General features: G+C 43.5%; 1 protein-coding gene across 4 annotated transcripts; it reads left to right on the top strand.

The window, feature by feature from the left end:
• Nucleotides 1–16,294: 16,294 nt before the first annotated feature.
• On the top strand, nt 16,295–104,569 carry B3GALT5 (beta-1,3-galactosyltransferase 5). Of its 4 annotated transcripts, none has more exons than XM_058296254.2 (5): nt 16,303–16,537; nt 91,684–92,089; nt 94,349–94,514; nt 95,129–95,315; nt 95,867–101,136. In XM_058296254.2, the coding sequence occupies exon 5, from the start codon at nt 95,867–95,869 to the stop codon at nt 96,800–96,802; it is 936 nt and encodes a 311-aa protein (XP_058152237.1). In that variant the 5' UTR covers nt 16,303–16,537; nt 91,684–92,089; nt 94,349–94,514; nt 95,129–95,315; the 3' UTR covers nt 96,803–101,136. The 4 variants fall into 4 exon arrangements, with proteins under 4 accessions (XP_071071074.1, XP_058152237.1, XP_058152235.1 ...); XM_071214972.1 differs by lacking the exon at nt 16,303–16,537 and adding an exon at nt 16,633–16,923 and having other exon boundaries at nt 95,867–104,569; XM_071214973.1 differs by lacking the exon at nt 95,129–95,315 and having other exon boundaries at nt 16,295–16,537; nt 95,867–104,569.
• Nucleotides 104,570–126,270: the final 21,701 nt, after the last annotated feature.

Here is a 126,270-nt window from a genome sequence, read left to right as displayed (position 1 = left end):
GAAAATGCTTTTCTCTAATTTTTTTTTTGCCACAGCCCTTCCAAAGCAGCCAGAATGGATGGGGTTCATGATATGGCTTTCCCCAAAAAACAGCAAGAGAAAAGCTGGATGCCCCAGCTCTACTGCTGTGGGTTGAACTTTGTCCCCAGAAAAGAAATGTTGAAGTCTCATTCCCAAAACCTCAGGATGTGAGTCAGGGAAGGCCAAGCACTGCCAGGAACGCGGCAGAACAGCTTCTCCCAGATGCTCCAGAAGGAGCGCCACCTGCCAACACCTTGATTTTGGGTTTGAGGCCCCCAGATCCCTGAGAGAATGAATTCCTGTCACTGAAGCCCCGCCCTGTGTGGTCTTGTGTCAAGGCTGGGAAACTAAGACATCCACACATCTGCCTGCTATTTGGTCTCTCGTCGATGCCACCTGGTCCCCCGTGACAGAAGCACGGGCGTGGAAAGGCCACCACGCAAAGATTCATGCCACAAGCAGGAAGAGGCAGACAACCTGATCAAGGTAAGGAACCTCAAGCCTCCCGGGGAAAAACATCCTCGTTTCCCCTTGAGAATATCACAGGGGAGAGGAAGGCACAAGGCTTCCAAGGTGGGGCTCCTCTGAGGACTAACTATGCAATCACTTCAAAAATGAAACGGATGCCCAAGGCACCCCAGAAAGGTCTGTGGAACTCAGCTAGTTCCCCCAAAACTCCACCGGGTGGTCAGGTCAGAAACAGTTCCCTTGCTGTGGCGCTCTCTTCGCTGCCTCTTCTCTCACTGCAGTCAGGACTATCCTTCAGCACCAAACAACCCTGGCTGCCACCCCTCAATTCTGCTCCCCTTCTGAGGTAGAGAGTCGCCTCAGGACTCATGTCAAAGCCCCTGAAATGAAGGGGGAAAGTGTTAGCAGAAAAAATGCATGTTCGAAGCCAAGAAAAAAGACAAGGAATCGCCAAGGCAACTTGGGGAAGAAAAACAAAGTTAAAGAACTGGCGCTACCCAACCTGAAGCCTTCCTCTAAAGCTGCAGTGACCAAGAAAGCCAGGTGTTGGGGAAAGAGCAGATGCCTCGAGCAGTGGCAGCCAACAGAGAGCCCAGTGAGAGACCCCCACATGTGGAGTCAGCTGACCTTGTTAAAGGAGCCAAGGACCATCAATGGAGAAAGGACAGTCTTTCCAACAAACAGTGCTGGGACAACTGGACAGCCACCAACCACAAGTAAAAAAAGGGGGGAGGGTTAGATACAGACCTTACACCTCTCACAAACATTAACTCAAAATGGATCATAGACCCAAACGCAAAACTGTAGAACTTATAGAAGATGGCATAGGAGAAAATCCAGGTGACCTTGGATAGACTCAGTCCACAAAAGGAAAAATGAATAACTGGGGCTTTATTAAAAATTTGAAACTTCTGCTCTGTGAAAGTCCCTGGTAAGAGAATGAAAAGTCAGACTCATGAATGCGAGAAAATATTTGCAAAGCTAGTATATGATCAGGAATTGTGTCCAAAATTTACAACCAACTCTTAAAACTTAGTAAGAAACCTAAACACTCAATTTAAAAACTGGCAAAGATCTGAACACACACCAACAAAGAAGACATAGAGATGACGAATAAGCCATGAATAGGTGTTCAGCCTCATGCCATTCAGGATTTGCAGGGTGAAGCAACGATGGGATTCCACTACGCACCTATTAGAATGGCTAAAATCCAAAATACTGACAATACCAAATGCTGAGGAAGGTGTGAGGAGACAAGAACTCGCATTCATTGCTGGTGGGAACAGAACATGGCACAGAAACCTTGGAAGACAGCTTGGCAGTTTCTTGCACAGCTAAACATAGGCTTACCATATGATCCGGCAATTGCATTCCTAGGTATTTATCCAAATGAGTTGAAAACTTATGTTCACACATGAATGTTTATAGCAGCTCTACTCAGAATTGCCCAAAATTGGAAGCAATCAAGTTGTCCTTCCTATAGTGGCATGGATAAACAAACTCTGGTACTTTTATACAATGGAATATCATTCAGCAATTAGAAGAGATGAGCTAGCAAGGCCCGAAAAGACAGGGAGGAACCTTCAATGCACATTGCCAATGGAAAGAAGACAGGCTCAAAAGGCCGCCTACTATATGATTCCCACCAAATGCCATTCTGGAGAAGGAGGAACTATAGAGACTGTGAAACCATCAGTGGTAGCCAGAGGTTCAGAGAGAGGTGGGAATGAAAGGGTAGGGTATGAGGCATTTTTAGGACTGTGGAAGTATTTTGTTTGATGTTGAATTTGTGACACATGACATTATGCATTTGTGAAAACCCACAGAACTGTACAACACAGAGGGTTGGAAACTATGGACTTTATTCCTAATAATGTTTCAGTTTTGACCCATTAATTGCAACAAACTTATTCCACTAATACTAGGTGTTGATAATAGAGGACACTGCCTATGTGTGGAGAGGGGGGGAATATGGGCACGCCACACTTTCTGCATATTTCTTCTCTGGGCCTGAAAATACCCTACAGGGAAAGAATATTCTGGTCACATGGATCCCAGGGTCCAGTCTGGTTGGCAGGTGTCTTTCTCATAATCAATCAATGAATTGGTATTCAGATTCAGGAAGGCGGGCCTTGGTCATATGGCCATCCTTTCTCCGTAAAAGAGAGACGGAATTCAAAACCTGTCTCTAGGGCACTACGTTCTCGCTGCAGCAAACACAGTGGCCTGCCTGCTAGAGGGCAGATCAGTGACAGGTGGTGAGACCGGTTGAACTCCTGATGCACTGTACTTTCCAAAAATATCAAACTGCTACACTCCACCCTCTGAGTTCCAAAAAGACATTACAATGTAAAAAAAAAACCTTAAATCAGTAACAATGCTAAATATAGAATCATACCATGATCAGTTTAAAGAAATACTTTTTGTTTTGGGGTGAAATTCTGTCTGCTCTAGACCTCTGGAACTTAGAAAATCATTTATCTGCTTCCAGTTCACAAAGAGACAGACAACAGATAAACATTTGTATCACAATAAGGAGAAATTGGGAGGGAAACATGAGTTATGTGTCCTGAAAAGTTCTGTAAATCTGCAACTGTTGGAATGATCAGACAAAGACTTCAAAGTGGCTATTATAATCATACTCCATGAGGTAAAGGTAAACATCCTTTAAATGAATGGAAAGTTAGATACTATCTGAAGAGAAAATATAAAAACATAATATGGGAATTAGATAATAATCTAAAATTTAAAATTTACTAGATAGATTCAATAGCAGAATGAAGATAACAGAGTAGAGTTAATGGATTTGAACACAAATAAGTACAAATTATCCAACCTGACGAACACAGAGAAAACAGGTTGAAAAAAGACATGAACAAAGTTTCAGGTACCTTTGGAACACTATCAAAATATCTTACACATATCTCTGGGGTCCAAGAATGAGAGGAGAGTGAATTTCAAGTGAGGAAATTCATTGAGTATTTTACTGAGGGGATTATTCAGGGGATTTTAACTGCCCACAGGGAAGTTCATGGCGATTATGCTAGTCAACTACTGAATATCGTCCTCTGGAGAGGATGGAATGAGTCAGTAGAGCTCTACACAGCTGGACAAAAGAAATCCCATTGTTCATTGCTCAGTAAAGCATCTTCAGGTATGTCCACCTATGGGGTGGCATCCTAAGTCACTTGACGTCCATGCTTCAGCTGATCAGAGCCAGCTGAGATGACACACAACATTCATTTGTCATCATTGCTTGACAAACGTTGCTGTAAGTGGGAATGTTTTCTTTACATATGTTCAAATCCCAGTGCCCAGCTTCTATTAGTGCTCAATAAAGATTCTGCTCATTTTTGCTGTAAGAGTCAATGGCCATGATATTGCTACCTCAGGAAAGTCGATTATATCAAAAGGAAGGCAAGAATAAACATTAACAAAATTGAGTAACCTTTTTCCACTTTTTCCCTTTGTTGCCTGTTGCAGCTTAGTGTCAGACTTGGTCAGAGACCTTTAGGCATGGAGACTTATGGGTCTTGTTCTGATTTTCTCCAGCCTCGGAGCAGAAGCCTTTGGGCCATTGATGAAGGGGAGCCAGCTGTCTTTCAACTCGCACACTCCTGTCTGACTCTCAGAGAAATTTGACATGGGGCCAAAGACACACCTAATTTATCCTTTGCCAGTATTTCCTTGCAAAACTCAGTCTGCTATGTCCTTGCTTTAAACTTTTAGTGTTTGCGCAGTTACTGCACAATCACTTCCCAACTGCAGAGAATCATTCAAGGGCCTTCACGTCGGGGTCTCTACTCTTTCTTCTCTCGCATATCCTTCCAACACTTGTACTATCTTCTGACCATGTGTGGTTGGCAGAATGATAGTCCCCAGGGATGCCCATACCCTAATCCCTGGAACCTGTGAACACGTAACCTTACTTAGGAAAAGGAACTTTGCAGATGGAATTCAGGACTTCAAGAGAAGGAGATGATCCTGGACTATATGAGTGGGCCCCAAATAATCACATGGAATTTAAAAGTGGAAGAGAAAGGCGGAAGAGTCAGAGATCTGAGGTGGGAGGAGAGGCTAAAATGAGGCAAAGCAACTTCATCAGCCATTTGATTACAAAGTGGCCTGTGAGACAGGGGAATGAGCTGCTTCTAGAAGCTGAGAGAAAACTCTGATCAACAGCCAGCAAAGAAACAGGGATCTCATTTCTACAACCACATGGAACTGAATTCTGCCAACACCTGAGGGACCTTGGAAGTGGATTGTCTCAGAGAGCCTACTTCCAGCAAGCCTTGATTTTTCACTTGTGAACCTTGAGGTGTAGAGACCAGCAGAACTCACTGGACTCCTGCCCTCAGAACGGCAAGAAAATAAATCTTGTTCTCTTCAATGGCTGAGTTTGCAGTAATTGGTTGCAGAACAAATTGAACACTGTACATTTCCTCAGTTCCATGCCACTGATAATGCTTCTCTGATTGACAGGAACATCTTTCCTCTAAATCTCTACTTAGTATGGAATTCCACCTATCCTTGAAGGTTGAGTTTTCCTCATCAATAGCTGAAATTGGTGCCCAACCATCTCTTCCTCCCCTGTTTTGGGGAAGTGGAGCTTTCAATTCCAGCCGCGGAACAGCTCCCAAGGTGGACTGTGCCTCCAGTGGAGGATGGCACTGGATAAGTACTTATGAGTCTTCTCTGCAGACAGGCATCTCCTCTTTCCAGTCCTTCCAGGATGTTGCAGGATGCTCTTGTGGTCTCCTGGAGTCCCCAAACAGGTGCTTCAGCTAGCTCAAGAGAGCCCTGGGTGTTTACTAACTACACTGTAGGAGGAGCTGACTCTGGGAGCTCCTTACTCTGCTGCCATCTTGCTGGTTGTTCTGAAGGTTGAGTTTTCATGGAAGTTCCTCTGACCAGCTCCACCTGCCTCTTAGTGGCCAAGCAGAATTAATTGCATCTTCCTCTGTGCTCCATAGAACTTTGCACCTACTTCCTTTGCCCACGAGATAGTCATTTCTTACTGGACTCTGGCCTTTCAATGGCAGATGCCCTTGCCCCTAGCCTAATGCCTGACAGTCTGTCAATCAAATACTTATTGATGGACCATATTGTGCCATGAAGACATACCCTAGGGGCTAGGAATGCAGTGATTCCTAAATCAGACACAAGCCCTGTCTCCCTGGATCTTATGGGCTACACAGAAATACTTGCTGAATTAATCGAACAAATACTCCTGGGAACATGGAAGCCATCAATGACAGGAAGCAGGATTAGTCGGTGTTATGGATGAATCACGTACCCCACAAAGTGGTACCCAAGCCCTGTGAATGCACACTCATTGGTAAAACGATCTTTGCAGATCCTCTGCATTAAAATGTGGCCAAAGTGAAGAAGTGTGGGCCTTAATCCCAAAGGCTGCAGCCCTTATGAGCAGAGGACATTTGAGCACAGCAGGAGGAGAAGGATGGGGAAAAGAGGGCCAGAAGCACAGGCTGACACACCATCACCCGACCTCTACAGTTTCCTGGGGAGCAGGGCCCTGCTGACACCTGATTTTGGACTTTCCGCCTGCAAAACTGTGAGATAGTAGGTACCTGTTGTTTAGGTCAGCTGGTCTGTGGATCTTCCTTCCAGCTGGCCAGGCAACCTGAGACAGCTGGTCTCCCTGGCAGGGCAGCCACACCCACCCACCGACACACACTCAGGAGGGATTCCCCTGCTCCTGGACTGCAGACACCAGGAACCCTTATTGTTGGGTCGAGTGGGAGTCGGTCCAACCATGACTTGCCTGTGGCATAATAACCAGGGTGCTGCTTCGGTTTCTCTAAAGCTCCTCTTTTTACACGGTGACTGAAATAACAATATTTATAATATTTAAATTTGCAAAATGTTTTTCACCATCATCTTGTTTAGTCTTCATGACAACCTAGGGTTATGTTAATCCCATTTTACAGGTAGGAATGTAACCCAAAAACAGCATTTCTGAAGCAGACATTTTAAGACGTCCTTCACAAAGGTGTAACAAAGCCAAAACAAGAGATGCTGCCCTGCAGACTGCTGGGGCGCTGGCCGAAGCAAAGGGAGCAAAGGTCCAGTGGGCGTCATGTTAGGGGTCAAGATAGCGTTAGGGCAATTATGGGAAGAGAGAGGAAGATGAAATTTGCACTGTAGTGAGAGACCTCCATTAAGATTGAAACTGATTATAAGGGCAAGTATGGCCAAACTCCGAGTTCAATCAGAACAATTAACTTGATGGCACAATTTTGGGGTACAAGAAGAGGAAGGCGATGTTTGCTTGCAGCCTATTCTCTCCTGGATGGGAGAAAACATTGGATGGGAAATAAAGTGCATCAGGAGTTCCATCTTAACTGCACCTGTGCAAGGTTCCGGTCTCACCTGTCCCTGGCCTGCCTTCAAGCAGGCAGGCTACTGCGTTCCCTGCAGTGAGAACGTAGTGTCCTAGGGACAGACTTTGAACTCCGTCTTACTTTTAAATGGAGAGGAGATGGCCATTCAACCAAGGCCCAGGGTCTAGACCTGAGAAGCAGATTTTCCAGGGGTCCCTGGCACAGGAGACAAGGTGGCTTTCACCCTTCACTCCATTTTCCACCTGCAGATGAACTAAGATCCTCCTTCATGCATCCAAAAGCCAATTTATTGATCAATTATGGGAAAGACACCTGCCAACCAGACTGGATGATGGGATCCATGTGACCAGAATGTTCTTTCCCTGCATGGCATTTTTAGGCCCAGAGAAGAAATGTGCAGAAAGGATGGAGTTCCCATATACCCCCCCTCTCCACACATAGGCAGTGTCCTCTATTATTAACACCTAGTATTAGTTGGATAAGTTTGTCGCTATTAATGGACCAAAACTGAAACATTATTAGGAATAAAGTCCAGAGTTTCCATGAGAGCTCACTCTGTGTTGCACAGTTCTGCAGGTTTTCACAAATGCATAATGTCTTGTATCATAATTTCAATGTCAAACAAAATAGTTTCACAGTCCTAAATATGCCTTGTGCCCTACCCTTTCATTCCCGCCTCTCTCTGAACCTCTGGCTACCACTGATGGTTTCACAGTCTCTATAGTTCCTCCTTCTCCAGAATGGTATTTGGTGGGAATCATATTGTAGGCGGCCTTTTGAACCTGTCTTCTTTTCACTGGCAATGTGCATTAAAGTTTCCTCCCTGTCTTTTCGGGCCTTGCTAGCTCATCTCTTCTAATTGCTGAATGATATTCCATTGTATAAAAGTACCAGAGTTTGTTTACCCATTCCCCTATAAGGATGAGCATCTTGGTTGCTTCCAATTTTGGGCAATTCTGAGTAGAGCTGCTATAAACATTCATGTGTGAACATAAGTTTTCAACTCATTTGGATAAATACCTAGGAATGCAATTGCCGGATCATATGGTAAGCCTATGTTTAGCTGTACAAGAAGCTGCCAAGCTGTCTTCCAAGGTTTCTGTGCCATGTTCTGTTCCCACCAGCAATGAATGCGAGTTCTTGTCTCCTCACACCTTCCTCAGCATTTGGTATTGTCAGTATTTTGGATTTTAGCCATTCTAATAGGTGCGTAGTGGAATCCCATCGTTGCTTCACCCTGCAAATCCTGAATGGCATGAGGCTGAACACCTATTCATGGCTTATTCGTCATCTCTATGTCTTCTTTGTTGGTGTGTGTTCAGATCTTTGCCAGTTTTTAAATTGAGTGTTTAGGTTTCTTACTAAGTTTTAAGAGTTGGTTGTAAATTTTGGACACAATTCCTGATCATATACTAGCTTTGCAAATATTTTCTCGCATTCATGAGTCTGACTTTTCATTCTCTTACCAGGGACTTTCACAGAGCAGAAGTTTCAAATTTTTAATAAAGCCCCAGTTATTCATTTTTCCTTTTGTGGACTGAGTCTATCCAAGGTCACCTGGATTTTCTCCTATGCCATCTTCTATAAGTTCTACAGTTTTGCGTTTGGGTCTATGATCCATTTTGAGTTAATGTTTGTGAGAGGTGTAAGGTCTGTATCTAACCCTCCCCCCTTTTTTTACTTGTGGTTGGTGGCTGTCCAGTTGTCCCAGCACTGTTTGTTGGAAAGACTGTCCTTTCTCCATTGATGGTCCTTGGCTCCTTTAACAAGGTCAGCTGACTCCACATGTGGGGGTCTCTCACTGGGCTCTCTGTTGGCTGCCACTGCTCGAGGCATCTGCTCTTTCCCCAACACCTGGCTTTCTTGGTCACTGCAGCTTTAGAGGAAGGCTTCAGGTTGGGTAGCGCCAGTTCTTTAACTTTGTTTTTCTTCCCCAAGTTGCCTTGGCGATTCCTTGTCTTTTTTCTTGGCTTCGAACATGCATTTTTTCTGCTAACACTTTCCCCCTTCATTTCAGGGGCTTTGACATGAGTCCTGAGGCGACTCTCTACCTCAGAAGGGGAGCAGAATTGAGGGGTGGCAGCCAGGGTTGTTTGGTGCTGAAGGATAGTCCTGACTGCAGTGAGAGAAGAGGCAGCGAAGAGAGCGCCACAGCAAGGGAACTGTTTCTGACCTGACCACCCGGTGGAGTTTTGGGGGAACTAGCTGAGTTCCACAGACCTTTCTGGGGTGCCTTGGGCATCCGTTTCATTTTTGAAGTGATTGCATAGTTAGTCCTCAGAGGAGCCCCACCTTGGAAGCCTTGTGCCTTCCTCTCCCCTGTGATATTCTCAAGGGGAAACGAGGATGTTTTTCCCCGGGAGGCTTGAGGTTCCTTACCTTGATCAGGTTGTCTGCCTCTTCCTGCTTGTGGCATGAATCTTTGCGTGGTGGCCTTTCCACGCCCGTGCTTCTGTCACGGGGGACCAGGTGGCATCGACGAGAGACCAAATAGCAGGCAGATGTGTGGATGTCTTAGTTTCCCAGCCTTGACACAAGACCACACAGGGCGGGGCTTCAGTGACAGGAATTCATTCTCTCAGGGATCTGGGGGCCTCAAACCCAAAATCAAGGTGTTGGCAGGTGGCGCTCCTTCTGGAGCATCTGGGAGAAGCTGTTCTGCCGCGTTCCTGGCAGTGCTTGGCCTTCCCTGACTCACATCCTGAGGTTTTGGGAATGAGACTTCAACATTTCTTTTCTGGGGACAAAGTTCAACCCACAGCAGTAGAGCTGGGGCATCCAGCTTTTCTCTTGCTGTTTTTTGGGGAAAGCCATATCATGAACCCCATCCATTCTGGCTGCTTTGGAAGGGCTGTGGCAAAAAAAAAATTAGAGAAAAGCATTTTCCTCTGGTGACATCATAATGTGAAAAACATTACATAATACTTGGGCTTTTCCTTAAAAGTTGAAATTTGACTGAGGTGTCAAGTGTAGCATTTGTTGTCTGCTCTGGGGGCTCTGGTGACATACATGACAAAGCCTCCAGTTTTTGCAAAGGTCCTTAATTCACAGGGTTCAAAGAGCTCTTCAAGCTTTATCTTGTCTGTGCTCCTGAACTTAAATGTCATGTTGCCAAATGGGTATCAGATACTGGTATAAGTAACACTTATGGCCCCTGTTTCCTGTATTACACCTAATTTCCCTTGCTTTATCTTGCTTTGGAACAGTGCTACTCAAAGTGGTTTCCTGAGCTTTCTTCTCCCGTGTGTGGCTCTCTGTGTGTAAGTTTCCCCTTCTGATAAGGCCCCACCCTCATCTCCTTTGGCCTCATCTTAACTAGTCACATCTTCAAAGACGCTATTTCCAAGATAGTCCACACTCATGGGACCTGGGTGAACACTTGCATGTGTCGTTTTGGGGCCCCATTGGTACCCCCAACGTGCTCCTAGGTCACTTCCCTGGTGCTCAGAGCTGACAGAACCGAGGGCTTGCTATGTGGCAGCACAGTTCAAAGCTCAGAGAGCAGAGGGCCGGTCGTGTCCACTGGGACACGGGACCTGCAGAGCCCAAGGGTGCAGTGACTCTTTCCTGGCCACAGGGCTGGGGAGCAGCCTGGCAGCCCTGGGGCTCAATCTCATTGTACAACAATAGGGCCTCCCTCCTACTCTGCCCTGTGGGCTCCTCCCCGTAAAATCCAAGCATTTTGGTGGAGAAAGCAAGAGATCCCACAAGCCTAGACAGCTTCTGCTGGAAGCACCGTCCCATCCTGCTGGACGGAGCTGCGGAGGAGCACAACTGCTGAGTGACCTCCCTTTCCTTGGCCTGGCCCTGCACTCCACAGGGGGCTAAAGACCAGGTAGTGTCTGAGGGCTGGAGCAGGAGGCAAGCCAAGCTTCCCAGAGTAAACCACTGGCAGCTTCCTGTACAGTGCCTCTGTGCAGGGCTGCCACAATCTCACAGGATGCTGGGTGGGGAGAGCTGCAAGGGAAATTCCGCGTCCTCTGCACAGGCAGGATCCAAGCCGGCTGGCCATGGCCTGAGGATTTAAGGCCCTCTCCTGGGGCCCATGGAGAGCAGATGGGGAGTCGGGGGACGGGAGGCCCCTCCACAGCTCCCCACCCTGAAACTCCACAGTTCTCACCAATTTGTTGGGAGATATTGGAGTTCATGCACATTTCATTTCGAAGAGAAGTTTCTGTTGCTAAGAAACTTTAGCAAACACCTGATTAAGTCCAACCCTCTCTTAGAATCAGTGGGCTTTTCCTCTTCAAGTATCACATTTTGTTTCTCCTGTTTGCATGTGTGTCCAGGTTCCTGCCCTAAAGTGGCCCATTGTCTCTAGTTTGGTCTCACCTCTTCCACTGACTTTTCCAGAAAGTAATAAATAATGGCATTTAACTTTTTTTGGGTGCACACCTACTAAGGATGATCATCCTATTAAGCCAATCCTCCATAGTTTATGCATTCTAAGTGAACATCCTCCCTTTCAAATGGTCTCTGGAACTCCCAGCAATTGTCAGTGTGCCTCTTAAGGAGATCTTTGCAAAGCTGGAAGTGCATGGAAATATGCGCCATCTTAGAAAACCTTGGCATGTTAACTGCATTTTGAACATATCAAAAAACCATTTAGCATAAGCAGATTGCCTCTCTGACCAGAATGATGTGTGGTATAATGAATGGGTTTCATGACATAGTGGTAAATTGGTTTGAAGTCAGTGGTGACAGAGGGACACATCCTTCTAACATGACAGTGTGACATAATGGATGTATAAATGCTGGATGTTGGTTGTAAAAAAACAAAAACAAAAAACAGTTCCAGTATTTTAGAATTATCCTTTCAGCTTTCCCCACAATCACATGAGCTGCTCTCTCCGTTTAGCATTGTATGCCTGGCAATTCCAGAAAGGTACAGCAGGCCTCGGGTTGAAAACAATCTCTAAAATAGCTGTGTAATTGTGGTCCCACCACCTGGCAGATAAGAAAGGAATTAAACAAAGTAGCAAGCAACAAACACCTTACAGTCCATCAGCCTTACCAAAAGAGACCACAGGGTGCCAGTGGAGATGCTGGGCCCTGGCTGCTCCTCTTTGGTAAACTCCCACCACCCTCTTTTCATGCCCCTTGAGCTAGAGTTGGACCCGCTCAGGAAACTGAGAGGGAGAAGCAGTTCAATTTAGTAATCAGTGCACGTTGGACTTCCCCTTCTCCATCACCTCCCTGGCTTGGGACCTGTATCCTTAAGACTCAGAATGAGCATTTCCTTCAGGGACTGTGGATCTGCGTCGCTTTAAGGGCCCAGGACCCCACTGGAGGCGTGGAGGGGAGCACTCGCCTCGCGGTTGGGGTGCACCGTGCCTTCACGTTGATCACCACACGGCGGCTGAGAGCCAGCGGCCGCGGTCTGTGCCTTTCGGGTTTCTTCCTGGGTCCCAGGATTGCATTCTCCTGGAATAATCCTGAAGTAAATTACCCTCCAGATGCAAGTGTACCCCGATTCCGACTCCCCTGGTCGGAGGTGGAGGGTTCTATTTCTGGGGTGCAGCTCCTTTGCCTCAATCCGTCCCTCTTAACCAGTGTAGACTCTGCCTTCCTGTCCCCCCAAGGGCGGATCTCCCTGTGTCCTGGGACCTGTGGAGCCACCTTCTCGCAGGAACCAGCGGCCGCCCTCGCTCCAGCCCCTGGGGTCTGCCTGGCAGCAGCACTGTCGGCCGGGACCACCCACGTGGGCCTCCCTGGCTTGGTGCCCCTCCAGGGGGTGGCCCCTGTGACCCTCTGCAGCCCTGTCCCACCTATCTGGGAGGAAGTCAGCCTGTGTGGGGAGTGGGCCAGCCCAGGTGCATCAGGCTTTCCTGGGCGCGGGGTCCCCTGGTGGAGCAGCCCCGTGCGCCTTGTGGGAGGAGGGGGCTTCTCATGAGGCACCAGCCCAGGGACGAGTCCCCGTTGCTCCAGCAGGGGCAGCCCGCAAGGCCTGCCTGCCTGACTGGCCGCACTGACCCCGCCCCTGCTCCAGGAGAGAACTTTACTGATAATGTCTCAGAACACTGCTGCGGGCCCACAAGGCCTTCCAGGCAGAGGAAGGCTGGTCAGTACAGAGCTTCCCTGGGAAAGACTTTTCCAGGCCTCAAGGAACCCCTTACTAGTTCTCTACATTTTCCCGGCACCTTCTCAGCCAGCCAGGGGTGCGGCCTTACCAGATTCTTAGAGTAAAAATGCCCGGCGTGCCAGGGCGGCGGCTGGGACCTCCCTGGGTGGGGGAGAAGTGGGCACACGTGCCCCGCCCTGCAGTGACAGCCAGGTGAGGAGTTCCCAGCCGGGGCTCACCGAGGCCATCTGAGGTGGTCTGAAGCTCTAGGGACCCCAGACAAGCATTTTCTTATAGTTAATCCATTTCTGGGGTGTCGACCCATTGTAATTAGGATCTTTTAGAGAATAGGATCTTAACTAAAGACTTGACCCAGCTCTACGCAGGGGAAGCATAGAGATATTGAGTGTAATTATCAAGGGGTAGAGTTTTTTGGGGGTTTTTTGGTCTTTTTTTAAATTACTATCATTGCAATAATGAAAATGCTCTAATAATGAATGCGGCAGTGAATGCAAGTATACCAAATACTAATGATTGTACACTTTTGATGGATTGTATGCTTTAATCTTATGTACCAATAAAACTCATATAAAAAAAAAGATGTGACCCACCTCATTTAGGATTCAGGGGGTGTCTTAATTCTACTGCAGTCCTTTATAGAAGAATGAAATCCACACACAGCGAGTAAAAGCCACAGAAACAGAAAGCTGAAAGCAACAAAACTGAGAAGAGAAGGGAGGGACCAGCAGACGCTGCCATGTGCCCTGCCATGTGACAGAGGAATCCAGGATCGCAGCTGGCCGGACTTAGGGGAGAAGGTATCGTCTTGATGATGCCTTTGTTTCAACATTTTCACAGCCTCAGAACTGTAAGCATGTAAGCAAATCAACTCCCAGTATAAAACCAACCCATTTCTCGTTTATTGCTTTCATCAGCCTAGCAAACTAGAACACCATCTCATCATTCGCTTATCCATTCAAGGAGCATTTTTCCAGCATCTGTTTTGTGCTGAATCCTCGGTGGGGGATGTAGTGCTGAGAGTGGCTTCTCATTGTGGGTGCGGGGTGGGGGAAGAGACAGCCAACAGAGAAAGGGACAAGTGCCCATGACTTCAGGTGGTAATGCAGGCACAGTGGACGGCAGTGTGGGGAGGGGTGCGTTGGGCTGGGGTTCAGGGAAGGCCTGTCTGGGGAGGTGTCATCTGACCCGAGATCTGGGTGAAGGAGGGAGAGTCCTGGGAATATCGGGAGAGGAACGTTCCAGGCAGAGGGAAGAGGAAGCACTCAGACCCTGAGTTGGGATGAGCGTGGCCTCGTCAATGAGCACCAAGAATGCTGATTTGATGGGGACGGTGCGCTGGTGGGGAGGGAGAAGTGGGGCAGGCGAGGTTGGCCAGAGACCCCATCATGCACTCAGCCCTCAATTTCTCATAAATGGCCCCTTCACATGAGCCATCTTTAATAAATGTGTTCTGTAGGTATTGATGGCACACAGGGTCCCTTTCTTTCCTACTAAAAGATGCTTTTCTTTGGGTTGATTTTGCCTCGTAGGGGACTCTGGGCAATATCTGGAGCTGCTCTTGGCCTAATTGGGGGTACGATAGGCGTCTAGTGGGTGGAATTGGGGGTGCTGCTAAACCTCCCACAATGCACACACGGGACATCCCACCACTAAGTGTCAATTATGTCGAGGTTGGGAAACCCTGGTTCTGGTCCAGCAACCTCTAGTTTAGACTGGCAGTCCCTGGAGCCATTGTGGGGGGTGGGTATGGCACCTGGGAAAGGTGCCTCTGTCTCTGCAAACTGGTTCCCCCAAGCGATGGCAGTGTCATGCCTCCCAGGTGACACCCTCCACACAGTGAAGGAGAGGGCAGACCACCCTTCCACTCCTCTTGCATTTGAGCAAAGAGCAATGTAGGAGCCACAGCCCTTGAGCTATTGTGCACCAGAGCGGGTTGTGCTAAGGGTCTCTTGTCTAACCCACCCCACTATCCTATCCAGTGTGCACAGTCACCCGGGAGGAGCTGCTATCGGCCCAGTGCACTCAGGACAGCACTGAGCCTTGGGCAGCCAAGCTCCTGGCCCAGAGCCTTGCCTTTGCCTTGCCCTCTGCCTGGACCAAGCTCCCCTGACCTCTCGTGGCCTTCCCATCATTCACATGACAGACCTCGGTCTCCTTCAGAGGCCTGGGGTCCTCCCTACCAGCTGCCAGGGCCGTCTGCTCTTCCACTGGCCTCCTGGACAGGGGTCTCAGCCCTGTCCCTCAGGCTCCTTGTTCCCCCACTGCCATTAAAAACCACCTGCCCCGTATCACAGTCCCCCAGTGTGGCAGAAGATATCCATAAACTGAGCCAAAGTCTGGGTTTTTGGCCGAGGTCTCACGTGTAGTTCCCAGACCAGACCGTGGACACATGGAGGCATCAGAAATGGCCTAGGTTAGGAGGGAGGGACATGGGCAGGGGCAGCTTCACCTAAAGCTTCACCCCGATGCCACATCCTGGGGGCCTCAGCGCAGCTAATGGGGCTCAGCTGCAGGAGGCCAGCCTGTTTGGTTGCCCCAGGAAATGCATATGACTGCAGAAAAACCTGTGCCTGCAGAAAAGCCAGTGCCTGCAGTGCGTGGGAGTCTAATAACTGTGGCAGGTGACAGCGCTAGCTGTTACTAGGCTCTCGCTGGCTGAGCTGCTGTGGGCCCCTCCCTGGGGCCTTTCCTTTCTCTGAAGGGCTTCTGTGTCTTTTAGGCTTTAGGCTCCATCGCGCCTATAAATATTCTGGGGTTTCTTTACACCCCACCGCCTGCCCCCAGTAGCTCATTTCATTTCTGCGCAAGTAAGATGGCATTCTAACTATGGGGAAACAAGGATTGTCATGGTTCCGAAATTGTTGCAGAGGTAAGATTAAGGAAAAGATTCCCTTGACTTGGAGGAGGGCCTGGGTCCTGGCCTGTTTTAGATGGCCAAATAATATGCCCCCAACTCAGGGAAAAAAATACTAATATATAAGCAATATGTTGATACTTATAATACACATAGCAGTTATGTCCTAGCTATAATTATTAAACATGACTATCTTAAAAGAACATTCACATGTATTATTTAATATCTTTTCCTGGCAGTGCCACGTGGGGTCCCGCTGGCACCAGCTCCTGCTCTCCTTCCTCCCGCACCCCCCCCCCCCCCAGGGCTGTACTGCCTGTGCCTGCAAAGCTTTCCTATGGAACTTGGCCACTGCTTGTGGCCAGCTGTAAGACCAGGACAAGCCCCTCAACTTCTTCTGCCTCAGTTTCCTCACCTGAAAAGGGGATGGCAATAGTAGCTACTTCACGAGGTCGTCCTAGGCATTAAACACCCCACCGACCCTCCCTTCCCTTCTTAGTCCTTGACTCATGGCTCAGCACCCAACCGTTTGCGGTGCAATTCGCCTGTCTTTTCTGAAAGAGCGCAGGGGCTGCGCTCCGCAGGCATCTGGCATATGAGAAGCGCTGGAGCCGCTGCTGTCCCGCTACAGACCAGTGTCTCTCCAAGTTCACTCTGGGACGTTCCGCAGGGAGGGCAGGACGGAGAACCAAAGAGCCGGCCTAGGGGCCATGAGCAAATTCCATCCTCGCGACTCTCCGGTGCAGGGTGAGAGATGCGCTTCACAGCGGGCTCCCAGGCCGAGCATTTGCAGACGGTTCCTGCTCTTGCTCGGGTTCTCCGCGCCGGGTCCTGCTCCTCGCGGGAGACGCGCACCGGCTGCGGCGGGGGCTCGGGGCCACCCGGGTCCCAGCGCCGCGCGCCCCCACCCCTGGCGCCGCGGCGGGTCCTCGCGGGCCTGCTCGTCACCTCTCAGGTTTCCTGTGCGCCCCGCCGCGCCGCTCCTCCCACCTCCCCAGTGCCGAGAGCGGGGCAACCTGCTGAGCGCCCCCGGGCCCCGAGGGGCGAGACCCCAGCCCGGCTGCGTGGAATGCCGCTGGGAGCTGGCTGCGGGTTCCCCCGCCCCGGCCTGCCGCCGGGGCGCCCCGCGCACGGTAAGGCCCCGGGGACATTTCCACGGGGGCTGGGGCTCCTGGACGCGCGGCCGCGCCCGCCCCTGCGGCAGCCGGGCGAGTGCGAGGCGTGGGTGCCTGCGCCGCGGTCAAACGCTGATGGCTTTGGAGCACCTTGGACCGCAGGGTTTTTTGTTTCGTTTTGTCTTAATTAAGAATAAGCAAATTGCAAAGTGATTACAGGAAAATTTGATCAAATTTGGCTTAACAGTATATTAATTTACAAAATCTTATCGCTTGTCACAAAGAAATTGTGCTGCCTGGTTGACAAGGTGCACACGTAAGATTTGGGGATTAACACATGATAAAACGTTGCACAATTAAGCAGAATAACTCAGCCTAAAAGCAAACAACTCCTAAGCTCCAGTGGCAGGCTTCGTGGATCTCCCTGCAGAGTGTGTGGGAGCTGTGGAGGTGGCTGACAGGCAGGTGTAAAAGGCTTCACCTAAGAATGGCAGTGGGACTTCCGGCTGTGGGAGAGTGATGTCTCTTTAGACCATTCCTAAATACAGTCTAGGGAGTTTAAGATTTTATTACCAACATTTCATTTTTTTTTTTTTTGCAAGAGCCATACCACTCATTTTATGTGTGTGTGAGTGTGTAATACCTGCAGTAAATATCTGCATTTCAAGAACTTTTTTTTCAGTCTTGTTTAGGTTTCACTTTGTGGGAGATAAATGCATTTTGCGATAACAGGAACTCCTTTGCCTGTAGTCATAAGAGGTTGTGAAGTTATTTTTCACTCTTCTGCCAGCAGTGTGAACAAAAACTTCTCTGTTTTGTGTAACAACCTTTTGTGACTATTACCACCTCTCACCTGGGTCGCTTTATTTACAATTTCTGCCCTTGCTCAATGAGATCTTGGAAGAGTAGAACTGAGTGCAGATAGATCTGGACAAGTGTCAGGTTCCAAGGAGTCTGGGAGTGGAGGTGGCCACTGTTTAGAGTGTGCTGTAGATGTAGGAAAGTGAGAGTTGCATCTGTGGGTGAAGGCTGTGATGAGGCTACTCATCCTTATGTGTAGTAACGTATTTCAAAGAAGTTATGTAGTCTGGTATATGCCCAATATTCTATGGAGATTCCTCTTGACAACAGGTATATGTAATACGCAGTTTCCATTTCAGGGAGAGCACATACACGAGCCTTCTTTTAAAGAGTGCCTGCGTACATAGTGAGACGTTTTCACTCTCACTTTTCTTCTCTTTTCAAGTCAGTCATCTTTTATTGCTCCCTCTTAATGTAAATTCCGAGTTAATGAAAATGTCCTGGGTGCAGGGAGGATCTCCAGGTGCAGTCCATTCAAGTTTAGTTCCTGAAGTGCATCTTAGAAAGTTAACCTATTTCACTAAGCCCTCTCTTCAAAAAGTTGACAAGGACAATGTTGCCTTTGGGAATGTGCTTGTAGACACAGCCACCCTTTCTTCTGTCGGATTTCTAAGCAGGTACTTTGAACAAACAAGGACTGCCTTGCATGTTGGGTTTCCTGAGGTTCTATGTACCTCTATTTAACTGGCCTCCTAGAATGGGTGAAACTCTTCATCCTGCCAGCAGGGGACAGCGGGGCTGAGGCTGTCCTTCCTGGGTCCTGCTTGACCGCAGGCACTGGACAACTGCTCAGCTCAATCTGGGAAGGGTGTCGGGGGCCTCCAATCCTCCTTCCAAGCCATGGGGTTGGCTTTGGGCTTGGAGCCCAGGTCCTGGTACCCCAGGGGAGCTCTGTGAATGCTGGTCCATTTCACTGGGCTCCTGATCAAGTATCCACTTGGTTTTCTGCCAGGACCACATCCTGCCCCTGAATCCTGGTTCCAATGGCTTTCCAAAAGCAGGCCATTATATGTTTTGTCATAGCTCACAGAATTGTGCAGGACCGAGTGTAAACTATAATGTAAACTATAGGCCACGGTTAGCAGCAGCGCTGCAATATGTGCTCATCAATTGTAGCAAATGTACCGCTTGGCACTGGTGAGCCAAGGATTAGAAATGAATCCCACGGGTCCCATACCTTCCCTGCATCTGAGTTCTCAGCAGTGGACCACGATGGGATGGTGTCTCAAACCTGATGAACCTTGACCTACAAGGTCCCTGCCCATCTGCCTCTGACTATTGCCAGGAGCCTTATTCCCCAGCTTCCCCAGATTGGTGTATTTGGGTGAACCCAGTTCTTTAACCTTCTGTGGCCACTGGGTTTCAGTTGACTATTCTCCTCTGCTCCCTGTTACTGCCTTCTCCAGCGCTCCTCTCAGACCTCCAGTTCCAAGTTTTTTTCCTTTTACTAAGGAAGGGGTGACAGCCCCCGAGCCTGAATCTGAAAAGGCAAAGCATCTGGGTGATTTTGACAACTAAAGTGGCCTTTGGTGGAAAATTGGAACTAGGAGATCCGAGTATCCTGCAATGGGACTCCTTTGAAAAATTAATTGTCCCAGATTTTCATCTAATCTTTGAGCATGTCCCATATCATCTGTCAGGGAAAAAAACCAACAGTCATTTAGGACCAAGTTAAGTCAAGAAAATATTTGATCATTCATTCATGCATTCAGTAAATATTCATTTAGAGTTCAAGAGCATTGCCTCTGGAGCCAGGTTGCATAGGTTCAAATTCCAGCTCTGTCACTTACGTGCTGGGTGGCTTCGGGCAAATTACTTAATTTCACTGAGCCTCAATTTCCCCAGTTGAAATTGAGGGTAATAATAGAACTTATTTCATAGACAGTAGTTATAAAGATTACATGGTTCAATATATATAAAGTTTTGGAACCGTTCCAGGAATATAATAATTGTTATCTAAGTTATAGCTGATACTATTATTATTTGCCTATTATGTGCCAAACACTTTTATCAGTCTCAAAACATTGGATCAGAAGTGAGGTCTGAAAACAAAGAAACAAAACTAGATTTCTTTTACTTAAAAAAATAACTTCGTTATAAAATAATTGCCAAAAAGATGTGCCAAAACTATTTTGAACAAGAGCAGAATGGCTGGAGTAAGATGACTGATGTCAGAGAAGCCATGTTTGTTGGTTTTTTAAACCTCTGATTTTCTATAATTACCTGAAGGCATTCCTTGATGTTACTGTTTCAGGTTACAGCTCTGTCTTCTTCTATTTCTTACTGTTTCTAATTTATTTATTAGTTTCGTAGAGGTGTTTTGCCTATCAGTGTGTCTCCTGAATGCTGCAAGTTCCTTTTTAAATCTCATTCTGTCTCCTTGTCATTTCATTCAGTGTCTCGTTTTGCTGATTTCTTGTTCTCAATTTCTGAGAGCAGCAAATCATTTATTGTGAAAACTTAAATCTCTTTCTGGAAATACATTTTTTCCCAGACTACCTTCTTCACTGTCTTTTGTATATTCCCTTCCCTCTTCATCTTTCCTTCTTTTCTGTAGCATTTAATCTTGTTTGCCCTGCCATATCTTTAATCATATTTTCCTGCCAGTATCTTTTTATATCAAACATATTTAAAAGGGTAAAATTTACTGTACCTTCAAAGAATTTGCGTGAGTTATCCTTGATTGCGTGTATCTGTGTGAAATCTGTTTTCTCCCCGGAGCTTCAGTTGTGTACAGGGCCTGAGGTTTTAGCTTTTCCATTGCCTGAGGATACATAGGAGAGCGCGGCACAGCAGGAACTGTGGATAATTATGATTGGTGGATTTAGTCTTTAAACTTTTTTTCTTGCAATTTTACTAAAAGTTGCTTTCAAGGTACACTGTGGTTTCAGATTGTCCCAAATTCAGCATGTAGGTTGGAAACTTACTTTCCCCCCAAATTATGAAGTATTTCAAATATTCATTCAGGTCAGAGAATAAGAGACAGACCATATGTGTGCCTACAATATAGCTGTGTTGAGTTCTAGCATGTTACTATTCTTGATTATTTTGTGTGTGGGGGGAGGAGAGTCTGTTATATTTTTTTTAGATACTTTTTTATTTTTAAAGAAGTTTTAGATTACATAAATGTTACTTCAAAAAATATTTATATATAGGGGATTCCCATATACCCCACCTGCTTCCCCTCCCACTCATTAACAGCATCTTTCATGAGTGTGGTACAATTGTTAAAATTGGTAAGCATATATAGAAGCATTGTACTAACCAAGGATTGTAATTTACATGTAGTTTACACTTGGCCCAACACAATTTTGTAGCTTTTGACAAAATGTATAATAGCTGTATGTATAACGGCCTGTATTCTTTATTCCAATGTCATGTAGGACAATCCCAAAATGCCCCCGTGTTATACCTAGTCTTCCTTCTCCCTCCCCTCAGAACCTCTGGTGGCCACTCTCTTTATGTCAGTTGTACAAGTTCTTCCACTGCTAGACCAATATTAGGTCTACTTCAGTCCATAGTTACTTTCTCCCCTTATATTGGTTCATTCCTCATTCTTAAGGCTTTGGGGATGGTAATGCCCACCCTGTCTCTGATTGAGATGGGGCTTAGATCCCAAGGGGCAGATGGATGGAGCTGTATTGCTTGTAGTTGCAGATGCTCTCTGCTTCCTGGGATGGGCATTGTCCATCATCATCCTTTTGTTAGTTGTCCTCTATGAACTGGAGAGTAGGTGTTGTAACTCTGATGAGACTCAGGGCTCAACTGGCATATGAACAGACTGAAGACTGAAGTCTCTGGAACATGGATTTAACAAACGTAGAGTGAATTACAGGTTTAAATAAATGGGGCAGAAGAGCCATATATAGCGAAATTATAAATGAGTCTAACTCTGTTACATTGGGGAGCATATATTCCAAAGTAGGGTTTGCTGACAGGGTGCTGAATTCCTGAGATTATCTGCCTTACCTCTGGTGTCTCGATGTCTCTGGAGCCCTCAGGTACCCTGCTGTTTACTGTGGCAGTCAGTAAGATCCTACTGAGATATTCATAAGCATAACCTCTAGAATAATCTTCCGACTCACTTTGAAACCTCTGCCCTAAAAAAGTCATTTCTATTTAATATTTCCCCCTTTTGGTTAAGGTCTTTTTCCAAATTCATCGCTAGTTGGTGCTTGGTACTAAACCCTTGCTGCCAGGGAGGCTCATCCCCAGAAGTCATGTCCCATGCTGGAAGGAAGCAAGTGAGTTTATATGCTGAGTTTAGCTTAGAGAAAGGCCACATTTGAGCAACAAGAAGACTTTCAGGAGGTAACTCTTAGGCAATATATAGTACTAAGCTAAGTTTCAATTTCCCTAGAAAAGGTTCATAAGTACAGCCATCAATTTCAAGGCCCTGGTGTCATGGTCTGCCCATGTACTCAGGGGATTCTTGCTGCTCAATTACAGAATGTAGCAGGACTTCCTAAGATGGGAGTTCAATATTTTTTTTTGGTATTGTGTCGTAGACTATCCATGGAACTGGGTAGGGGATTGGAGGAAGGAGCAGGTGAACCACAGGTCTGTGGTTAAAACTACAATGGTAGAAATATTCTTTTGGCAACTAGGGCAAGCTTTACATGGGATTACTGGTGTAAAGCTTTGGAGGTGGGATGAAATGCAGGATAAGGAGCACCTGGTGCAGCCTCTTCTGACTTTACTTGCTTCTAATTTTAAATGATAATACAAAGTTAAAGCCATCTATGAAGCCTCCTCTGCAGCTCTCCCCAATCCTCCCTCCTTCCTTTATTCCCTTCTCATTTATCATGAATGTTAGTTTTCTTTCCCATGTGTGGTATTTAAATCATATGAGTATCCACAGTTAATATGTATAGTATTGTTTCAAGCTTTCTAAAATGGTTTCATGCTGTCATTTCATACTGCAGTTCTTTTTCACTTTGTCCAGTGTTGAAATTAATCCATGTTGAGACATGTAGCTCTAGTTCATTTATTTTTACTGCTATATAAAATTCAGTTGTAGGGTTATACTGCAAGTAATTTAACTATTTTTTTGTTTATGGATATTTACATTGTTTTCATTTTTTTATACAAAACTGATATAATAAGCATTCTTGTTAATATCTCCTTTTACACACATGTCAGTTTTCTTCAAAGTATATACCTAGTAAAGGATGATTGGTTGGGTGCACGTATATCTTCATCTTTCCAAAATACAAAGAATGCTTTCCAATGTGGTTGCACCAATTTATACCCCACTCACCATATAACTCAATAACTTAATTCCTGTTTCTCTACATCCTTATCAACACATAAAGTGATTGGCTTTTAAATTTTTGTTAATATGATGGTTGTGAAATTGAAATAGTATCTTATTGTTTTAAGGTCCATTTGCCTGGTTCTAATAAAGCTGATCACCTTTTAATTTATATCTTTTTATACCTGATTCATTTGGGTTTCCTCCATGAATTACCTCTTCATATCTTTGGCTCATTTTTCATTTTGGTTGTCTTTGTCTTAATGATTTGTAGAAATTTGTTTGGAAATTCTAATAACCCTTTATTTTAGTAATATACATTATATTTACTTCTACTCAGTGGCTTGAATTTTAAAATTTTAAAGGTACATTATATTGAACTATCATTTTTAATTTAGTCAGATTTACCATTTTTTCATTTATGGTTTGTACTTTTTTTCTCAAGAAATTTTTTCCCTCTCTTTGGTTTTCAATGTATTATATAATATGTATATATATACATATATATTATATAATATATATTTTCTTTTAAAAGTCAAACTTTTGCTTTTTATATCTTTTTTACTCCTCCTTGGATTTATCTTTAGTTTGTTGTAAGGGCTTATTTTCCATGGGAATAGTCAGTAGTCATATATCACTATTCAAGAATCTCTCCTTAGTGATTTGTAATTCCATTTCTGTCATATATATGTAGATCTGTTTCTGGGTTACCTATCCTATTTTATTAGTCTATGCCTTACAAATATCTCATTGACTTAATTGTATGGCCTTATAATAAGGCTTGATATATAGGGCAAATTTCCCATTTTGTTTTTCTTTATATCATATTTAACTGCTTTTGGCCTTTTGTTCTATATATCGGTTTTAGTCTCAGTTTTTAGGTTCAATTTAAAAATATGCAGGCCTGTTTCTGTGCTCCTTTTTTTTTTTTTTTTTGTCATTTGTATATTTTGTCTGGTTCTGTCCCAATAACACTTTGCCTTAATAATTATGTTTTTTAATAACTCTTACCCTGGTAAGGTAGGCTACCCCACCTTGTTTTTCCAGGCAGGTCTTTTAGTTTTGGGGAGAAATTATATCTTTATGATATTGAGTTTTTCTATCCACGCACATGGCATATTTCCACTTATTTCAGTTCCTATGTTTTTGTTATATTTGTTGTTTAGCATATTGCTATTTGTTATATTGTTTATTGAGTGTTCTTCAGTAACATTTTGCAATATAGCAGTCTTTCACATATTCTTTTTAATTTAGCACTTGATACCTTGCTTCCAGTTTTGATGCTTTTATGAATGAGATTTTTTATTAATGTTTTGTTGCCACATTTTAAAAACTTTTTTATTTAAAAATAATTCTAGATTTACAGAAAAGTAGCAAAAATTGGAGAGTTCCTAAACCTTTCATCCACCTTCCCATAATGTTAACAGCTTCAATAACTATAGTTCAGTTACTGAGAGCAGGAAATTAACATTGGTACAATACAGAGACTGTTTGAATTTTGCCAGTTTTTCTGCTAATGTCCTTTTTCAGATCCATGATCCAAGCCAGAATTCCATGTTGCACTTACTTGGGTTATCTCCATATTCTCCTCCAATCTCTGATAGTTTCATAGTCTTTCTTTGTCTTCCAAGAACGTGATATTTTGGAAGAGTCCAGGGCAGTTGTTTTGTAGACTCTTCCTCAATTTGGATTTGTCTGATGTTTTCTTGTGAGTAGACTGAGGTTATGCATTTTTGTAAGAATACCACAGACATTGGGAAACGGACTTTGGCCCAGTGGTTAGGGCGTCCGTCTACCATATGGGAGGTCCGCGGTTCAAACCCCGGGCCTCCTTGACCCGTGTGGAGCTGGCCATGCGCAGTGCTGATGCGCGCAAGGAGTGCCGTGCCACGCAAGGGTGTCCCCCGCGTGGGGGAGCCCCACGCGCAAGGAGTGCGCCCGCCCGTGAGGAAAAGCCGCCCAGCGTGAAAAGAAAGAGCAGCCTGCCCAGGAATGGCGCTGCCCACACTTCCCGTGCCGCTGACGACAACAGAAGCGGACAAAGAAACAAGACGCAGCAAATAGACACCAAGAACAGACAACCAGGGGAAGGGGGGAAATTAAATAAATAAATAAAATCTTTAAAAAAAAAAAAAAAAAGAATACCACAGACATTTAATAAATGTGATAAAATTTACTATTGGTTCTGGTAGTTTCTGTGTAGATTATGCTGAATGTTTTGCCTAGATAATTGTATTAGACATTTTGATTATTTGTGCTGTGGGAGGATTTTATTTCCCCAAACTCTTGAAATTAGGCAAAACCATGTGACTTTTTTGCCAAAGACAGGTCCTAAAATGGTGTGAGTGGAACCATTTAATTGCTGGGAATTGATTTTCAGCTCTCTTTTGCTTTGCTTATATAAGCATATGTTGGTGTGAATATGTCATAACATAGAAATAGCATAAAATAATAAATCAATGTATGAAGGATAGCCACTTTGAAGAGTAGCCTGGGATAGTGGTGGACTTTGCCTGTGTTAAAATAAACTTATGTAGTGTCAAGATACTGAGATTTGGGGGTAGTATAGCCTAACCTATCTGGTCAAGATCAAGACCCAATATCACTGCTTTTACTTAACATTGTACTGGAGGTCCTAACCAATGCAACAAGACCAGAAAAAATTAAGAAATTTAAGAAGGGTAATTGAAGAAACCAAACTATCCTTATTTACTGCTAGTATGATTATTTGATCTTGATCTAAATGGAAATGCTTTTTAAGTTTCACTTTTAAGTGTGATTTTGCTTTTGGTGCTTCAATTATACCCTTTCCCAAGGGACTTAAAGAAGTTTCCTTTATTATAAATTATTGCTGAATTTTACTGATTCTTATTTTTATGCATCTTTTGAGGAAACCATGTGTTTGTTTTTCTCCTTTAATTTACTGATGCACAATGGATGGATAAACAAAATGTGGCGTATACATATGATGGACTGTTACTCAGCTGTAAGAAAGAATGAAGTGTTGTCACATGCAACAACATGGATGAATCTTGTAGACCTTATGTTGAGTGAAGTAAGCCAGTCTCTATAGGACACATATTGCATGATCTCACTGATGTGAACTAATGATACTGAGCAGACTCTCAGAGATAGAGTCTGGAAGACAGGTTACCAGGAAGTCGAAAGGGAGTAGAGAGTGTTAAGACCATGCTCAGTCTGGGCTGAATCTATGATAAGGTGAATGGGGATGGTCTGACAGTGGGTGGGGTGATGATGGTACAGGGATGTGAGTGGGATCAACAGTGCTGAAGTGTGAGTGTGAGTAGGGCTGGGATGATTTGGGCTATCCATGGAGCTGAGGAGAGAGCTGGAGTAAGGAACAGCTGAACTCAGGGAAGTTGAGAACTATGGTTGGGAATGCAATTATGGGAGTGTCATTTTGGCACCTATGGCAAGGGAGGGTCCTAGGTGCACAGTGTCAGTGGTGGGAGGGTTTTGTGGGAAAGGATACAACTGGGGCGTGCCTCTGTGGAATATGAATTTGTTCATGTTATCTTAGGGTGTTATTTCAGTGGGTGGACAGCCTCAAAATAACCAACAAAATATTAAATGCCCATCCTGGGCAGTTCTGCTGCATTCTCAAATAGAGTGGCAAGATTCTCTAGCATACACAGGCAGTGCATAATAAAAGAAAACAGAGGAATGTGCCAAGCCCTCAATATTAATGCTTGTACTTATGAACGTTATTCTTATAAAATTGAAACTTAGCCTAATAATAACTATTGCATAAGAATTACCTCCTGAAAACTTCCTTGTTACTCAAATGTGGCCTCTCTCTAAACCAAAACAGCAAATACAGTCACTGCTTTTCCCTGGCTTGGGACCTGACTCCTGGGGATGAACCTCCCTGGCACTGAGCCATTAATACCAAGCACCAACCAGAAAAGCATTTAGAAAAAAGACCTTGACCAAAAGGGGGAAACATTAAATGTGACAATATTTATGGCTGAGAGATTTCAGAGTGAGTCAGGAGGTCATTCCAGAGGTTAAACTTATGCCCATCTCAGGAGGATTTCACCAACTGCCACAGTAAGCAGTGTCTCAAGCAGGGGTGCTCCTGAGGCTCTGGAGACATCGAGACACCATAGGCAAGGCACACAGCACCATGAAATCAGCACCCAATTGGTGGGCCTTATTTTGGAATATGTAATAATTTATATCCCTGATGTAACAGAGTTAGACTAATTTATAATTTCCCTACACATGATTCTTTTACCACATTTATTTGAACCTATATTTAGCACTATACCCATTACATATTTGTCCCAGAGTCTTAAATCTTCGGTCTGGTCATATGCCTTTTGAACTCTGAACCTCAGCAGAGTTGCAGCCAACATTACTTTCCAGTTCATCAGATGGACAACACCCATCTCAAAAAACAGAGTATCTACAACTGCAAGAAAAACAGTTCCATCCATCTGCCTGCCCCATGGGATCTAAGCCCCCTCTCAATCTGAAGCAGAGAGGGCATCACCATCCCAACATCCTCAAGATTGAGGAATGCACAAACATAAGAAGGGAATGAAACCTTGAACCAAAGTAGACTTATCATTATTGTGGTAATAGAAGAACTTGTAGCATTGTTATAAAGATAGTGGTTATCAGAGCTTCTGAGGAGAGGGGAAAGGAAGAATAGGTAGAACATAGGGCCTTTTTTAGGGTTTTGGAATTATTCTGCATGATATTACATTGATGGATACCAGCTATCATACATTTTATCAAAACCTATAAAATTGTACAGTGCAATGTGTAAACCATAATGTTAACTTTAGACCATGGTTAGTAGTAGTGCTTCAATATTTGTTCATCATTTGGAACAAATGTAGGAAATTATGTAAGATGCTATTAATAGGGGAAAATGTGAGAGGAGTGGGGTAGATGGAAATCCCCTTTACTTTCAAGGTAACTTTTCTGTAATCTAAAATTTCTTTAAAAATGAAGTTTATTACATGAACATAAAAAGAGAGAGAGAGAGCAGCATGGAGTTCAGCGGTCCCATGTTCAGCCATCCCAGGCTTAAACATAATTATATGCCTGCTTTTCCTCTAAGATTAACTATAGATTTCCCATTAATTATAACATCAGGTTGTTTAATCATTCATTAAATAAATTCCAGTGAACTGTCACTGATTTATTGAATAAAATGAAAACAAGTGAAGAAAAAACAGTTCCTGTCTTTGTTATGCTCTTATCAAATTTGGCTTTGTAGCAGCATAGTCATTCCAGAGCCAGAGAAAAATATTCGTAATTTTCTACTTTGAAATATTACTGTGCACATATGCACTAAGAGAAACTTAAAGCCCTGCAAAAAAAAAAAAATACTGATGTAGTATATTGAGACATTTGATGTTTTATTTAGAAACTTTTTTGGTGTTTTATTTAGAAACTGTTTTATTTAGATGTTTTATTTAGAAATGATGTTCATGTTCAAAAGAGAAACTGTTCATAATTTTCTTTTCTTTTGCTATATTTGTCTGAAGCTAAGTATTTTTCCATTCTCTGAAACAGCTTGTACAAAAGAGGGAAATTTTTATTGCTTTTTTTTTTTTGAAGTCTAGTAAAGCTCACCTCTAAATCTATCTGGGTGGTTGTCTTTTAGGGTGGGTGCAGGTGGAATTTGATTACTAATTTAATGTCTTTAATTGTTACTTGAGTATTCAGTTCCTATTTCTTCTTCTCTGAATTTTGTTAGTATGTGGTTTGCTACAAAATTATTTCATCTAAGTTTTGAAGTTTATTGGCATACATATGTTCATAATATTCCCTTAGTATTTAAAAAATCTCCCTCTCTGTGGTTGTGGACCCTTTTCCTTTTAAATATTATTTTAAAATCTGATAAATTTTACATGTGAAATGTAAAAGAATGTTTACTCTTTTTCTAGGCAGATCTCTCTACATATTTATTAAATGAAATTTATTTTCTGCTTGAATCATTTTGATTACCAATTTTTTGTCTGCTTGAGTTTTACATTTTTTTTTCATTATTATTATTTTTATTCAAACAATGTAAATTCCAATAGCTTTCCTTAAAAAGACATGGTTCACTTTGGTATTAGAATATACTAAAAGATTTGGAAAGTTAAGGCAATAAAACATTTGAGGGAATACTGGAATCTTTTTAAAACAGGTCTATATAGTTTCATCAATCAATATAATCTTGAGGAAGAAAAAGAGCACAGACCAAAATAATAGGATAATTCTATGCAATGCTTTGGAACAGTTTATCAACTTTAAATTGTTTCACAAATACTTATCCTAATAATGTACCGCCTTGATTCGAAGAGTCCATCTAAGGAATAACAATTGAGGGGACAAAATTATTCTTAAACTAAATATACATGGCACGATCATATTAAATGAAAATGCATAACATTATCCATATTAACATACTACTACTTCCTTCTTTGATATACAAGTCTAAGAGGCTTTCTGAATCTTCCTTAAACTCTTAATTTTGACCGATGGATCAGATGGTTCAGCTCCTTAGTAACAGTCTTTCACAAAACATGAATTAGTCACACAGACCTCTCTCAGCTTTGAAAATTCCAAAATCTATTCTAGGAATACTTTACTATTTCTAAAACCTTTGCTAACATTTTTGGCACGTGACAAGCAATCTTTTACATTCAAAATGCATCATTTTCATAGCAATATAGCAATGCAGCAAGTACTAGAAGACATTCAAAATGAAGAAACCAAATGTAATTTAAAATTTAACCGCCTGCAATGATATCAATCAAAATAATTCACCTAAGGAGACAATCAGATGAACAGATACATTCACTACAAGTTCTCAAGGGCAATAGGACGCTTCCAAGAGATCAGTAAAGTAAAAAAAATTTCATAATAATAAGATATTATTTGCCTGCTCCATTCATTCTTTATTCTCCCATGAATGTTCAGAGCAGTTCTCCAAAGGCTCACTGCTCTGACAGTTAATGGAATGTATGTTCTTATGTTTTAAAAACTCTGAATTTAATTAATAATTCAATAAATATCAAACCTCCATGGGATCTTAATAATTTTTCAGAATTTAAAGATATACTGAGATTGAAAAGTCCTTCACGTCTGAGGTCAGCACTTCCAGGCAGACTCCTTCCAGTATACTGACACTTGATAGCCTTCCCAGGGGAAAACAAGTCCCTTTTTTTTTTTCTACTATTAACTTGATCTTATATTTGATTTATTGATTATCCATCCAACAGTTCATCTTGTTTTTATGCATTTCAAAGCAAGTTGCAAATATCAGTAAGAGTCTCCTTAAATATTTCAGCTTACATATCATTAGTTAGTGTTTAAAATTTATTTATTTATTTTTGTCTTTATTTATTTTTTTAATATTACATTAAAAAAATATTAGGTCCCCATATACCCCCCACCCCCTTCACCCCACTTCTCTCCCCATAGCAACAAATTCCTCCATCATCATGAGACATTCACTGCATTTAGTGAATACATCTCAGAGCACCACTGCACCTCATGGCCAAAGGTCCACATCATAGCCCACACTCTCCGACATTCCATCCAGTGGGCCATGGGATGACATACAATGTCCGGTAACTGTCTCTGCAGCATCACCCAGGACAACTTGAGTCCCGAAACCGCCCCCACATCTCATCTCTTCCTCCCATTCCCCACACCTAGCAGCCACCATGGCCACTTTTTCCACACCAATGCCACATTTTCTTCGATTACTAATCACAATAGTTCATGAATAGAATATCAGTAAGTCCACTCTCATCCATATTCTATTCCTCTGTCCTGTGGACCTTGGAATGGTTGTATCCACTCCACATCTATATCAAGAGGGGGCTTAAATTCCACATGGATGCTGGATGCAATCCTCCTGCTTTCAGTTGTAGGCACTCTTGTCTCCATGGTGTGGTGGTTGACCTTCCTTAGTTCCATGTTAGCTGAGTGGGGTAAGTCCAACAAACCAGAGTGTAGGAGCTGAAGTTTTTTGAGGCTCAGGGCCTGGCTATCATATGGTCAGTCCAGAGATTCATATCCCCTGGGTATATATTAAACCCCAGCACCACCTACAGTTCTGGTAAAAGTAACAGGAGAGGCTTGTGAACAAAGATCACATCTGAGTCCAGCTCCATCACACAGAAACACAAACTCCAAAGTAGGGCCAACTGACATGGCACTGAACTCCATCTGCCATAACCATAGAACCTGTGGGTCTCTGTAGACCTCAGAAGAACCAATACCCGGTTGTATCTACTTTATCTGTCTCTGGGACTCTGCTGAGGTGTGCATAAGGGCAACCCCTCTGATAGCCTCCCAGCTCTTTTTTGGAGACTCATAGCCATATAAACTCATTTGTCCTTTCCATTTCCCCCTTGATTTGGGTCAAAAAGCATTTTTAACTCCTGGTATTATATGTAGACTGAGATATTCTGCTGGTCTGAGTTGACCCTTTTATTCAAGGTCATTTTCTACTTACATTTTCAGCTGGTACTTGGTAGTAATCCCTCAGCACCAGGGAGGCTCTTCCCTGGGAATCATGTCCCATGCCAGGGGAAAGACAACACTTTTACATGCTGAGTTTGGCTTCGAGACTGGCCACATTTGAGCAACACGGAGGCTCTCAGGAGGTAACTCTTAGGCACCCTGCAGCTCTAGGCCTTGTTCTTATTTCAGGTGTACAGGCTTACAAGCATAGTCATTAGTATCAAGGCCTCATTGTTGGACCTTCATTATTTTTTGGTCTTTGCCGTTGCACTTGGGGGATTGTTGCTGTTCCTTTAGGGACTGTGATAGAGCTGCTCTGGCTAGGAACTCAGCACTCCCTCAGTTGTTGTTTTTAATTGTATCCACTATGAAAATATCTAAACATTTTTATGTACCCTGGATATATGCCCTTTAGAACTCCCTGCCAAACATGTGTCCCCTGTCAATAACATCCCACACCAGTATTGCTCCCCTGCCATTGTTGAACCTCTCTGTGATCCAAAACTTCCTGAAAAGTGAAACCCAATATATTGCCAGGTTCCCTTAATAGTAAAATGGAATACAGCGATGAGTTTAAAGGTTAGATATAGAATACATATTAATTTGGAAAAATTACAGTAAAAATAAATTGAGGTATCAAAAAATTTAAAAATGCAAAAGCTTTGTTTTTGATGTTTTACCTTCCATCACTGCAATAAGTGTTGCCCTGTATGCAAATTGGCAAGGCAACTACTTCCGTCTTTTCCTCAGAGTCTACATCCTTTTTCTTTTCTTTTTTCTAATTATTAAGCTTATCTTCAAAAGAGTTTTAGATCACAATAATTCATATATACAATATACAGTACTCCCACATATCCAACATAAAACCTTCTCCCTTTCACAGCAATAATCTTTTTACATATTCATACTATATTTACTGGAACTGATGTACAGATATTGAGACAATAGCTTTCAAAGAAGGTAACATTTGTGTTTACATTGTGGTTTATATTTTAGACTATACAATTTTCTAAATTTTTAGTTGTCTTATGTTTTACATTATGATTGACATTTTAGCCTATCAGCCCCTATATATTTTTGGTGTAATTTTACATGTCTTATATCCATCCTTGCGTACTCTTGTGAAACACTTCTATTGCCCACACATTTACATTGGTTCCATCTATTCAATACCTCTTTCCCTCTCCTCTTAGGGCCCACAGTGACAGTCAATCTTCATTGCTTGAAGGGCCATGTTCAGTGATACTTGAAACAGTGTTGAGGGCTTGACATACTCAAGCACCCTAATGCACTGGGAGCCACCATTTCTCTTGAGAGATACAGTTCCTTCTATTTGATGGCATCAGTCCTTCCCAGGATGTGGGTATACCTTCACTCTCATTATATGGGTCTCTATCCAATGATATAACCCACTATGGCAAAATGAGCATTCACATATTCCCTAGGAGCCTGTCCTGCATCAGATTATCCCCTTTAAGCATCTTAAACAGGTAACCTTCCTTATTATATTTTTGAACAGGTTTTCTCAGCATTATACTCTCAACCAAATACCTGACAATCTCCTATGTTTGTATGTTGCCCCACTCTCCCCCCAATTTCTTGGACAATATTACCCTTCCTCCCATCCCTTGCCCCCCTCAAGCCCACAAAGCCCCACCCAAAGGTAACCCTATGCCCCCATTTTATCCCTTCCTTGTACAAATACTTACCTCCAGCTTATCATAGATTTCACCCATGTAGGTGTCAGCTTACATCTTTCCTCTACCCCCCAATTTGCTGTAAGCCTATCATCCAGTCTCTAGCTTTCTGAGGCAGCTTGGTTTACTTATTTCATATCATTGAGGTCATGTAGTATTTGTCCTTCAATGCCTGGGTTGCTTCACTCAACCTAAGGTTCTCAAGATTCATCCATGTTATCACGTGTTTGCAGTGTAATTGTTCTTAAAGCCGAGTAGTGTTCCATTGTATGTATATACCACATTTTATTTATCCATTCATCTGTTGATGGGTATTTGGGTTGATTCAAACTTTTGGCAAGAGTGAACAATGCTGCTATGAACATTGTTGTGCATATATCAGTTTGTGTCCTTGTTTTCAGTTCTATTGGGTATATACCCAGCAGTGGAATTGCTGGGTCATATGGCAAGACTATGGCTAGTTTTTTGAGAAACTGCCAAACTGTCCTCCAGAATGGCCGGATCCTTCTGCATTCCCACCAGCAGTGGACGAGTGTTCCCATTCCTCCACATCCTCTCCACCATTTGTACTCTTCTGTTTTTTTCATAGCTGCCAATCTTATGGGAGTAAGATGGTATCTCATTGTAGTTTTGATTTGCATTTCCCTGATAGCTAGAGATTTGGAGCATTTTTTCATGTGCCTTTTAGCCATTTGCATTTCTTCTTTGGAGAAGTGTCTATTTAAATCTTTTTCCCATTTTTTAAATGGGTTATTTGTCTTTTTATTTTCAAGATATAGGAATTCTTTATATATGCAGGTTATAAGTCTCCTATCTGATATATGGTTATCAAATATTTTCTCCCATTGTGTAGGCTCTCTTTTCACTTTCTTGACAAACTCCTTTGAGGTGCAGAAGGCTTTAATTTTGAAGAAGTTCCATTTATCTATTTGTTCTTTTGCTTTTGGTGTGAAGTTCATGAAGCCATTTCCTATTACAAGGTCTTCTATATGCTTCCCTACACTGCTTTCCAAAGTCTTTATGGTCTTGGCTCTTATATTTAGGTCTTTGATTTTTGTATAAGGTGTGAGATGGTAATCCTCTTTCATTCTTTCACATATGGACAGCCAGTTCTCAAGGCACCATTTCTCTCCCAGTTGAGAGGGTTTGGTGGCTTTATTGAATATTATATGACTATATATGTGAAGATCTATATCAGAACTCTCAATTTGGTCCACTGGTCTGTGTGTCTCTCTTTGTGCCAATACAATGCTGTTTTCACTACTGTAGCTTTGTAGTATGTTTTGAAGTCAGGTAGTGTGATTCCTCCAATTTCATTTTTCTTTTTCAATATGTCTTTGGCTATTTGGGGCCTCTTTCCCTTCCAAATAAATTTCCTAGCTAGTTTTTCTAGTTCCTTAAAGAATGTTGTGTTGATTTTTATTGGTTTTGCATTGAATGTGTAGATCAGTTTTGGTAGGATAGACATCTTAATAATATTTAGTCTTCCCATCCATGAACAGGGAATATTCTTCCATTTATTTAGGTCTTCTTTGATTTCCTTGAACAGCCTTGTGTAGTTCTCTGTGTCTAAGTTTTTTACATCTTTAGTTAAATTTATTCCTAGGTATTTTATTTTTTTATTTACTATTGTAAGTGGTATTTGTTTCTTGATTTCCTCCTGAGTTTGCTCATTATTGGTGTACAGAAATGCTACTGATTTTTGTGCATTGATCTTATTACCTGTGACTTTACTAAACTCATTTATGAGTTCTAGAAGCTTTGTTGTATACCTCTCAGGGTTTTCTATGTATAGGATCATGTCTTCTGCAAATAATGAAACTTTGACTTCTTCCTTTCCAATTTGAATGCCTTTTGTATCTGGTTCTTGCCTCAGTGCTTGAGCAAGTACTTCTAAGACAATGTTAAATAGAAGAGGTGAGAGTGGGCATCCTTGTCTTGTTCCTGATCTTAGAGGGAAGGATTTTAAGGATTTTAGGATTTCACCATTGTAAATGATGTTGGCTGTGGGTTTTTCATATATACTCTTTATAATGTTCAAAAAATTTCCTTGTATTCCGATCTTTTGGAGTGTTTTTATCAAGAAAGGGTGCTGTATTTTGTCAAATGCTTTTTCTGCATCTATAGATATAATCATGTGATTTTATATCCTTCAATCTGTTTATATGGTGTATTACGTTGATTGATTTTCTTATGTTGAACCATCCTTGCATACCTGGAATGAATCCCACTTGGTCATGTTGTATAATTCGTTTAATGTGTTGTTGAATATGGATAGCAAGTATTTTGTTGAGGATTTTTGCGTCTAGGTTCATTAGAAAAATTGGTCTGTAATTTTCCTTTCTTGTGGTGTCTTTGTTTGGCTTTGGTACTAGGGTAATGTTGGCATCATAGAAGGAGTTCGGCAATGTTCCTTCTGTTTCGATTTTTTGGAATAGTTTCAGCAAGATTGGTGTTAGTTCTTTCCGGAATGTTTTGTAGAATTCACCTGTGAAGCCGTCTGGCCCTGGGCTCTTCTTAGTTGGAAGGTTTTTAATGTCAGATTCTATCTTTTTACTTGTGATTGGTTTGTTGCGATCATCCATTTCTTCTTTCATCAATATAGGCTGCTTAAGTGTTTCTAGGATTTGTCCATTTCCTCTGAATTGTCATTTTTGTTGGAATATAGTTTTTCAAAGTATCCTCTTATGATAGTCTTTATTTCTGTGGGGTCAGTGGCGATATCCCCTTTCTCATTTCTTATTTTGTGTATTTGCATCTTCTCTCTTTTTTTCTTTGTTAGTCTAGCTAAGGGATTGTCAGCTTTATTGATCTTCTCAAAGAACCAGCTCTTGGTCTTGTTTCTCTTTTCAAGTGCTTTCTTATTTTCTATTTCATTTAGTTCTGCTCTGATCTTTGTTATATCTTTCTTTCTTCTTCCTGTGGGGTTACTTTGTTGTTTTTTTTACTAATTCCTCCAAACATGCAGTTAGTTCTTCAATTTTTGCTCTTCTTTTTTGATGTATGAATTTATGGCTATAAACTTCCCTCTCAGTACTGCTTTTGCTGCATCCCATAAGTTTTGGTGTGTTGTGCTATCATTTTCATTAGTTTCAATGTAGTTATTAATTTCTTTTGAGATTTCCTCTTTGACCCACTGTTTTTCTAAGAGTATGTTTAATTTCCATATCTTGGTGTGAAATCTGGCCCTCTGGCTCTTGCAGATTTCCAGCTTCACTCCACTGTGGTCAGAGATATTATTTTGTATGATTTCGATCTTTCTGAATTCATTCAGCCTTTCTTTGTGGCCTAGCATATGGTCTATCTTGGAGAATGATCCATGTGCACTTGAGAAAAATGTATATCCTGCTGTATTCGGGTGTAATAATCTGTATATGTCTATTAGATCCACCTCCTCTAGTATACTGTTCAAAGTTTTTGTTTCTTTAGTGATTCTCTTTTGAGATGTTCTGTCCAAAGTTGATAGTGGTGTATTAAAATTTCCCACTGTAATTGTAGAGGCATCTATTCTTTCACTTAGTTTTTCCAGTGTTTGCCTCATGTATTTAGAGGCAGCCTTGTTAAGAGCATAAATATTTATGATTGTTCATTCTTCTTGACAGATTGTCCCTGTCACTAATATGTAGTATCCTTCTTTGTCTCATTTAACGTCTATTTTGTCTGATATTAATATAGCTACTCCTGCATTTTTTTGGTTATTGTTTGCTTGTAAGATTGTTTTCCAACCATTCACTTTCAGCCTCCATGAATCTCTGGGTCTAAGATGAGTTTCTTGTAGATAGCATATAGATGGGTCATATTTCCTTATCCAATGTCCCAGTCTGAATCTTTTGATAGGTGAGTTTAATCCACTGACATTCAGTGTTATTACTTTCACGGAATTGTTTATGTTAGCCATATTTTGATTGGACTTGTGTTTGTCATATTTTGTTTCTTTGTTTTTTCTTTTCTTTTTGTCTTTTTTGTTGCTCTTACACTCTCCTCCAACTCTGCCTCTCCTGTTTCTTCCTTTCTTCCTGCAGAACTCCCTTTAATATTTCTTGAAGGGGAGGTTTCTTGTTGGCATACTCTTTCAATTTCTGTTTATCTGTGAATATTTTGAACTCTCCATCATTTTTGAATGCTAGTTTAGCTGGGTAGAGTATTCTCGGTTAGAAATTTTTTTCTTTTAGTGCCTTGACTATATCATACCACTGCCTTATTGCCTCCATGGTTTCAGATGAGAAATCAGCACTTAATCTTATGGAGCCTCCTTTGTATGTGATGGTTTTCTTTTCTCTTGCTGCTTTTAGAATTTTCTCTTTGTCTTGAGCATTAGATAATTTGACAAGTGTATGTCTTGGGGTGGGCCTGTTAGGGTTTATGGTGTTTGGGGTTCATTGTGCTTCCTGGACATGTACATCCATCTCTCTCAATAGATTTGGGAAGTTTTCAGCCATTATTTCCTCCAACACCCCTTCTGACCCTTTTCCCTTCTCTTCTCCTTCTGGGATGCCTATAATATGTATGTTTGTGTGTTTTGCATTGTCATTCAGGTCCCTAAGTCCGAGCTGGATTTTTTTCTAACTTTTTATTGATCAGTTCTACTATGTGTTTGATTTCAGATATACTGTCTTCCACATCGCTAATTCTCTCCTCTGCCTGTTCTAATCTGCTGCTGTTTGCTGAGAGTGTATTTCTGATTTCTTGAACTGTGGTGTTCATCCCCATCATATCTGTTATCTTTTTGCATATGTCTGCAATTTCCTCTCCAAGTGTTTTCTTCATATTGTTAATCTCTTCCTTTACTTCATTAAGTTGGTCTCTAATATATGTTTTGAGATCTTTAATTACCTGTCTGATGTTCTGCTCCCCTTCCTAGTTTTTAGTTTGTTCCTTGGATTCAGCCATGTTTTCCTGATTATTGGTTTGGTTTGTAGTTTTTTGTTGCTGTCTGAGTATCATTTTATCTTGACAGGTTTAATTAGTTCCTTAGCTTCTTTGTCTAGTCTTGGGGATTAATTAGTTCTTGTTCTTGCATAAGTGTTATGTCTTCTCTTTGTCATTTTGTTCTACTTACTCTAGTTTCTTGTTGCTGGCTAAGTTCACTTTGAAGGAAAATATTAGGGCCAGGAAAAGCAAAATGAGTAAGAAAAGAAAATGTGTAAAGTAGTATTGGTAATAATAAATGTTAACAGAGCAACAATGTGAGATCTGGGAGAATGAGTATTAGACTCATGTAAGTTGTGTAGAGTTATAGCAGTAAGTAGAGTACCTATAATGAGACAGTCAACTGAATATGGGGAGGAATATAGTATGAATTAAAAAGCCAGTGTTTTCATGAGAGAGGGAAAGAGAAAAGAAAGACAATAATATCAAGAGTGGATAAAAGACAGAAAACAGAACAAAGGTATTAGAAACTAAAAGTCAGACAATTTGGGGGCCAAAGAAAGAGAGGTGGAATGTAAGAAAGACAGTAGATGATGGAGGATAGTAAGATGTGGGGGAAAGGGGATAGCGTAGGTGGCCAAAATCAATTCACACAGAAAAGAGGAAATGGAGGATGAGGAAACACAGCAAATGTGAAGCGCTCCCTTCAGCACCTATTATATAAATAAAATAAAATAAGAAGAAAAAGAGAGAAAAGAAAAAAGAGAGAAGAAAAAAAGGGGTTGGCAAAGAAAAGGGAGGGAAACAAGCAAGAGAAAGAAAAGGAGGAAAAAAACCTAAATAAATGGAAAAGGACCTTAGGGGATAAAATGGGAGAAAAGACCAGGAGATAATGCAATATTAGCAACCAAAACAAACAAACAAAAAAAAAACACAAACGCTGAGGGCTAAGATAATCAAGGACCTCAGATGGACCTCAGGGCATGGTGGATTCAGGGATGGGAAGTCTGTGATATTGCAGACTCAAGGTGTGTGAGTCTCTGGAGCATGGGCCACCAGGGTTTAGGGGACACAGACCTGGGAACCATGCATCTGGTTAACAGGGGGCCTGGAAGCACCATAATGCAACACAGCCTTCAGGGATCCCTGCAGCTGGGCGCCAGCCCTAGGGGGTGGGGTCCCGCCCGCAAACTCTGACTTCCATGTCAGAAACCCAAAATTCCACCTCTCACAAGAATCTTTTCTGTCACTGTCTCACCAACTTGACATCCAGACACCTCCTGCCCTGCAAACCCCCAAAACAGCCTGTTGGGGGCACCACTGCACTACAAAGAGTTCAGGGACCACCGCAGACAGACTGCCAGCCCTAGGGGGAGGGGTTTCTACTAGGACTTCTGACCTCCATGTCAGAAATTGAAAGTTCCACCTCTTGCAAGAATCTCTTCTGTCACTGTCTCACCAAATTGACATCCAGACTCCTCCTGCCCTGCAAACCCCCGAAACAGCCCGCTCAGGGTTTGGGGACCCCCCACAGGACAAAGATCCCAGGGATTGCCGTGGCCTGGCTGCTAGCCCTACGGGGAGAGGCTCCAGCCAGAACCTCTGACCTCCGAGTCAGAAACCCAATATACCACCTCTCACAAGAATCTCCTCCGTCACTGTCTCACCAAATCGACTTCCAGACACCTCCCGCCCTGCAGGCCCCTGAAACAGCCCGCTCAGAGCTTGGGAACTCCTCAGCACAGCAAAGCTTCCAGGAATCACTGCCACCAGGCTGCCAGCCCCAGGGGGAAGTGTCCAGCCGACAACCCCAACCTCCGTGAAAGAGACCCAAAATTCTACCTCTTATAAGAATCTCCTCTGTCACAGTCCCACCAAATCAACGTACAGACACCTCCTACCCTGCAAACACCTGAAACAGCCTGGTCCAGCAGGACTCCAACCCTACTCAGCTGCTTCTTTGCAGGAGAGATTATAAGGTACACTCACTCAGATGCCATCTTGCCGAGTTTTACATTTTTGAGAGGAGTTTGTAAATATACAATTTCTCCTTCTAGTATTGTCAATTTTTTGTTTTATGTTTTGAACCTTCGTGGCTAGATATTTGCAAGTTTATAACATATCTGTATTATCAAATTATAATATGGTGAAATGCTTTTTTTTAAGATTTATTTTATTTCTCTCCCCCCCCCCCGCCCCGTTGTCTGTTCTGTGTGTCCATTTGCTGCGTGTTCTTCTTTGTCCGCTTCTGTTGTTGTCAGCGGCACAGGAATCTGTGTCTCTTTTTTTTGTGTCATCTTGCTGCGTCAGTTCTCCGTGTGTGTGGCGCCATTCCTGGGCAGGCTGCACTTTCTTTCACACTGGGCAACTCTCCTTACGGCGTGCAATCCTTGCACATGGGGCTCCCCTACGCGGGGGACACCCATGCATGGCCCAGCACTCCTTGTACGCATGAGCGCTGCACATGGGCCAGCTCCACATGGATCAAGGAGGTCTGGGGTTTGAACCGCGGACCTCCCATGTGGTAGGCGGACGCCCTATCCATTGGTCCAAGTCTGCTTCCCTATACTGTTGCTTTTTTACTTGAATACTTTTATCTTACATTAACATCTCTGCACTTTGGTCTTTTGTGTGTGTGTGTTTTTCCTGTAGTATGTTCAGGTATGCCTTTTCCCACCTAACTTTATACCATTACTTTGGGTTTGTAGTTAGTAAGCTGAATAAACTTGGATTTTTTCCAATCTGATAATTTCTGTTTTGAAAAAAGTGAGCTTAATCTATTTATAAGAAGTATGATTTCTGAGGTATTTGGATGCAATTCTATTACATTGTTATGTGTTTTCTTTTTACAAACTTTTTTCTTTAGCTCTTTTTACTATTTTTATCTCCTGTTAGATTCAGTTTTCTTTATTCCTATTTTTCTCCATTTGCTGGTTTACATGCTATGGACTATATTTACTTTCTTTTAGTAATTGTCCTTAATTTGAGTTATATGTTTTAGATATATTTCATGTATAGATTTTCACCATATATAATCTAAAGCTTTTCAATATTTCTATCATTTCTGCTATTAAGACAAGGAAGGGCATTAACACATTTTAATCACTGAACAATTTCTTCCTTATTTTGTTACTATTGTCTAGTATTTGGTTTTAACTTTTTAAACATGTAAAATTAGTTACTTTTATGAACCTTAATTAATTAAATTAATAACATATTTGATCAATTTCTATGCATATTTTTATGTCCTGTATCCTCTAATATACATCTAGTTTTCTATATCTTCTTGCTGATGTGCATTCACTGATAATTCTTTTAGTGTGAGTACATGAGTGATAACCTTTCTTACTATTTATGTGTCTGAAAATGGCTTAATTATGGCTTTACTTTTGTGTCTTATTTAGCTGGGTGTAAAATTTTCAATTGGCAATTATTTCACTATTGCATTTTGAAGATGTTACTCCATTATCTTCTGCCTTGATATTCATGAGAAATTACTATCAGTCTACTTGTCAGTCTTTTGAACATAATTTGCCTTTCTCTCAGACAGCTTTTAAGATTTTTCTAGTGCTCAATGTCCTGCAGTTTCATTATGCTCTATGGAGGTGAGGGATGGATTTATGCTTTATCTACCTCACTGGGTACGTAGGGTACACTTCTGATTTGAGGACTCCTATCTTCCATTCTGGAAAATTCTCAGCTGATCTTCCTTTCCATATTTATCCTCTGCTCTCTTTCCATTCCTGTCTTCAGAAACTCTTGCCAGAATTGGTTGACTCTCAACCTATCCACTATCTCTCCTTTGTCTTGTTATAAATCCTTGTGGTTGTTGGACATAATTATCTTGGAAGGAAGATGATGATTCTCCTTTCAGTTTGGCCTTCCTTCTCCCTGAAAGGTGGAATGGAAATGTAGAGGTTTTAAGTCACTTTGCTCTAAAGGATCATTTTCCTCTGATTTCTTACCGCCTTGGTTTGCTTTTCTCCAACTTGAGAAAGGAGATTATTTGTGAGAATTTTATAAATTTCAGTTGTTCACCTTTTCCTGTTTCCACTTCCCCCTTAAAAGCTACATGTAAAATTCGGGTACCATCAATGATTTTCCTGGCCACCACTTTCTAAAGAGTATGCCAGAGTTGGGTCCCATTGGTTGAGTACTGCTTGAATACTCTTGTCTGTTTTACTTTTGTTTTCTTTTGAGTATGGACAAAGTGGAGAAACAAAAGCCTCATTGTCCTTGTATTATTTGAGCACTAGTATCTACTAATTCAACCCATCAGCAGTTAGTTGGCAGGAGAGTGCAGTATACCAGTTTTGTGTGAAGTGACATCTTTGGGGAGGAACAGGTGCCAATTATAAGTGGATATGAATTAAGGAATTGAGAAATTGGATTAAGGCAAATGGTAGTGAGCTGGCCTCACCAAGGTGGAGGTGTTGATAGATGGTATTCAACATTTCATAGATTTGACCTGTCACCCCTAAATTTTCTGGGCATCCATAAATAACTGAAATTGGTTTTGGTTTTGCTTTGTTTGGTTTTGGACATCCTTGACCCTCTATAAGGCAAAATGCTCAAATTACCTCTTTGCTGGTTGTTAGCTAATCAGTTTACACCCAAAAATGTGCAAATAAGATTTGCTGCTCAAAAGCTGCAGTTTTTTTCTCCCCATTCCCCACAATCTTACAAATTCTGTTTTTGCTTCTGCTCTCAGGCTCGGTTTACCAACTGACTCCTTCCCATGCAAGAAAATTATTTGCATGAAAGATAAAGGGACTACATGCAAATTAGCTTATTTCCTCTGGACTTTTCTTTAATAGGCCTATATATACTTCACATTTTAGACTTCCAGTATAGTGCTTCTGTCTAATATCACACACAGATTTTTTAGGTGTATATTTTTTGGTGACTTGCCACCTGCTCTTTACACCTGCCTGCTTGAAGCTCTTTCTTTGTTCATCTGAAATAAGTGTTCCATAGGGAAGCAAATGGCTAGCTTTGTTATTTCTTCAGGTAGAATGGAGGACCTTCTACAGGTTAATGAAAGCTAACAATGCCAGAAATTTAAGAAGAGTTAAGATGTTAGGAAAACATTTTTCATGCCAGGTCAGATCCTCACTATTCATATTCATAGAGCTGGTTGCTCTAACCCTCCTGCTGAATCACCTCACTTGTGTTCTCAACCCAGCTTTAACCCCGCTCAGTAAACCTTTTATTTATCTCTGCTTGATTTCCTTATTAGTCTGTGGGACCCATTCCTCACAAAACTGTTATGAGGTAAAAAATTTGTGAAACTCTGCATTTGAATCTTCCTAGATTTCCTTCCTTCCTCCCTGCATACATTTCACCTTTAAAGTTTATAATTCAATGAACCCCAATTCTTAACAGACCCCATGCAATACTCTATTTTCATGGACTTTCTGCTGGGAAAGATATTGCCTGGCATTTGTTTTTATCTGCTTTCCTCTCCACCTCATAGCTTTCCATCAGTCATCATTTATAACTGTCCCAGATAATCTATTCTCAGCCTTGATCAACCAGCTTTGGGCCTATCTACCTCTTGGGACCCATGTCCCTAGTGTTTCTCCCTTGGAGGTGTGGAGTTTTATTTCAGCCAAATGCCCACCTGCCTTCTCCTCCCTAAAGGATTTTATCTTCTCCCTGATCTCCAGCCACAGTAACTCTGTTGAAGCTGCATTTTGGAGCTCCTAAATTCTCTGTAGGCTTGATGCTGATGACAGCTTCCTTTCTGTGGTCCCCTTGGTCCTTGGGACATTTCTCCATGGTACCCAAAAGGGGGAGTGGAGATTTGGGGATTCGGACCTTGGAGTTTTGGGGATTCAGACCTTGGGGCGCATTTGCTTGACGATAGATGCTGTCTTTGACCTCTAGATAACTCTAGGATGCAGACAAGTTTCTCATCTCATGTCTTCTCATCAGTGAGAAAGGAGATTAACACCCACCTGCTACTTGTGTTGCGAGGATTCAACGAGTAATCCCACGTAAATCACTTAGAGTGGTGGTTGCTGCATGGAAATTGTTAATACGTGTTAGCCATTATTGGACTGTTAATCTGGTTTTCTTCTTATGTATCCAATTGATCCTGCTTTTCCTGCAATTTTTCCTCCTGTCTCTTGTTTTTGAAATTCAGTTTTTTCCTCTCCATTATTCTGTTCATAGACTTTGTCTCCCTCTTACCATTTCATTATCCCCCTGTATTCAGACAGATCCTTGCCAGATCCCTCTACATTTCAGCAGGGAGTTTCTTGCGGCACAATAATGCACTGTAAGAACATAGTTCTGGAGGTCATTTGACCTCCGTTTAACAGGCTCTTCTCTCCCCAGCTCGTATACGACCCTGTCAGCTCTACTTCAGAGAAGGAAGGATTTGCCTTCTCACCCATTTCTATGAATTACATTATTTTGAAGATGAAATCACACATGCCACCTTGTACGGTGGACCTAATGGGATCAGGTGGCTATTTTGTGAGCAGATGTAAGCAGGGATTGTAGGGCTTTATCCATCAAACTAAAATCATTACCACTTTCAGAATGGCCTACCAGTATTCCAGGTCCTCCCGGCACCAGTGCATCCTGTTGTTAAGACAGCCAGGCCTTTTTCTAATTTACCTTTTTCATCTGTGCTTAATAAGTGTTCCATAAATGTTCATTAATTGGGTAAAGTAATTGATGCAGCATTATCACAGATATGCCCCATGACTAATTTCTGGGAAGCAACAAAAGTTTTAAAGAGGAAGTGACATTTGTGATTTTATCTTCAAAATAATACAATTCATAGAAATTGGTGAAAGGTCAGACTTTCTTCTTGGATAGAATGCTGGAGGCAATGAATTCCCCAAATGTTGATTTTATATAAAAACAAGGTGAAAGTGAAAGAAAGGACCATGAAAAAAATAAATACTTTTTAAAAGCACATAATAAAAAATAATTGCTTCCTAGTTATCCATGGAGTAGTGAATAAACATATGGACCTTGCTAGGGTCTGAATCTTGGCTCTGTTACTTGCTGACTGTGAGGCCTGGACTTGTGACTTAACTTTTATTTTCATCATCAATATTCAGAAATACATATATCATAATTGCAATGTTGGTTTAAAAATAAAATAAGAGAAATTGAAATGGTGCTTATAAGTCACTTATTTTAGTACAAATTAGAATTCTTGTGTGTCCAACTGATATGTTGTTTTGTTTCTTTGTATTATTAAAATACAATGGATAATGCCAATAAATTTCTTAGTGAAATTGCCAGTTTTAGCTTTTCTGGGAAAATGGTATGTCAAAAACCTGCTATAGCAATAAGAAAGAAGAGAGATAATTTGCAAATTGGGCAACAGCAAGTAAAAGTGGGTATTCCAAAGAGTTTGGAGGGCATTGGAAATTTATAGTCCAAAAAAAGAGAAATGATGGTCATCAGACGAGTTCTGTTCTAGTGGCTTATTGGAACATTAAGGCAAAAGGAAACTTATCCTAAACTGGCTGGTCACACTTAGGCCTTTTTCTTGTCCCATTTCCTATACGTCTTCTCCTCTGAGCTGCTTGTTCCTGATGTCTGACCACGTCAGCCAGCAAAGAGCCATTCTATAACCCCAGGACTGAAGGTCAAGTTAGTGTTCCTTTCACTTTTCCTCCTCTTCATAAAGGTCATCAGGAGACAGCATTGCTGATGAACACTGATTCTGTGCTGTTCCACGGGGCTGGGGGGTTTTTAGGCATCCACGTGGCTGGAAAGGTGCAGTGTCATGTCCTATGGAGGAGGGAATATGTGACAGAACTGTGGCCAGTCGAGGAAAATGGATTCCACCAAGATCTGGTTGGTCAGCAGAAGGTTTCTGAAGGACAAGTGAGGAATATTACCTGGAGGCAACAGCATTTTCAGGAAGTGCAGGCAGTTATCCCAGGTGTTGTCCTGTGGGGGTCATAAGCGCAGCCTTCAAGTCGAAAGCCCAGTTTAGCAGCATGATTTTGGAAGTGAGAGATTGTTGAAGCATAGCCATTATCCTGGAAATAAAACAATGAGTTCAAGACACTGTTCTGATTATAAAGAGGAAAACGATTGACAGTGTTTGGAATAGGCCCCAATCCCAGGTTCCCAGGATCCAAGATTCAGCCAGGAAATAACCCCTGAGCCCTGGCCATCCCTAGTCCTTGAGCATCTGCATCTCTTCTTGGATACCTTGGTGTTCTGTTCAGTTTTGCCAGACTGACCGACATAAACGCAGCGTTGCTCCCCTAAGAAGGCGCATGCCCTTCCTTGCTGAGCTGTGCAGGTGCTGAGTGCCCTGTGGTTTGTAGGACAAACTTGGCCAGGCTCTCCACCCTGAGTTGTGGGTTATCTAACGCCTTGATGGTGTCAGTACAGGTGCCCTCAATAGTTTTTGACTTTTTCGAGTTGGGGAATTCCATGAAACCAAAATATACTTCTCAGAAATTCTCAGCACTGCCAGGCCTTTCAATTAATGGGTTTTATTCTATAGTGTCCCCCTTAGGGCTAAAATGGTTTTTGAGTTGATAAATGAAAGATCCCAGGTTGTCTGCGTTTGTTGTTTCTAAGTGGTCCCTCCTCTCTAGGTCAGAGCTTAAGGCTGTTACTGTGCAAGTCCCACCCTCGGTGTGTTCTTCCCACATGGGGAGGACTCGCCTGTGCTGTCCAGGCTGAGTGCTCATGTGCCTCCTGTAACCCAGCAGTTTTGTTCGTGTCTCTCTAGACCTCCAGATGTGGAGGAGTTCGCATCTTTACAGGCAAAGTCTGTAAAATGTTGGGGTCTAGTGGAGAGCAAACAATGGACATTGTGGGGTAATTGATATACTAGGCTGTGGCAACAGTTATACATGAGAGCAGTGCTGTTCGGGACATCTGTCCAAGCAAAACCTGGTAATATTCCAGCTAGGTAGTATGATGTCAGAGTTATAGACAAGGATGACATTGGCATTCCAATGCCCTGAAAAGTTTCCTATGGTAGAAGAGGCTGTTTCATTTAGCTCAGAATAGTAAGTGTCAGGTACATCCTTTTCAGGGTTCTGTATGATTATTCTCTCCTTGTGGAGATGATACCATTTACCTCTTTCTCTTGACCCAAAGGGTATAGCTGCAGAAGTCTGCTAGGATAGTACCTAAAGAAGGTCCATGCATGCTATTATCATTATTTATGCAAGAGTAAGATAAGTCGGATGGGGTATCCATTTTTTATATTTATCTACTGTGTGCCTGTCCTTTTTGTCCCCTGCTTGGTCTATGTGAAATGTGCCTTTTGTGTCTCCAAGTCCAAATATCTATGGGTACAGCCAATAACTGAGGCCCTTCTGTGGAGTCTAAAGTTGCACAACCACAGAAATTTGACAGATTACCCAGGTTGGCAGTGCTTTTTACGGCTATAAAATGGGGTGGTGAATGGCAAGGGACGAGAAAGAACAAGAAAAGAGAGAGAAAAGTGTGGAAAATGCATGTTTCTTGACCCATAGCTCTTTGGGTATGTTTTCCACATCAGTTGTCATCTACTCTGGTAACCTGAAACTTTTTTTAAGGTGAGCTTGAGGTCACCAGTGTCAGTACCTGTCCAGTGGTAAGGTGGTGTTTAAGTTGACATAGTTGTATCCAAGGAGCTGCAGCAGCAAGTTTAACAGCGTATTGGTTGGTGAGTAGGACCTGATAAAGTTCTTTCCACTGAGGTTCCAGTTTTCCAATTGAAGTCTTTTCTGCACACGAACTATCCAGGCTATGGATTTTTGGGATCTGTTAGAGTCAGGTAATTTTCTCCTTCAAAGGCTTCTTTGACTTGTGAAACATGCAATCAAGGGAAGTTTATTATTGCCTCACAAAATTTAAGTAGGTCTTGGTGGGCAATATTAGGGTCTGTAAATAATGTGTGAAGAAGTAGTAAAGGTCTTCCCGTAACAATTTCATGGGGTGTAAGTTTATGCTTTCCAAAGTGGGTTGAACAAAGGATGAGCAGAACTTGTGGAAGTATTTTAGGTCAGGGAAATTTTAGAGATTCACTAACCTTGCTTAGTGGTTGTTTATGTGGTTGGAACTTTCCACCAGGCTAGAAGTTTGGGTGTGGGTTGGGCAATGTAGCCTTTGATATACAGGGAGGACTACATATTTCTTTAAGTTTTTGTCCTGTAAAATGAATGCTTCAATTGCTATGAAGTTCAGTAGGGGTGCTCCAAGTTGGAATGATATTTTCAGGTAGTTTCTTGGCTACAAGAGGCTATTGTATTTTGTATAGCTTCTCTACAGGGGAGGCTTCTAGCCAGTAAGAGAAAATATAGATCATTACTAGCATGTATTTATATCGATGATAAGGGAGGAACTGGAAAAAGTCAATTTGCCAGTATAGCAAGGTAAAGGAAAATGTCCCGTGGGAAACTTAATGGCTTTCTTGGGTTGTATTGTTGACATGTTTGACAAGAAGTATAGACATGGTCAGTGATACTATGAAAGCATTCCCATCAGTATTTTTCCATTTTTTTCCTATCATTTTGGCTGTTCCAAGGTGTGAATGAATGAAGTGCTTAGAACATTGACAATTTTAGGATACCTGGTTATTCTGGGATGTTTTGTTTAGGGTCTGATTTACAGCCAGGTTCCTAACATAGTCCCTCTCTTTAAGAGTTTCCAATTCTTAATATTTACAAGGTAATTGGGTTTGCAAGGCGGGGCTTAATCCAGTATACAAAACTCCACGGGTTTTTGTGAGAGAGTTTGGGCTACCACCTTTAGCTGCCCCATCAGCTGAGTCCTTACCCTTGCTTTCATCTGAATTGAGAGTTTCAGGGGTGTGAGCTTTAACTTAGGTAACCCCATAGCCTTGGGGAGCATTTGATAGATGTGCTTTCCATTCCTAATGGCAGCTCCAGAAGAGGTAAGGAACTCTCTTTGTTTCCAGAGCAAACTCAGATCAGGTACTACACGAAAGGCTTATCTGCTATCACTGTAAATGTTTCTCTTAACCCTTTAGATATTCGAAAAGTACAGTAAGAGCTATTACTTCTGCCTTTTGAGCAGCAGTATCTTTATGAATGGGACTGCTCTCAAGAACCTCTGTTAGGGAAGTTACTGCATCTGCAGCTGCGGCTTTAGTTTTGAAATATGACCGATCAGGTTATATCTGGGTTGTCTCTGATGTTTCCTTGATGTGAGGCCTACATGAAACAGGGTTTGGGTAAGAATTAGGCAGTCATGATTGTGTGCTCCTTGCTCAGGAAGTGGGAGCAGGGTGGCAGGGTTTAGGGCAGAGCTTTTATGAATCTTCATATGAGAGAGAGAGAAACATAAGCTCAAAAGACGGGAGTTGTGTAGAGAAGAGACGATAATGCAGAATCGAGCAAGGATTCCATAGCATGAGGAACAAAAAGAAGCACATTGCCTCTGCATAGCTATATCTGCAGTAACTTCACCTAGCTCGGCTGCTGCAGCCACCATTGGGAGGCAAGGCAGGTCGGCTCACGCTCCAGGATCGAACTGCATCCTGTCATATGCAGTGGGCCTCTGGACCCCTCCATGCTCTTGGGTTAATACCGCTAAGGCATTCCCCTTTCTTTTATGGGCATATAACTGGAAGGGGAGGTCATAGCGTAGTAGTTCAAGGGCAGGGATGTCTTGTAGGACTTCCTTCTCATTATGAATGGTCTACATTCGAGTTCAAGACTCAGGTACGGTGTGCTTTAGGTGTTCATAGGAATGTTAAGCTAGAAGGGAGAAGTTTGACATCCAATTCTGAAAATACCACAAAGACCTAAGAGTCCTCTCAGTTCCTTTTTTTGTCTGGGGCTTTGGAAAGTCTTATGGGGAAAAGATTCTTTTGGGGTCTAATAGTGTCCCTGGTTGGAGAGGATGTGCCTTAGATATTTGACTTCTTGCTACATGGATTGGAGTTTGTCCCTAGAGGTAGTGTGACCCTTTAAGGGTAGCTACTATAGTAAACGTAATCAGTCAACCTAACATAGTTGTTTGACAGGAGAGCATACGAGATTATCAATATAATATATAAGCATGGAACCTGAGGGAACGATTCTTGTCATTTTTCAGGGTTGAGAGAAGTAATCAGGGATTCTGCGTGTCTGTGAGGTATAACAGCATGGATATATTTAAAATCATTCCATGTGGACATGAATAGATAATGGCTATCAGGGTGGACTGGCATACCAAAGAATGCACTGTAGAGATCAACTGCAGTGACATGGTCAGTCCCAGGAAGAATCTGGGATAGTAGATGAGGCTTTGGGACTATGGGGATGCAAGCAATGACAATTTTATTTAATGCTCTTAGGTCTTGGACACATCTCCATCCTTTCCCATTTGGTTTTCTTACCTGGAGGATGGAAACATTGCAGGGGCTAGAGCATGGCATTATTAAGTCCTTCTCTCAGAAGTCTTCAATGATGGGAGTAAATGATGGGAGTAAATGGCTTCTGGTTTGAGGGAGTAGGGAAATTCAGGAAGGAGTTTAGAGGAGCCTGTTTGGACTAAAACTGGTTGTGTGCTTTTAATTTTTCCTACATCTGTATCATATTGGGAGCAAACTCTTCTGGGATGGAGGACAGGAGGTGAGTATTTATTGATTGTTCTAAGGTAGAACCAGTTTCTAGGCTCAATGCAAACAAGTGACATTGACGTACTTCTTAGTTAAGGAAGGTTCTGGGTCAGGTTGGAATAAAATTATTTCCCCCTTTTCATTAACGTTGAAATCACATTTCCATTTACTTGGGAGAGCTCATCCTAATAGGTGAACCGGGGTGGCATCACAAAGTAGGAAAGAAGGCATCATTGTGGATGGTCTTAGGGTAACTGACATGGGAGCTGATTTGGAAGTGGTTTGACCTTGGTTAGAAACCTCCACAATGTCTACGATATATTGACTCTGAGTTATGGTCTGCTTCAATAGGAAGGGATTAATAGTGGAAACAGTGGCATCAGTATTGATTTAAAAAGTTCCAGTTTCTACATTAATTTGAAATTTGTTGCCTTTTGTTGGTTAAATGTGAGGGCTGAAAGTGACCCAGAAGTACCCTTAGAGAGCAGTCAATGGGCATTCTGTGGTAGAGGAATTGGATCGATAGCACTGATAGGATGTTTGCTTTTTAAGTGAAAGTAGTCCTTTTTCCTGCGCCCTGGTTTTTTGCAATGACAGACTTCAGGAGGTTGGGGTATGGGATGATATGGGAGGAGCCTGCAGTTGTAATTGTAAAGCAAGTAGTTTGACTTGGTCAGCAGCCTAAGGTTGTCAGCTCAGACTGTTTTCCAGGCTGGTCTGTGCCTACTACAATAGCAAGGTCGGGCATTAGCCCTTTGACAAACACAGTTAAAGCAGTCTCAGCTCTGGGCTCCTCTAGGCATAGACTGGAGGGTTTGGGAAATGTTTTGGTGAGTCCATTCTAAAATCAAAGGCAGGTTTGTCTCTGCCCTGCTTGCAGCCTTGGACTTGAGCCTGATCAGTCTTGCAGGAAAGGCCTTAGGAATGGTATCCGGCAATTGCTGAGATGGGATTTTAGCTCAATCTGGAGTGAGGAGAGCTACTTGAACAGTCAAAATTTTTCTGGGTCCTTCCAGCTTGCATTATAATCCAATTCTGGGCCTCTCTGGACCAGACTAACACATGGAGAAGTTGATCAAGGTCAAGCAGTCCAGACTGATAGGCTTGATTAAGATGTGAAATTCTTCTGGACATTTTTGAAGGTCCTCCTTTGGCCTAGGGAATTCTTCAACTATGGCCCAGAATTCAGCCTTAGACCAAGGGGTGAAGGTAATTTGTCATCAAAATGGCTCTTTTCTGCAGTTTTATCTTGGAACTCTTGACTATGGGGCTCAGAGTGGAAAGGGAAGTTAATGGAGTAAAATAGAGGAAGCGGTTGTGGGCTCAAAGGGGTAAGCACGGAAGGGGCAAAGAAAGATTCACATGGTGGCGCAGGGGAAATTGGGGTATGCATTTGGGATTTTTGTTCCTGTTTAGCTTCAGAGGATTTAGAGACTATCTTTTAGGGATGTGATTTTAGAATCTTGAACCTGTTTTCAGGCCTCCAAATACCAACTGAAATAAGCACCGCATCGTGCCTATTTTATTTTAGAACCGTGATTTTCCAATTGCCATCGTAATAACACAAGTTTGTCTAATGAAAAATCCCCAAATTGGACGTTGATTAGCAAAACAACCCCCGGTGAAATTTTGCCATTGGTCCCAAAACAAACATGACCACACACCCTAGTGTTTGACCATGGTGTGGGCCAGAGTCCCTGAAGGTAATTCAGGGGACTTTTTTGAACCACTGGCACCCACGATGAGGATAGTAAACACAGGTAATTAACTTTAAACTCGTGTGACAAATTGAATATAAAAGCTCAGAGAGCTGCTATGCAAGGAAGTGGAGCTCGGATCCAAGAGAACTTGCCTTCTGCTTTTGAAGAGGCTGGAGGAGCCCGAGAGCCTAAAGGCTTGGCAGGTACCAGCTCCCGGGTGTTGCAGTGTCCTCCGAGGCTGGAGGAGAGGATCTTGAGATCCCACTTCTGATGGTAAAATTGTCAAAAGAACTGATGTTGCAAATTAGAAAGGAGAAAGATTTATTAACAGAATAACAGTTTGTGAATTGGGTCTCACCAGGTTAAAGCAGGTGTTCCAAAGTTGGAAACTTATGTTTCAAAAACATTGGTGGGGGAATGTTGGTTGTCCTCCCAGTTCCCTTTCTGCAGCTTATTGGAACACTGAGGCAGAAGGAAACTTTTCTGAAACCGACTGGTCAGAGCTTAGGCCTGTTTTCCTCGTCCTACCTCCTGTAAGGCTTGTTCTCTTGCTGCACCTTCCTGAAGTCTGATTGTGTCAGTGCGGGGCATCCACCTCCTGCCCTCCTTTACCGGCCGCCGTTTTAAACTCAGGTCAGTTTAGAGTTCTCTCACAGGTCCCAGCCTGTTCTGTAATAACCGTCCCTCAGGGGAAGGCATCTGTGAAAAGCTTGGAAGGACTTTAAATGGAAAGTGAAGAGGCGTCTTTAAAGGGAAAAGTAGGATTCCCTCACCAGCCCGTCAATATTTAAAAATTTTAAGGAGCTTTTAAAAAGTGTCATGTTTAACTGTGAATCATTTCACATTAAATCCTGTGGATTTCCTGCCAACGTTATCTTGAGTAAAAGTTTGGTGCTTCCTGCCAGGTTTGGAGTGAGAGAAGCTGGAGGCAGATTCCACTGAGGGACCCAAATGTTTGGGGGGGACTTCCTGACACCTGGGTCTTGGTTTTGCTCGCGCTCCCCTTGACAGTCTTAGCCGAGCCCCCATCTCAGCCACCCGCTCAGAACGACTCACAGAGAACTCGTTCTGTGAAATTCTCTTTCTCACGTTTCTTGCTTTCTCCATCAATTCCTGAGCCTCTGAACTGAGTTTATGTCTTAAAGTGAGAAACAGTGAGAGACTGAAGGAGGTGGTTGATTTGCATTTCCTTTTCTTTCGAGCTTACCAGGTAAGTGCTAACTAAGCTCATTTGGTTTCTGGGAAGCTTGGCCAGGTAGTCCCTGGTCACTGTGGCCCTGTGCAGCTGTAATTGCTCCAGAAGGAAGGCAGTGCTCGAGAGGTGGGGAAGGCAGAAATACCTGGGGAGGGGAGGGCACAGCCAGTGGACAGAGCCCCTTCCCCAGCTGTTTGCAGGCCTTTAATTGAACCATTTGTCTACTCTTTGATAACTGTCCCTGCCTGTAGGGTTTTCTTCAGAAAGAAATAAAAAAATACCCTGAACCCCAGGCAAAGTTGCTTGTAAGCAGAATTGAGTCTCCTACTGCTAGTATATTTGCTGCTTAGGAAAGTACACAAAAGTAGCAAGGCAGATATTCAGGTAAAAATTGCTTCAAGTCATTTCATTTAGTAAATACTTACTCATCCAGTAGATGTTTATTGAGCATTTACTGTATGAAAAGTACCATATGAGGTATTGAGATTTAAAGAAATATGAATAATATAGCTCCTCAAGTCACTTTCAGGAAAGAAGGAGACACGTTAGCAAAAAACAACATGGCAGTGCTGTAGTAGAGGCTGTGAAAGGGATTGTGGTGACACCAAGGAGGCAATGGCTAAGTCTGCTTTTTGGAGAGAGATGTCAGGGAAACTTCCCAGAACGGGCAAAGTTTGAGCTGGATGTGACGGGATTAATAGGAGTTCAGGTCGACAAGGGGCATTCTGTATAAACTAGCATGGTTGTCTGAATAACATCGTGTGTTAATCCAACTTTAAGTGGCCCTTTTGCAAGAATGTAGGGTACATGTGGAGGTGACAGGAAACCACAGGTGGTTTTGAAAAGTCCTTCAACCAACATCATAGAGGTAGAGTAGAGGAGGAACTGAGAGGAGGTAGTGGAATTGGGTGTGGGTGTGCAGCTTGTGGGACCCAGAAGGCTGTAAAAAGGTGTCAGTGGGCTTTGAGGGGATGTCAGTGGGATGTCCAGTTGGCGTTTGGATCTGTGGATCTGGACATTTGATGAAAGGTGTGGATGGACAGTATGGATTTTGGAATTATCCTGTGTATAACCATGGAAGTGGACAAAGTAGACGTATCAAATAAGAGGGCCAAAGGCACACCATAATTTTAGGGACCAGGAGTAGGGAGAAGAACCAACCAAGGAGAGTCAGAGTAAAAGTCAGCAAAGTGGAAAGAGAACCAGGGATGATGGCACCATAGAAGTCAAAGACCCTGACAGTTACAAGAAGAAAAGCTTGGGCAAAATGCCCAACATCATGAGGTCATGGAAAATGAAATCTGGATAAACTCAGTCTTGACTTTATATCCTTCAAAGAGACATCTGTCTGATAGCCAAAAGGCAGCGGGAGTCTTTAATGAAATCTCTCAGAGGAATACCAAAGACGAATTCCATTCATAATGCCCAACAAATCTTCTTAACTCTCTCCTTCCTCTCTGTATCTGCCACCTCCCAAGTTTTGCTGCCTGCCCTCTTTCCCCAAATTTTCCAACAGCCCACGTACCCAGCTAGCACCTCTCATCTTTCAGGCTGATTATAATCTATTCTACTAGTAACTTTCTGCCTTTTTAAGCATCTCTCAATTCTACTTTCATTCAGTACCCTAATTCCATGCAAGGATCAAGCCGATAAAGGCAGTATTCTTGATTAATTGGAGAAGAGGGAGAATTCCTATGTTAATTTTCAGTCTCATTCAGTAACATGAGAATAATCAGTATTCCTGTGTTATTTTTTTTTCTAAGTCAACAAAGGCTATTGGTGATATTTTACAGAAATTTGAGATTAGGGTAAAGTGCAGGATCTTGATTGCAGTGGGTTAAGGATTAATTAATTAGTGGATAAAGCAGTACTCATGGTGACAGGTGGCTTCTCCAGGAAGCTTGGCTTGGATGGGAAGAAAAAAAGGAGGATGACTAGAAGATGTCAAGAGACTAAGGTAGGGCACTTTAGACATTTTGTTAATGAACTTTTGTTTTGCAGTAATGCATACAACAGAAATTGACATGGGAAATGGCTGCCATTTTAATAGAAAAACAATGTCATTTGCCTTGCTCCTCATGAATATGAATTGTCATTGGAACTGATGAGGAAGAATTCACATTCCCACCAGGCCAGAAGCCTGGGTCTGAGAATATGGATATTTTCTGCTAGAGATGTTTGATAATCCCACTGGATCATATGTTGACAAAAATGGAAGCGTGAACACAGATACACCTTGAGAGGAAGGGCTGGGCAAAGAGATGGGGCTTAGCTATGTGGGGAGAGACCTTCCCCAGGTTCTTCATTTAAGAGTATTTATTAAACAAATACTTACGGATCCCCTACTATTTCCTCCTCACTGCTTGGGAACTGGGATCCTGGAGCGCCTAGGCTGTAGTGAGGCAGATACACTATTCCATCATTGCCATGTAAATTTTTTCCTGACCCAAAGAGTTCCCAGAATGAAGTCGCAGTTGGGCTCTTCTATTAGGTGGTGATTGGTCACCTTGGTAGAGTGATTTAGCTTTGGGAGCAGAGGGAGAGGAAGCCTGGTTTTACTGGATCCAGAGGGAAGTGTAGCCAAATAACTCCAGGTGACGATTTGCTTTCTTAAGCAGATTACAAAGATGTTCCCAAAAATCTTTTAACAGTAAACTTATCAGAAATCCTTGCACTACTGGGGATGAAGCAAGTGTTTTTCAGTGGCCCAAGTGTCTCCTTCTAATGATGTTTGAAATTCCTTCCCCAGAAGAGGATGCTTTCAATTCTAGACTCCAAGTTCAAAATCAATGGTGTTAATAGTTAAGATAACTATTAATCTTTGCGTTTGTGCAGCTTGCCCCATTTAACAAATTACTTTCAAAAGTATTGTTTTATTTTGCCTTTATGACACTCCTGTGAGCCATTATGATGTCCTTCATTCTACATTTGAAGACATAACACTCAGGTTAAGAAACTTGATCAAAGTCCAGGGGCTAGGACCTGGTCAAGTGGTGGAGCCATGGTCTTTGTTTTTGCTTCACGATTCATGCATTGCTTGCCTCCAAATCAGTGGCTTTCAAACTCTTCAACCACAGTAAATCTATTTTTTGTATCATGACTCAGTTCACACATGTTACTACAAGTCAATACTTTCCTTGAATATGCCCCATTCTCCTAATATTTTTACTTCTATTTTTTTAACTACTGGTCTTAATTGATGTCATAATGCACTAATGTGTCATGATGTGAAATTTGAAAAACATTATTTTAGCATTCAAAACGATATCCGGCTCCTTCCGTGAGAAAGAGGGAGGTGTGAAAGTTTGTGTGTGCATGTATGTGTGTGTGTCAGGGGTGGGTTGATCAACTTTTTGGCCCTAAAGTGTTGTCCAGGACCTGGGCACAGGGACCGGCACCAGGTCAGGCATGTGGGCTTGGACCCGAGGAGCAGATGGCAGGAGGTTTTGTACTCCCTACTGACTTTCTGCCAGTAAAATCCTCCCTAAAGGAAATCGGTAAGTGGTGATGGACCAGGGAAGCCATATGATCACTGTAGGGAGAAAAATGACGGGCACAGGAAAGTAGCTCCTTACTTCAAACAAGAAATCACCCACCATTTGCACATCCCACTGTGAAATTAAAATGCTCTACCATGCCTCCTGCAGGGGAAAGGAGATCCTGAAAGAGCCCACAATCCAAAGGATGTTTTAGCACAAGAAAAATGATCATAATTGCAATGAATAATGGCAATCTCAAAACTGCACCTGCCCGTGTGAACAGAGTGCTCATATTAGTTTGCAGGAGATGTTTGGGGTGGACCTCTGTCCTGGCTGAGAGGTAGCTGTGTCTAGTGATTTTGGCAAGTTTTCCCACAATTAAAGAAGTAGAGGGTTGAGGACGATCTCTTTAGCCATTGACTCCTACGGTATGCCAGTCAGGGGATCACTCTGCAGAGGCAGGGCTGCTTCCCAGAGGGTCATTTCTCTGCTTTGACAAAGCATGTCTTGAATTTCCTGTCTGAGCAACTGGGTTTGGTACTGTGCATGTACTGCTTTCTGCAGGAAGGTTATCTTTCGTACTCTCCATCATCATATGTCTGCCATCGGGCACCAATTGGCTACTGATGGAATCTGTATTTACATGCTTATTTCTTTTTTTTTTTTTTTTCTGGTGTATCCCCTGAATTTTATTTTTATTTTTTTCCTCCTTTTTTTTTTAATTGATTTTGTAAAAATATTACATTAAAAAAAAAATATGAGGTCCCATTCAACCCCACCACCCCCACCCCACCTCTCCCCACCCAGCAACATTCACTCCCATCATCATGACACATCCACCGCACTTGGTAAGTACATCTCTGAGCATCTCTGCACCTCAAGGTCAATGGTCCACATCATGGCCCACACTCTCCCCCATTCCATCCAGTGGGCCCTGGGTGGATTTACAATGTCTGGTGATTGCCCCTGAAGCACTGTCCAGGGCAACTCCAATTCCCAAAGGCACCTCCACATCTCATCTCTTCCTGCCATTCCCCATATCCATCAGCCACCATGTCCACTTTTCCCACTCTAATGCCACCTTTTCTCTGTGGACCTTGGATTGGTTGTGTCTGTTGCACCTCTATGTCAAGAGGATGCTCAGATTCCACATGGAGACTGGATGCAATCCTCCTGCTTTCAGTTGTAGGCTCTCTAGGCTCCATGGTGTGGTGGTTGTCCTTCTTCAACTCCATCTTAGCTGAGTGAGGTGAGTCCAATAAATCTGATTGTAGGAGCTGGAGTCTGTTGAGGCTCAGGGCCTGGCTATCATATTGTCAGTCCAGAGATTCAAATCCCCTAATTATATCTTAAACCCCAACACCAACTACTATTCCAGTAAAGTAGCATGAAAGTCTTATGAAAAGAGATCCCATCTGAGTCCAGTTTCATCACGCAGAAACACCAGCTCCAAAGAAGGGCCATCTGACATGGCAGTGAACCCCTTCTGCCATGACCACAGAACCCGTGGGTCTCTTTAGCCCTCCAAGGAACCAATACCTGGGGATTGTATCTACTTTATCTGTCTCTTAGACTCTGCTCAGTTGTGCATAAGGGCAATCCTTCTGACAACCTCCAGACTCTTTTTTAGAGACTCGTAGCCATATAAACTCATTTCTCCTTTCCTTTTCCCCCTTACATTAGGTCAAACAGCATTTTAAAGTCATGTTATTATATGTAGACAGGGATATTCTGCTGATCTGCATTGAACCTTCAATTCAAGGTCATTTTCCAGTTGCATCATCAGTTGGTAGTTGATAGTGATCCCTCGGTGCCAGGGAGGCTCATCCCCGGGTGTCATGTCCCACGCTGGGGGAAAGGCATTGCATTTACATGCTGAGTTTGGCTTCGAGACTGGCCACATTTGAGTAACATGAAGGCTGTCAGGAGGAAATTCCCAGGCACAGTGCTGCTCTAGGCCTTGTTCTTATTTCAGGCATATAGGCTCACAAGCATAGTCATTAGTATCAGGGGCTCACTGTTGGACCCTCATTTCTTCCCAGTCCTTGCCGCTGCACCTGGGGGACTGCCGCTGCTCCCCTAGGAACCATGACAGAGCACCCCCGGCCAGGAACCCAGTACCCCTCCAGCTGTAGTTTTTAATTGCCACTACGAGTATATCCAAACATTACCATGCACCCTGGACATATGCCCTGTATAGCTCCCTGTCAGCCATATATCACCTGTCAATAGTATCCTATACCAGTATTCCTCCGCTGCCATTGTTGAACCACTCTGTGATCCAGAACTTCCTGAAAATTGAAGCCCAATATAATGTCAGGATCCCTTACTAGCAAAATGGCATATAGCGATGGGTTTAAAGGTTAGATATAGAATACGTGTTGACTTGGAAATATTCTACATCTTATCTTTTTTTTTTTCCCCTAATTATTGAACTTCTCTTCACAAGAGCCCTAGACCACAGCAATTCATATATACAATATACAGCACTCCCACACATCCACCACAAAACCTTTTCCTTTCCACAGCGATACTCTTACAACCTATTCACATCATATTTACTTAAAGTGATGTACAGAGTCTGAGACAATAGCTTTCAAACAAGGTGATATCTGTGCTTACATTGTGGTGCATACTTTAGGATATACAGTTTTCTAAATTGTTAGTTAACCTATGTTTTACATTATCGTTTGCATTATCAGTCTGTCATCCCCTATATATTTATGGTGTAATATTACATGTTTTATATCCATCCTTGTGTACTCTCGCGAAACTCCTCTCTTACCCTACTTTTACCTTGGTTCCACACATTTAACATCCATTTTCCCATCCCCTTCGTGCCCACAGTGACAGCCAACCTCCGTTTCCCGAGGAGCCACGTCCAGAGATACTTGCAACAGTGTTCAGGGCCTAACTTGCTCAACTGCCCCAATGCCCTGGGAGCCACCCTTTCTCTCAAGAGACACAGTTCCCTCTATTTGATGGCATTAGTCCTCCCCAGGATGTGGGTCCACCCCCACTCTCACTACTTGGGTCTCTATCCAATGGTACCACCCACTCTGGCAAAATGAGCATTCAGACATTCCCCAGGAGCCCGTCCCACATCAGACCATCCCCTCCGAGCATCCTAAACAGGTAACCCTCTTAATTATATTTTGATACGATTTTCTCAGCATTTTACTCTCAACCAACACCTGACGCTCTCCTATGTTCGTATGCTACCCCTCCCTCCCCCCACTTTTTGGGCAATATTATCCATCTGCCCGTCCCCAGCCCCCCTCAAACCCGCAAAGCCCCACCCAAAGGCAACCCCTTGCCCCCGTTTTATCTCTTCTTTGTGTTCATACTTACCGCCAGCTCATCATAAATTCCACCCCTGCAGACGTCGTCTCACATCCTTCCTCCACCCCCCGATTTCCTGTAAGCCTATCGTTCAGTCTCTAGCTCTCTGAGGCAGCTTGCTTATTTCATATCATTGAGGTCATGTAGTGTTTGTCCTTCAATGCCTGGGTTGCTTCACTCAACATAAGGTTCTCAAGATTCATCCATGTTATCATGTGTGTTTGTAGTGTATTTGTTCTTACAGCCGAGTAGTATTCCATTGTGTGTATATACCACATTTTATTGATCCACTCATCTGTTGATGGGCATTTGGGTTGATTCCAACTTTTGGCGATAGTGAACAATGCTGCTATGAACATTGGTGTACATATATCGGTTTGTGTCCTTGTTTTCAGTTCTGCTGGGTATATACCCAGCAGTGGTATTGCTGGGTCATATGGTAAATCTATGGTTAGTTTTTTGAGAAACTGCCAAACTGTCCTCCAGAATGGTTGAATCCTTCTGCATTCCCACCAACAGTGGATGAGTGTTCCCCTTTCTTCACATCCTCTCCAGCATTTGTATTCTTCTGTTTTTTTCATAGCTGCCAATCTTATGGGAGTAAGATGGTATCTCATTGTAGTTTTGATTTGCATTTCCCTGATAGCTAGAGATTTGGAGCATTTTTTCATGTGCTTTTTAGCCATTTCTATTTCTTCTTTGGAGAAGTGTCTATTTAAATCTTTTTCCCATTTTTTAAATGGGTTGGTTATCTTTTTATTTTCAAGAAATAGGAGTTCTTTATATATGCAAGTTATAAGTCTCTTATCAGATATATGGTTGCCATATATTTTCTCCCACTGTGTGGGCTCCCTTTTTACTTTCTTGACAAACTCCTTTGAGGTGCAGAAGGCTTTAATTTTGAGGAAGTCCCATTTATCTATTAGTTCTTTTGCTGCTCGTGCTTTTGGTGTGATATTCATGAAGCCATTTCCTATTACAAGGTCCTGTAGATGTTTCCCTACACTGCTTTCCAAGGTTTTTATGGTCTTGGCTCTTATATTTAGGTCTTTGATCCATCTTGAGTTGATCTTTGTATAAGGTGTGAGGTGGTAATCCTCTTTCATTCTTCTACATATGGCTATCCAGTTCTCCAGGCACCATTTGTTGAATAGGCCACTCTTTCCCAGTTGAGAGGGTTTGGTGGCTTTATCGAATATTATATGGCTATATATGTGAGGTTCTATATCAGAGCTTTCAATTCGATTCCATTGGTCTGTATGTCTCTCCTTATGCCAATACCATGCTGTTTTCACTACTGTAGCTTTGTAGTGTGTTTTGAAGTCAGGTAGTGTGATTCCTCCAATTTTGTTTTTCTTTTTCAATATGTCTTTGGCTATTCGGGGCCTCTTTCCTTTCCAAATAAATTTCATAGTTAGTTTTTCTAGTTCCTTAAAGAAGGCTGTGTTGATTTTTATTGGGATTGCATTGAATGTGTATATCAGTTTTGGTAGGATAGACATCTTAATAATATTCAGTATTCCTATCCATGAACAAGGAATATTCTTCCTTTTATTTAGGTCTTCTTTGATTTCCTTGAACAGCCTTGTATAGTTCTCGGTGTATAAGTTTTTTACCTCTTTAGTTAAATTTATTCCTAAGTATTTTATTTTTTTATTTACTATTGTGAATGGTATTTGTTTCTTGATTTCCTTCTGATCTTGCTCATTATTGATGTACAGAAATGCTACTGATTTTTGTGCATTGATCTTATAACCTGCAACTTTACTAAACTTATTTATGAGTTCTAGAAGCTTTGTTGTAGATCTCTCAGGGTTTTCTATGTATAGGATCATGTCATCTGCAAATAATGAAATTTTTACTTCTTCCTTTCCAATTTGAATGCCTTTTATATCTGGTTCTTGCCTCAGTGCTCAAGCAAGTACTTCTAAGACAATGTTAAATAGGAGCGGAGACAATGGGCATCCTTGTCTTGTTCCTGAGTTTAGAGGGAAGGATTTTAGGATTTCTCCATTGTAAACAATGTTGGCTGTAGGTTTTTCATATATACTCTTTATCATGTTCAAAAAATTTCCTTGTATTCCAATCTTTTGGAGTGTTTTTATCAAGGAAGGGTGCTGTATTTTGTCAAATGCTTTTTCTGCATCTATAGATATAATCATGTGTTTTTTTCCTTCAATCTGTTTATATGGTGTATTACGTTGATTGATTTTCTTATGTTGAACCATCCTTGCATACCTGGAATCTTATGTTGAACCATCCTTGCATACCTGGAATAAATCCCACTTGGTCATGGTGTATAATTCATTTAATGTGTTGTTGAATACGATTAGCAAGTATTTTGTTAAGTATTTTTGCGTCTAGGTTCATTAGAGAAATTGGTCTGTAATTTTCCTTTCTTGTGGTGTCTTTGTTTGGCTTTGGTACTAGGATAATGTTGGCATCATAGAAGGAGTTCAGCAATGTTCCTTCTGTTTCGATTTTTTGGAATAGTTTCAGCAGGATTGGTGTTAGTTCTTTCTGGAATGTTTTGTAGAATTCACCTGTGAAGCCGTCCGGCCCTGGGCTCTTCTTAGTTGGGAGATTTTTAATGACTGATTCTATCTCTCTGCTTGTGATTGGTTTGTTAAGATCATCAATTTCTTCTTTCGTCAATATGGGTTGCTTATGTGTTTCTAGGAATTTGTCCATTTCCTCTAAATTGTCATTTTTGTTGGAATATAGTTTTTCAAAGTATCCTCTTATGATAGTCTTTATTTCTGTGGGGTGAGTGGTGATATCGCCTTTCTCGTTTCTTATTTTGTGTATTTGCATCTTCTCTCTTTTTTTCTTTGTTAGTCTCGCTAAAGGTTTGTCAATTTTGTTGATCTTCTCAAAAAACCAGCTCTTGGTCTTGTTTATCTTTTCAAGTGCTTTCTTATTTTCTATTTCATTTAGTTCTGCTTTTATCTTTGTTATTTCCTTCCTTCTTCTTCCTGTTGGGTTACTTTGTTGTTGTTTTTCTAATTCCTTCAAATGTGCAGTTAGTTCTTCAATTTTTGCTCTTTCTTCTTTTTTGATATATGAATTTATGGCTATACATTTCCCTCTCAGTACTGCTTTTGCTGCATCCCATAAATTTTGGTATGTTGTGTTATCATTATCATTTGTTTCAAGGTAGTCATTGATTTCTTTTGAGATTTCCTCTTTGACCCACTGTTTTTCTAAGAGTGTGCTGTTTAATTTCCAAATCGTGGTGTGAAATCTGGGCCTCTGTCCCTTGCAAATTTCCAGCTTGACTCCACTGTGGTCAGAGATATTGTTTTGTATGATTTCAATCTTTCTGAATTCATTCGGCCTTTCTTTGTGGCCTAGCATATGGTCTATCTTGGAGAATGATCCATGGGCACTTGAGAAAAATGTATATCCTGCTGTGTTTGGGTCTAATGATCTATATATGTCTATTAAATCCAGCTCCTCTAATATACTGTTCAAATGTTTTGTTTCTTTAGTGATTCTCTTTTGAGATGTTCTGTCCAGAGTTGATAATGGTGTATTAAAATCCTCCACTATAATTGTAGATGAATCTATTGTTTCACTTAGTTTTTCCAGCGTTTGCCTCACGTATTTAGGGGCACCCTTGTTAGGAGCATAAATATTTATGATTGTTCAATCTTCTTGACAGATTTTCCCTTTCACTAAAATGTAGTATCCTTCTTTGTCTCTCACAATTGTTTCACATTTAAAGTCTATTTTGTCTGATATTAATATAGCTACTCCTGCCTTTTTGTGGTTATCGTTTGCTTGTATGATTGTTTTCCAGCCATTCACTTTCAATCTCCATGTGTCTCTGGGTCTAAGATGTGTCTCTTGTAGACAGCATACGGATATTTCCTTATCCAGTGTCCCAGTCTGAATCTTTTGATAGGTGAGTTTAATCTGTTGACATTCAGTGTTATTACTTTCAAGGAATTATTTGTGTTAGCCATATTTTGATTGGATTTGTGTTTGTCATATTTTGTTTGTATTTTTTTTTCCCTTCTATTTTTGCCTTTTTTTGTTGCTCTTATACTCTCCTCCAACTTTGCCTGTCCTGTTTTTTCCTTTCTTCCTGCAGAACTCCCTTTAGAATTTCTTGAAGGGGAGGTTTCTTGTTGGTATACTCTTTCAGTTTCTGTTTATCTGCGAATATTTTGAACTCTCCATCATGTTTGAATGTTAGTTTAGCTGGATCGAGTATTCTTGGTTGGAAATTTTTTTCCTTTAGTACCTTGACTATATCATACCACTGCCTTCTTGCCTCCATGGTTTCAGATGAGAAATCAGCACTTAATCTTATGGAGCTTCCCTTGTATGTGATGGTTTTCTTTTCTCTTGCTGCTTTTAGGATTTCCTCTTTGTCTTGAGCATTGGATAATTTGACAAGTATATGTCTTGGGGTGGGCCTGTTGGGGTTTATGACTATTGAAGTGCGCTCTGCTTCTTGGATATGTACATCTGTCTCTTTCAGTAGATTTGGGAAGTTTTCAGCCATTATTTCCTACAACACTCCTTCTGACCCCTTTCCCTTCTCTTCTCCTTCTGGAATGCTTTTCCCTCCAAATCGATGTCCAGACACTTCCTGCCCTGCAAAAATCCCGAAAAAGCCTGTTCTCGGAGAACCTCCAGCGGCGCCCAGCTGCCTCTTCCCAGGAGAGACCTAAAGGCAAGCTCAGTCAGCCACCATCTTACTTCCCCTCCTCTCCTACATGCTTATTTCTTAGGCTATGTGTGTGCCATTCATTCTGCTGTAGCTTTTCATTCTCCTTCCTTCCAAGCCTAGAATCATTGCTAGGGAAGAGCTGTATCTTTCAGTTTCTCTTAACATTTCAAAATGACTATAGTAGTACATTTTATGTTGCGGAACTGATAAAGGGGTTTCTGAAGTTTCCATCCATGGACATGATGCATCATAAATCACAAAAGTCAAATACTAGATTATCAGCTATGAGGGCTCCTATTTTGAATCATAATACAGATGGTTACCTTAGCATAAGCAACCTCACTGGTTTTAAAAGTAGAGAGTATTTTCATGATAATACAAAGGCCTTATTTGTTTTTTTGGCTGTGGACATTTGCATTGATGGTAGAAAACCAGTGGTGGGTAAAACTGCTGGCACCTTAGCATCAGTCAAGGCACTGGCATGGAGCCATCCTAGGAGATACCGTGCTCTGTATTGCTACAAATTTGCAGTTAAGAGACAATAATAAAAATGCTAGTTTTGCTTAAGAATCCCTGATAAAGCAGAAAAAATTATCAACTTTCTTAAGTCTTGATCCTTGAGTACAACTCTTTTTCATATTCTATGTGACGAATGGGAGGTGCTGAAGTATGATGGCTATGGATAGGAAAAGCCCCTTGCATGATTGAGTTTATAGGTGAAGTAGCTGGTTTTTAAGATTCTGGTACATGAATGAGGAGAAAGTGGAGTAAAAAATTACCCTGATGGATGACTTTGTTCATTTTTTTTTTTAAGATTTATTTTTTATTTCTCTTCCCTTCCCCCACCCCCAGTTGTCTACTCTCTGTGTCCATTCGCTGTGTATTCTTCTGTGTCCGCTTGTATTCTTGTCAGTGGCACTGGGAATCTGTGTCTTTTTGGTGCATCATCTTGGTGCGTCAGCTCTCCATGTGTGTGGCGCCACTCCTGAGCAGGCTGCACTTTTTTCGCGCTGGGCGGCTCTCCTTACAGGGCGCAGTCTTTGCGCATGGGGCTCCCCTACGTGGGGGACACCACTGCATGGCACGGCACTCCTTGCGTGCATCAGCACTGCGTGTGGGCCAGCTCCACATGGGTCAAGGAGGCCCAGGGTTTGAACTGCGGACCTCCCATGTGGTAGGCGGACACTCTATCCATTGAGCGGAATCCGCTTCCCTGACTTTGTTCTTTGCCGGAAATGTTAACTTCAGTGTCCCTGAATTCTCCCTGTCAGACTCTACCTAACTAAACCTTTAAACACCATGTAAAGATCGTTTCCTCAGCATCTGGCTTTCTTTCAGCTATGCACTAAAGACATCCTCCTAACTAATAATGCCTCCTCCAGTTCTACAATCCCAGCTGTATTGGTCATAACATTGTTCAATGAAACTAAACATTCTTTTACTTTTCCTTGAGAATGTCCAGTTCTTTTTAAAATCCTCTAGAAGCAGCATACTTTTAAATATAAGCCATGATACAGGACAAGTCTCTTCCTAAAAATATTAGAGATCCTCAGGAATAGTTATGTTCCAACCCAGTACACCCACATGGACTGATAATAGTTGTGAGCTATGAAAAAACGGAGCTTCCAAACCAAAGGAATTGTTTATCACTGTTTGGGGTCTTAAAGACTCTGAAAGATTGCTAGGAAAATTCACTGGCACCTGAGACCTGGACACTGGACCATAAGACAGCCTTGGATGATACGTTTAGAAAGGATAGCCCCCTCTGGTTGAGAGGAAGACTGGCCCAATTTCTTAAGGACCTCTGATCATGCTCTACAAGGGCACTTGTAGACTTTAGTTACCAGTGACTTTACTGCACTGATGGCTTATTACATCTGCAGCAACCAGGGAGATTGCAGTCCGCAATCAGCAACACTTCATCCAATCAGTTCAGTGCCTAAAAAGGAGAAGTGGGCTCAGCATTCAGAGAGAATTTCCCATCTCGTCTTTGGACAGCCAACGTCACCCAGAACCTCATCAAGGACCTTCACTGGACTTCCATTGGAGTCCCTGGTTTGCAGCCTGCCTGCAAACTTCGTGTGCAGATGGGAAGAATGAGACCTTCTCCAGTGTGACTTTACTGGAGATGACACACTGGCCAAGCAGGGCCTCACCTGGTCCTGGGCTTCCCTGTTTACTGCACCTTCTCCATTGTCAGATGTGGCAGAGAGAAGGGCAGCCTCTTTGTGCTGAGCCCAGCATGCTTTGAGCTACTCAAGGGCAGGAACAGAATTCCTTTATGTCGGTCAGCATCTCTAATAGTGGATAGTGAAAGCTCACAGAGTGTGCTCAAAAAAGTTTGGTCGAATGAATCTCTGTCTCATAATTTTTATAGTCCTTCCAACTTGTACCACTTAAAAAATTTTTTTATAAATGTTATTTTTAGAGCAGTTTTGGATTTACAGAAAAAATGCTCAGAGAGTTCTCATGCTCAGAGAGTTTTCTCCCCCCACCCCCCGCCCCGAATTTTCCCTATTGTCAGTGTGTCGTATTTCTGTGGTACCTTGTAACAATTGATGGACCAATACTGATACAGTATCAGTAATTAAAGTCCATAGTTTATTTTAAGGTTCATTCTTTGTGTATATGGTTCTATGGGTTTGGACAAAGGTATAATGTCATGTCTTTACAATAATGGCATCATACAGAATAATTTCCCTTCCTTAAAACTGCCCCAGACGCCACCTATTCACCCCTCCCCTCCCACAGCCTGTGACAACCACCGATCTTTGTACTGTCTCTGTAGTTTTGCCTTTTCCACACACAGTTTTAAACTTGATCCTATGTTGCAGGTCTCACTTATTTTACTGTTTCTTGCCAGTATCTGCCCACGCCCCTGTGTTCCTACAGGGAACCTTCCCTCAAGGAGAGGGGGAGTGTATTTTGTACATTCGATTCCCTGGAACATTCGCTAATAGGACTGGTGCACAGGTGATCAGTAAACCCTTTCTAAATTAGGCTTAGAAAGGATAACATGGGAAGTGGGGCTACGTTTGAGTTCAGTGCTCTATACTGCCAGCGCTTCCTCTTTTTCCTTGTAGGCTCTTCCTGCTCTTCCAGCTCTGTGGAATGGGGAGGGGCTCTTGATCTGGAGAAGAGATGGAGGAGAGGGAAAAGCCCACTCCCACCCAGAAGCCAGTGGGGTTGGGGCCCTGTAAGGGGTGGGGGTGGCTCATTGTTTATCATGTCCTTGTCACGCAAATCCCAAAGAAGGAAGGGGTGTAATTTGTAACTCTCCAAAGTGCAAGTGAGGCTCAGCCCAACAAGTGGCCACAGAATGGCAAGATAATGTCTAGGCAACTTTGCTGTGGTGAAATGCAAATCTTTTCTTGCTGCTCAACTGAAAAGTCTCTGATGCTTCCTGTTGTATGCAAAAAATAACACACCTGGCGTTCCCAGGCTCCTTGTTGCTGCCCCCACCTGCCATGTTGCCTCACCTGGTGATCACCCCAACCCCATCCCTGCCATGCTCAGCCACCCTTGTCCACCTTGCCACGACTTGTCTGTGCTGCCACCAGCAAGCACTTGGAAGGCAATTCAAAAGCGAAAGGATTGCTCGCTGTCACGGACTGGAGGTTTTCTGTAGCCAGCCATTTCCTGGAACATGTGGGGGACGGTTGGTGCCTTTTTGCAGTCCAGCAGCCACCAAAAGGAGGTCAGAATGGGGGAGGGAGCAGGCCAGGCAGTTTCTCCCTTTCATATCTGTTGAGAAGAGATACTGGTGCAACTTGGAGATAGGAGTGGGTTATGGGTGGGGCTGCGTCCTGGCCCAGGCTAATGTGCATCTCCTAGTTCCTTTTGCTAAATAACAAAACTCTGATGGCTAGAGGGGCCAGGGTGAAGCTCTCACCCCTAGCTTCACTGCCAACATATGATGAGAGGAGTCCCCCACAAAACTCTTTTACACATACAGACACCATTAAACCAAGAAAGGAGCTCAATCCCCCTTGTAAACTAATAAACTGGATGAAGCGCCACCTGACTCTACCTTGCAAGAAAGGTTCCCCGGAGGCAGTTGTGGTGCTCTTCCAGGAGTCTCAGTGTGGGGCCCTTGAAAGCAGCTCTAGGCAACCAGCACACTTCAATCAGGCAACTGGACACACGACTTTACCCCCCATGCTGTCCCTGGGGCTTGCTAGAGTCTTCTACTCTCCTCATGCAAGTGTAGGAAAATGTCTCTAAAATATTTTAGATAACTGGGTTTTGATTTCACCAAAAAAAGCCCATCTCGAACATGCACTGTGCTAAATAACGAGCCATGAATTCTCACTTCAGCAGACATTGCACTCATTAGCAAAGCCCCTGGTTCTGATAAGCATGGCTGAAGTTCTTTCTGTAGCTGCTTTTGGTGGGTGATCTTTCTGATATTGTTCCCATGTTACAGATGAGGAAACTGAAGTACTGAGAGGTTAAGTAACTTGCCTAAGCTCTCAGGGTTGGTGAAAGGCATAACTGGGCTTCCAACATTGGCGGTCTCATTGCCAAGCCTGTTTTCCCATCCCTCCACCCTGCTAAGTGCAGAAAGCCACTGGTACCTCTCTAGACAATGGCCAGCGGCTGCGGCTGAGAATGAGCAGAGGGCCACTAGCCACACTCCTCCCATTTTGGTCAGCTTGTCACTTGAGAGAGGGGTGGTGTAAGACCCACATTCTGCCCACCCCGCTCCTGAGAGCTGTTTTCTTCCTCACACTGACAGAGTTGTAGTTTTGCAGGAAGTACTTTACTCAGCCTATGAAAACTGGTCATATTTGGAAGGTGGTCATTTTTTGCCCCCGTCCTGGTTTCCCAGTTCTGCCATAACGAAGCTCCACAAGCAGGGTGGCTTAAAACAGAAATTTTATTGCCTCACAGTTCTGGAGGCTAGAAGTCCAAAGTTAAGGTATCAGCAGGGCCTTGCTCCCTCTGAAACCTGAGGAAACAATCCTTCCTCCATTCTGTTAGTTTCTACTGTTTGCCAGCATTCCTTGGCTTGTAGATGCATCTGCCTCCATCTTCCCAGGGCCTTCTCCTTTGTGTCTGTCTGGGTCTCTTCTACCCTTCTCAAAAGGACACCAGTCACATAGGATTAAGGGCGCACACTGCTCTAGGTTAACCTCGTTTTAATTTAACTAAGTCCATCTGCAGTGAACCCCATTTCCAAACAAGGCTGCATTCACAGGAATGGGGCCTTAGGATTTCAATATATCTTTTTGGAGGATATAGTTCAACCCATAATAGCCCATACTCTTTTGGGAGTACATTTATAAATAGTGTTGTAGCTTGAAGATCTGTGTATCTGTGATGGTTAGGGTAATATGTCTACTTGGTCAGGTAATGGTGCCCAGCTGTTTGGTTTGGTCAGGCATGCACTGGGCTATTTGTAATCCAAGGACATTTCATGGACTTTAATCATCTGTGAGTTGATTACAGACATGGCTGGTTTCATCTCCCATCAGCTGAGGAAATTGCCATCAGCCATGATTGATGTGTCATCTAATCAGTTGAGGCCTTAAAAGGAGAAGTGGTTTCAGCATTGTTAGAGAGAATTGCCATCTCTACTTCAGATAGTCTGCTTCTCCAGGGGAGCTCAGTGAGGCACTTCAACAGAGTTCCAGACTGCCCTACGGAATTTGGACTTGGGCATCCCCACAGTTGTGTGAGACAAATCTATAAAATCTCATACTGCAAGTTGTGTTCATCAATTGTGGCAAAAGTATCACACTAATGAAGGATGTTGTTGATGTGGGAAAATGTGGGAGGGCTAGGGAGAGGGGCATATGGGAACCCCCTCTATTTTTTGTGTAATATTTATGTAATCTAAGTTTCTTCATAAAATAAAATTAAAAAGTATATTAAAAAAAAGAAACAACAAAGTGTGTCAGGAGGTCAATCCAGAGGTTACAGTTATGCAAGTCTCAGCAGGATCTCATTGACTGCTAAAATAAATATTGCCTCAAAGAGTAGAAACATCCAGACACTATAGGCAGGGCAGGTAGTTCAGGAGTTTGTTGTCCTGCCAGTGGGCCCTACTTGGAAATTTATGCTCCCCATTGTAACAGAGATGGACTCAGTTGTGGTTTCTCTACACATGACTCTTCTGCCCCTTCTATTTGAACCTATATTTAGTGCTAGAGTTGATAGTTGTATGTCTAAGAGACTTAATCTTTGGGCTTTCCATGTACCAGCTGGGCCCTGAATCTCAACAGAGTTGTAATCCCTACTCTCCAGTTCATTGGACTCACCCAGGACAACTAACAAGGAGATGATGATGGACAATGACCATCCCAAGAAACCGAGAGAGTCTGCAACTGCAAGCAAGCGAGTCCCATCCATCTGCCCCAAGGGTTCAAAACCCCCTCTCAAAAAGGTGGAGTGGGCCTCACCATCCCAGAATCCTCAGGATTAGGGAATGAACTGTGGACTAAAGTAGACTTACTGATACTTTAGTATAGACTTATTATGATTCTAGCAATGGAAGAAATCTTATCATTGATGTGGAGGCATTGGCCACTGGAGGTTCTGAGGGCAGGGAGGGGGAAGAACAGGTGAAATATGGGGACATTTTTGGAACTTGGGAATTGTTCTGAATGATGTTACAACAGCAAACACAAGCCATTACCGGTCTTGCTATAATCTCCAAATTGTGCGGGAAAGAGTGTAAACTACAATGTAAAGTATAATCCATGCTTAGTGGCAGTATTCCAAAATGTTTTCATCAATTGTAATGAATGTACCACACTAATGAAAGATGTTGTTAATGTGGGAAAATATGGGATGTACAAGGAGCAGGGCCTATGGGAAGCCTCTATATTTTTATGTAACATTTATGTAATCTAAATATCTTTTTTAAAAAAACAAAAAATATATTTTTAAAAAAGCACCAGAGACTGATTTGGAAATTCTATGCCTCTGGAAAACAAGCCTCCAAAGGAGAGTGGCTCATGTAAAGACTTAACTAAACTTAGAGCTTGTAAGTCAGGATTGGAAATGCAATTATCCGGATAGAACTATGGAAAGTCTTACAGTCTGATAGCTTGGACCCCTGTTTCCTGCATGCTAAACCAATAAGCTTTTTGTAAGATCTGTATGAGTGAAACCACTGTCAACCTGGACTAAAAGCGACAGGTAGGGGAGAGATGGAAGGGAAATGGCTTTAAGTGGAAATCCATGGAAGCTGAGTTGTAGAGTTAAGAGAGCTCCTTGGAGTTGGACTCATTTATAATTTTCCTCCATGTGTCTCTTAGGCCCCTTTTATTTGAACATATAATTTGCACTAAACCCATTAAATTTGTGTCCCAGAGACTTAAATTTTCTGGCTGTTCATATACCCGTTGAACCCTGAATCTCAGCAGAGTTGCAACCAACACCTACCCTCCAATTCATTGGACTTACCCAGGACAATTAATAAAAGGATGATGATGGAGAATGCCTCTTCCCCCAAATAGAGAGTATCTACAACTGCAATCAGGACAGTTCTACCCATCTGCCCCATGGGATCTAAGCCCCCTGTCCACCAGAAACAGAGAGGGCATCACCATCCCAAAATCCTCATGATTGAAGAATGAGGAAACATAAGGGGGTATGCAACTATGGACTAAAGTAGACCTATTATTATTCTAGTAATGGAAGAACTTGTATCATTGATATAAAGGCAGTGGTCACCAGAGTTCCTGAGGGGAGGGAGAGGGAAGAATAGGTATCACATGGGGCATTTAGGGGACATTGGAATTGTTTTGCATGACATTGCAATTACAAGAGCAGGCCATTATCCCTTTTGTCAAAACCTGTAACATTGTGCAGTACGAAGTGTAAACCATAACGTAAACCATAGACTGTGGTTAGTAGCAATGCTTCAATATATGGTCACCAATTGTAACAAATGTACCACACTAATGAAAGAAGTTATGGGGAAAAGTGTTAAGTGGGAGAGAGTTGGATATATGTGAATCCCCTATATATTTTCAGTGTAACATTCAAGTAATCTAAAGCTTAAAAATAATAATTTAAAAATGAAAAAAAGGAATAAATCTAGTTTAAAGCCAAGATAACAAAAAGTCTTTCAGACTCACAAGAGAGCAAGGTTTTTTCCTACTGTAGGTTCATTAATAAATATGTTTTTGTATCCATTAAAAAAAATCTCCTGTGCCAAGAGAGGAATTCCACCCATGTTGATGGAGAAGGTGAGTTTACCTCAGCATTGGAAGAGAGTGGATGTTCCAGTTCATTGCTTAGAGAGTTTTGCTGCCACCAGCTAGAGAGAGGGTGGAGCACACTTCCAGTGGTTGGGAAAGTTAGGTTGCCATCCCACTGCTCTGAGTGGGTTGGGCCTGTATGCCAGAGATTAGGGAGAATGTTGCCTCCACTGCCCTGTACTAAAGGGGTTGAGACTGTCCCCCAGAGATTAGGTAAATTATGGCCATCATCCCAATGTTCCTGGAGGGTGAGGTCTAGAGCTTGGGCACCACCCATATGGTTGATATGGGTGGAACCAAAAAAATGGCTGTTAGAGAAACCTGTGAGGAGGTTGGGTCCCCATGAGACCCCAAGGAGAAGAAGAAACCATCATTTTAAGGATGACTCTCAGATTTGAAATCTAATAGAGTATGCCTTGCATGTTTTCAGAACTGTTGGAAACTCTTAACACAGGTTTCCCTCCCAGTCTCTCCTTATGGTAATGCAAATGTTTATCCTATGTCAGTATCTCCTTTGTATATTGGAAGCAGATAACTTGTTTTGTAAGTTTCACAGATGTATACTCAGAGGGGACTTTTGACCCAAGACAAATGGTATTCTGTAACTGATTTTGATGTGATTTTGTACTTAGCATTGCTACTGAAATGACTTAAGGCTTTCTGGAATATTGTAATGTCTTTTTGGGATTCAGAGGGTGGAGTGTGGCAGTTTGAAATTATTTTATGAATCTCAACAAAAGAAAACTGTTTGTCAGCTAGGCTAGTCTTCTGGGTGTGATACCCCTTTGATTGCATTAAATTCAGTAGAGGGGCTTAGATTAGATTACTTGATGAGATAGATTTAGTGCCATGACAGGTTGGGTCCCCATTCCCTTGCTGGGTATGATATAAATGGAAACTCAGAGAGAGACTCATTCTGACAGACAGAGGAAAAGGAAGCTTCAATATTACCTTGCCATATAAAACACAGGACTACTTAAGTATGAAACCCAAAAGACTCTGGGCTCATGGAGCAGTTCAACAGGAAAAGGAAGTTGGCATATTTGATTCTGCAAAATGAGAGAGAGGACTGCAGGAAACAGAAGACCCTGAGAGGTTAAAGAGTTTTTTCCCAAAAAAACAGCTCAAGAGGAAAGGTGAGCCCAGAGGGGAATGCTGAAACCTTGGCAAAGATTGGCAGCCATCTTACTTCACCACATGGAAACACGCTGGCATCAACAGTAGCTGAATTTAGTGAGAGAACATCTCTGATGGTGCCTTGGTTTGGCCTTTTCACAGCCTTGGAACTGTAAGCTTTTACCCCAGATAAATCCCCATTATAAAAACTACCCAATTTCTCGTACTTTTCATAAGTACCCCTTTTGAAGACTGTAACATTATCCAAGAAAAACATGTTCTTAAATCTAATCCATTCCTGTGGGTATGAACCCATTGTAAGTAGCATCTGTTGATGAATTTGCTTTAGTTAAAGAGTGGCCCACCTCCATGAGGATGGGTCTTAATCTTATGCTGGAGCCCTTTATAGACAGACTGAAATTCATACAGAGAGAGAGAAAGCCATGGGAAGAGGCTGGACATAAATGGACTCTGGAAGAGAATGGAGAGACCAGGAGAAGCTGTCATGTGCCTTGCCATGTAACAGAGGAGCCAAGCCCTAGAACATGGCAGTCTTTGGGGATAAAGTATTGCCTTTATGATGCCTTGAGTAGGACTTTTTCCCAGCCTCAAACTGCAAGCAAATTCCCAATGTTTATCTCAACCAATTTCATGGTATTTGCTTGAGCAGCCCAGGAAATTAAAATAAGTAATTAAAAATTTATCTGCTAAGCCCATACTGCACCTCAAAACTATAAGGCCTCACAAAGGTAAATTCTGTGATGAAAAAAATGATTCTATTAGGAAGGATAAAATTCATTCCATTGAAAAAAAGTTTTTAATTTAATTATTGGAGAGATATTTGACATAATAAGAAGACATGGGGGGAGAAGGTTGTAAGCATGCGGCAAGAAAAAGACAGTTGTCTGAGAAGATACTGCATTCCTCCATCTTTCTGCTTTGCACATCTAGGCTGGTGTGAATGCTTGTATGTGAATTTGAATTTCCCTTCTTAGTTTCTAATTGCTTATCTTACAGTAGCATTATAATCAGATGTGGAAGTGACCTATACAGTGCTGATGGCTTCATTGCCATACCAAGTGTGAAGTTAAGAATGGCCTGTTAAAAAACAGGGATGGCTTTCTGTAACTTGCAGAGCAAAGCCGTCATTCCAGAGATAAGGAATCCTTCATGATCCTGGCATGAATGTCAAGAGACAGGGCATGTTACAAGCCAGCTCCTGAAGGGCACAAGTTGGTGCGGCCATAAGACCAAAGAACACACCTGGCATTTAGTCAGGCATAGGATTTATTGGGACTTAGGGGCAGGAGAAGCTCTGTGATGACAGTGAATGAAGATTGCGCTCTGCAAAGAGATGAGAAAATGAAGGGTGATATATAAGGGGTCTCAGAACTTTCCTTAAGGGTGATAACAAGGGCGTTCCATAGAGTATGAGAACAGAGTTCCTGCTAGAGTCACATCAAACATGTATATGGGGACTGGTGATAGTTCCTCTATGTTCATAGGAAGGAAGTTTCCCAAGGACATTTACTACTTTGGGGAGATTATAATTTATGATACCATGTATACATTCTCTCCCCTCTGAGGAGGGTTGTTAAACTTTAGGTTATGTCTAGGTCATGCACTGGGCTATGTGCTGAGGACTTGGGGGTGGGGTGCCCTGGGTCCCCACAATCCACCCCCACATAGCAGTCTACGTTGACCATAGGACAAGCATTGCCTCCACATTCCACAGAAGATTATGGGAGTGATCAGGAATATATACACATCATTGTACATTAATCAGGGCACAGGTCCCAGCTTGTGATGCAGTAAGAATAGCTGAAGCTATCCTATTTTGTAAAACTACCTTTTGCAGTTGGGTAGTTTCTTTGTTTAGTAAGAAAATTGCTTCTTTGATGTCATTAAGGGCTTGAGCAGCGTGATTGACTAAAGCCATTATGTGTTTTTTCAGTGACAATTGCAACACCACCTGACACAAAAAAATAGCCAATGGGTAGAACTGCCAGGGGCATGCTTTACTCTATATCTAGCCTCGATAGTAAAATTACACAACTCAGAGGGTAACCACCCCACATCACGGATTCCCTCTTTTCTTTCCATGCAGACAGGGGTGATGTGATCTAGGGTGACAGACTCAGCCATTAACCACTCAACCATTATATACAGCATATTCTATGAAGGCCTGGGCTTATTCACCTGTTCCCTCACAAGGGAAAAAAGGTAATTATGAGTCTCATTGAAAAATAGCAGCTAAATCTCAATCTTAAATAAGAAGGTCTTGTTCCAAACTTGTCGATGGGTTGTATTCTGCCAAGCCAAAAAAAAAGGTGTTCCACACTGTCCAATTTGCAGTAGTTATGGTCCAAGGAAGGCCATTCGTATCTGAGGATGGTAAGCTTGTGCAGACTCAACATTGGATTCGATCGTGAGCATGGATTGCTGCCAAAGCCCACTGTAGAAAGATACTAGCTGGGGCACTGTAGGTGAAAAGAACGTGTTTATGGGGAACCAATAAGGGGCAGATGGTGCTGTTCTAACAGTATAAAAGCAACATTTGCATTAGTAGATAATGTACCAGGGAGAGGAGTCCTATAAGGCACAATACCATATATTTTCCCCTTCTAAATTCTCTGAATTTTCTATGGTGACCCCAAAAGCTAGTTTAGGCATAAGAGTCCACATAGACGCACATAGTGCTCCAGCTATTTGCTGTCCTGACTGGTTGCCTCTCTACCTTCACCAGTCAGGGAACCAGTGGGCAGGCCTTTCTGTTTGGAGCTATTCAGGACTTCTTTTGAGCCTGGGGCTTTGAAACTGGACCTCATGAGCAAGGTCTTTGGTGGTCTTTATTCTGACCAGTCGCCTTCCCTGTTTCCTGTACTAACCTACCTCAACTCTCCCTTTGGAAAGTTTGCACCCTTATTTTTAACGGGGAGCTGAAGGGTGATCATCATTCTTCTGTAGCTGCTTCCTGTTGGTTAGGGGCAGAAGTTCCCTGCCTGACAGGGTGTGAAACTCTGGCTATTCTATTGAGGTTGCAGAAAGGCAAGCCTGGCACCGTGGTTAGAACTGGGTGAAATCCCCACATGACTAACACCTTGTTCTGGAAGGCACTGATTCGGGAAGAAATAAACTTAAATGAGAATTTTTAAGATACATGGTCCTACTAAAAGGACAAAGAAAATGGTGGTATGTGATCCCAAAAAGGGGACTGGCCATGACATACCGGACCATGGAAATGAGAACGACCAGGTGCCTCCAGAGGCTAATGGGCTTGATCGTATGTTTCAAATGCTGTCTAGGAAACTGCCACCCCCAGTTCCCACAGTGGTGGTTATGCCTAGGACAGCTACGAGAGGGATAAGGAGAGGGAGTGCCCTAGACATAAGCTCACCAAGACAACATCGGCAACAACAAGATAAGCATATGGCAAGCAAAATAAAGGCAATACTTAAGAGATCCATTCTCTTATCTTAAAGACACCTTCATTAATTACTTAGAGTTTTAACATCTTTAATATCCTTCTGCATATGATCTAGAATGGAAGAGATATTATATTCATCAGGTATATAGGTATAGCCCTTACTACTAAGCAATGCACTAATCAATGCACAGTTTTGAGCTGCAGTTAATAAATCTAATCTCCAGGTTTGTAATATGATACATACTGTCACTCCATGGGAGTATCCATAATGCCGATTGTATCTGTTTAGATTCTACTCATATTACTCTGGTAATTATTGCTCTACTTGTTATACCCTTCACACAGCCAGCATGCTGTAGCACCATTGGCTCCTGGACAGAAGTACCAGTGTTTCACTGGCCTGGTACATAGCACCCTTCAGCGTTATGAAACTGAGCTTGTCTGGAGGCAATGTCTAATGTAATCTGGCCATATCAAGCCATTGCCAGCTGCTACAGGAGTCTGAAACAACAATGTACTTTTCATCCACTTCAGGAGCATGTTCAGAGATGTAGTAGATACTAGTTTTGTTTCAGGGGTCTTGGTGACCAGCCTAGATCATAACTCGAATGGAGAGGTGTGATATAGGGTATTGGAGGCCCTGGTTTGAATGCACAAGAGTTTGACAATACTGAAATCTATCTCTTAATTTTTATACACTTTATAAATACTTCTAATGCAATTTATAACATAGTAAATGAACTTAACTATTTTTAGTACTTTACTTTTTATATCTATACTGTTACTGTTATACATTAATTAACAGGTATTTTACTTTGGCAGTATAAGAAAAACTACTTTCTCCATTATTTTATGAAAACCTAAGATTTCCAATGGAATCAAGATTATCCCCCCATCACCACTTTAATATGCAAATTGGGTGACCTCTGATGGATTTCCCTGTTATAAAGTTACTTTTTGTTATCAATATCAATTCAGAGTTCTTGAATTAGCTATTTAAGTATTTCATTTTAGAAAATGCTTTTTCAAACTTCCTATAATCAGCCATAACCACATAGATTATAGTTACTTCATCTCAAGACAAATTTCACCTTTACTTAATGCTAACTTCTACAATACCTTCTACAACTTTCAATATTCAATATTCATTTAAGCCTTGTCTTACATTTTTCCACCCTAATTTTATGAAAACCAGTCATCTTATCTTAGGATAAAACACATTCCTGTAAACAAATTTACCAAATATTAGTCAGTGCTGACTATGAATTATTCACTTCCACAAACCTTTAACTTCTTTCTATATCCATTTAAGTCTCATATCCTCATATCCCTTATTCTTTTCTGGGTGGGGGGGAGGAGGAATTATTTGTTTCAATATAGGCAAAAACAATTTTTTTAAAAGAGGTTTTTGTTAGCCAAAAACTTACATTTTTCATCATCTTAAAGATTTAACATATATAAAGCTAATTTATTTTATTAGTATCCTATAAACCTAGGAAGATTACACCCAAGCTAAGTAAAATTAAAACCATTATAGTTTATGCAAGAGATGTTCTTTTTTTCTTCCTTCTTCCACAGGAGGCTAAAACTCCTTTTATCTTTAACAAAATTCTAAAATTGTGAATAACCATACAGGCATACTGACTGCCAAGTTCTGGAATATATTATAATTATTTAATTTGTTTAATCATAATTTGGAAAAATCTTTCTATACCTTCCAAGGAATTTATTTACTTACTGAAATTTGACCATTGGATTATCACTGTCATCTCACAAGCTGTTAAAATTTAATTGGGGGGAAACGGACTTTGGCCCAGTGGTTAGGGCGTCCGTCTACCACATGGGAGGTCCGCGGTTCAAACCCCGGGCCTCCTTGACCCGTGTGGAGCTGGCCCATGCGTAGTGCTGATGCGCGCAAGGAGTGCCGTGCCACGCAAGGGTGTCCCCCGCGTGAGGGAGCCCCACGCGCAAGGAGTGCGCCCGTGAGGAGAGCCGCCCAGCGTGAAAAGAAAGAGCAGCCTGCCGAGGAATGGCGCCGCCCACACTTCCCGTGCCGCTGACCTGACGACAACAGAAGCGGACAAAAGAAACAAGACGCAGCAAATAGACACCAAGAACAGATAACCAGGGGAGGGGGGGAATTAAATAAATAAATAAATCTTAAAAAAAAAAAAATTTAATTGGGGAATTACAGGACAGGCTATACAAAACAAGGTTTATTCTGTAACATCTCCTTGTCCCTATCGTTTTAATTTCCAGGCCTAGTAGACAGAATTCTAGGCTAAATTTACATCTCCCCTATCTTTCCACACTCATCCCATTCCTTAGTTTCCTAAACTGGTTTTAATGAGTCACTGAATTCAGTCGAGTTTAGGAGAAGACCCTGGGATTATGATAGGCTATTGAAAGTTTATGGGAGAATTTAGGATAAACCTTTTAGTTTCTTTCTTTTAAGTAGTTTCTTTATTCAAACTTTATGTGACTTTTCATCCTGTTTGACTTCTCCAATTTGGGCTCTAGGAGTACTCGTTTACCTATGTAAACACCCATTTAATTTTTAACAATTTGAATAGCGCTCCTTTAAGAATTTTCATTTGTTAATTTAATAGTGCCATCCGGAGGTATGAAAATATACACGGAACTAACAGACAAACACAAAAAGAGTGAAGACACACCGACAGAAATATAAAACTCACTAACCTGACTCATAATTCTACTCCTTTGGTATGGCTGTGTCCAAGCTCTCCATCATGTCACATCTCTGATTTTTACTGCTTTTAAGATCTCCTCTGTGATGCCTGTAATATGCAAGCTCATTCTTGAAAACACTTACTAGTAACCAGACACCAGTTAGGAATACTCAAGCAGTATAAAAGTAGTTAAGCATTAATTTGGCCATTTAGACAGACATTTAACACTTATATATCCTGGATTATGCTTCAGGAGTACACTTACATGCAAAGTTCTGAAGTAAGTTATTGATTCAAAACTGCAAGTTCTTTTTAGCACCTTGATAAAAATTCTGATCAAAATAAAACGTGAATAAAACTGAAAACACTGTCAAAATTACATCCTATTAAACTCTTCCAGTTTATAAAGTTTTGCAATGTACTGATCATCAACTCAGCACAGGTGACCGGTTAAGAAATCTTTCATCTCTGCCTGTGTTAGGCGCACTTAACATTAACTTTCCTTCAAGCTGTGCACAAGGCCACTTGTTCTGCCTTGGTAGCCTCCCACAGTCATCTAACAGGGACCATGCTCTAGCTGCCACCCTCTGGCAGTCTCCCTTTTCCTTTTTTAAGTGCAGCTGCTCTGCTACCTGCTATAGTACAGCTGGCATACCTACTGGAGTTTTTGGGGTGTCCCCATATTCTCTTGGCCATCCCTGGTCATCCAGCCACCTCTCCCCACGTGGACGTTATAGGCCAACTCAGGATTTCCTCCATGGATTCTCTCTTCTGGGAGCTCATGTCCACCACTGCTGATGGTCCTTCAGTCTCCTGGCTGTGGCTCTCCAGTTGTTAACAACCCAACTCCTAAAGGGCATGAGTTGGTATGGCCCTAAGAGCAAAGAACCCCCCCTGGCATTTAGTCAGACATAAGCTTCATTTGTACTGATGGACAGGAGAGGTTCTCCATTCAGAGAATGAAGATAGGGTTCTGCAAAGAGATGAGAAAATGAGGGCTGATTTAAGGGGTTCCAGAACAAGGACATTCTGTAGGATACGAGAACAGAGTTCCTGCTGGGGTCACATGAAGCATGCATATGGGGTCTGGTGGTATTTTCATTACGCAATAAGAAGGACATTCACCAAGGACATTCACTACTTTCAGAACATTGTAGTTTTATGATATGTATTCTCTCCCCTACGGGGAGGGTTGTTAACCTTTAACTTATGTCTAGTTCATGCAGGCAACTACATGCTGAGGATTTGGGGGTGGGGGCCCTGGGTCCCCACAAGGCGCTAGCACTGATGACTTCCTACTGCATGCTGTGAAGTTCTCACACCAGGTTTCATGGTGGGCAGGTTGGTCTCCTTTTATGAGAGCCTGAGTTGGGAAGGGGAAAGTATTTTGCTAAGACCATCCATGAGTGAGTGATACTGGTCTCCTCACAGCCCATGTGTCATCTACCGTGTCTCACTGACCATCCGCTCTTCTCTCGTTCTTCTACTGCAGGGGCTTACATGGGCAGATGAGAGAAATCTTTTGTGTTTGTCCCACAGGTGTTTTATATGGAACTAAAGAATGCCTCCCTTTGTTTATTTCACCTAGGCAATCAAAGGGCTTTTGCAACTTTTCCAAGTTTTTCTTTCTCTAAAATGGTTGGTTATGCAAAACAACCAGCAACCCAGTTATTGACCTTGTACTACACACATTCTTCACTATGCTTTGTTATTAATTTGTTTGCTTTTTTTTGGCCAGAAGAAAGGTTGCTTTGATTCATCACTTATTGAAATGACCAAAGGCTTCTTTTCTTTCCAATCTCATTGTCCCTTGTCCCTCCTGAACACCAGGAGGGTGGTGGACACCAAAGATTTTTCTTGTTTGCTTTCTTTTGACACTGTGGATAAAACTGTCCAGTAAAATTGTTTAGCGTTATTTGGGCTATTGTTCCAAGAAGAATGCTTCAGAGATCTCAAAGAATCAGGTTTCTAAGAGCCTTAAGCTGTGCTCTTGGTTGCTTAGGAGTTGGGAGCTTCGAGGAAAACACTTTTTTTTTTTTTTAGCAAAAGCTTTAGCAAGGGTGGGAGGGGGAGTGGGGGTTGTTGCCGAGGAACAAGGACAACCTGATTGGAGGATAGCTCAGCATGCCACGTGCAAGTCTGTCTCTCACTGTTTGGATGTGAGTCCCAAGCCAGGGTGAGGTTCTTTTCTCCATGTTCAGGAGAGACAGTCTAGAATGTCAAGGTCACAACTCCTCCCCCAACAAAAACACCAACCTCAGCCCCACCACACAGGAGTCAGGGTTACCTCAAAAATTGGTAAGTAGCTTCTCAGCAGGAAACATAACTGACAGTTACCCTGGAGAAGAATAAAGTTTCCTTTGAGTTCAGAGTCAGGAGAGTGCAGCTGTTCCTACTGTTGAGGCCACATGATGACTCATCTTCATTTTCCCTATTGTGACCAGCAGCATTCCTTGCACAGAGCAGGTGCTCAGTCAGTGTTGGGGAACACATTCCAACCCTAAATTCATCCATTCTGAGACCCCTGGTCATTTGCGTGAATCCCTGACCCTGTCCCCTCAACCACTTGGTTTGATTGGAAGCACCATATTCAAAGGTAGTGGGCAGGGCTTCCACCTGTGCCCTGTGCTGAACCTTGTCGAGGGGAAGGGGTGTTTGGGGAACAGGACAAAGTGCTGCGCAGTGGCGACCAGTCACTATGGGCAAGAGAGGATAAAGGTGTCCCCCCTGGCGTTCGGGCTCTGGTGGAGGCTCCAGAGGAAGATGAGGAAGGAGCAGCTGGAGATGATGGTTTTTAGTTCATGTTGTGGAATCAAAAAGTAGAATTGACTGGGATTGGAGTGGCCCCACATACCTGTGCCCTTGGAGGGACGAGATCTGGATTCAGGTGCCTGGATTGTCCTTGGCGCCAGTCTGAGTAGTTGTGCTCCAGACCTTCCTCAGTCGTCTGCTTTTGGGCAAAAAGAGAGCCTTCAGAGGACCACCACTTGCCCACCTGCCAACAAGGCCGATGGTAAAGAAAGTGCCGAGGCCCTGTCTCGATAAAAGATAGCCATGAGCTCTGAATGTGTTATGGTATGGCTCACAGCTAAAAGCAGGTGTGCACAGGCATGGTTAACTCCTCCATGGGGAAACTGCAGTGACAACTGTACAAGGGAGAGTATATCATGTTCAAGTATGCACCACTTATTTTTTTGTCTTTATTTTTTTAATGTTACATTAAAAAATATGAGGTCCCCATATACCCCCCACCCCCCTCACCCCACTCCTCCCCCCATAACAACAACCTCCTCCATCATCATGAGACATTCATTACATTCATTGCACTTGGTGAATACATCTCTGAGCACCGCTGCACCTCATGGTCAGTGGTCCAGACCATAGCCCATACTCTCCCACACTTCACCCAGTGGGCCATGGGAGGACATACAATATCTGGTAACTGTCCCTGCAGCACCACCCAGGACAACTCCAAGTCCCAAAAACGCCCCCACATCACTTCTCTTCCTCCCACTCTCTACCTCCAGCAGCCACCATGGCCACTTTCTCCACACCAATGCCACATTTTCTTCGATTACTAATCACAATAGTTCATGAATAGAATATCAGTAAGTCCACTCTAATCCATACTCTATTCCTCCATCCTGTGGACCTTAGAATGGTTGTGTCCACTCCACATCTATATCAAGAGGGGGCTTAGATTCCACATGGATGCTGGATGCAATTCTCCTGCTTTCAGTTGTAGGCACTCTTGGCTCCCTGGTGTGGTGGATGACCCTCTTCACCTCCATGTTAGCAGAGTGGGGTAAGTCCAATAAACCAGAGTGTAGGAGTTGCAAGTCTGTTGAGGCTCAGGGCCTGGCTGTCACATGGTCACTCCAGAGATTCAGGTCCCGTGGGTATACACTAAACCCCAGCACCAACTACAGTTCCGGTGAAAGTAACAGGAGAGGCTTGTGGACTAAGATCACATCTGAGTCCAGCTCCATCACACAGAAACACAAACTCCAAAGTAGGGCCAACTGAGATGGCACTGAACTCCATCTGCCATGACCATAGAAGCTGTGGGTCTCTGTAGCTCTCAGAAGAACCAATACTGAGGTTGTATCTACTTTATCTGTCTCTGGGACTCTGCTGAGGTGTGCATAAGGATGACCCCCCTGATAACCTCCCAGCTCTTTTTGGAGACTCATAGCCATATAAACTCATTTGTCCTTTCCATTTCCCCCTTTTATTCAGGTCAAAAAGCATTTTTAACTCCTGTTATTATATGTAGACTGAGATGTTCTGCTGGTCCAAGTTGACCCTTTTATTCAAGATTATTTTCTAGTTACATCATCAGCTGGTACTTGGTAGTAATCCTTCAGCACCAGGGAGGCTCATCCCCGGGAGTCATGTCCCATGCTGGGGGGAAGGCAACACATTTACATGCTGAGTTTGGCTTCGGGACTGGCCACATTTGAGCAACATGGAGGCTCTCAGGAAGTAACTCTTAGGCACCCTGAAGCTCTAGGCCTTGTTCTTATTTCAGGTGCACAGGCTTACAAGCATAGTCATTAGTATCAAGGGCTCATTGTTGGACCTTCCTTCTTTTTGGTCTTTGCCGTTGCACTTGGGGGATTGTTGCTATTCCTTTAGGGACTGTGATAGAGCTCCCCTGTCTCGGAACTCAGCACTCCCTCAGTTGTTGTTTTTAATTGTAACCACTATGAAAATACTCAAACATTTTTATGTACCCTGGATATATGCCCTGGAGAACTCCCTGCCAACCATGTGTCCCCTGTCAATAATATCCCACACCAGTATTCCTCCCCTGCCATTGTTGAACCTCTCTGTGATCCAAAACTTCTTCAAAAATGAAGCCCAATATATTGCCAGGTTCCATTAATAGTAAAATAGAATATAGTGATGAGTTTAAAGGTTAGATATAGAATACATATTAGTTTAGAAAAATTAAGGTGATTTTATCCACATGAGCAAAAGAGAAATGATCTGTGTACACAACCATGTGCAAATGGTGATCATTGGCATTGTCCCCACTGGCCCCAGCCTGGAAATGCCTAATGTTGCGCTGCTGGCCCCACCAGCTGCAAGCCATGAAGAGTGTGCCGGGCATAGCTGAGACAACGAGGGAAGAGCCCCAAGCCTATCAACCTAACCAGGCTGCCTCCCTTGCAGATTAAGATTTCCACCCAACTCTTCCACCTAAAGCTTGCCATTAGCTGCTCTTTTTGCAATCAGCAGTGTCTGCCTTTGGGTGCAAAAGATCTTTTTGCTCATTGGGAAAACCTCCTTCATCTCCTGAGATCACCAGTGGAGACTTACAGGAGTACCCGGGCCATGCAGCTGGGGACACAATGGACATACCTGTGTTTGAGGAAGAGAACAAGTAGAGGCCAGTGGCCAAGGAGCTCCGTGGAGAAGGAGATAGAGATCAGGTCAGCATCAGGAGCCCTCCCATGGCCTCTGAAGTGTTTGAAGCCACTTCTTCCGGTTATGGTGGGGGATAGGGAAAGGATCCAATGTATCTCTAGTAATACTATTTTCGAAGAAGCCCATTCTTCTAAAAACTATACCTGCAGTGCTTCACAAAGGGGGGTGGGGGGCAGCAGCAGCAATGGTGACAGGCACCACAGCGGGTACAGTAACCAAATCTGCAGGCTCAGGTCACATAAACACGGCACTGGAAGGAGTAGCTTTCATGGATCCTGGAGGAAGCAGAACCATCATGGCCCTGGTAGAAGCCTCTGACATGTCCTCAGAGAGTCTTCCCATGGTTGGAGCAAGGACTGCACATCAGCAGGAGCTGCTGGTTTCTCCCCAGAGGAGCACAAATGTGGGGATTGCAGAGATAGAGACCACTAGCAAACCTGTTGCAGAAGCCGTTAAAGGCCCAGTACTGGGACTCCTTGTCTCAACCAGGCAGGGTTTGGTTAAGTGAGTGAACAGGATGGAAGCTGGAGAGTTTTCTAGCACAAGGCTGAAGGACGGAGAGAAAGGAAAAGAGCACAACTCTCACTGGAGGGCGTTCCCATCACCATAGAGGAGATGTAATATCATCCTTTCCTGGTTCTTTGCCCACCACTGCAACCTCTGGGAGGGGGGCGGAGAAAAGGTCAGAGCAGACCAGGGGACTGAGGACCATGCTTCTTCCCCAACCAAAACAGCAACAGCCCCCCCACGAAGGACCTCGGTTACCTCAAAAATACATAAGGAACCAGTCTACAAGCAGAATTGGCTCTTTCTTCATAAGCATCAAAGCCCACCTCACTGTGCATGGTGGAGAATTGGGCACCAGGTCTAAGACTTTGGAGGAGAGCAGTGTGGAGGGCACCATGCAGCCAGCAGAGTGTGGCAAGCAGCTGGAGATCCAAGGTTTCTCCTTGGAGAAACCAAGGAGACAAGTTACCTTTGAAGCCCATCAAAAAAGGAGTCAGGGCATGGAGATCAAGGTGTTTCCAGCTTAGATCGCCTTAGTTTTAAGTATTTAAATAGATAAGTAAATACAGTGTATTCTTAGATTGAAGATAAAACCATAAAGCACAACTCAAAGGCATATCTCTTCATCAGGAAGTGCATGTCCATATATTGAAGGGAAATCTGTGGGAGGAAGAACCAGCAGACACCTGCATTCCCTAGATGGAATGCATACTCAGTGGGCCTGTGTTGGTCAGAAGTCTCTTCCCTTCCTTCCTTTTCTCTGAAATGCACTAGGGGTGGACACAAGAATGACCCCAGCTCTGGAAGACCCCCAGCGCGCCAGGTGTTTGCCTGGAGCCAGGGTCAGGGGGAGTGACTAGACTGCAGCCAAAGAATGCCTCCTGTTGGGCTCCTGCTGAGCTGCCACAGCAAGCCCAAATGTATTAGAAAAAAAAATATTTTAATGGAGGAGAGACTGAAATAGGGTTGAGAACTTATTTTGCTAGGTAAGAAATTTTTTTTTTAATTGTCAGCTACTATCACCATCCTTTCATAAAATAAAAAATATATATGACCCCCCAAATGCAGGATAGATGTGCCCCTTACAAGCACCCCACCCCATTTCATGCCAGCCCCCAGCTCAGGCCTTGGGCTAGCCAGAGGCATGATCAGATAAAAAAGACCCAAGAAGCCTTTCTAGAATGATGGAAATGTGGTGGTGATGTCACCAAGCACCTTGTAGAACCACAGTGACAGCTTCCCTTTGAATCACTGTTATCGTTGGTTTTGGGGTATGACCATCCCTCTGGGGCTCCCCGTGGACTTGTCCACCACTGACGGTGCAAGGTCCTGTGTTCCCAGAGCAGATCTAATGACCTGAGACTTTGGGTGGGAAATAAAATTGCATCTTAATTTTCACTGACCTCTCATTGAAATTTGGCATTTTCTTCCATTGTAGCTTTCCACACTGACACGGTCGGGGTGCCCGTGGCTTTGTCCCCTGCCTTTGCACAGCATATTGCAGTAGCTGTGGATAATCCACATACAGTGAAGTTCATCAGGCCTTCAAAATTCAGTGCTTGCTGCATGCCGTTATTAAATGCAGTCATGAAGAAGTGTGTACTCTAGCACACGTGTCAAAATCTATTTCACAAATTGATTTCAATGCAATTGGTTTCCTTTGTAATCCTGTGTTTTGCTTTATTCATTCCAAAGCATTATTTAGAGGTTTTCGGCTTCCCTGGGCTGAGTTCAAGGGCTCTGTGGATGGGGGTTTGGGGCTCCTTTGCTGGCTTTGGGAAGAGTCACTTTGCACAGCAACAGAATCATGCCCGGTTCTGTTCCTCTCGCCCGGCTCCCAAGAGGAGGGCTCTGTCCCCTGAGGTCGCCATGCGCTGTGCTCCAGCAGGGACGCTCACCTCAGTGCCCACAGGCTCTCGGGAGGGGTGGTCGGATTAGGGAGCTGCAGAGCAGGAGGGAGGCTGCGGAGGCCAAGTCTAACCTGGCTCCTGGTCCCACTCCCCTTAGGGCCGGGTCACCCCCGGGAAGGTGCGCCTCTGATAGTCGTCTAACAGGAAGCCTGGCGCTATCAAATGTCACCACACTGCTGGAAGGCACACTTGAAGGAGGAGCCACAGAGATGCTGGCCGCCATTTATAAGGTGCTTTCCGGCCACCCTGGGAGGCAGGCATCGTTGGGAGACAAGGATGTGCGATTGGAGCATTTCAGTACCTTGGGTCGTATTCCGCCGCTGCTGAGACTGAGCAGGATGGAACAGGGTTCTTCTGACTCTTGCTAGTAGGATGCCTGAATTCAACAAGAGGGGGCTGCTCTAGCATCCCTGCAACATCTTTAAGCTGTTTATCATAGACTACAGACTAGGCTCTGGGTTGACCGTGAATGAAATCCTGTAAGGACCACGTAGGAGACGTCACGATTCCGTCAAGGACCTCTGTCTGCCGGTCTGGCCACTGGAAATGTGGAAGCGACCATCAGGGCCTGCGGGCTGACAGAAACAGCAAAGACCCGACTTGATTTCCTACGTCTGCTTTGGGATACATTGACCCATGAAATGCTCTGTGGGAAAAATCAGATTTGTAGTGAAAGAAATTTGGGCAGTTCGGCAGAAGATGGCACCTTATCAGAGATTGATTTTTCACTTAAATTTCTTTTTAACATTTTTAGTGCAGTATGGGTTACCTTACAGCAGAGTGCGTGCATCTTAGGTGTACAGCTCAGTGGAGTTCCACCTATGTGCTTGCGTAACTACCACCAAGATTAAGAGATAGAATAAATCCAGCTCTTGGTAAGGTCCTTTGTGCCCCTCTCCCAATCAAAGGCAACCACTATTCTAGCACTGATAAATTCGCCAGAATTTGAACTTTATATGCCTGGATTCATGTCTGGCTTGTTTCTCTCATCATGTCTATGGTTTTAATTCATGCTGTTGTGTGTATCAACTGTTTGTCCTTTCTTATTGCTCTGTAGCAATTCCTTTATCCATTCTGCTATTTGTGGACATTTCCTGCTTACAGTTGTCCCAGATGTCAGGTGTCGGTGTGTTGGCTGTCACCTCCAAATTCATCCTTTGGACCCCTCTGTGACAGAGGATCATCTGGCCCTTTAAATGTTTTTCTTCTTCCAGCTGGCCCTGAAGCTGTGTCAGTAGAGGGCGCTGGAGAGTTGTTGCAGGAGGACAGCTGCTTTGCTTCTGGGCTCAGGGGTGCTTGATTGGCAGGCTCCTGAAGGGTGCCAGCAGCACCCAGGGGCTGCAGCTTCCCTGGTCCACCCACTGGGTGGTTTTATAGCAGTGTGCATTGATTAGCCACCTCCTGTGAACAGCTTTCACTGGCACAGTAAAGAGCAGATATTTGACCTGCCCCAGGGCAGGTTTCTAGCAAGCTCCACCGGGGTGACTGGCACCAGTGAATTCTTTGCTCTTGAGGGGCCACGACCACGTCTTCTCCAGTGACATCTAGATTACAGCCCTACAGCTGTGGGCTCTTCCGTGGGTGCTCAGTCTCAGCTGTAGTGGCAGCGGCTGCTCGGGATATCTGCTGCTCCTCTATTCTTTAGAGTGCCCTTTAGTGCTTTCAGCTGATCCCTCATTACTCAAATCCCCTGTTAATTCATATAAATTCTTTGTATTAGACTCCCCTCTTCAAATTATTGGGTGGTTTCCTTCTCCAAATGGGACCTGGACTGATCCAACAGTCCTTGGCTATTAGGAGCAGTGTCACATGAGCAGTCATTTCTGTCAGGCACGTGCCCAGGAGTGGATCACTGGGTCATCGGGTGTGTATTTAGCTTTACTAGGCACTGCCAAAGTAGAAACAGCTTCCAAAGCGTTCCGGTTTACAGACCCACCTGCTACGTAAGGGAGTTCCAGTGGCTTCGCATCCTTGGCAGCACTTGTCTTGCCCACCCTTTTAATTTTAGTCATCTCATGGGTGGTAGTGATATTTCACTCAGATTTTGTATAATTTCATCAAATGACTTATTGAGACCTCTTTTGTGTTTTGACCATTTGAATATCTTCTTCTGTGAAATACCTGTTCACCACTTTTAAAAATTAGGGGAGGGGAATGAAGTTGGTTCTTTTTCTCACTGACTAGTACAAGTTCTTGGTATATTTTGTATGATAGTCCTTGTCAGACACACATACGGTGACTGTATTCTCCCAGTGTGTGGACTGCCTTTGCTCACTCTTGATGGTATCTGTTGAAGTTCCACTTAGCAGTCTTTTCTTTTGTGGTATGCTTTATGTGTTCTGTTTAAAAAGTAATTGCCTAGCTGAAGTTCAGAAACTTTCTTCACAAGCTTTATTGTACTTTTCACCTTTATTTATATATGCAACCCACTGGGATTTTTTTTGTGTATACAGTGTGAAGTAGGGTCAGGTATTTTTCCCCCCAATATGTATACCATATTGACTCAGCATCATGTACTGAAAATATCATTCTTTCCTCTCTAAATTGTCCTGATACATTTGTCATTTAGCAGGAACCAGTTATGGGAGGGGGGTGGAAAGGATTTTTTTTTTTAAAGATTTCTTTTTTTTTATTTCTCTCCCCTTCTCCACCCCCCCCCCCGCCACCCGCCCCAGTTGTCTGTTCTCTGTGTCTATTTGCTGTGTCTTCTTTGTCTGCTTCTGTTGTTTTCAGTGGCACAGGAATCTGTGTTTCTTTTTGTTGTGTCATCTTGCTGTGTCAGCTCTCCGTGTGTGCGGCGCCATTCCTGGGCAGGCTGCACTTTCTTCCTCGTGGGCGACTCTCCTTATGTGGCGCACTGGGGCTCCCCTACGCAGGGGACACCCCTGTGTGGCACAGCGCTCCTTGCGTGCATCAGCACTGCACATGGGCCAGCTCCACACAGATCAAGGAGGCCCGGGGTTTGAACCGGGACCTCCCATGTGGTAGACGGACGCCCTAACCACTGAGCCAAGTCCGCCACCCTGAAAGGGCTCTTTCTAAGCTCTTTACTATGCTCCCCTGATCTATTTTTCTATCCTTGTGACAGTTCTCTTAGGGATTTAAAATCACACCAGCTTATGCAGAATATTGTAGTAAAGAAAACTGTAAGACTTTGCTAAAAGATTGGGCGGACATCCTCAACTTTCATATAAAACGTCTAATATTCCAGGTGCCAGCCAACTTGGAGAAATCATCGAGGTGCAAGTGTAATTGCACGGTATGGTTGTTCTGTGCCTGCAGCCCCTCAGCCCACCCCCTTCTCCACTCCTCTGGGGCTTATTCTGGGGGGCCTTACTCCTGCTCTCTTCTTCAGGTGGTGTCCTTCCTGCTCTGGTACTTCTTCCACATGCTTCCAGAAGCATCCCTTTGCCACCTCAGCAACATTAGTCACCATAGAAGCCTCATCATCAAGCTGCTTAGAAGATACAGGGGCTCTGTCCAGTTGCTGCGCTGCTCCCTCTGCTTCAGACATGGTTGCTCAGCTGTCCACCAGTGTGCAGGGAGCCGAACACCAGTGGGAGCTGAGAGCCTCAGCCCAGCGTGGGTCTGGACAGTTGTGGAGAAGTTCACTGTACGCTGCTGCTTCTTGATTCCTTGGAAGGGCACTGGACTGCTTAGTGCCTTCTTCTCACTTGTGTCCACACTGCAGCCTTCCTGGGCAGGAGGCTTTCTCCTTCACTTCATCAGAATTTTCATGGGATGGAGACTTTGCATTTCTGGTAAGCTTCCCAGGTGATTCTTACACCCACTGAAGTTCAAGACCCTTGGGCTGTTCCGGCAGTTCCCTTAGCCTGGAATTCCTACCCCTCTGGTTCCAGTTTCTCATCACACCTGCCCTGCAAGGACCAGCTTGAGAACCACAGGGCCCACTGGGCAGTTCTCTCTCCAGCAAGAGCCCTGGGCCCTGGAGATCTTTCCTGGCTGTGAGCGTCTGCCCTGGCTGGCCCCTCTGCTGGTCCCCCAAATCCAGATCTTACCCTACAGATCCAGGTGGTCCCCTTGAACTTAACCTTCCAGACTCTCCCTTTGGCTCTCCAGCCATAGCAATTTGGACTTCTGATCCCTTTGTCTCTGAGCCCTGTAGCCTGGGGTCAGGGGTCCTGTCCACCCTGACCTTGGGAGGTAATTAGGACAGCTGTGCCAGGTTTCCCCCAGCCAGCCCAGCCCTGTCCTGACACCCCGCGCTCTGTGTACTCTTCCTTGCTCCACTTGAATTCAGTGTTCCCAGCAAAAAGAGACAGGCAGTCTTACCCTTTGCCCACCAGGCACTCCCAGTCCAGAAGGGGTAGCTCCAGGCTCGGAGCTGAGGCGGGAAGAAGGTGATGGCAGAGAGGAGCCAGCTGAGGCCTGGGGAGGGGGAGGAGGAGGAAGTGGGGGGCCCACTTCAGTTCTGACTCATGCTCAACACTCAGCTACTCCAGTTAGAGGCCCCTGTACCCATGTCTGCATTGCTCTTAGGTCACGGAGCAAAGCCTTGAACGAGGAATCTGCTCCATGAACTGCTATTCCTTTACTGACAGGCTGGTTCCAGGTGTGTTGGGAAGGTGAGCCTTTTCATAGCAGAGAGAGGGCCTCTTTATGCCCCTGCTCCATATGAGGCATTGGTGCTAAGGCTTCCTATTGCCAGGTCAGCTTCAGGAGGGTGAGAACTGGACAGCACATACTCCTTTCCCAGAGACACACTGTGTCAGCACTTATCCCATGATGGTATCAGGTGCCCTTGTCAGGTTAGATCCCTGCTCTTTGCTCATGTTCTAGATTCAATGAAACATTCAAGTGTTGTGGAGATGGGGAATCTGAGGTGTGATTTCTGGAGGATTTGTTCCTTGGTAACTTTACTTTGGGCAGGAAAAGCATTCGATTTGCACATGAAACAGCCCTAGCGAGCTTTGGGCAGTCCCAGTGTCCCCTGCTCTGTATCCTGGGACACCATTTGGTGTCCAGTGAGAGATCAATGCAGTGGCCACTGCAAGCATCCATCCCCAGGGATTTAGAGCCATGTGAAGGGTAAAGGGACATGAGGAGAATGAAAATGTAAGGTTTAGTATTGAGGCAACACATTGAAGAAGAGCAAAAGTATCCAACATGGCAGGCAAGCAGCGGAATATCTTTCCCCTCCATCTAGTTTTCATATTTCATTCTACAATGACCTGTGGAGGGAAAAAACACAACCCTTCCCTTTACATGATAAACTACAAACCTCATCAGGCAAATAAATAATCTCAGAAAGAAAGAAAGAATTTTCATCAGTCCTGGAGCATGGGTTCAGTTGAGATCCCACTTTCCATTTGCCCCCTGCAGCGATTTCTCAGAGGTGCACAGGAGCTCCAATTGGACAGGAGCTCCATGGGGAGCAGAGAACACAAGCTTGCCTAAGACTGCTCCAGGACGGTGCCATGATTATTTCATTTCTTTTGTGGTGATTGTATTTGGAACACAGTTTTGAGTTAATGAAATTTTAAGTTACTCTTCTGCCATCAGAATAACCTACCCTTTTTCATGTCTCCCTGCCATTTTCTTTTCTTGTCAGCACCTCTTTCCTTTCACCCAGGGTAACACTTTTAAGGCACTGAAGCTGAGCCAAGACCTGATGAATTTCTTCCCTGTGCTAAAATCTTTAAGCATCAGCTGCACACTGTTACGTAGAGAAGGTCATTGATCAGGATGAGAAATTGTTCTGTCTGACATGCCCCCTCAGAAGCCGTGAGGTCTGTCTGGACCTCTGACTGCAGAAGGAGTCTCAGATATTTGCAGGTTGTTACCCTTGCTGACAGGTGAACCAGGTGCTGCGTGGACTTGCTTGCTTTGATTGTCCCCAATTTATAGATGAGCAAAGTGAGGCTGGAGGTGGGCTCCAATGTTTGCTTAAGGTAATGTAGGTAGGTGGCCCATGGGTACTAGAGCCCAGCAAGCTGTGAGACTCACCAGTGAGGTATGAGTAATTTGAATGACCCTCCTCTTTTTATTTTTCCTTCTAGTGATACCTGAGTAAACAGAATTATCATTTGGCAAATGAACCAAGCCCAGAACCTGGTGGTGCCAAACGTGGTACACTGATAACTCTTCAAAACGAATTTCCTCTTTGCAGAAATCCAGTGGCTTAACCTTCAAACAAGAGATTCATCTCACCCAACAATAAAAGAGGTATGTGCATTCTTAATTTTAGAGGGTTAACATAGAGATAATCCTGAATTTCTGAGAACAGGTGGGCAAAGGATGAAAGAATCAGACAGGAGATCTTAAAAAATAACCTGAAAATGCCCCCAAATCACATCTTGGGACTTGGAATTGTCCTAAATGATACTGCAGGGACTGATGCTGGACATTATATATCCTGCCATAACCCACTGAATGTACTGGGGGAGAGTGTGAGCTACAATGTAAACTATAATCCATGCAGGGCAGCAGTGCTCCAAAATGTATTCACCAAATGCAATGAATGTGCCACAGTGATGAAAGAGGTTGTTGATGTGGGAGGAGGGGGGGGGTGGGGGGAGTATGTGGGAACCTCTTATTTTTTTTAATGTAACATTTTTTTGTGATCTATATATCTTCAAAAAAATACAGTAAAAAAATAGGTTAAAAGAAAAAAAACCTGAAAAATTAACAAATGACAACTGTAAGCAGCAACAGAATTCCATGGAAGCAGTGCAAACCAGCAAACTTACCTTACTTGATTCTGGGAGCAATCAATTGGGGGAGGGAAGATATGAAAGTGGTCGATGCCTTTAGATGTAGGATGGTTTCCTACCTTGCAGGTTCTATGCCTGGACTCCATCGTGGAGCCACTGAAGACTACGTCTAGAAAGACAAGGAGGGACCTCATGAGTAGTGGCTGGTGGCAGAGCCAGGACCAGTACCAATGTCCCTGAGACATTTATCTTCTACCATAGATCAATGGCAATCTGCTGTCTCCTGGTGTGGCCGTAACAAAAGTACCACAAAGTGGGTGGCTTAAAGCATGAATTCTGAAATCAAGTGTTGCCAAGGTTGATTCCTTCTGGAGGGTTGAGGAAAGATCTGTTCCATGTCTCTCCTGGCTACCGTGTTTACCAATATTCCTTGGGGTCCCTTGACTCTTTGATGTATCACCCCAATATCTGCCTTGACCTTCAGACAGCCTTCTCTGCTGTGTGTCTGTATTTTTGTTTTTTCTTCTACTAAGGACACTGGTCATTGGATTTAGGGCCCACCCTATTCCAGTATGACTTCATCTTAACGTAACTGATTACATCTGCAAAGACCCTATTTCCAAGTGAAGTCACTTTCAGGGATTCTGGGCAGATGTGAATTTTGGGAAACACTTTACAGCCCAGGGCATGCCCTGTACCTGACTCTTTAACCAAAGAACTCCACGTCTGTATGCAAGGAGGTTCCAGAGTGTCTGAAACATGGTTCATGAAACCTGAGTTTCTTCCCCCATCTCAGCGCCCAAAGTAAAGCTCAACATGCCCTCATCCTTTTTTGGGTCTAATCCTTTTATTTATTTATTTCAGATGGTTCATTCGAGGTTGAGATGCATCTATATTTTCCTTCTGCCTCTGGGGGCTCTCTGCTTGTATTTTAGCATGTACACACTGAGTTCTTTGAAAGAAGAACCCTTTATTTTCAAGAAGGATAACGGGAACTTCCTTCAGTTTCCAAGCATAGACTGTAGGCACAGCCCTCCCTTCCTTGTTCTGCTGGTCACTGCATCCCCCAAACAGGTGGTGGCTCGGTCAGCCATCCGGAGGACTTGGGGACGAGAAAACGTTGTGAAAGGTAAACGAATAAAGACATTCTTTCTCCTGGGAGCTTCAGACAATGAGGACGAAATGAGAGCGGTGGCCGAGGAGAGCCAGCGGCATCGCGACATAATCCAGAAGGACTTTGTGGACGTGTATTTCAACCTGACTCTGAAGACCATGATGGGCATGGAGTGGGTCCACTACTTTTGTCCTCAGGCGTCCTTTGTGATGAAAACGGATTCAGACATGTTCGTCAACATCTACTATCTCACCGAACTACTCCTGAAGAAAAACAAAACCACACGGTTTTTCACTGGCTTCTTGAAGATGAATGAGTTTCCCATTAGGAAAAAGTTCAACAAGTGGTTTGTCAGCAAATACGAGTATCCGTGGGACAAGTACCCGCCATTTTGTTCTGGCACTGGCTATGTGTTTTCTAGTGATGTGGCAAGTCAGGTGTATAATGTGTCTGAGAGTGTACCGTTCATTAAGTTAGAAGATGTATTTGTGGGGCTCTGCCTTGAAAAGCTGAATATCAAACTGGAGGAGCTCCACTCGGAGCGGACATTTTTCCCAGAAGGGTTACGGTTTTCCCCATGCCGCTTTAAGAGAATCGTGACCTGCCACTATATCAAGCCCCCAGCATTGCTGACCTATTGGCAGGCTCTGGAAGGAACCTTGGAAGAACAGTGCCCAGCGGTCTGAGGGGTGCTCAGTAGCGCACCCCAGTGAGCTTTTGATGACCCACAGTGATAGCTGGTGAAAGATCTTTGGGTGGCAGCACTGAGAGTCATCGGGGCAGGGCAGGGAGGAGGGAGTAGAGAGGGAGAAGGAGAGCAAGGTGGGGACCCATCATGGTCCAAATCCAAGCTTCACTGGGTCACCGCCACTTGATGTCCCAAGCATCCTCCAGTACCTGCACAACTCTCTAAGGGTTTCATCTGCACCCACATCCTCCCCTTGTGCATATACAGTGAGGGCGTTCTCACCCCATGTTACTGATGAGGAAACAGTGGTTCTGAGAGGAACTGTTCCTTGTCCCCAGGCTGACGCTCAACAAACGCTGGAGTGGTGGTGACCATCAAGCACCCGTGGAATGCAGGAGCCAGTCCCAGCCTCCCTGCCGACTCTGTGCTGCTCCCCTTGGGAGGTGCTGATGGTTGAAGCTAGGGGAGAAGTTCCCTCAGCTTCCTCAGCCTCCTCCTAAGATGCCCTCCCACTTACCTCCCACTCGTTGGACCTTCTGGTCCTCAGGCTGGGGTGGAAGAACTGGCCCCAGCTCCCTTCACCCACCAGGATGGATTGGCCGGGCTCACAGCAGACCACACAGCCCATCCCAGAAGGTAGTGCTGCAGCAACCACAGCTCACCTCGCAGGAAACTCCCGCCCCAGACAGAGGGCACATTTTGTGGGCCCTGGTGGTGTGCAGACTGCTTCACAGCTCTGTTGGCTTCCCCAACGAGCACAGCATCTGAGACCTGTCTGTGGGGCTCAGGGTCTGTGGCTCCAGAAGTCCTTTGTCCTCGATCCCTGGGGACAGCCCTCCAGGCCCGTTAACTCTCTCAGGGCACAGCGAGCGCCATTGGACGCAAGGCATAGTCTACACAGGATCCTTGGAGTTCCCTGAACATTCCATTGGACTTAAGTCAAGGGGCTATCCAGGAGCTCCTGGGGCACAGTGTCCCGAATGGGGCCCAGGCCAGGGGTTATCCTGTGTCCGCTTCCTAGTGTGACATCAGTTTGTCTTCTCAGAGGTCTCAGATGGCCAAGAACAACTGCGCTTTGTGGTTCAGCGTTACCTTCAATTGTGTCCTCTCTGGGGGCCAGTGTGAGCCTGTTGCGTAGGGCTGTGTGAATACGAGGCGGTTGTTTGCCAGGGCCTTTGCCACTCAGCCACCCCTGCACGACATGCAAAGTCATCTTGCTCCTGATCAAAATAGTGGTCAATTTTGTTATTGCTGTTTTTCACTTTACCAGACATGACTAAGCACTTAAAGTGAGGCCTCCCATGGCTGCTTAACTTTTAACAGTTGGACCAAACTCCCCCTGCACCTTGGCAAGGACATTTACCGCAGAGTCGTCGTGACAAGGGTAAACTGTGGAACGCAGAATTCCGTTTTGCGTCACTCTTCGTGGGTCTGCGTTGAGCTGCCTGTAGCAGAGGTGTTTTCTCCTGAGGGCCGCTCGCAGCTCTGCTGGGTCCTCTTCGGCAAAGCCTCCTCCTCAGGTCGGAAAGTCAGGGACTGAGCTCGTGTGTTTGAAGCCCGCATTTCCCAGGAGCCGGGCCCTTGCATGGTGGCCTCTGCCCTGAGCTGTTGGCGTTTAGGGTGAAGGAGTTTGTCTGCGCTAGGGCCAACTCCGGGCTGAGCGGACCTCCCTGGTGGGCGAGGTGGGGCGGGGGTGGCCCAGTGCCTGCCCCCGCGTGCCTTACTGTGGCCTCTGCTCAGCATCCACCTGCAGGCCCTGCCCTGGGTCATGCGAGTCCAGGTGTGGGCCCCATCTGTGCACTCCCTGAGCTCTTAGGGTTTTCTGTGAACACATTTTTTTTCGTCTGTTTATACAGTGAATTGTTTTCTTTAGGGACAAATCATTGCATGACTGTAGAAACCTGAAGAGACCTCGGAGCTCGTTTGGTCCAACCTCCTGCTTTCATGTAGGAGGAAACTGGAGCTCAGAGAGGCCGGGGGCTTGCCCCGATGTCGCAACGAGAGTCTAGTGGAGTCCATGCTCCAGCTTAGCTGGGCCCCTCTCCCATGTCCTGCCTGTATCTGAGGGTGAGAGATGGTGTCAGAGCACGAATCACAAGACAAAGCCAGGCTGTTCTGGTGATGCCCATGGTTAGACTCAAGATGGGACTGGAGAGCAGCCAGGCCTGTGTGTCCCTGCCGCCGCCTTTTACCTCCAGGCCTCAAGGGAGAAAGGATTTAGAATGGGAACTCTACTCTCAAGGTACTAAGGAAGGGGCTTCCCATGTGTCAGCTCCTTTAAATGCTCCAGCAACCCTCTGGGTGGTACCTACAAGGCCCTTGGTTTATAGATGCGGAAACTGAGGCAAGGAGTGGGTGGAACGACTAGGCAAGGTCACACAGCTGAAAAGTGGCGGAAGTGGGCATTGAAGCCCAGGTAACAGGTGCCGCCATGGGCTTGTCATCCTATTCCCGGGGCCCCTGCCTGTCAGCTGGCCCTCCCTCGTGCTCCCGGGTGCACGGGTGCCCACACTGCATTACAGGCACTTCCTCAGCTCCCTTGCCACACGCGCCCAGCACCTGTGCCCATGAGCCCAGTGCTCTACCTCCAGCCATCTGGGGTGAGAAGGCCAGGTCCCCCTCTTTGGACCACACCCCCAGCCCTCCTGCTGCCCCAGGGGCGTGCCTGTGCTGCGTGCTCTCCCCACCCTCCCTTCTCTCCACTGGACCACTGCCCTTAGCACCCCAACATGCTGCGATCTTCCATCCTACAAGGAAACAATCCCCGGCCTCCCCTCCCCCTACCACTCCCCCACTGCCCTCTCTGTTCAGCTCTACAAGGGCAGTTCCAAATACTTGCTGGCCTCAGGTCCTCTGCTATTGCTTTCCCTTTTTTTTTTTAATATTTATTTTTTACTTATTTCTCTCCTCCCCACGCCCCCAGTTGTCTGCTCTCTATGTCCATTCACTGTGTGCTCTTCTGTGACCGCTTCTATCCTTATCAGCAACACGGGAATCTGTGTTTCTTTTTGTTGCATCATCTTGTTGTGTCAGCTCTTCGTGTGCATCATCTTGTTGTGTCAACTCTCTGTGCAGCACCATTCCTGGGCAAGCTGCACTTTGTTTCGTGCTGGACGGCTCTCCCCTTTGGGGCGCACTCCTTGCACGTGGGGCTCCCCTACACGGGGGACACCCCGAGTGGCACGGCACTCCTGGCGCGCATCAGCGCTGCGCATGGGCCAGCTCCACATGGGTCAAGGAGGCCCGGAGTTTGAACTGCAGACCTTCCTTGTGGTAGACGGACGCCCTATCCATTGGGCCAAGTCTGCTTCCCTTGTACATGTTTTATCTTACTAAATACACTTACTTTCTACTCATCTTAAAACCCATCATTTTAGCCACATAACACCCCAAACAAAAAGATAGGACAGAAAAGGCCAGTTCAGCAGAGACTTGCTCTGGCCACCTCTCCTTGAGCTCCAGATTAATAAACTCAGCAGCCCCACTGTCCTCTCCAGCTTCCCCAGAGGTGCACGAAATGCAGCGTACCCGCCTCCTGTAGACCTGTTTTGCCCCAGCGTCCCAGCCTCAGGAACGGTCACCATCATCTCTCCTTCAGTTCTGCTGCCAGGAGTCCTTGCCACTTCCCACTGCCCCAGCCTGCCCTGCCCATGCCCCATCATTGCCAAAACCTTGGATTTGGCTCTTCTTACTTCACCCTCAGTACCTCCATTCTGGCCGCCATCTTGGGTCAACTGGACTCACAGCCAGTCCTCCTAACTGGGCTCAGGTCCAGTGGAACCACCTTCCCATCTGTTCGCCACTCTACATCCAGAGTGCTTTTGCAAAGTAAATCTGGTTAGGAAACTCAGAGACCCAGGGGTTCTGAGTGACTTGCCCTGGGCACCCCAATGTGTGGGGAGGGCATGGCATCTTCTCCCCTGGCTTCTGCCTCCTGGTCCCTGGAAGAGCCAGTGTGGACGCAGCTCCCTGCAGGCAGCAGGAGAGCAAAGCACAGAGCAGGGCAGCCGATGTGCCCAGCGGCCAGCGCCACTGGCTCTTTTCTAGGCTTCGTGGTGACCTCAGTACACAGGCTTAGCTTGGGTCCCACTGTGCATGAGTCACGTGCTGTTCAGGAGGTTTGACCCAAGACTCCAAACCCGCGGCGTCCCAGCCCTTCTCCAGTTACCCCAGAGGCTGGCAATCAGCTCTGAAATGGAAAACTGAAAGGTAACCGAGTTCCACGTGACCTTTGTGATGCCCTCGAGTGTGGTTATTTTTGCTTCCAAAATAATAGAAAAAAGTTTTACCCAGATGATTACTTTGGTTTTAAAAATAAATTATTTATTGAAATTCTGCCTTAGGCTTTTAACTTGAGCTAACAAATCTGAATAGTCTCTTTCTAGTTTCCAGGAAATTGAGCAGTCATTCTAAAGGGATCTTTAAGAAAACTGAGGCCCAGGAAACTTGAGTGACTTACTTAAGCCGCTCCTTAGTGGCATATCCAGGAATAGGAACGAGCCCTAGCAGTTTCCCGTCAGCCACCCACCCCTTGATTTGGAGGCATCCCTTGGACAAGGAAGCCCAGTGCTTTTTTTGAGGACCAAGGTGATGTTAAGGTCTGAGGATTTTGCAAGCAGAGCTTTAGTTGAGTAAATGCACAGGCTTTGGAGGTTATCAGGGACCTCATCCCCGTCAGTGGAGTGAAGAAATGTTTGTTCAGTGCCTTCCGTGTGGACGTGCATTATAAACCGTTCCCATGCTTGCTCAGTGAGTCCTCTCAGCAGCCCTTCACGGCATATAATCCAAGTCCAGTGATGAGCTGGGGAAACTGAGGCCCATAGGGAGCCAGTGAGTTGCACAATTAACAGCAGCAGGACTGGGAAGGGCGGCTCAGACCTGGCGGAGATTTGGCCCTTGGTGTTCAAATATGACTCCCTCCTGGAGGCCTCCTGTCCTGGTTTGCCAGGGCTGCTGTAACAAACAGCACTCACAGGTGGACTTCTACAAGAGGGTTTTGTTGTCTCACAGGTTGGGAGGCCCAAAGTCCAAAATCGAGGTTTCAGCGGGCTTGTGCTTTCTCTGAACCTGTCGGGTTCCGGGGTTGCTTGCTGGCCTTCCGTCGCTCACCTGCCTCCGTCACGTGGCCGTCACTCTCGCTGTCTCCTCCTCCTCACTGTCCAGACTCCCTGTGCTTCCGAGGACTCGTCATCTGGATGAAGGCCCACCTGGTTCAGTTTGGCGTCACCGTAGCTCATAGCATCTTCAAGCATCGTGTCCGCACGCGGGTTCTCACCCACAGCCTGGGGTCAGCCGTTGGATGACCGGGGACACGACTCCGTCCACAGCACCCCTGACGCACCTAACAATGAGCACCTCCTTACAAGCACGGGCTGGTCCTGCCCAGGGCATTGTCATCTCCCTTTTCCTCTGTCCCCTGCACTTGCTGAGCCCCTCAGTCTGACCTCCCCTGTGTTCTATGACCTCCTGGGGCTTGACCTTCATCATCTGTGACGTTCCCAAGAGCCACCTTGTAGCTGGGTCCCTGACATGTCCTGTCCCACCTGCCCTGCCGTGAGGTCACTTGTGTCACCCCCTGACAGCCGGCACAGATATTTGGCTTCAGAACATCAACTCCCCCAGCTCCCCCACTTTTCCATCCTTCTCTCCCAAAAGCCCTTGCCAAACAAGCTGTCTCTCCAAAGAGCATGGCTTTAGAGCTCCAGTCTCCCGCTTCCGTTAGCGTGAGTGTGACGGATCCAAGGCCTGGGAGAGAAGCACCACACTCAGCCGCCCCCGGTTTCTGAACCACCTAAACTGCCCACTCAAGGGCCTGTGGAGAGCAGCAAACGAGCAGGCCATTTGCTCACCTGGGTCCATCTCCTGACTGCTGAGGTGGGAGTGTGGAGTGGAGAGGCCTCACTTGCTCTCACCTTTGCACAATCATCACACACTTGTGACACAATCATAGGCTGCCTGCTATGCAGTATGGTAGAGACGCCGCAGACATGGCATGCCAGAATGTTCCGCAGGACCACCACTCAGGTTTCCCTGGACTCAAATGTTCAGGCAGAATATTTAGAAAAAGTGAAATAAAGTGAAATGGATCAGACAGCATACTGAGTGATGTTTAGTATCAACATATATTTTTTTTACAAGCATGAATTGTGAGTGTAACAATATTTAGAGTCATCTGTACCACTGAGCCCTCATTCACAGGCAAAAAGAAATAAAAAAAGGCCAGGCTGTGGGGACCTCACAGCCTTCCAAGCTGAGGTTCTGTGGCTCTGTGATAGATTGAATCTGATTTAGTCAGATTTACCGTAGCTGCTGTGTGTGAAATAAACTCTCAGCGATGCCTCCGAGACATGAAATACGTGTTCACTCCCATGGTGGCATGTGAAGGGAAGGGTGGCAGCTTGTGCCTACTGGGAACAAAGGAACACGGACTTCTCTCCATTTTCCTGCTTCTGAAGCTTGGCCACCAGGATAGGCCCTGCTCATGGATCAGCCCAAAGCTGAGGGGTGAAGCTGTCCACCCATCATGGGCAAAGAGCCACAAAAAGCTGGAACCCATCCCAGTAACTGCTGATGAGAATAATGACAAACAGAAAATTGGCTTTTAATCAATTTTTTAAAAATGGATTCCCTGCTTATCAGGCAATAATCACTTTAAGATACACTCAGAAAAATTCATTCCATAGCCAAATATGTTTCTGTGTGTGTGTCATATTGTTGGCATTATCTGTTCTACTGCCTCCATCGCTGGATAAAAAATCAGCACCTGATTCACAGTTCAGTGTCCAGGGCGGCATTTCCGTGGCCTGGCCTGTGGGGGCTGCTGCTGGGCTGCCACGTCCTGAGCCCCTGCCCTGAATACGCTTCTGGGAACCAATCCAGGGTCAGCCTCCAGGTTTAGTCCTTTAGTCTCCAAACACAGAGGTTAACAAAGAAGCAGACTGCACTTAGTTAAAGTCTAGGTTAGAAAAAACCAGATGGCGGAGAATTCACTTGTTTCAAACCTGGTCAGATACGACATTCAGGAACAATCCAGCATGAACGGAAATTGCTTAATGCATATTGGGGAGATGATGTGTCAAATTTTGTTTTTCCTGGAAGAAAATAAATTCAAATACATTCATATGTCACCTGATGGTCTGCTAGACTCATCTCTTTATATGTTAGGATTGGTTAAACATATTTATTTGTGTTTTTTATATGGTATTTATATTTAATGAAAGTTAAATGATTGTAATGGTATAATTCACTATGTTTAGCTCTGAACTATAGGCAAATGTGATGGATATGTCCTCTTTCTGAAAAGAGGACAACATAAGGTCTAAATTGGACAATCTTTTTTCACGTTGATTGTTTCTGTAATTATTTTATGTTTGGAAAACATTTTCAGTCTTTGGTTTCGTGTGTTTAGAAATCTGTATTGGGCACACTGGATATGTTTATCTTCGTAGGGGATGAGTATCTATCGCCTCCCTTGGGTTTCAGGGAGAGTAAGGGGCGGGAGGGGCTGCGGTGCCTCTGGGGCAAGGCTGCCTGAGCGGGAGGCATGAGTGGTCCTGTCGAGAAGAGTAAGTCCTGGGCATCCTGTTGAATTTTTTTCTCTCAGGGATATTTTGACTAAAGCTATCATTTAGTTTTAAGCAATCAGACATTGTCAGTTGTTAAGCTGTAACTTTGAAGTTTCTGATGGTAACTTATTTGTGGGTATTGAATAAATTCTCAATCTTTCCAAGGGTCACTTACGTGGAAATAAAGTGGTTGAACCAGATGTGTTTTCTTTGACTTCTGCACATGTATTTGTCACAACCTGTGACGTGTGGCACTGCAGGGAGAACGGAAAGGCTTGAGCCACCCGGTGTCCTTGCCAGCTGCACTCCTGCCCATCTCGCAAATAAAATGGGAGCTGGGGTAGGGGGCAAAGGGGAAGGGCAGGGCTGTGTGCATGTGTGGAAAGTGGGAGCCTGGAGATGGGCAGAAGAGGGCCGTCTTCACAGGACGAATGATCGGCTCTTGGCCGATATCCACCACATGGGACTCGCCCTCCCTACGTGGACAACAGGGGGACTGCACAGGTCCCCTGGAAGGCTGGCCCTGCCCGCCTGCCGCCCCTGCCTCCCCACCCCTCCTCACGGCCACTGCTCATGCCATCAACTCTCTCCTCCCAGACCATTTCCACATTGCACAAACCACTCTCACTTGCTGTTCAATGACCAGTTTCTAGACCTTCCCCCTTCTCTGGACCTGCCCTCTTCTCTGCTTCTCCTTAATTCTAAAACTTCCCCAAAGAGCAGCCTTCACTGCTCTCGCCCATCCTCAGCTCCCGTTCTCCCCTCTCCACCCTCCACTGAAATTGCTCCCTTTGAGGCACCGGCAGTCTCCATCTGACAACACCTGTCCCCAGGCCTCGTTGCTGGGACCCTCCGCAGCCTCTGAGCCCACTAGGCTGCCCCTCCCTCTAGCCTTCCTCCCACCCTCCAGGGTCCCACCCTGCTGTGTTTCTCCTACCTCTGGACTCTCTTCTAGCTCCGCCCCCTTCACAACCTCCACACTTGGGATCGCCCCAGGAGGGAGACCTCAGCCCTCATCTCTTCTGCACTTGCTCTAATCACAGTACTGGTTTCCATGCCTTTCCATTGCATTTCTATGGTGCTGGCCTCTGTCTCGGTTGCCCAGGCTGCTAAGACAAGTTTACATGAAGGGTTAGCTTAGCAAGGGAATTTATTGTTCCACGTGTTCAGAGGCTAACGTTTTGCTTCTTCCAAGGGCCAGCAGCGTGTTGGCTGGCTGCGATCCTTGGGCCCCTTGGCTTATGTCCCTGCCTCATGTCACGTGGAAATATCCTCTCCTTTCTCTTCTGCGTTCTGCTGATTTCCAGCTTCTGGCTCCTCCCTGCATCTTTTACTCTTACTGGGTCTGAATTTCTTCTGCTTATACAGGACTGCAGTCATCTGGATTGAGACCCAGCCTCATTTAGTGGGGCCAAACCTTAACTTAAAAATAACATCATCAAGAGCTCCTATTTACAGTGGGCTCACAACCCACAGGGATGCAGATCAGAATGAAGAATATGTCTAAATTGGGGTATGACAGACTCCAAATATCTGTGGCCAGCACTGACCTTTACATGGAACTACAAACTCAATACCCATAATCCTGTTCAGCATCTCTGTTTTGGTGTAAAAGTGCAAAGCACCACTCTGGATTTCTACCTTCAAACCTGCCCCTCTCCCATCTTACACTGACACCTCCATTCTTTCTGTAGCTAAGACCTCAAGCTTAGGGGTTTTCCTGGACTCCCTGAGGCTCCTACTTGAAGAATATACCAAATCACACTACTTCTCATGAGCTCCACCATTACACATGTACAGGGGCCTCTCAACCAGCCGCCCTGCTGGCTCGTTGCTCATATACTCTCTAATCTGCTGAGTGGTCTCTTATAAACAGGAATCAGATCATGGAAGTTGGCCATGTAACTCCTTCCATCACCCTCAGTGTAAAGCATAATGCCCCCACTATAGCCCACAAAGCCCTGCTCACCCAGCCCCTGCACAGCCTCCAACCTCACCTCCAGCAGGTACTGCCTCTCACGCCCTGGGCTAGAGCCACGCTGGTCGTTCCAGCAGCCAAGCGCCTTTCCCTGGCTCTGTCTGCTGCAAGGTTCCTCCCAGGCCTTCAGGGCACCCTCTCAGGACATGCAGGTCTTGCTCAAATGCCTCTTCCTCTGCGGGGCCCTTCCTGACGTCCTCTTCTTGCTCCTTCTCTCTGCTCCATTTTCCTTTATTTCACTCATGTCCACCAGATGTTATATCATATATTTACATATCTCTTCTTTCTGCCTGACCAGACTGCAAGCTCTGTGAGAGCAAAAGCTTTACCTTCCTCATTTGTGCTTGCACTGCATTTAAACCAGTGCTGGCCATGTAGGAAGGCAGAAAGATTACTTGGAAAAAAATGGAAGAGCTTGTGATTTGGGAGAACTGGGCTAGAGTATGCTTAATTTTATGATATTAGGGGTGGGTGGGTGGGTCCATGACTGCCCACCAGGACTAAATAACGGTGAGGCTGCTGGGGAGGGACACTTCAGAAGATGAAAAGAAAACATGCAGCAGCACCTCCTTATGCATCCAGTGGTTTGGAAAAGCTCATGTGGGGTCCTGGGTGCAGAATGTACAGGCACAGGAGCTATGGCACACTCTCAGTAAATGAGCTTGGATTCCTATCTCTCTGCCTTAGCCTGAGGGGACATGGGCTGTCTCAAGGGCAGGTTGAGAACACCTCTTCTTCTTTCAGGAGAGTAGATGGGATGGAAGGGTCATTATAGACCTTGTGGGAATACAGATCATCTCACCAAAATGCTGGGGACTAACATAGGGTCAGCAGATTTTTTACTTTGCTAACAAGGCTGTTAAAAACATCATCTCTGCTTACCATGCTGCATCAACCCACAGTGCTACCTGAATAGGACACTCTCTCAAACTCAGAATGTAAATGCATTACCTTCCCCCCAGGATGGGACATGACTCCCCGGGATGAGCCTCTCTGGCTCCAAGGGATTACTACCAGTCACCAGCTGGAGATGCCACTAGAAAAAGACCTTGAATAAAAGGGGGAAATGGTAAAGACAAATAAGTTTACATGGCTAAGAGACTTCAAAATGAGTCAGGAGGTCATCAGAGGGGTCACACTTAAGCACATCTCAGCAGGATTCCAGAGACAGCTAAATAGATACAACCCTAGGTACTGGTGCTCCTGAGGACTATGGAGACCCACAGGTTCTATGGTCCTGGCAGATGGCTCTGGAGTTCAGTGCCTTGTCAGTGGGCCCTACTTTGAAATTTGTGCTCCTGAGTGTCATGGAGTTGGACTCAGATGTGACCTTTCTACACATGCCTTTTCTATCACTTTTATTGAACTTATGGTTGGCACTGGGGTTGGTATATACTCAGGAGACTTGAATCTCTGGACTGTCCATGTGCCAGTTGGGCCTTAAGCCTCAGCAGAGTTGCAACCCCTACTCTCTGGTTCATTGGACTTACCCAGGTCAGCTAACAGGGAGGTTAAGATGGTCAACCACCACACCAGGGAATCGAGAGTGCCTACAACTGCAAGCAGGAAAATTGCATCCATCAACCATGTGGGATCTAAGCCCCATCTTGATTTAGAGTTGGAGTGGGCATCACCATCCTAGGGTCCACAGGATGGAGGAATAAAATATGGATTAGAGTGGATTTATTGCTATTCTATTAAAGAACTATTGTGACTCTAGCAATGGAAGAAGTTTTATCATGGATGTAAAGACAGTGGCCACAGTAATTGCTAAGGGCAGGTTGAGGGAAGAAGAGATGTGATGTGGGGGCATATTCAGAACATGGTGTTGTCCTAAATAATATTGCAGGCACAGATGCTGGACATTATATAGCCTGCCATAACCCACTGAATGGACAGGGGGAGATAGTAAACTACAAAGTAAATTATAATCTATGAGGTGCAACAGTGCTCCAAAATGTATTCACCAAATGCAATGAACGTGCCACAATGATGAAAGAGGTTGTTGATGTGGGAGGAGTGGGGAGGTGGGGTGGTGGGTGGAATATATGGGAACCTCTTATATTTTTTTAATAACATTTTTTTGTGATCTATGTACATTTTCTTTAAAAAGACCTTTAAGAAGTAAATAAAGATTTAAATATCTTGTTTACAAATAACCAAATTTGGAAAAGTACTGCAAAGTTCGAAAAGCACGGGAAATAACCTCAACTCAAATTAGCTTTAAAACAGGGCCAATTTGCTCGGCCCCCCAGGATGGTGGGGTTGTTGCAGGGACCTGTGCCTCAGGGACTGTAATTAGTGAGGCCTCAGGCCTTCCCCATCCCCCTCTCATCCTGCAGAGGATGGGGCTTCTTATACCACGTTCAGGTTTCAATCCTTAGGCATGCGCTGAATGCTCCTGCCCGCATCCCAGGCCCACCCCTTAGATCAGCCCATGCTGCTGAGGAATGGAGGCGCTTTGGTCCATGCCCAAATTATGGCCCAAAGAACATCCATAATAGAAGCCCCCCATCTCCAACCCCCACATAGTTAGGTAAAACTCTCAAACTGAAAGGAATGAGCTCTCATGGTAAAATGGCAGAGACTTGTGTGTGTGTGTCTTTGGGAGAAGACTCTCTTCTGAACATACATATCTCTTAGGTAGCTGTCTACGTTATCCGCTCATGAGTTTACCAGTCCTGAAGAGCTTAAATGGCCACCTGGTAATAAGCACTAATTAGGTGTTAGCAATTGATTTACATACATTATTTTATTTAATTCCCATTTGAATAGTACTAGAATTGCCCCCCACTTTACAATGGCCATCATGCCTTCCATGAGAATAGTAAGATGCCAAAGGATAAATAAACTGTGGCATCAACAATTCACTTTAGATTGGTCTGATTATTTTCTCTCTCAACACAGAGGTTCAACAAAGAAATGTCCTATTTTGGAAATGAAATTGAGTGAGCTAACACATAAAGCATGATAGTAGAGGTGGGTAAGAAGACGGATTGCTAAAAGGGAAATCCACAATGTGGTAACACGCCCGTGGCTCTCTTTAGAGTTCCAGATGATTTTACCTGCATGTCAAGACTTCACAGCCAAGGCCTATGAACTGTGACCAAACAGTCTTCTCCCAAGAATGGGTGTCTTTAGGGGTCTGCAGCCAGGAATGTTTTGGCAAAGGCCACTCCCTGCTTACTCATGTAAGATGGAGCTGTTTATTTTCTTGTTTGAACAGCTTTGTAGCCCTGCAGGCTTTGAGGAACAATGTCCAATCTCAGTAGACATGGAAATTGGCACTCAACAATTAGATTCCAGTTCAGTGAAAATAACCTGGCTGCACTTAAACTAAGATAATCTTTCTAGCAGCACTTTTAGCAGCAATGTTTTTTTTTGGCACTGCTTGCTGGTCTTAGGCAAGAACCTAGGAATAGCAGGCAGGGAAGGGACTTAGGAAATAAACATTGAAACTGAACTGTAACTGGCTTGTCTGCAGAACACAATATTGGAAACAAGGTCTTTCTACTCATTTCTCTATAATTTTAGTTGTTTTTGGTTTTTGAGTGCTATATTATATCAATAGCACTTACGATATTAAATTTAAAAAGAAAACATATCTCTGTCTCATATCCTGATCCTGCAAAACATATGAGAAGACCTCAAGCTTAAAACTATCCCACCCAGAGGCTCAGAAAATTTAAATAATTTGCTTGAGTCTGTAGCAGTTTGATATTATTTATTAATTCCAAAAATGATTATGTTTGTAAACTGGTCTGTTTCTCTGGGCATGATCCCCTTTGATTGTTTTAGATTCAACAGAAATGTCATTGACTAAATTATGTTAAGGTTTGAGCTTGGTTTGATCGTGTCAGTAGAGTATAACTCAGGTTCCGTCCCCGCCCTCTTGGTGGGCTGATATAAATGGGCACTCACTCAAGAAGACACAGAAGATAAAGATACACGGAAAAGAGAACTCCATAGATACCAGAGAAGAGAACTTTGTCATGACACGGACGAGTAGAGAACTTTATTCCTGCAGGCCTGAGAAGAGAGACAAGCCCTGTGCCAGCCTGTAGCTGAGAGAGAGGAAAGCTAAACCCTTGCAGAGATTGGCAACCATCTTCTTCAACACATGGCAACTGACTTTGATGAGAAACCAACCTTGAGTTGGACTCTTTAGGACCTTGTAACTGAAATAAACACACTTTTAAAAGTCATGGGAAGCCTATGTGGCTCAAGCAGTAGGGTACCCGCCGACTACATGGGAATTCCCAGGTTCGGTTCCCAGTGCATTCTAAAGAAGACAAGCAAGACAGCAAGTAGACACAATGGGTTGTCTCAGCAAGCTGACACAGCAAGATGATGCAACAAGGAGACACAACTAGGAAACACAATGAGAGACTCAACAAGCAGGCAGTGGAGTAGCTCAAACAATTGATTGCCTCCATCCTACATGGGAGATCTCAGTTTCAGTTCCTACTGCCCCCTAACAAGAAAATGAGCAGACACAGAGAACACACAATGAACAGACAGCAGCACAAACAAGCGCAGGGGCGGGGTGTCTATAAATAAATAAAAATAAATCTTTAAAAAAAAAGCCAACAGATTTCTGGTACTTTGTATCAGCATCTCTTTGGCTATCTAATACAAGTCATTCCACTAGAAATTGTCCCTGGAGTTTTAACTCCAACTCAACCTCATTAAAGTCTAGAATTGAACTTAGAGCACAAAGTTTACACCTTAAAGGAGGCATGATGTGATTTATGCTTGTCCTCCAATAGCTTACTAACTGACAATTGCTATTCATTCATTCATCCAACAAACTTTTGTTGAATGCTTATTGTGTGCCAGACTCCCTGACCTCAAAGGACTTATTTTCTAGAAGAGAAAATGATTTGTAAACAGGTTTTTACAAGGTAGTATGATAAAGGCTTTGATAAATTTCATGCCGAGTGCAATGGTGCACACAGGGAGAAAAACTAAGGTATTCTTGAAGGGCCAGGAAATTTTTCTAGAGAAAGTGAAATTTAACCTGAAATCTAGGGAAGATCTAGCTATTCAAGAGGTGCAAGATGTTTCAAGGAGAGTGGCCATTGTGTGGAAAGGCTGGATGTGAGCAGGAACATGGTGAGATGGGAATGGGCTATTGTCCAATACATTAGGAGAACAGAGTCCAAAGGGACTAAGAGATGAGACTGGACAATTTGGAGCCATGGGATAATGGCTTTATAAGAATTCTAAAATCCACTCCACCCCCATCCCCAAGTTCCCACCCTAATCCTTAAGACAGTGATTTTAAGACATCACAGCCATTTTATGGTACATTACATGTCAAAAGAGATTTTGCAGATATAATTAGGGTTACTAATCATTTGACTTTGAGTTGAAAAGGAAAAGCATCTGAGTGAGTTATCTGATCACATGAGCCCTTGATGAGAAAGCAGTTTTCCCTGGGTGATTGCAAAAGAAAAAGTCAGAGAGACTCTAAGGTAAGAAGGATGCATCATGCAGTAGCATCCCCAAAGATGGAGGGGGCTAAGTATCCAGGAATACGAGGAGCCTCAGCTGATAGCCAGCAAGGAAATGGGGACCTCAGTCCTACTGCTTCAAGGAACTTCATCTACTAATAGCCTACATGAGTTTAGAAGTGGATTCTTCCCCAGAGCTTTCACGTAAGTGCACATCCTGGCTGACACCTTGTGACCTAATGAGACCTTTAGCAAAGGTACACCCAGACGACTGTCTACAGAACTGTGGACTTATAAACAAATTATTTATCACTTATAAATAAATGAAATATTTATTTATACTTTATAAATAAATAGGTGTTGTTTGAAACTACTGTCTGTGGTAATTTGTGACACAGCAATGTTAAAACTAATGCATAAGCCAAGTTTAAAAATTTGGACTTATCCAAAAAAAATATGAAAGACATTTAAAGTCCAAATATGTAGCAAGAGAAGGACAAGGAGAGAATGAAAGAGAAGCAATGTTCAAACACTATATAAGATTCTCAAAGATATACTAGAAGAAACAAAAGCAGGGAACTATCAAAAACGAACTATTCAAAAACAAAACAGATTTCTTCTAAATTAAAAATACAGTAACAGAAAAGGAAAAATCCCAAAGAAGAGTTGGAAGACACAGTTGAAGAAATAGCCCAGTAAACAGAGCAAAAGGACAAAGAAGAAATAGTAAAAAAAAGATAGGAAAATAGGAAACCTTTCACATCCTAAAATAGAAGGTCCAGAAAGAAAGAAAATATAAAATGGGAAACATGGGAGAGGGGGAAGAATGTCAGTAAAGAAATTACTCAAGAAAATTTCCCATAATTGAAGAATATAAATTCCCAAATTTTATGGGCCCATCAACACATAGAATAATGGAAAAAAAAACACCAACTGTCAGTAAATTTTAAAACACTTTGGACGAAGAGAAAATCTTGAAAACTTAGGAGGAAAAAAAATAACAGGTTTCATAAAAGGACTGCAAATCAGAATGCAGTGGATTTCTCAGTATCAATATCAGGGCTAGAAGGAAAATTTTCCTCAGGGAATTATTTCCAACCTAGACTTTTAAAGTTAGCCAAGCTATGAGTTAAGTGTAAAAATAGAATAAAGATGTTTTGGGATATATAAGGCTTTTAAAAACTTGAACACCCATGTGTCCTTTTTCAGGAAGTTCTAGAGAATGTGCTCTGCTGAAATGAGTGAACAAACAAACAAAAAAAAAGGATAAGAACACCCCAAATCAGGGGTTCAAGTTGAGAGAAAGGAGAAAAGACACCCAGAATGATTGTGAAAGACCATCCCTACATGGCTGCAGAGCAATCATCTTAGAAATCAACATGCCAGAAGGCTCTGGAAGATATTGTATTTCTTCTAGAAGATGCAGCTGTCAGAAAAATTAATGTTTTAATGTTTTAAGATATACATACACTGAATGGACTGGGAGAGAGTGTAAACTGCAACATAAACTACAATCGGTGCTGTGTAGCAGTGCTCCAAAATGTACTCATCAAATGCAATGAATGTACTGTGATATTCGGCTCTCCTGTCACATGGCAAGGTACATGGTAAGCATCTCCTGGTTTCTCCCTTCTCTTCTGGTTCCCATGACAGCTTCTTGCTTGTTGTGCCTTTCTCTCTCTCTGAATGTCATTCTCTTTTAAAGAACTCCAATAATAGGATTAAGACCATACTGATTGAGGTGGGCCACACCTTAATTGAAGTCACCTCATCTCAAAGTCCTACTTAAAAAGGGTTTACATGCACAGGAATGGATTTGATTAAAGAACATGTTTTCTTGGGGTACATACAGCTTCAATCCAGCCTCACTCTCTGGACCCCAAAAAGAAATGTTCTTTCTATGTGTAAAATACATTCATCCCATCAAAATCCCAAAAACCTTGAGTCATTTCAGTAACAGTGCAAAGTTCAAAGTCACATCAAAATCTGTTACAGACGCCATCTCTCCTGGTGTACAATCCTCCATCTGTGAACCTGTGAAACCTAGAGAACAAGTTATCTGCTTCTGACACATAATGGAAGGACAGGCATAGGATGAACATTCCCATTCCCATAGGGAGAAATTGAAAGGAAAACAGTGGTCACAGGTCCCAAACAGTTCCGACACCCAGCATAGGAAACTCCATCAGATTTCAATGTCCGAGTGTCATCTATGGAATAGTGTTTGGTCCTCCAAGCCTGGCAGTGATCATGCTCTCCCCAGACACTGAAGTGAAATTTCCACCCTCTTCAAGCCAGGATCTCTGCAATCCGCAGGGCACTGGCTCCACTTTGTTAGAATGGTGGGATGGCAACACTCTTCCTGAACAACGAGGTGGAAGTCCCCATCTCCAAGTGCCAGGGCAGACGCTCTTTCCACAGACATGGTTGGGCACACTCTCTTGGCCTGAGAAGATATCTTTGGTTCAGACCTCAACTTCCATGGTTCTGCCCTTGAAGTGATTTTTGTCCTTCCGTCTGTCCCTTTTCTCTCCCTTTTATACCAAGCTGGCAGTGGTTTCCATTCATACACATCTCAAAAAGAAAAAAAAAAAGGTTGGTTTTGCATGTAGTACACCACAGTCATCCAAATCATCAGACAAAAGAACTTTCCACAAATCTTTCCTGGATAACTGCATTTCTAATCCTGACTTCTATGGAAATCGCTGACTGCTTCCACATTCAGTTAAATTCTCAGTGGAGCACTATTCTCTTGGTTCTTGCTTTCTTGAACCTCAGAATTTACCAAACCATCAATTTCTAGTTTCTTTGTGCCCGGGAGTTCATCTCTCAGTTTATCCCTTTCCTCTGGCATTTTACTATAAGTGCAAAGAATACCATGCTTCACTTTCCACACTTAGCTTGGAAATCTCCTCAGTTAATTGCTCTCAAATTCTGCCTTTCATCTGACTTCAGGAGACAATTTTGCCAAGTTCTCTGCCACTTTAAAACAAGGCTTGCCTTTCCTCCATTTTCCAATAGCACATTCATCATTTCTGCTTAAGGACTTATTGGAAGTAGCTTTGGCATCCATATTTCTGCCAACAGCCTCTTCAAAGCAATTTAGGCTTTTTCGATCAAACAACTCAAGTTTTCCAGCCTCTACACATTACTCAATTCAAAAATTGTTTCCACATTTTTGGTATTTGTGATAGCAACACCCCAATCTCCTGGTACCAAAATCTGTTTTAGTTTCCTAATTGCTCAAAGCAAATACCATGAAATGGTAGGTTAAACACTGGAAATTTATTTGCTCATGTTTTTGAGGCTGGGAAAATGTCCAAATCAAAGCATCATTAAGGCGATGATTTCTGAGAACTATAGGGTACTGCCGGTGGGCCTTGTTTCCTCTGTCACGTGGAGAGGCACATGGCAGCATCTCCTGGTCTCTCCCTTCTCTTCTGGGTTCTGTTTCAGCTTCCTGCTTCCTGTGGCTTTCTATCCCTTTGTCTGAATTTCATTCTCTTTTAAAGGACTCCAGTAATAGGATTAAGATCCATCCTGATTGAGGTGGGCCACACCTTAACTGAAGTCACCTCATCAAAAGGCCCTACTTAAAATGGGCTTATACGCACAGGAATGGATTAGACTAGATTTTAAAGCATGTTATTCTAGGGTACATACAGCTTCAAACCACCACACCACAGGTAATCAGATCCAACAATTTTAATATGTTGCCACATTTGCTGTATAGTCTATCTGTCCACTAATCTATCAATCTATTTATCAATCAGTTTTATGAGCACTTGAGTGTACATTGCATACATGATGCTCCTTGAACACTTAACACTTACATGAACATATCCTAAGAAAAAGGATATTCACTTATATAACTACCTTAAGTACGGTTCTCAAGTTCAAGAAATTTAACATTGGTTTCAAGTTTGCCGTACATGTTCCAATTTTTAAATATGTCCCAAAAAAGTTCTTTTGGGACTTTTCTCCTTCAGTATTAGGTCCTGTCCAGGATCACATATTACATTTAATTTCATTAACTTTTTAGTTCTTCATTCTTTTTTTTAAAATTGTGGAAGCATATATACAACATAAACTTTCTGATGTCAACTACATCCAAGCATACCATTGAGTGGGATTACTCATATTTACACTGGTGCCATATCCTCACTCTCTTCCATTACTAAAACTTTTCCTTCTCCCTAAATAGAAACCCTACACTCATTATACATTAACTCACAATTTCTCTGCCCCCCACCCCCACCCTACAACCTGCACTCTAATTTCTATGTCTATGAGTTGCATAGGGCTTTAATGTAACATGCTAAATCTATAACACTCTCACTTGCTTAGATACCAACTGAACTTCAATGATATATACAAATTATGTTCTTATTCCCATCTGGCCCTGATTATGTACTTCTTGACACAAATTGCAGGTTTATATATTGAGTTCAAAACCGTTTTATGCATTTGCCTGTTGGCTCCTGTAGAATATAAACTGTAAAGTCACAAACCAAAAACACAATGGTATTTTTATTTATATTTACCCATGTCATTACCCTTACCAGAGATCCTTATTTCTTTATGTTGCTTCAGTCTATTGTCTATTGTCCTTTCCTTTCAACTTGCAGAACTCTTTAGCATCTTTTATAGGCCTGGTTGAATAGTGACAAACTCCATCAGCTTCTGTTTATCCAGGAATTTCTTATTTTCTCCCTCATTTTATTATTTTTTTTTATTTCTCTCCCCTTCTCCCTGCCCCAGTTGTCTGCTCTGTGTCTATTCGCTGTGTGTTCTTCTGCGACTGCTTCTATCCTTATCAGTGGCACGGGAATCTGTGTTTCTTTTTGTTGCGTCATCTTGCTGTTTCAGCTCTTCGTGTATGCGGCACCATTCTTGGGCAGGCTGCACTTTCTTTCGTGCTGAGTGGCTCTCCTTATGGGGCGCACTCCTTGCACATGGGGCTCCCCTACACAGGGGACACCCCTGCATGGGGCGGCACTCCTTGCACGCATCAGCAATGCACATGGGCCAGCTCCACACGGGTCAAGGAGGCCCAGGGTTTGAACTGCGGACCTCCCATGTGGTAGGCAGACACCCTATCCATTGGGTCAAGTTCCCTTCCCTCTCCTTCATTTTTGAAAGACAATTTTGCCAGATATGGAATTCCTGGTTGGCAGGTTTTGCTTTTGATACTTTATGTATGTCATACCTCTGTCTTCTTGCCTCTATGGTTTCCCACATGAAATTGGCATTTAATCTTATTAAGGCTCCTTTTTCTGTGATTCAGTGCTTCTCTCTTGTCCTGTCAGAATTCTCTCCTTATCTTTGGCATTTGGCAGCTTGATATAACATAGTATGGTGTGAGTATATTTGGGTTTGTTCTGTTTGAAGTTAATTGAGCATCTTGGATATATTTTTTTGTGTCTTTCACTAAATTTGAGAAGGTTTCAGCCATTATTTCTTTGAATACTCTTTCTGTCCCTTTCTCTCTTCTCCTTCTGGAACTCCCACAATGTGTATATTGGTATGCTTGATGGTCTCCCACAGGTTCCTTAGGCTTTGTTTACTTTTCTTCATTCTTTCTTCTCCCTTCTCCTCAGAGAGTATGACAGTTTGAATCTGTGTAGATCCCAGAAAACCCTGTTTTTAAAGCTAATCCATTCCTGTGCATGTAAACCTATTGTAGGACCTTTTAACTAGATCCTTTTGATTAGATCACTTCAGTAGGCCATGACTCAGGTGGATCTTAATCCTCATACTGGAATCCTTTATAAAGGGAAGAATAAAAAGCTGCAGACACAGAAAAAAAATCTACAGTGACAGACAAACCCTCCAGAAGTTGAAATCAACAAACCCACGAGAGAGAAAGGTCGCAGATGGAACAGCCCAAAGCTGAAGCAATGAGGTCAAGATGGGAAATATGAACAGACACCACCATGTGCCTGATGGCCCGCTGCTGAGCTTGTAGAGAAAGTGGCCCTGGAGGAGAAGGCAGAGACCAGCAGAGCTGCCATTGTGCCTTGCCATGTGGCAGGAGTCCAGTAGACCACCTTCAGTGAGACAGCATCCCTGGTGATGCCTTGATTTGCACATTTTCACAGCCTCAGAACCAGCTTTTAACCTAATAAATTCCCATTGTAAAAGTCAACCCATTTCTGATATATTGCACTGGCAGCCTTTAGCAACTAAAAAGAAGGGATGATTCCAATTGTCTCATCTTCAAATTCACTATTCTTTCTTCTCCAGCTCCAATCTGTTATTGAACCCCTTTAAGTAATTTTTAATATCTGTTACTGTGGCCTTCAGCTGTGTGTGGTTCCTTTTCATAATTTCCATTTCCCTATTGATATTCTCTTTGTGTTCATCTATTGTTTTCCTGATTTCCTTTACTTCTTTGTCCATGTTTTCTTTTAGCTCTTTGAGCATGTTTAGCAGTGATTTAAAAATTATTTGTCTAGCATATTCCAGGTCTTGTCCTCCTAATGATGGGTTTTAATGCTTTAATCTTTGTTGCCTGGGCCATTGCTTCCTGTTTATTTGCATGTTTTATAATCTTTTGTTGAAACCCAGACATTTGCTATTTTGATATTTTTTCAATGGAACTTAGATTCTGAAATATTCCTTAAACTTGTATCGGCTAGTGTTATGATAGAACTTTCCTTGCATGCTAGCGCCTAACAAAAAATAAAAATAAAAAGAATACAGCTTTTCATTTCAGATTGACCTATGTAAGTGCTCTCTTCTGAACTTATCCATTCAATGAGGTTAGAGAATTTGCTCCAGGCCATAGTGTGTGAGCTTCCCTACTTCTTTCTGCACATGCATCTTCTCTTGGGTATGCACATGTGGTCCCAGGAATTGCCATGTTAACATATGAATATCTGCTCTTGCTGAGATACACTGTTATGGGAACTGAACTGTGTATCCTAGAGCCAGCAATCCCTTGCCCCAGGCAGCCACCTCGTGCTCTCCCACAAAATGGTTTGTAGGAATGCTCTGTGAACCACCTATTACATGTAAAACAAATTTTGGGATAGTGAATCCTTCAGTCCACTACCACACTGACTGAGCCAGACATACTTGCTCTCAGTATGTGCATGAGGGTTTCTTTACTCCCTCTGGAACTGAGACCAGGGGTTTGCACTCGGTGTGCCTGATGGCTCCACCTTGAGCTATGAAGGTTAAGGTCTAATCAAGGCACTACGAGACCCTACTTCTTTTAAGTAGTCTTTTACTTGGTTTGGCACCTGCCCTGTTATTCCAGTCCTCCAACTGTTTTCTGGAGTATTGAGAATGGTGTTTCTGCTAGTTCCTGCTCATTGTTCAATACCCTGTGGGGGGATGGAGCGCTGAAACAACTCTCTTGTCATCTTGATCACGACAGGTCCTGCAACCTGATACCTTTTTGTTGTTATTGTTGTTGTTTGTTGTTCTGCATAAGTTTAGACTGGGTCAGTTTCTCTTCTTTGTAACCAAAATCCCTAACTGACATCTACAAGAAGCTTACCACGATGATTGAATTTAACTGTTAAAGGTTAGATGCACTACCTTTAAAGCAGTGGGGGTGAGTGGATGTGACTCAAGCGATTGAGAACCTGCTTCCCACATGGAAGGGCCTGGGTTTGGTTCCCGGGACCTACTTAAAAAACAAACCAAAAACAAAGCAGCGAGTCTGAGCTGGGAGTGATTTTGCTTCTCAGGGGACATTTAGCAATGTCTGGTAATATTTTGTTTTTCACAACTCAGGGAAGGGGAGGTATGTGGTGCTACTGGCATCTGGTGAATTGAGGCCAAAACGCTGCTAACCCTCCTACAATGCACAGGACAGCTTTCCAGAACACAGCCCAAAATATCAGTAGTGCTGATTGAGAAGCCCTGCTTTAGAGCAAGAAACAAGACAAGGATGCTTGCTATCCATTGTTTCCATTCCTCATTATACTGGATATCTAGTATCATAAAAAAACAAATGAAAAAGAGATATAAGGACTGAAACGGTAAAAAACAAATGTTCATTATTTGCAGATGATATGATTGAATATCTGAAGATAAAATTCAGAAAGACTAGTAAAACCGTAACCCCCTCATGAAAGTTGCTGGATATAAATAAGGTCAATTGTTATAAGACCATTACATACCACCCACAACCACTTAAAACGTAATGATACCTCTCAGTAGTATTTCTGCAGCTTCTAGTGAGTTCATAATTATTTTAAGATAAAAAGTGTAGAAAAAGGTAATAATTTTTAAAACTCCTTTTAGCAATAGCAACACAATGTAAAAGCTATTTAAGAATAATTAAACAAAATATGCAAGAACTTGATGAAGAATATCATATATTTTTATTGTAGGACACAAATTAAGAATCAAATGAATGGAGAGACATATGATATTCAAGTTTGGGAAAATGCAATGTTATAAAGATGTCACACTCCTAACATTGATCTGTATAGTCAATGTAGTTCCAATAAAAAATCCCAACAAGGCTTTTCATAGACTTTGACAGCTGATCTCAAAAATTATATGGAAGAGCAAAGGGTCAAGGATGGCTAAGAAAATTTTGACAAGCAGAGGTCACCTCTGGATAGATTGGAAAGAAAATGAGATATAAAGGGCAGAGGAAGGATGAGAGCAAAAAAACTATTCAGATAAAGTTCTAAAGCAAATACGTAAACTCTGGGGAATGTGTATAGAAATATTAATTTTAAAAAGCTAAAAGCAAAAAATAATTTGCTCTGACTTTTATATGCATGTTGGCTTAAAGGTAAGTAAGCTGGAAAAAAAATCCCTAGTAATATCTATGCAAGAGACAATGACAAAATCCATGGAGATAATTGTACAGTTTAAAGAGATAACTGAGCAATAAGATGTACAGAACTTGATGGCTCATTAAATATGGGGGATGAGAGAGAGTGGAGGCATATAAAATGAAACCAAGGGTTTCAAGCTTGGTAACTTGGTAGATAGATGGTGGTTCCAATCCCTGGGATAGAAAACACAGGAAGAGGAATGAGTTTTGGGGGAGAAGATAATGAGTTAGGTGTGGACATAAAGAGTTTGACATACATGGGGCATCCAAGTGGCCTGGAAAGTAGTTGATCTTTTTTTTTTTTTAAAACCCGAGACCTTGTATTAATACATGTGAAACAGGCACTCACCCACTGAGCTACACCTGCTCCCTGGTAGTTGATTTTATAGGTCTGGGTTACAGATCCAAACCCAGGATTCTGAATCTTAAAAGAAGCCACAAGAATGGATGATGTTTCTAAGAAAAGTAGTAAAATAAGAAGATGCAGGTCAGAACCCAGAGGAACAGGCAGAGCAAGAAGGAAAAGAAAATGAGGAGTATCCGGAGGGATTGGAGGAAACCAGAAGAGTTCTGTGTCACAGATGTCAAGGAGAGAGAGCCTCCCAACTTTGAGAACGTGGCCAGCAGCTCAAATGTGGCCACAGGTTATGGAAAAAGAGATCTGAGCCTGGTCAGCTGGATGGAGCAACAGGGCAGCTTGGGGACTTTGACAAGAGCAGTTTGGGTAGCACAGCAGGGGAGGAAATCTGATTGCACTCACAGTGAGGAAGTGGGAGCAGTAGTGGTTCTTTTCTCTCAATCAGTTTGCTTAAAAGTGTGCGTAGAGTAAGTGATTGTATAATTATGGTCGAGAGACTGGGCTGGGGAATTTTTAGAAGGAATCAAGAATCAATTTCGAATGTTCTGAACCAAGGAAAAAGGGAAAGTTGAAAGGAAAGTAAAAAGAAGGAATGGACAGTCAAGAGAGGGAGCCCCTGAAGAGCTGGAAAAGGCTGCGATCTGAACTTGGGTGAAGGCTTTGCTTTCTGTGGGTGCAGGAGATCCTCTGCCATTCTTCCTGGGAAGCAGGAAAGATGGGTCGGTTATACATGAACTGGTAGGAGGCGGAGGTGTTCTGTTTCCTCTGTGAAGTAGGAGGTAAGTGTGAAGGTGGAGGTTTACAGATAAGAGAGTGCTGTATATGACAGGACAGAGAAGGCTGGCAGGGAATCACAGCAATAATCACTGCTGATATCTGTAGTTTTATAGGGGTTGTAAAGTGGTAGCTTCCTAATTATTTCATTCCTTTCATATTTATTATCTGGAATTCTATAAAAAGAGCTTTCTCTCAAACTATTTGGTTATCAAACTACAGCCCATGCAGAAAGGCATGGTACCTGCTGGTTATAGTCTCTTTATTAATTTTTAGATAAATATACTAGAGATTTTGGTTTCTTCTGGCAGTAATACAGTTATTTATTTGCTTTATCTTTAAAAAACATGTAAGCATTCCATAATAACAATACCAATATTACTATACTTACAGTAAGACTACTATTTATCTGGTCTTATTTTTATATTTTTATCGCTGGAACATCTTTCCTTAGAACGTAGAGTCAAAATGTGGTGTTTTAAAGTCACATCAAGGAACAATTTTTTTCTGTGGAGCTGTGCCATAACTTGATAAGGGTAGGGAACATTGTTTTCATTTTTTTGAAATTGATTTTATTGTTTCTATTTTGCTTCAATATAAACGATGTTAAAACATTTGCATGACTCTAAAGTTAAACTATGTAATAAGGCATATTCATAGAAATCTTCCTTCCACCTCTGTTCCCTCCATTCCTACCTTCCTTCTGGAAGGTAACCCAGAGTTTTGCATATCCTCCCGTTCTTTCCTTTTGAAAATATAAACTGAAATCCACAAAACCCGGAAGAAAACAAAGACACCAGGAAACACCACCATGTGCATTGCCTTGTGACAGGTGAAGGGCTGAAGGTCACGGCAGCCAGCCCGGAATGCCACCGTCTTGAGGAGTGCATCGCCTTGACGATGTCCTTTTTTTTCTTTTTTACCAAATGCCTTTTTTTTCATTATCTTTTTTATTAAAAGATACATAGATCACACAAAATGTTACATTAAAAAATGTAAGAGGTCCCCATATACCCCACTCTCCACGCCACCCCCGCTCCTCCCACATCAACAACCTCTTTCATCATTGTGGCCCATTCACTGCATTTGATGAATACATTTTGGAGCACTGCTGCACTGCATGGATTATAGTTTACATAGTAGTTTACATTCTCTTCCAGTCCATGGAGTGGGTTATGGCAGGATATATAATGTCCAGCATCTGTCCCTACAATATCATTCAGGACAACTCCAAGTCCCGAAAATGCACCCCTATTACACCTCCTTTGCCCTCTCCCTGCCTTCAATAACTTCCATGGCCACTGTCTCGACATCAATGACATAATTTCTTCCATTGCTAGAGTCAATATTTTGTAGTAGAATACCAGTAAATCCACTCTAATACATATTTTATTCCTCCATCCTGAAGACATGGAATGGCGATGTCCACTCCACCTCTAAGTCAAGAGGGGGCTTAGATCCCACATGGATTATGGATGAGACTCTCTGTTGTACTTGCAGACCCTTTCAGTTCCCTGGTGTGGTGTTTGACTATCCTCACCTCCCTGTTAGCTGACCTGGATAAGTCCAACAAACCGGATAGTAGGTGTTGCAACTCTGCTGAGGCTCAGGGCCCACCTGCCACATGGACAGTCCAGAGATTCAAGTCTCCTGAGCATACACCAACCCTAGTGCCACCCACAGGTTCAGTAAAAGTGACAGAAGAGACATGTGTAGAGAGGTCATATCTGAGTCCAACTCCATCACACTACAAATTCTAAAGTAGGACCCTACTTTGATGATGTCTTGATTTGGCCTTTCTTTTAGCCTCAAAACTAAAAGTTAATAAGTTCCTGTCGTTTAAGCCAATTCATTTTATGGTATTTGCTTAAGAAGCCTAGGAAACTAAAACAAATACCTTATTTTCTGTATCTGACTTTGGAATCACAAATATTTTCATGGTTATATACCACAATTAAATTTTAAAAAGCCACCTCCAACAACTGAAAAGCAAAATGAAACAAAGGAACTTTACTGTGTATTGCATTGAGAGCATAAAACATACCGTTTCACACTATTTCAAGTTACTTTAAAACACTTAATTAGACTATCCATCCTTACTGTGATAAACCCTAAAAACCAAAAGGCAAAAGAATTTTAACGCTGTTCCAGTGATCTTATTTGTGGTGGTAGTGTTAGTTTAGCTATTCAAGACTCTTTCACATGTAATACAAAATGAAGCAAATGAGTCATTATGTTGTCATTGAGAACCAGAATTTTCAATGTGGCTGAAGGGAGATGCAAATGCAAGAATTATGAACTATGAGTTAAATAAAAATTTTTAGTCCTGAATTCTATTTGTAAATATTAAGATAAACACATGATATATTTTTTTCTTGTTCTCAAAAACATTTCCTTATTCTTTTCTATTCTAAAGGCATAGAAACAATGGCCATACTATTGGCAATGAGCACTCTCACTGTCCAAATTGCGATCTCTAAATCAAAAGAAACAGGAGATCCTTGGAGAATTGATGAATTTCAGATTTGGGGTAGTAAATGTAGAAGATGGATCCAAAATTTTTTACCATATCAGAAAGCAGGCAAGCTGTCAGGAGTCTGGAGCCAACTCTAACAGGCTCCTACTAACTAACAAGCTTAATAATATTAATAGTAGCTAATAATAATAATAATAATAATAGAATAACCGAAGTGGATTGATACACACACAATACATTTAAATCCATTAGTAGTAGAAGGATTCTAAAATACACTCACAGACAGATGGGCAAGATGGCGGCTGAGTGAACATCCCTGTTAGAGTCTTCTGCAGGGAATCGGCTGGGCGGCGTTGGAGACTCTTTGGGACCGGATTGTTTCGGGATTTTTGCTGGTCCGGAGGTGTCTGGACATCGATTTGGAGGGAAGGTAACAGAGAGGATTCATCTGTGAAATATACACGGAGATCCCAGCTACCTGTAGAGGATTCCCTTCTTGGGTAGGCGGAGACGAGGCATCTAGCCCCGCTCGGTGGGGCTGAGCCAGGCCGGGCCGCAGCGGCGGACGCCGGAGCGGGGCCGGGCGGGGCCGAGCCAGGCCGAGCCGGGCCGCGGTAGCGTTTGGAGCCGGGCGGGGCCGGTGCAGGCCCCGGCTGCGGGCCGCGGTAGCGCTTGGAGCCGGGCGGGGCCGGTGCAGGCCCCGGCTGCGGGCCGCGGTAGCGTTTGGAGCCGGGCGGGCCCGGGTCAGGCCGCGGCGGGTACGGAGCCGGGCAGGGCCGGTCCAGGCCGCGGTGGCGGGAGGTGGACGCCGGAGCCGGCTGGGCCGCTGTAGCGAGCGGAGCTGGGCGGAGCCAGGCCAGGCCAAGGCGGCGTGAGGAGGCGGGCGGAGCCGGGCCTGCGGAGGGGTTTCTGGTTTTGTTTTTTTTTTTTTTTTTTTTTTTTTTTTGAGCATCTGCAGTACCGGGGAGTTCGTGGGCCCTGGGCGGCCTATTGGGGGTTTGTGGGAAGGGAGGTGCTTGCAGACCCATTTGGGCAGACAGACGGGGGGGTTTTAGGGCAAAGCGGGGGGAAGTTGTTGTTTTAGATAGTGTTGCAATTGTGACACGTGTGTACCTGTATCTCTCTTCTCCCTATCCGTTCCCCACCGTTTGCCCATCCTCTTTTTCTTTCTTCCTTTCTTCTTGCCTTTCTTTTTTCTTTATTATAATTAGTTTTTTTTTTTTTTCGGTTTTCTCTTTCCCTCTTGTCCCTCATCTTCCACTTATTTTTACTTTAATTCAAGTATACAATAGGTGCTACAGGGAACACCTCACATTTGCTGGGTTTTCCCATCCTCCACTGCCTCATTTCTGTGTGAACTGATTTAGGCTACCTACACTATCCCCCTTCCCCTGCATCTTGATCCACTATCATCTACTGTCTCTCCTATATTCCACCCCCCACCTCCCGTTCTTTGATCCACAAAGTGTCTAACTCTTAATTTCTAATACCTTTGTTCTGTTTTCTGTCTATTATCCACTCTTGAAACTATTACCTTTCTTTTCTTTTTCCCTCTCTCATGAAAACAATAGCTGTGTAGTTCATACCATATTCCTCCCAAATTCAGTCATCAACTTCATAAAAGGTACTCTACCTACAGCTATAACTCTATACAATCTACATGAATCTAACCTCCATCCTTCCAGATCTCATATTCCTGCTTTATTAACATACATCACCAATACAACTTTACACTTTTCCCTTGCTTACACAATTGCCTTTCCCCAACACTAATACTTTCCTCTAAAGTGAACTTAACCAACAACAAGTAACTAGAATAAGAAGAAAAAAGTGACAAAGAGAAGATATAACACCTGTGCAAAAATAACAACTAATTAACCTCCAAGAGCAGACAAAGAAGCTAAGGAACTGATTAAATTCGTCAAAATAAAGAGATGACCAGAAAGCAACAAAAATCTACGAACCAAACCAATAATCAGGAAAACATGGCTGAATCCAATCAACAAACCAATAATCACGAAGGGGAGCAAAACTTGGCACAAGCAATGAAAGA

Source organism: Dasypus novemcinctus, chromosome 4, assembly GCF_030445035.2.
Source record: "Dasypus novemcinctus isolate mDasNov1 chromosome 4, mDasNov1.1.hap2, whole genome shotgun sequence".
Classification (NCBI taxonomy): domain Eukaryota; kingdom Metazoa; phylum Chordata; class Mammalia; order Cingulata; family Dasypodidae; genus Dasypus; species Dasypus novemcinctus.
Note: the sequence above shows the minus strand (reverse complement) of the source record. Positions and strands in the feature narration are given on the sequence as shown.

Coding starts and splice junctions, on each gene's coding strand:
- B3GALT5 (XM_071214973.1), top strand. CDS start 95,867: ATGGTTCATTCGAGGTTGAGATGCATCTATATTTTCCTTCTGCCTCTG.